The 144,179-nt window shown below is 39.4% G+C and overlaps 6 protein-coding genes and 1 non-coding gene across 12 annotated transcripts in view; 3 read left to right on the top strand and 4 right to left on the bottom strand.

Moving 5' to 3' along the window:
* Positions 1–47,137: 47,137 nt before the first annotated feature.
* LOC127143139 (U2 spliceosomal RNA) lies at positions 47,138–47,328 on the bottom strand. Its single transcript, XR_007814364.1, has one exon. It is a non-coding gene; the product is annotated as a U2 spliceosomal RNA (small nuclear RNA).
* A 3,252-nt stretch (positions 47,329–50,580) lies between these two features.
* On the top strand, positions 50,581–53,206 carry svbp (small vasohibin binding protein). Of its 4 annotated transcripts, none has more exons than XM_018667607.2 (3): positions 50,581–50,704; positions 51,371–51,505; positions 51,657–53,206. In XM_018667607.2, the coding sequence occupies exons 2-3, from the start codon at positions 51,392–51,394 to the stop codon at positions 51,741–51,743; spliced, it is 201 nt and encodes a 66-aa protein (XP_018523123.1). In that variant the 5' UTR covers positions 50,581–50,704; positions 51,371–51,391; the 3' UTR covers positions 51,744–53,206. The 4 variants fall into 4 exon arrangements, with proteins under 4 accessions (XP_018523123.1, XP_018523119.1, XP_018523121.1 ...); XM_018667603.2 differs by having other exon boundaries at positions 50,588–50,748; XM_018667605.2 differs by having other exon boundaries at positions 50,612–50,748; positions 51,348–51,505.
* Positions 53,207–54,322: 1,116 nt separating this feature from the next.
* Positions 54,323–58,975, bottom strand: fbxo2 (F-box protein 2). The gene is given in 7 exon segments (XM_018667602.2): positions 54,323–55,699; positions 55,812–55,950; positions 56,035–56,064; positions 56,066–56,128; positions 57,629–57,755; positions 57,973–58,038; positions 58,839–58,975. Coding segments are annotated over 6 exon segments (531 nt in total). The 5' UTR covers positions 58,010–58,038; positions 58,839–58,975; the 3' UTR covers positions 54,323–55,564.
* Positions 58,976–61,297: 2,322 nt separating this feature from the next.
* On the bottom strand, positions 61,298–98,672 carry LOC108877507 (integrin alpha-5-like). Its single transcript, XM_018667583.2, is given in 31 exon segments — positions 61,298–62,092; positions 63,192–63,314; positions 63,454–63,486; positions 63,488–63,556; positions 63,769–63,882; positions 65,976–66,083; positions 66,213–66,371; positions 67,045–67,150; positions 67,250–67,330; positions 67,561–67,640; positions 67,811–67,903; positions 68,105–68,255; positions 71,749–71,816; positions 77,206–77,343; positions 79,524–79,681; positions 80,228–80,283; positions 81,632–81,745; positions 81,855–81,900; positions 81,999–82,190; positions 83,146–83,354; positions 84,201–84,253; positions 86,183–86,239; positions 86,490–86,533; positions 86,806–86,850; positions 87,891–88,016; positions 88,233–88,278; positions 88,469–88,530; positions 89,299–89,422; positions 90,144–90,244; positions 92,232–92,356; positions 98,268–98,672. Coding segments are annotated over 31 exon segments (3,162 nt in total). The 5' UTR covers positions 98,465–98,672; the 3' UTR covers positions 61,298–62,008.
* Positions 98,673–106,897: 8,225 nt separating this feature from the next.
* On the bottom strand, positions 106,898–118,356 carry bin2b (bridging integrator 2b). 3 transcript variants are annotated; one of them, XM_018667601.2, is made up of 13 exons: positions 117,886–118,356; positions 116,503–116,583; positions 115,228–115,282; positions 114,672–114,766; positions 112,567–112,662; positions 112,332–112,439; positions 112,134–112,219; positions 111,236–111,311; positions 110,980–111,062; positions 110,039–110,756; positions 108,527–108,619; positions 107,459–107,470; positions 106,898–107,381 (listed from the first exon to the last, which is right to left on the bottom strand). In XM_018667601.2, the coding sequence occupies exons 1-13, from the start codon at positions 117,976–117,978 to the stop codon at positions 107,280–107,282; spliced, it is 1,698 nt and encodes a 565-aa protein (XP_018523117.1). In that variant the 5' UTR covers positions 117,979–118,356; the 3' UTR covers positions 106,898–107,279. The 3 variants fall into 3 exon arrangements, with proteins under 3 accessions (XP_018523117.1, XP_050930428.1, XP_050930429.1); XM_051074471.1 differs by having other exon boundaries at positions 106,898–108,619; XM_051074472.1 differs by lacking the exon at positions 117,886–118,356 and adding an exon at positions 116,761–116,917 and having other exon boundaries at positions 106,898–108,619.
* Positions 118,357–120,868: 2,512 nt separating this feature from the next.
* Positions 120,869–134,110, top strand: txnrd3 (thioredoxin reductase 3). The gene is made up of 16 exons (XM_018667572.2): positions 120,869–121,254; positions 122,004–122,064; positions 123,467–123,576; positions 124,698–124,805; positions 125,033–125,105; positions 125,229–125,348; positions 125,492–125,634; positions 126,768–126,883; positions 128,220–128,445; positions 128,860–128,952; positions 129,332–129,408; positions 130,457–130,613; positions 130,768–130,875; positions 131,502–131,597; positions 131,705–131,839; positions 132,845–134,110. The coding sequence occupies exons 1-16, from the start codon at positions 121,138–121,140 to the stop codon at positions 132,905–132,907; spliced, it is 1,803 nt and encodes a 600-aa protein (XP_018523088.1). The 5' UTR covers positions 120,869–121,137; the 3' UTR covers positions 132,908–134,110.
* Positions 134,111–142,667: 8,557 nt separating this feature from the next.
* LOC108877502 (carbohydrate sulfotransferase 11) overlaps positions 142,668–144,179 on the top strand; it is a 16,491-nt gene continuing 14,979 nt past the window's right edge. The window contains exon 1 of the mRNA XM_018667577.2: positions 142,668–143,272. Coding sequence (XP_018523093.1) covers positions 143,179–143,272 — 94 coding nt within the window. The 5' untranslated portion in view covers positions 142,668–143,178. The remainder of the gene's footprint in view (positions 143,273–144,179) is intronic.

Raw genomic sequence — 144,179 nt, 5'->3', positions numbered from 1 at the left:
TTATTTATCTTACAGCCACGTGAGTGGTATCTATCTTTTTGTTTAACTCCATGGCTAGAGGGTGAATAAGCAAAATGTCAAACTATCACAAATAATTTGCTAGATGTCTAAATTGTCTGTTCAGGTGATATGTTGTCTGTTTTTGTGACACATAGTGGTTGGACTGTTTTCCTGGCACATCGTCCCAGATTCCCAGCATCAGATCTGACCCTGACCCAGGGGAGCCTTTGACCACCTAAACAAACTGTTACTACCCACTTAAACTTAACCCCTGTCTGACTTTTCCCTATCTCTCATTTTCTCTCTGTAACACTATGTTCTTCTCTGTTTTTTCCCCTTGTTTCCATTTCTCTTTACTATTTTTCTCCTCTCCTCATCAGCCTGCACCTTCATTGCCTCTTTCTAAAATAAACTATCTAACCCCCCTTGTGTAACTCAATACTTGACAGCACAACACCAAGAGAAGTACACCTCATAAAAGGCATAGGGGGGCTTATGCACTTCAAACAGAGGCAGGGATTAAAGGGCCATGTCTGTTTACTTACAACCCTCTCTGCAGCTCTTTAGATTCCCACCACTTCCTAATTCAATTACAGAGGAAAGCTGAAGACAAGGCTGAATCTTCAAGAAACACTCTGACGTGGAATTTCCCTTCGTCCTACTGACTCATGTTTCAGGGTCATTGGTGGTTTTGTGGGAGTCATGAAGGTCTGTGATGGGAAAATTTGGCCTAGGTGTGTTTGAGAGCTCAATTTTGGATATTTCAAGTTCATAAATTTACCAAGTAACTAGAATAACAGTGATAAAACTCTTATCTGATTCATGAGGGGTTGCGTGTTTGCTCCTCCAAGCATCTGGTGTCTGGTCGGTCTATCTGAGGAATAATAATCCGGTGCACAGGAAGTCATTTGTTCTACATTTCTTGTTTACATTGGAAAGACAGAGAAAGAAATGGACAGTTCCTGAGCAATGACAGCCTCCAGGACTGACACCTACTGAATAAGTTGGAAACAGAAAATCATTGAGAAAGACATCACTGTAAATGGCTGGAACAGTCCAAAAAGGACAACTGATGCTTGGTCACATGTTGGTTGGCACAAATATTAATTCTGGCCCGCACACAGACGATCTGTGCAGACATTGACAGACATGGGCAGATTATGAAATTTACATCCCACAGACCCATGTTGACTTGATAAGTATGAATTGGGTTGATGCCTTTTTTTACATCAGATGGGATGAATGGAAGATACCTGTGACTTATGAACATTTGGATAGCTCAAGTCACTGATTTCAGAGTTAGTACTGCAAATGCTTTAAATACTGCATATTGACAATTTTATTAAATGTGGGTTTAATTACCCTGAGTGATGGACTTTGGCTGATGTAACCATTTATATTTGACCCTGTTTACACTAAACTTCATGCATCCTGGGCAGATCGGATAGCTCCCTGATTTCAAAAAGACCCAGTGTAAATGCATCCGAGAAGTATACAAGACGCGCTGAAATTTGAGGAGGTGGTTTTAGCAGTCATTCTCTACCAGACGCAACAGTACCTCTACTTGTTGGAATGAACTGGTAATTATGGTAACACCAGTATAACATGAGATTAAGGACGATTGCCCCCCTCGCCACTCCCCCACTAGTTAAGCTTTCACTATAATAACCTATACAGTAGGTGGCGACTGCACCTGATTGGTTTGTGATCCTCCAGTAAACACAAAGAAGAAGAGTACACTACAGTACACATTCTTAATAGCACTTTTGGTACAGGTGTTTTCACACCAAATGCAAACCGTACCTGAGTACACATAAACTATACTCAAGACCACCTTTTCAAGTGGTGCAGTGTACAGTGTTCACTCTAATCAAATGAACTGGACTTTGGGATGGAGCTTGTTAACAACAGAGATGATCAAACCTTAACTGTATAATGAACATTTTTTGACAAAGATTTGTTCAAGAACCAGTCACAACTACAGAGGAGTGGGTTTGCCATCAAGCTGCCCTTTGTTATGCAGCAACAGACCCTATTCAGTGGTGGCATTGTGAGTAGCATTCAGAACCGTGACAGCCCACAGCAGCTGAGAAAACACTGCTCATATGTAGCTCAGTAGGATGCTCGTATGGATGATATTAGCATAGCTGCTGTTTACTCTGTGCTGCTTTGGAGCTAACCACACACACACACACACACACACATATTACACAGCAATTCTGCTGCATATCATCTGTTTAACAATATTAGAGCCAAACCCAAAAGATTTGGCCCTGCATGTAAGTGAGACCACAGGCTGTTAACCTCTGGACACACACACATAAACATACGCACACACACACAGCTGTATCGTTCAGGTCGATCAACAGTTCAGTAATGGGGAACATGGTGTAGCTGCGAGACAGTACCGTAAAATGAAGTTCATGTCAGCAGTAAAACCTGTGATGAGTGACTAAACTAACGACCGGGGCACGGCTCATTGAGGACTGTTGGTTAGCTGAGGATGATTTACCCCCAGTTAAAGGAAAAATCCACACAAAAATAATTTAACATTGTAAAAAAAAATGTTCCTGTGGTGCAGCTGAATGGGACATCCTGACATTCCACAGTAGCTACAATGTAGTGTAAAAGAAAAACATATATATCTCTCTAATCAATAATTTTGGTGGCTTTCATCATAAAGGAGGAGGAGATTCAAGTTCCTCAGCTGCACCAAAAGACCATCAGGCATTGCAAGCCACTACATTCTGCATTTTGAGTTAGGTGCACAAGGGACTGCATCCAAGATATGTACTGTGCATCAAATGCAACATTTACGTTAAGACTCTACATACTTTAGTGAAGCTAAATATAATCAGTGGTTACATTACAAAGATTGCATGTCGCTTATAGTGACTACACAGTGAATAATCACATGACTCAGCAGTTGCCTCTCAGTTCCCGTTCCAGCCTACAATGTTTCTGTTTTGGTTCAGATTGAACTCTCTTCAGGGTTGTCTACAGTCTGCTATTTTGTTTGACAAAGCTCTTAAAAGTCACTATTACACTACACTACAGTGCCTTCTCAGCACAGCAGAGATCAACGACTAGCTGGTAAATGCAGTGGAGAGCAAAAACGAAGCTAAAAGAGAATGACTAGTGGGCATTACATTCAACTATGAACACAAATGAATGATATTGTTGCTCTGTGTCTGTTGAATGTGTGAATCTGCAACTGTTTGCTCACAAGTTTGCTGCATCAACTTTATAAGGTGATAATATGTCAGTGTGGTTATGAGTTATGAGTGTAGGCTTTGATAAAGATTCATAAAATAGATCATTATGTCTTGCTTTTTTGCTTTTTTTTTCTCACTTTTGATAAGAAAGTACATGGAGAAAAGTTAATGAATGTAACACCTTAATTCAACTTTTTTATGTTTAATTCTATGCTGTGCAGGTACTCACATTAATTTGAGCATGTAAAACCAGTGTTGTCAGATTGGGTAGAAAAAAAAAGTTGCCTAGAGCCTAGAACCTGCCCATCATAAAAGTTGCACATTTTTTAATGTTCACTTAGTAAAGGGTTTTATATAGTATGTAATAGTAAGACAAGAGGAAGAGTAGAAAGACAAGTTTCAGCTTAGTTGTAATAAACCAAAATGGCACTCAGTACATCAAACTAATGATACAACACCATGAAAAAAGTGTGTTCATCTAGTGGCTCACTCCCCTGAGGTATGTCAAACCTATGAATGACTTTTCTTACTCTATGCACAGAATGAGGCAGACTTAAGCGGGCAACCTGTGTCAGCAGGGTATACAGTAATTTCCTATTCATACAGTCCCATCCAAATCACATATTTGTGGATCATCTGCAAAACAAATCATATCATCTTTTTAGTATTTCTGTTGGCCTCATGCAGTGCCAGTTAAGCCAATGCTAACCTATTTGGCCATCTCTGCTGTCAACAGACAGTAAAAGGGAGAGAACTGATAACTTTGTAATGTAACAGGCACATGGGAAAACTCCACAAGGATCTATACCAGGTCTCCTACAGTGACTTGGGACAGGCCTCTGCTGACGTCTATTATGACCAAAAACAACCAGAAAGACAATCATGAATCTGTATGGAAAACACCAGAAATAATGGAAACAAAGTTCTTCCCAAGCTCAAACCAAAAGATGTGTGAATCATACACCAATTTACCATGCTGTGTGTGTGTGTGTGTGTGTGTGTGTGTGTGTGTGTGTGTGTGTGTGTGTGTGCGTGTGTGTACATGTAAGAGAGAGAGAGAAAAAAGAAGGCAGTGTGAAAACATGTATTGGTTTTCAGTAGCTCAGCGTTAATTTGACTGATGCTGCTCTGACAATGTGGTGCTTGTGGTCAGTGTGTGTGTGTGTGTGTGTGTGTGCGTGCGTACATGTCTGTGTTAGTGGTGAATATCCTTAGTCCCAAATGCAAAATACAACTCTCATTGGAAATCTACTTACATGCACTTAAATCATCGTTTTGGTTTGTGAATGATGCTAAAACAACAGATATGGTCACGTACACACACACACACACACACACTTTCACACACTCAAGCTTTGGTTATACTCAGTATCCTGTTAATATCCAGTCACTGTCAGAGTCTGGCCATGCAGTTTCAATCTAGTCTCTAAAAACCGGAGTGTGTGTGTGTGTGTGTGTGTGTGTGTGTGTGTGTGTGTGTAACCATCTGTGTTCCACCACTGGTTAACTGTAATTTCATGTTGGTTTTAATCCTGGTGTGTCAATCTTCATTCCTGGATAATTCTGACTGGAAACGCATAAAGTCAGCACATAGTTCTTTCAGTAATCACCTTCACAGTGTGTGTGTGTGTGTGTGTGTGTGTGTGTGTGTGTGTGAATTTGAGGTTGTAAACAGCACCGTTTCTTGAAGCAGTAAAACATTTTTAGTGACTTTGCATCTGAAATCGATTTCTCTTTGACCACCAACCTTGCTGTCCATCATGTGCAGTGAAACCTGCCCTAATAAAACAACAATATAATTTCTAATCACAATAAACCTCTCAGACTACACTCCATCAGCCTGTAATGTAATGACAAATTTCACCACAGACTGGCATTATTACAACTATCAAATAAAAAAATAACCTAAACATTTGTCTGTGGTGGCATATTGTTAAGAAAACACTGGAAAGCAACAACATAAAGTGTTTAACGAATAAATGATGGATGCATTCCTCTTCAAAAGTTTGTGCCATGCTTAAAACAAATGTTCATACAAAGTGACTAAAAGTTAAAGTGGGTATATCTGTTATGAATGGCCGTGAGGAGGCATGACAAAGAGCCATTGCATTCAGTTGTGCACATGCAAAATTTTGGGGGTGAACACCACACATCTGGCTAATTACTGTGTGAAGTGTACATGTTTGCTGGCTTTTTGATTTTGAAATGGCACAAAAACCTTTGGATGGAATCCTCCCATTTTTGATTTGGTAAATCAGAAAATATCTAAGTCCATTAGTTGCCTATGCTGTGTGTGCTGAAAATAAATCTGGTGTTTCTACACTAATTGGGATATAACCAAAGATGCTTGGACTGAGTCATTTTAGCCAGTCAGCAACAGGTGGTATTCATGCTTGTGCACAAGAAATGGAAGTATATAAGGGGGGCACTGGGAGTGAGAGATATGATAAAATCCGGTGCATGCTAATGTGCGACAGAAAGAAGGAGAGATGACTGACAGCCTGAGAAGAGAGGAACCAAAAGTTATTTTTCCACAAATATAACCCTACAATACATAAAAATGCAAGTGTTGGGGGCTTGGCTAGCAGCATGTCTGCTCAATGTCAGAAGGCATCTCCCTGTATTTCTGGCAGACACACCAGGTTGTGGTGTGTCTGTATGGTCTACAGGTGATGAGGACAGCAGGTCAAACATCATACTTGGATCCCTTCAATTCAATAAGTTTCAGGCTCTGAATTCTCTCCTGAAAAGAGAGGAAATTGTGAATATAACATTTCATTAAAGGTCCAACATTAAAATTTATTATGCCCAGCTGAAGTTGTTTTCACATTGTATGCGGACCCAGTGTCAATCTAGAGGTAATTCTGCTATGTTAATATATTGATGTAATATGGGCCTATCATAGGATAGGGGGTTTCGTGTAGACGACAGGTGAAATAATTCAAGCAAACTAAGCTGTTTACTTGCTCAGCCTGCAGCATCTGCATGCGCTGTAGGTCACCAGGTTCCAGGCTGCCTCTGACGGCTACTCTCCCTCTTCTACATCCTCGCCTCATGAGGTACAGAGCTACACCATGATAATAATGAAATGTAAATAAAATTAAAGATAATTACCTTGCAAACTTGCTATGGCAGACCTCGCATTATTTCCCTTGGAATTACATGTCTGCACTTGTGTAACATAACTCGGGTATGTGCTGGACTGTGCAATTACACCACACCACAGTAAGAAGAAAACCTAAATGAGGTCAGACATATAACCCTGCTATGTTATTTTCTTCCTTTTTCTTTTATAATTATCACATAATTGTCACTGGCACACTGTCTACAATATTAACATATGTTGCCTGTGTTTTTATAGTGTTAGAAACAGTTTCATCTTATTGTAGTGTTCTGATATTGTTTAAGTAAGCGAAGACACTCTGTCACAGTCCCTATTCTAAGTGCCTGTTAGCTATGAAAGCTAATGGCACTTGTACTGCAACTGAATTGCTGAGAGTACAGAATTCTGTCAGCTATTTTCTGGAGGGTTCAGCAAGAAACCCAATCACTCACTCTGCCATCCCATGAGACTAATGAAATTATGAATGCTTTTCCTGATTTGGTTTCAGCCACAGCTGATTTTTAACTTGCAAAATAATGGGTCCCTAAAACTGAGAATGACAAGGACATGTTTGAAAAGGCGTATCATGTACACCTTATTGAATGCAGTTGTGTGACTGCTAGTCAGCTTTTCTTCAGTAATTTTATACATATAACCTGCCATCATTACTTCCAGACCAACATGCCTTTTTTTTTACCTTAACAACTATAGTCTAACCACACCTTAACAAGTTAAATTGTTGTTCATTCATCTGATCACGCATCAAAATGATTAATCACAATTAATAGATCCACTGTAAAATGTTTGCAACTCATTAAATCTAACCCCATCATTCACAGTTGTTTTTCCTTTTGCTTTAAGAAAATAAAATTGAAGATCCAGTATGAAATGACTAACTAAAATTAATTGCATATTCATTCTCAAGATCCCAGACAGCCACCTGCTGCATTTATATTTACACTTTGTTTTATTGTGTTAGCCATTATTACATTATGGATGTATTGTATTATGTTGGCTGCTCAGAGCACTTCCTGTCCCTTACTTATGATGAATGGAAGGTCCCTTGCTAGTACGAAGTGACAGTAAGGGGTGATTTATTTATCTCATTTCAGGATTGCTATTGGCTCTGTGTGTGTTTGTGTGTGTGTGTATGTGTGTGGATCCTGAAGCTGGCTTTCTTATTTCCTGACTCACTGAGACAAACGACTTGACGTCAGTCTGGGAGTCTAAGGGGTGTCTATGACTCCGGTTCTCACTCATCTTCCACAAGGTGAAAATGGCGGCTCCACTTTATGGGAAAATATTTCTCTGTTTTATCGTAATATGATTAGTGTAGTTTATCCTGTATTTGAAGACATTGGTATGAATTTGTTTCTATTTGTCTCTATCATGCTCTGGAACCAGCAAGGGCTACAGATTTTATTGTGGTTTGTCAACCTGTTGGGCTTGAGAATTGCACATACGCTGAGCAAGTGCTTTGATGTCTTTCTAGTGACATTGCAGAGTCTGTACATTTTGTCTTCATTGTTATAGCTGGGTATGTATTTGAGTGGAGCATATAGCCTGTTGAATGCTTCTCGTGGTGGGCTCTGCACTGAACACACAAATCTTTTTTATTTGTATTTTTGCAAGTTTAATAAGAATCACGTTTGTGTTGTTATGAATCAACATCACCCTCTCCTGCCCTTTTGCCTTTTATATGTGACAAAGCTTAGCTTCAAGTGGTATTGCTAAGGACCAACAAACACATGCTTTGCCCTCACACTCCACTGAAGGTGTGTGCACTCTTTTTCAGTACAACAGACCCCCTGTAAACTCAACTCAACTCAGTTGCTTCTGATACCAGCTCTTGTACAAACTCACTGTCCTTGTAACTGCAGTCCATACACCAAAGAATACTGAAGACAACACTGAGGAGTTTCCGAGCTCACTGGAGTCATTAAAAGTTAGCCTGTGGATGTTACTCCTGATTCGCTGCTGCAGTTTGGTTAAGTTACACATCTTTTAGTGAGTGTTAGTAGTTGTTTTGAATTTTAATTGGAACACTTATGTTGTTGTGATAAAACATATGCATGAGTTGGTAGAGCTCTCTTTATTTATTGTAAAAATACACACAGCATTAACACAATTATCATACTTAGTTTAATTTTAAAAAAATACTCAAGACATTTAGAGCTCAGCAGTTAGTATTTATACCAAAGGGAAAAAAACAAAAACACTTGAACATGCCCACACAAGGCTACAGCTGTGTTCTGTTTAGGTGAAATGTGCTTTAGAAATAAAATTGCCTTGCCTTTAAATATAAATGTGTCCTACAAGCAACTCATACAAGGAAAAAAGATAAATGTGACTAACATGGAGCTGAAGGGACTCAGTCTGAGGTTCTCAGTGGAATGTGTTGCTGAACATGAGGCGGTGCGATGGAATCTCATTCCCACCGTTTAGCGTAAATACCTTGGCATACCACGGTTGACCAAGGTTGTTTGTTTGGCAGGGGGACGAGTGTTTGTATGTGTTGGGGAGACATACACCACTAGCAAAGGAACAGCAAGACTATTACGATAAAGTATTGATGCCTGACTTTGTATTAAGGATAAAGTATCGATCCCTGACTTTGCATCAAGGATGCCAAGTCATTCACAATAACAGAACAATGTGGATCATATTATACCAACTATATCTAGGAACTTAAACCAGTGTAATTTCCTCAAAACACACACATTCACACACAGATGAACCAGACTGAGGGAAAAGCTGAGTGGTTCATTCATGAGGAGGTCCTGGGGGAGCTAGGTTGTGCCCAGCTTCCTTATAAAGGAGGGTTTATAGAGTGACCTGCAGTCTGTCTCACTCTCTCAGACAGCCTGTCTTACATGTTGTGTCTTTCACCATGCCTCAAATTCTAAATAAGAGAAAAATGTGCCCTACTCCAAACCCCACATTTGCTTTCTCTAAACATACTTGTAAGTTGTAACTGGCAAGTTTGATTTCAACTAACTTGAACTGCTGACAGTTGTTTATAATTACAATTTTATCACAGAACACACAAAAGTGTTAACACATTTTTCACCAGCATTTATGATTTGTGACAGTGAGCAGGAGATATTAAAGCTTGAGAAGAAAATTTATGTCAACATGAAACAGCGCTCTGTAATTTACATAAACTACATAGAAATTACATAAATTTGGCTAAAGGGAGAGAGGGTTGAGATGAGAAATAAGATCAAAGCTGACCTTCCCTGTGTGTTAAGATTCACTGTGTAGTCACCATTTTACACCATTAAGAACATCAACACATTTTGTTTTCCTGACCTAGTAAATTGATCAATGCTGTTTTTTAATGTAAGAAAATGAGTGACAGAAAAACAATACTACAAGCATTTCGGACAAATCTCTGCAGCAAAGTAGTAATAGGTGAAGTAGTTATTAAAGTGGCTCAACAATTTTTGGGAAGTGCATCAGGCTGAGTACATTGCAGGCAGGTACAATGAGGTCTTGTCTAGCCAGTGAGCAATGTTGATCGTGATTGAAAGCTTTGCAGTGATGGGGCCAACTTCTTGTTTGTGTCACTCCTGCCAGCTCCTTGACTGCCAAATGTTCTGCAATAACTTTTATAAGTGCTTCTGAGAGAACTGCAAGAATGTTAAAACTCTTTCGGCCACTACTACACCATGACTGATAAGCCTTTTTACTGTGGCTGTCCTATACTGTGACTCATAAGCAAGTCAATTAGTCTACATTATAGATGCTAAACAATATATATATGCGTACTTATGCCATAAGTATGTGTACATTATGTCCATCAGTTCCTTGCTTATAGCATAGTATCTTGATGAACTTTGTGTAGTGTTACTTTGAACCACCAACCAAACATTATAATGATCAAAAGTCAGTTAATAAACCTTAATGCAGTAAAATGCTGTATCTTGCACATGTTGAAGACTGGATCGGCTTTGTAGAAGAGGCAAAACAAATGTTGGCAACTGTGGCTACAGCCATGCTAGCATATCTTTGATGCTGTATTAAGCTCTGTAGTGCTTTGAGCTAACTGCTAATGTACCAGAAGTCAAATATTCTATTAGTATTATATACTTCTTGGACTGATCTCCGTCAGTGTGTCAGAAGAGACCATTTGGTTAGTAAAAGCAACGAAATACAAAGAGAGCCCATGAATAGGATGGTGCTCTGAACTATAATGCCATTTTGTTGTTGTTTTTGTTTTTTAGCACTGTGTCAAATGCTAGTCAACTGCAGGCTGCAGTTATTACAGCTTACTTATCAAAGTCATTTTGACTCATTTCAGGGAGCAGAGACATGATGACTGATCAGCACATGTTTGCGTCTACATCAGTGTGTGAGTAATCGGGTGAAAGGGGTTGCTGTGACCGGGACACACTCATTATGGAAAGACTCGAAATTGTGTGAGTGTATGTGTGTGTGCGCTCGTGCGTGTGTGATGCAAGGTCACAGGGTCATGGTCTGAGTCCTGTCCCAACAACACAGCTTCTGTGTCCTCCACCTTCAATAAATAGAGACAGTCATTCATACATACCACCCATCCATCAGAGCTCTCAACATATCACCACAGAGGAGAGAGAGAGAGAGAGAGAGAGAGAGAGGCTTGTTATTGAACCAGACTGAGACATCTAAATGAAAAAACTTTCTATAATTAAAGATTAGTTTCTTGTAAAAGTGATATATTTGGTCTCAGAGACTCAAAATGATTTGAAAGATGGCTGTGAAAATCCTGCATCAGAGAATAGCAGTTGGTCATTCATGAGTTACATCCAACATCCAACTTCAGAAATGTGCAGATATAAAGCTATTTAGGCCTAAAATCATGTTTAGTTTTATAGATTGAGACCTGATACATTATAATTTATAATGTTGTACTGTATATGAGAATATCAACTGTAAATATGAATATGGATTTCGTTATTTTGCAGAGAAGATGGCTGTGTGTGTAATGTCTGTAGTTTTTAATCATGCAACAAAACCTGGAAGTATTTCAGTGAGGTAAGTACAGTATGTAAGACAAAACCCTGAGCAAAAAAAGTTAACTGAAGCAAATGCTCATTTAACTTTGTTTAGAGAGCACAGTAATAATCGAAGCTGACTTACATACTGTATGAGTACACCTGCATTTTTATCAAAGAAATATTAGCACAGAAATCTAAAGGAACCTAAAATAAAACCAAAATGGCTCAGTACATTGTTTCCAAATTTTACTCCCTCACAATGTAACTTACGTTTGTAACCAGCTTACCATGCATTCAGATTTTTTGTGGCTCTGAGGGTAATCTGAGCTGAAGTAGTAAATCTGCTGCTTAAACGTCCTCTCAGCTATAATACTCTGATCTCTTTCAGATGTTTCATCTTCTCAACCTGTTCCAAAGAATGAGCCCAAGCACTCTGGGAAGGAAACTTACCATATTTTGGCTGCTTGTATGTATTGGTCACGGGGAGCACTGGCCTGATCAGCTGATTGGCCCAGAGGGTTAGGCCAGTGTTAAAACAAAATGGGTAAATCAGAGTGAAAACAACAGTTTCTCAGACCATCAGCCTCTTGCCTGCTTGTAATCTGGTGATATGACCAATTGCTGTTGCACATTAAGCATGGGCAATGCATGTAGCTAGACAGTTCAGAGGGAGTGCATTAAAAAGGAGAAAAGGCAAGGAGGAGCATGATGATATGTATGTATGAACACTTGATGCTCTGTAGAGAAGGAGAAGATGTTTATTCATGGAAATAATATGGAAAATGAAGAGCTGTATCCTCCTATCACATGGAAGTACCTTGCAGTCACTCAAAATGGTGGAGCTTCATGATGATGGACACAGTCAGTTCTGAGGAAATCCTAGCTGCGAAACAAACACCAGAAATTATAGCTACATATGAATAGTTATTCCTGTAGCTTTAATGATGGAAACTCAACTAACTGATATTGAAACTGTAACACTTGGCAGGGTTTTTTTTTTTTGTTTTTTTTTTTGTTTTTGCAGTTTTGGATGTTTGTTGAAGCAGTTTTTGTGTGCAGTAGTAAAATTTAATCAGACCAGTGTACGTGGTCTGAATATGTGGAGATTGTCCTGGACACTGACGTTCGGTTGCTGCCTTAAATTATTGTTCCAGGCAGGTTGGTGAACTGATAAATCAAGAGGCCTGTCTTCAGGACGGTTCTCTCTTATGCACAATGGTCAGGTCTAATGCCCACATCACAACTGTCCTGCAGTTTTCACTCAGCAGCTTGCCCCCACTCACACCAAAAATACCTCAAGATGCTTGAACTTCTTTACTTGGGGCAACAAATTACTTCCATCCAAATGTTGTTGAGAGCAATGGAGTAGGTCAAATATTGAGATGCAAGCTCAGTGATGGATTGGACTGTGGCTAACAATGTGACTAAGAACTGTGAAAAAAACTGTAAGGGCACTTTAACAGCAGATTTTTTTAAATAATATGTGAACACTATCACTTTGATCAAAATATGGGAAACTTGAAATCACTTTCATTACCAAGCTCAGTCTATCCCTAACTGAGTAGCCTTGGTTTAAGAGGGTAATAAAATGCATGCCAATCATTAAAACATTGTTTCCTTTATCTATTCCAGGACATGCTCTCTATGTGCCCCCCCCCCCCGTCACATTTTATTCTCAGTTTTATTGCCAGCTACAATTTTGGATCACTCCAATCACATACTGTCTGACTCACACAAACTTTAATTACTTTTACAGAAGTCAAGAAGGTCGATGAGCTTCAATCCACACACAGTGTATATCTTCAGCAAACAGAGATGATAACGATGACTCCTTTATTACTTTGGATGAGGTCAGTGTAATATCCTAGTTTGTAATATGTCAGGTTATCACATTAACAAGGCTGTAAGACACTATGATAATGATCCTATCGTACTGCTTCTAAATCATTTCATGGGAGTGAAGGGAGGAGTTGGAGAGGAGAGATGGACCGACTTGACCCCAAGGACAATTAAAAATCGGAGAATGAGAGTGAAATCAAACATTTTTGTGTGTGTGTAAAATGTATTTGCCTCCCTTTAACATCTGGCCCATGTTTAGTATCTTTGTTGATGAACTTGGTCTTGGCAAAGAAGTTATTTTCCCATGCAGGTAGAAATGCAATGAAGATGTGAACAATATCATAGCTCAGGAAAATGTGCAACAAGTCAAAACAGGAACTCATTCAGAAATAACCCAATTTGCTTGTGCTGTAAAATGCTGTACTGATTTACTCCATGTAGACCAAAGACTTTGAGTCTGTAAATCATTCTGTTTATCCAGACAGGGAGGTGATTTCTAAAACTCATAAACAAACTCCTAAACAAGCCATGCTTGCAGCTCAGTGAGGGTGTACTTTTTGCACAGTGGAGTTTTGAACTACATACTAACGTAAGGGTGAGTTTATGGGCTGTCAGAACTAGTTTGCAAAATGTGTCGTCCAACTATATCAAAATCATTTGTAGTTGGTCCAAACAGCCACACTGAAGGGCAAAGTGAAAAGCCAGCTGTTGCAGAGAGAGGGGGGAGGATGTGATATTGTTTAAATACAGGGTTAATGGCACACATTTTTACACAGTCTTGAAGAAGACGTTGATAGTGTTGTACTTGGTTGGTCACATGAGAACTACAACAAATAGTTGTGTCAAGAATGAAAAAACAGTGGTTCAGCCCCTGGCCCCTTTCTCACTTCCATACAGCTGGCCAATCACTGTGTGAAGTGGGTGTGTCACTGTTGGGTGAATGGTTTTGGAAGGTTACAGAAATAATTGGACACAGATCCCCTATCTGAATGTTGGAAAGGTGTGGGGGAGGGTGTTTCTGATGATACCTGACCATCCAACAAGTATTTCTGGGTATAAAGCCAGCTTAAATGTGCTAGCAGACTCACAATGTGACAATGTTAAAATGCTGATGTTTAACATATATCTTTGTTTTAGTCTATTCACCATCACAGTTAAGCATGTTAAGATTTACAAATTAGTATAAAACACACAGGACAGGCGAGGCTAATGGTAATGTCATTAGTTTTACAGGTATTTGGTCATAAACCAATGTGCTGGACAGTAAGAGGATCACCCATGTTATTACATTTCATCCAAAAGGGAAACAAATTTCATAGTAAGTCATCCAACAATTGTACATTTCACTAAAAACCACAAATATGAACCTCATTGTGGTAATAGAGGCAGGCTAAAGGGAGGGTCATCAAAGTCAGTAAGATTCATCCTCTGGGACCCATGAATGTCAAAATTTCACGCCTAGCCATCCAATTTTTGTTAAGATATTTTAACCTGGACCATAGTGGTGGAGCAACACACCAACTAAGAGACCAAATGTCAGACTGACATTACCATTCATCGAGCCATGCTGCTAGAATGGCTAAAAATTCTAAGAGATATTCAGTGAGCACAATGAGAAGTCCATTTAAAAGTCTGCTGCCTGAAAGATGTCTTTTTTTAATATAATAAATTAATTTTCTGATTGAATTTAGCATTAGGTAGCAGTGTTGATGTCATGTCTTTCAGTGGTTTATGCAGATGCCAGCATATATTTAGGTCAAACCAAATGATGCTGTCTAATATCACATGAAAAGGCCATTCATTTCTGTTAGCCAGACTCAATATTAAAGAGCTATATAGTGTTTAGTGTGTGCTCTTCTATCAGCGAAGATAGTGATTATATTCAGCTGTACAGATCATCCATCTGTTCAACACCTTGGTCCAGCACATGAGATCTTGGCAGCTCCTAAGTAGTTTGCAGTGATTTGTGAAAACTTGGTATTGATATGGTCCCAAAATTATGCCTTCAAATGATTCCTCCCTTTCACGCCACAATGAGTGCAAAGTAGCCTGAACTTTTAACTTGCTGGTGGTGCCAGAGGAAAGTGAGGGAATCTTCCAGAGTTGGTAGAATTAATTCTCTGGACATTCTCTCTCTGGATAACTGAACCAAATTTCATGGAAATCCTTCCAATAGTTGTTGAGACATCAGTGTGAATCTCAAGGTAGCGCTAGATTAAGTCCCCCAAGTCATTAGGTTTTATCATCTGGGTGACATTAATGACTGTACCAAATTGTGTAATAAGTGTAATTAATCTCACAGTGGCAGGCCAACTAAGCGGAAAACACAGATAGATCGACCTTGCTATCCATTGAGCCACGCTGCTAGCATGGCCACTAAAAATACCCAAAACTAAAGGGAAAATTTCACTGAAATTTGCTAAACTAATTCATGCATCTTAGAGGATGAACCCTTCCTATTTTGGACACTGCAACTTTTACCCCAACTGTAATTACATGTTTTGTATATGCTGTATGTACAGTGAAGGTCCCCTGAGGAGGTTTTGACCATTAAAAGCATTATGGACCGCTGTTTTTATGTGCAGGTCCCAGTTATGTTTACTCTTGTGAAAGTGTATAAACACGCACATCCACAAGAACGCTTGATACTATTCCTGCTAATTGTTTCACTCTATTCCACTGATCTGTGGGTTGCTGTGATTATCTTATTTGATTTCACTAAGTTCACTAACTTCTCAAAATTTTCAATTTTCAATGTACCATGAGGACCTTTTCCATTTATGTGAAATGTATTTTAATAGGAAAGCAAATGTCTGTGATTGATGGGATCATTGTGCTCAATTTGAGTCCAGAGTCACCTACTGCAAAGGGCCCATAATTCCTAGTTATACTCCTGCCGCTAATGCCACTAACAGTATTACTTTTAGATTTTCGATATGAAACTCAAAACTTGTATCCGGTGGTATTACAGACAGGTCATAATTCAATGGCCTAATGTTTGTCATGGCTGCCTGCTTAGTTTAGACATACAGAGACCTGATCCTCCTGGGATGTAACAGTTAAGTTACACACAGGCACTCACATGCTCACACACATTCATAACTTAGCAGAGATGGCTTGCTTTTGCATGCAACTCAAGACAGATGATTTTAAATGATAAATACCTCTTGTGCTCTTCCCTGTGTACACACACCCAGAATCTGACAAGGTAAAAGTTATTGAAAGTGAGGGAGAGCGAGAGAGACTGAGAAGGAGAGAGAGACAACTGTTTCAAGATTAAGTGTGTGTGCATGTGTCTAACTCCTCCAGGAGTCCCACTTTAAATCAGGCCTTATTAAAACAGCCTTATTTCAGCCACATTCAACCACTGCTGGACTCCCAGGTTATCATAATAACAATAAATCCCATTCACTCTCTCTGGCTTTACAGAGGGCGTGTGTCTGTCTCTGTTTATGTGTGTGTGTGTGTATGTGTGTGTAAGTGATACAGTGTCTCTGGCTTTGGAAACTCATTAGGAATTGCCCAGTGCTGTCCACTTGAAGGAGGAGACTGGGGTTGCCACAGTAACAAGTCATTTGGAAGCTGGAACCAGTTAACTCCCCCTTCAAGAGACTGTGACCCCCTCCCACTGTGCATGTGTCTGTGTGTTTTAAATACTGATTATCAGACATGCACTTGGCCTAATAACAGTGACATGCTGCCATGATCAGAATCAGTTTATTAGGCACACAGAGCTGAATGATGAACTATTGTTCTGTTGGTGAACTACATAGCGTTAAAAATGTACATTTGTACAAAGCAGAATCACAAACATCTATTCTTGTATTAAGCACAGCTGATAGAAATTCCATTAGTTTTGCAGGCATTTGGTTAAATTCAACAAATTATAATTTTGACCTTATGAGCGCAAAATAACAACTGGCATCACCAAAGTAGATTAATTACAATTAATTCTCAATGTCTGCTGATGGAAAAGTCAGGGGATCACTGAAGTCATCAGGATACACTGTTGAATGAATGTTCACAGTATACTAAATTCCATGCAGTAATTGAGTTCGCAAAATATTTCAGTCTGGACTAAAGTGGTGGACTGACATTGCCATAGGAGCCATTCCTCCATTGTGGCTAAAAATAGTCAAAAATTCAGATATGGAATATTTATGGTTACCATGACACAGGTATTACATAGTGAATACATAGCTGTGTACTGTGCACTGTTGACTGGCTGAACTAACATTAACAAATTGGCTAACTCACAGAATTAAGAAGACCTTGTGCAGCTTGTTAAAAGAAGCAATTTCCTTACATAGCCAACGTTAGCAATAACAGCTGTTTACTCACTAGTCTAGAATAAACGTTGAGAGTTAAACATCAAACTTCATTCCTTTTCTCACCAAGAGTTGTCTCCAGTGCTGGAAAGCAATGGCAATGTGTTGCTTATAGTTTCATCACTCTTCCTAGTCCCTGCCTTTGCTTTTTATTCTGCCCTCTTCTGTATTTTTAAGAAAATATGATTCATCATTTAGCCATTCAACCCCAGGCACACCAGTATTTCCATGGAAAGAAAAAGAACACAGGAATGATATCTTTATCACCTGTTGGTAAGGTACTGCTATAAAATGTTTAAAAAGAACATCCAGCGGGACGTAGCTCCAGAAACATTTAAATTAAAGTCCGTCTATTGTTATCTGTATATTCAGGACACATTCAGGGAGAAGCTGGAGTAGACTCTCCTCTCTTGTTAGTGCTCTGTGGCTGTGAGAACACTGCTTTTAAAAGAAATGCGAGGAGTTGATTGACTGGACATGAATGATGACCCTAACAGATCTACCAGTAATGTATTCTGCATGATATATTCCCTTTCAAAACTGTACCTCTGCTGTGCCAATGCTTTTTGTCTTGATGAGAAATCTGTTGGACATGGACTGGCACCTGTTGCATACTCATCAATTCTGGTTGTCCCAAATATTAGTATTTATCTTCCACCCTGTCCTAAGGTTGGTGGAGCACATTAGGTAGCAAGAAGGTAGCATGGGTCAGCAGCTCCTAACGTATATGGCTTGTGCTTCTTGGAGGTCCTCATCACAGTTTGTATATGTTGTTGATATTGCAACTTCCAGCAGCAAAATATGATAAACACTGAACCAAAAAGTATTTTGACCACACATAATTATAAGTGAAGGCCCAAATTTGTGAATATGTTTTTCTGACTGTACACACACCCAGAAATAAATGAATAAGTCTTTGTATTATTGGAACTTTTTAATACATTCATTCCAATAAAATCTGAAAAATCCACCAAGAGCTGTGTAATTAAATTATTGCATCCCATTTATATTTTACCCATTTAAGTGCAAGGAGCGAATAGGTCAGCCTCCTTGTCCAGACGAAGTCTCAATTATGCATGCTTTCAGGATTTTCCCTTCGACGGGAAACAGTGAGGGAGAACAGAACTGTCAAAAATCATCATCAAAAACATCAAAAATTAGTAAAACTCTCCACACCACTATTGCTAATATTATCAATATTATCAGTAGTAGTAGTGATAGTAGTAGTAATTGTAGTAGTAGTAGTAGTTACAGTAGCAGTAGTAGTAATAGTTGTAGTAGTAGTAGTATTTCACCAAGAATAAAAAAAACTAGGAAATCTGAAACAACAATTTTAGAGGAAATATTTTTCTTCTTCCCTAGCTTGATGATTATCTCAGAATCCCATGTATCGGAGGCCCCATTATAGGTTGTTTGTTTTGTATCACATGTCCTTGAGTACAGATATATGATCAATGACCTCTGAATGATTATGATAATAATGTGAGAATTCTGTATATAAATAGTATTAATTTACATGTGTTGATGGATTCACATGTGTGTTTATATTTATGTGTGCAAGTGTTCTTGTGATTAGCCACATGAATTTGCTTGTGTGTGTGTGTGTGTTTGGTCAGTGGAAGCCCTCAGATCTATTTTCAGCATCAGTGTTCATGGTTCCGTCTGGAGCCAATTAGATAACCTGAATGCAGCACAGACACAGTGTTTTGATACAGTGAAGCTCTGTCCTTTTGGTGTCAATGATGAGATTCCTGAAGAATGTTCACACACGCACACACAAAAGCCACATGATTACAAATTCCTCATAACTCTGTCGCTAAATCACACTATCATCCTGTCACGCATCAACCCTCTTTGTCCTGTTCCACCCATCCACCCACACACACACACACATAAATGTGCTTTTGGCGAAGGTACTGGTGATGTTATTTGACAGAGTTCTGATCTGTGTCTGCCACACGCAAATGTCTGTGGTCCAAATCAAGTAATCTATCAAACATGTGTCCTTTCACAAAGCACAGCAGAGAACAAGGCATTTCACACACACACATACACACACACACACACCACAGTCCTCAGCATAGACGATATCAATCACTTCATTGGCATTCTTACATGGTAACATACTCTCCCACAATAAAATTGTATGTGTGGCTGACCACAGATTCTGTGGGCCAGAGGAATGTGACAATATCCCAGGGAAATACGTTCAGGCCTGAAACACAAAGCCAGACCACCACTAGTTAACACTTCTATTATGTTGTGGGTCACTTTGACCCGTCTTTGCTTTTGAGCTGTCTGAAACAATGGTTGCTGTCTTATTGCCTGCCTGAACCTGTGTCTGCCCATAACAGCCTTCTCTGTGTTGGTTTGCATACACATTTTACTTGTATTTTAGTGTCACTTACATTGCATAAGTAAGCTAAATTTTGTGTAACAAAGCCTGCAACTGGCAGTGTAATTTAGTTATATGAATAAGGGACCAATACTTACTGGTTCCTACTGGTACTTAAATTAAGGTTCGGTGGAAGAAAACAAGTTAGATGTTGAACAAGGAAGTAATAGTTGGACATTTTAGAGGAAATGAAAAATGAATGAAAGTAATTTTGTAAATACTGGGCACTTACAGGTTACAGTACTGGGAAACAAAAATGAAATTTGGGGAAAATGGTGTTTACAACCTGTGTTTAATTTAAGAGTAAAAAAGGGAGAACTGCCACATATTATATTATAGCAACATTCTCAAATGCATCATTATTGAAGGCCTCTAGTGCCATCCATTGAAGGCAAATTACCACATAATTAAGTCTAAAAATATGTAGATAGATTAAACAGCTAGTTTTTTTTTTCATATCTAGTGAGTACCCTAATAATTATTATTTTAATTACTTTATTTCCATACTGAAAATAAGGTCCATGGGCTGTAATATAATATGTGACTGTTCAGCCCCTTTTTACACATTAATTACACAATAAGTTCAGTTTAGTTTCCCAGTACTGTACCCCACAGGAACCCAGTGTTTACAGAAATATTCCCAATTGTTACTTCCTTGTTTAGTATATCCTTATTTTATCCCACTATAGAACCAGCAAGTATTTTATCAATACCTGATTCATACACTGTAAATCATGTTATATAAAGTGTTATCACATTTAGTTACATTGCTAAGAGTCAGAGTTAATGCTTGAAAACAAATAGCAACAAAATAATTGTTTCTTCACTTTTTCCCAACAGTGAACAACACACAGCAGAACAGTCATTACTATTTGACACTAAAACTTGCACTCAAACTGCTTCTTGACAATGAGAGAAGAGGATGTAAGAGGTTCTGTAAAAAAAAAAACAACAAAAAAAAAACATGTTACTGGACTAATTTACCCAGAATGTAATCAGGGCATGGAAAACAGGCTGAGCTTAAAAAGCAACAAGTCATTCTTTGTAAACAAAAGGACCCTAACAACATAATAATGATTTAGTAAGATAGATCTGTAATCTATTGCATTTTTTTTACTTCTTTTACTTCAGCATTATGGATATACTACTTACCATTATCATTACTTTTATATTCTGTTTTCTCTGCTTTTTTGGTTCTTGAACACTTCATAACTTGGTTTTGAAAAGCAGATTATCAGTAAATATAATCATATTGCATCAATAGAGAGAAACACCTTATCTAGTTTCAAGTCTGATGCTGATTACTCCTGTGATTGCACAATCAGACACCAACACACAGTGAAAGACACACATACACATGCACGCACACATGTAATCATGCACACACACAGATACAAGCATTCACCCCCACAAAATTGCAACTGCTTGTTCACGTCAGAGGTGTTTATGCTGGCATGAATGCTGCCCACAGAGCCACAGCCCCTTACTGCTGTTTCTCCACCCAATAAAACACAAATCTGTTGACATGGATCAGGACTTAAGTGCCCCAGTGGAATGTATACAGACATGCTGTATACTGTATACTGTATATACATATGGAGTTCACAGAGTAGTTTTTTTTCTACAGTTATTTCTACACTGTGAACAAATTGAACAGACCTAAATTCGGTAGCAAATCATTAGCATGAAATGTTTTCTTCATCATAATAATTCATACGTTATGTTAAATTATATTAGGTTATATGTTATTGTCTATGACAGTTGATGTACCTTCTGTCTCTGACTGACAAGAGAGCTCTGGGAAGTATAGTGCAAATATTTCAGAGTGAGAGTGAACAGTTTTGATGAGAGGTGGGGAAGCAGGGTGGGGGTACATGAAACACACAGCACAAGGGTGAGGGCATCAAAAAAACAAACAAAAAAACTAGACAACTCATTTTGTGGGGCTGTTTTGTTGCAATAACAAGGTCATGTCATCATATTACTCAATCTTCCTCATTTAAGGAAATACTAAAGCTGGATGCATTTCAGTGATCATGCTACCTATTACTATAAGGTGGTAGAGGTAGAATTAAGTTAGATTACATGCACCATACTCACTGTGAAGATGATGTGGCAACACATTGCTTATTTTGTTGCAAGTAGTGATGTTGAACACCCAGGGCACAGATGGACAGAAGATGGGATTTGGGAACTGATTATCGTAATCATTGGGTGTGTTAGAGGTTGGTTAGCATCCAGTAGTGATCTTTGTCAATTACCCTGGCTCCTTTTGCTGTCTAAAATGCAGTGTTCTTCCATTCTCCACCCGCATGCACCAATAGTTCAGTATAGTTGATGTAGGGGGTGGCGCCCCATAGCCAAATGGCCTTAGTACCCTGAGCAGCTGGTCCCTGGATCGACCGAAATCTTACTGCATGTCATTCCCCTGCTTCATGCCTCTCTCCACTGTCCTGTCCAAAAAAAAAAAAAAAAAAAAAAAAAAACTCTGATGATCATTTAATCCTTGATATATTTTTTAGATAATGTGTCCCATTGGGTTATGTAAAACATGTTATTTTGTCTAAAGTCCCACAGTGTTCGATATCAATATCAATATCAGTTTTATGAAATATATAAAAATGAATACAATTGTTTAACACTTATTTGTAAAATGAAGAAAAAAATGAAATTCAATTATTAAAACAGAACTCGTTATTATGAAATGCTGTTTCATGATATAGAATTCAGAATAGAGTGGTGTTGTGCACTACCAGAATTATCCATTTAGCATCTGCTACAGCAACAGCAACAACAACACCAAATGCTGTTGTAAATAAACACAGTACACAGACACTATTACTTCCTTTTAATTATTTAGCTTAACCAGGCTGCATGTGCTACCTATGTAGCTGGATAGGTAGCTAGTTGGGGCTAGGAGGTGAAGAGGTAACAGAATTAGCGAGCTAGCATTAGCTGCTGCAGTTAACCCTACCTAGCCAGCTAGGTAGGTAGCATTTAGGTTATACTTGTATCAGGTTTAACCTCTGCATTACTTATACTGACCTTTTATACTTATACTGCCCTTTGAAACTTATAAACATTGGTCCCATGTAAGTTGTCAAATACATAAAGATTTTTTAAAATAATCATAACATTTCACATATTCAATGCCAAATTTGATCCTTGTAATTTTTTAGAGATGAGTCACTGCTGTTGCATGCAACACAATGGTAACAAGTATCAGAGGAGGTATTCTCTCCATGGTTAGTGGTTGTCATGTGCAGTACCAATATCGTGACACCGCGGCCGACACACCCCAGATCTCGCAGGTATGTATAGCCAGTCGGTCAGCTGGGCCATCTGAGGAAGTTCTGATGGCTGCTGGACTCTCTTGGTTTCCCATGGTTCAGTGTTTTTACGAGCAACTGGAAGCCATTATGGAGATGAGGGTGCTGAGCAGAGTGGAGCAGTCCTCTCCCAGTGATGACAGGCCTCTCAGTCTGGGTCCCTTCCCTCCCAGTGTAAATTAAACACAAATGGCCTCTGTGCTGTCACACACACATTCTCTGGACACACAGTAATATGCACATGTATTCACACACAAAACATGCTCAGTACCACATTACCATGCCAACACTCTGTGTATGTGCACTAGAAGTAGATCTACAACGTCCAAGAATGTTTCACACATGACTAAAACAAACATTTGTAATGTATGTAGCTTAAATGAGTTTCCTGGTTCCTTAACTCAAACAGCATAAAAACCGAATGCAAATAGCTGTTATGTATTATTCTTTCTTTCTCTCTTTTTTTCTTCCTTTCTTTCTTTTCCTTTTCCTGCTCTGGGCTTAATCATGGGAGCATCCACAGCTATGATTCCCAATAGAGGACAAAGTGTTTGCAACCATCAGCGTGAAGATACAAATCTGTGTGTGTGTGTGTGTGTGTGTGTGAGAGAGAGAGAGAGAGAGAGAGAGAGAGAGAGAGAGAGAGAGAAAGAGACAGAGAGAGAGAGTATGTGTGTGTGTGTGTGTGTGTGTGTTGGAATGTGTGTGGCTTTGCATATCTCTCTGAGCTGATCACAGGAATAGGTGAGTATTTTTGGAGGGGGTCTTTTTTTGTACCCACCCTTCATTTGTCTCCATGCACACACACATACATAGATACTTTTTGTGAGTAGTGAAAACAGTCACCAGTACCGGTGAGATAATAATAAGATGCCACATTAATTTTTGTCTGTGTACCTGAACTTTTTTATCAAATATTCACAAATCAGAAATTATTTGTTCTACTAAATAATGTTTGAAGTGAAGCATGAACTTTTGCAACTTTTTTAGTGCTATTAATATCATATGATCCTTGACAGTGTTAGTATGGTGGTATTATAATTTACCCAACTTTAAATCACATTCTTTAGAGCAGAACTTCTACAGACTGTCCATAAGAATTGCGTCAATAACTTCCTTTCATATCCATGACACATTTTGTTAAAAAATTACTCCACCTTAAAACACATTGATATGTGATGCGTCTTGTGCAACATTTCACATCTGGTTTGTTGGGCAACCAACCAGGTTGATTCAGTAACATTACACAAAATAGGTAGGAATCAATACATCACAAAATAACATTGTCTGAGAGTGTGTGTCCATGAGCTAATATTCAAACCCAAACCATGCTGAAAGTGCCACTGATAACAAGAATGAGACTAAGTATCCACAGACATGCTAGCCACTCTACTTTCACAAGTATTTGGCTATAAATCAAAATACCGGACAAATTTAAAGTTTGACTCAATGTTGCCAGATGAACAGTCACAAGCATCACCTAAGTTACTGCAGTTTATACTGAGGGGAACATGACGTCTGTACCAAATTACATGGCAATCCATCTACTAGAAACACATTTCACTCAAAAGAGCAGACATCGGTGAGGACCAGAGTAGTCAGGGACTTTTAAAAGTCAGACTAAAGTCATTAGGATTCATGCTCTTGGAACCATGACTGTCATGATGCATGGTAATCACCCGGGTAACCAGTTGAGATGTTTCAGTCTGGACTAAAGATGTTTTAATGCTGCCAGCGGTACACAAAATAAAGTTTTCCATTTGTTGTTGTTTGTTGCAGACCTGTAGCCAAGCTATAACTGTACACTGTACCTGGATGAACAGAAAGCTGCTCTCACTAAGAGGTTATGATATTTGCTTTTCTTTTGGTTTCACAGTTTCATGTGTCTTATACCACTGCCTCTTTCTGTGGAACATAAAAGGAGGGTGTACACTTTATATATCTGCAGTTGTCATACAGCCAGATCAATCAGATTACTTTTGGACATTTTTTTATTCTCACGACAAAGCTATTATTTAGGCCATTTTATAGGCATCTTGTCTCCGGGTGGGATGGTCCCCCGGCTCAAAATAAATTCACCAGTGCTCTATCATATTCTCTATATACTTGGAATGCTTTTTAGCTGTCCAAAAGGAACTCTTCTTAACTCTGATGGGTGGCTGGGTTGTAGTGATGCCCAACAGAGCTGGAGAGGAGAAAATAACTCACAGCCAAACTCTCTGTGTTTCTTTTGCCATCCATAATCATCACAATTTATCAGAAGACAGCTGAAGTAAGTTTGGCTGCTGAAAATGGTTACAGCATTACATACAGCACTGGCAAGTGGTTGAAATATTACATACATGCCAAACTTATAAGTGATATATGGACCATATATAAGGCTGAAAATATGCTGGATTTTATATTTTATAATAAATCACTTATAATAAAACACTACATTCTATATGAGCATATGTGTTTCTTCTGGGAAGGATAAGAGCTCACTGATTAACTGTTCAAAGACGTTTAAGCATGTGGCTTCAAATGACACATGATTCCAGAAAAACAAAGACAAAATAGGCAAAATACTACCAGTTACATAACCTTACAGGTCTATTTTTATGTAGTGTCACACACATTTGATTCAAGCTTAGAGTTTAGTCTTAAGCTTATATTAAGACTTAAGACTGAACTCTATTATTCACTCACAGTAGGAAACCCCAAATGAATGATAATGATAATGTTTAGCTTAAAGGATTTGATAATTCATAGAAAAAAATCTTTTATCCAAACTACGTGGTATTGAGGACCTGATATGGCCAAATTTTTGATAAAAGTCCAATGTCAGCCCTATCATGTATGTCAGCAAACCAATATAAACCTCAGTGCTGATGATAACTTGCAAAATTAAATAGATCTTAGTATTTTAAATGGACTGCCAGGGAAGAGGTAAGTCTTGGCTGCCTGAGAGAGGCCTTGTTGTAGATGACTGGCTGTGATAAAGTGATGGGAGAAGAGGTGAGACTGAGAGAGCTGGCTGATGACTGGGGAATGTGTTTCAATCCATCACACTGATGAACAGGTCAAAACAAAACAACACAGCATTCCAGAGGAGAGGAGGAGAGAAGAGGAAGTGACAGCAGGAGGAGAGGAGAAGAGGACAGGGAAGAAAGGAGGACAAGAGAAGGGGAAAGAAAAAAGGAGATGAAACAAAATAAGGTAAAACAGGGCAACAGGAGAGGAAAAGCAAAAACAGGGCAGGAGAGGAAAGAAAAGAGAGGACAAGAGAAGAGAAAAGGAGACAAAAAAGAGGAGAGGAGAAAAGAGGGGAGGTGAGGAAGCAACAGGATAAGAGGAGAGGAGGGGAAGTAGAGAAGATGAGAGAAGAAAAGGCCAAAAAAGAGGGAAGGATAGAGAGGGGAGGAAAATAAAGAAGAGATGTAAGGACAGGACAAAGGAAGATGGATAATAATACTGTAGTTACATGGAAAAAAGAGGAGAAAAAAAACAGACAGGATGAGGCAAAAGGAGAAAAGACAGAGGAGGAAAAGAGGGGATATGGGAGGAGATGGGAGGAAAATCAGAGACAGGATGAAAGAAGAAAGAAAAAGGACAGGGCAGGAGAGGAAAATGGAGGATAGAAGAGAGGAGACAAGATAAAGAAGGGAAATAAGAAAGGGGTAAGGAGAACAACAGAGAACAGAGAAGAAAAGAACAGAAGAAGACACATGAAAAGGGAGGAAGAGAGTATGAAAGAGCAGAACAAAAGGAGTGAAGAGGAAGGCGTGATAGGAAAAGAGGGAAATTTGAAGAGGATGGATGAAAATGAAGAAGAGAAAGTGAAGGAGAGAAGATGAAAGTACAGAATGAGAGGAGGGGACAGGAGAGGAGATGGCAAAAGAGTGGAGGACAGGAGATAACGGAAGAGGACAAGAAGAGGAGAGGAAAAAGAAAAAAGAAGAACAGATGGGAGAACAGGAGAAAAGGAGGAGGAGAAGAGATTTAAAAAATACAAGAACTAGAAGAGGAGAGGGTATAAAAGAAGAACGGGGGGCACAGAGGAGAGGAGAAGAAGCAACAGAAAAAGAGCAGAGTAATGAAGAAGGGATGACAGGAAGAGAGATAAAAGAGGAGAACAGAGAAGAGGGGAGGAGAGGAAACAAATGGCAAACTCAGAGTAGACAAAGAGAAAATAGGGGGAGAATAGAGGAAAGAAGATGAAAGTAAAAAGAAGACAAAGAAAACTGAGTGAATAAGAAAAAAATGGGGATTGGAGAAATAGTCTATTTAAAGAAACCTTCCAAACATAAAGTAAAGCTGTGCACACTGCTCTCTATCAGCCTCTCAGTCACTGTTCAAACAAACACCATCACTGCTGCTGCCTCCATGTGTCCTGCTGTGTTAATACATTTTGAGGCGTTCCAGACCTCTCTAATATCCTGCCCTAAAGAGGCAATGGGCACTATGCCACACACACCATTCTTATTACTCCTCACACACACACACACACACACACACACACACACACACACAGAGTAAGTTTTATTAGTGCTGTGTAAAAGAGATAAGGAATTCCAGGCTGAAGAGCAGGAGTGAGGAGACGAGGGGGAGAGTTCAAGAGATTAGCTCGTATGCTAATAAAGATGTTTGGGAGCAGAAAGCACACGTCTTGTGAAGGATTATGCAGGAATGTTCCGCTATTCTGGTTTTAAAAAAGCAAATAGAAGTCACTCCATGATGAATAATCAGCATGCACACATCAATTTTTCCCTCCAAACCACCTCTGCGATGTTTCAGCTGTCCTGAATGTCTGCACTGCCCCGACCTCGTGACGTCATTTTCAGTTCAAGGCCTGTTGACAGTGATGACTGTTTGTTTGTTTGTTTATAGCTCTGACTCAGCAAATCACTACAACACATTAAAATAATGCAAGGCGATGAAAAGGCTTTTGAACATACAGTAAGGGCTACATATATTTCTTATGAAGCTAAAACAACACTAAATGAAGCATGAATATCAGCAGCTGGCCAGAAACACAATTGCATATGCATGATGTATATATATTTAAAAAACCCTATGATTTCGGCAAATTAATACAGCTTTAAGATAGAAATGGCTATTTATTTTGTTTTTGCAAAACTTCTAAACAGAGAGGTTTTTTGCCAGGAAAAAACAAAATGTGTTTGCCATCCACCTCTTTTGTGAGCATTTCAATTTACACATAAAGAGAACAGGGTACAAATTCATTGGATCTGTGACTACTGGATCTGTCTCTATCATCATCATATATTATTATCATATATCAACTGCCCGTGATCACAATAGAGGCATGACAACCTTCACTCAGTGTTAAAAACTGACTTCATGTTGTCTCAGAAACTGTATCAGTGTATAGCTTATTGTTAAAAATGTCACATTTTCAAACTCATTGCACTGAGCAGATATCATTCAGACATAGGTATTTAGGTAAGGTGACTCAGAGACAGTAAGTGATGCCACACCTGTAGTCTATCCCAAGCACCTGGAGTGCCACAAGTCAATTTAGATGATTCAACTAGAAGTTAGTTACAGTTTTGATTAAGAAGACTAAGACCAGGACTCTTTCTAATACAATACAATACTTAGATTTGTACAACACAGATGAGAGTAAGGAGGGTGTAAGAGAAACCATATCAATGTGTCAGTGTATTTTCCAAGCACTGAGAAGCAGATGGGAAGAAAGAAGGATAGAAAATGAAATGAAATAAAGGATAAAAAAAAAAGGTGGAGAGGATGGATGTCAGACAGCATCATGAAAGACACTGTTTGCGTGTCGTGGTCCCAAAGCGTGGTGAATTTAACCCAGCAGGGAAACCAAACGCTGGCTTCAGTTTGATTCTGAAGAAGCAGAGCCAGATGTTGCAAAAGAGACATCAAGTTAGAGGCAAAAACAAACTACTGTGCTCTGAGGGTTTACACAGCTGAATTAGGAAATTAACTTAAACAAGTGTGTGTGTGTGTGTGTGTGTGTGTGTGTGTGTGTGTGTGTGTGTGTGTGTGTGTGTTTAAAACCAATAAACGCCCTCTTGAGGGCCACAGACACACACTTATTCCTGCATGTTCCTTAGACACAATTTGAGCACTGAGTAAGTTTCTCAGTCTTTGGTGCATGTGTGTGACATTCGGAGCCCATTAGGCCTGTCATCCCATCCTATTGATCTATCCACATCCGTGTGATTCTTTCTCTCCACAGCATGATCCACTGTCAGCATGGATGGAGTTACATGATTGGACAGAGACCAGGAAGTCTTCAAAAGGTCATTAGCATAACCATGTTCATGGGAAGATTTTAAAACGAGCGTGGTGTCGTGAGATCAGCAAAACCTCATTGGAACCAGTTTCCTCCTGTTCGCACGAGTGTTCCCAGTTAGTCTCCATGATGTGTTATTCATCCTGGGTCTCTGCTGACCTCAATGATGACAAGAGAAGCCACAGAAAACAGCGTACAAATGGATGGATACACATGCCTGCACACACACACACATTAAATACACACACCACTCAACAGGAACCAATTCATTGGTGTGGAAATCCATGTTGTGGTAATATAATTATCTGTTGCACAAACATGCAAAAACAACACATATTTTAGGGTACCTGTGTGCATGTCTGTCTGTCTCAGTGTCTTTTCTGAAACTACCACTAGAGAGCAACAGACAGAAGTTCTTCATGAAAAAGTCGCACATAGTGATATAGCCACAGCGAATTATCACCCAACTCTGTGATTCTCCTCAGCTCTTTCAACTTTACAGGGTCTTTCAGCATCGTCTTGGTTTCATGGTTGGTAACTTCACTATGGTTGTGGTTCTGTCTCACTGCTCTCATCATCTCCAGCTGCAGCAGGCAGTTGTTTTTAGTGATAAAAGCTCTAAAAAAAAAACTCACTGCACACTACTTGTCAATACACAGCAGATAGACAAAGTTAGCAACTCGCTAGTAAAAACTATGGAGCATTTAGTAGCTTATGAGCCAGACATTAGTTGAGAATTGGTGGAGACCAAAACAGAGCTGAAGAGACAGCTGTCAGAAAATGTCAGAAATACAGTAAATAATAACCAGATATGTATGTCCTAAATATGAAACTTACTAAAAAGACTGTTAGGAGGAAATCATGTCACATTTGTGAATGTCTAAGGAGTTTGGTGAGAAGATTGATACCACTCTCATATCTACTCATCAAATGTGGAGCTACAGCCAGCAGCCAGTTAATTAGCTTCATTAGTCCATCTAACTCCTTACAAGAATGCCAAATTACTATTAACATTACTAACATAATGTACATGCTTGATGCACATTTGTCCCTCTTTAACCAGCTGATCAGTAGACCACTTAACAGTTTTCTAACCAACGTTGCATGTGCAACAGGTTTTATTTCCTTCTAAAAACTTGAATTGTCTGGCACAGCTGTTAATAATATCAACCACAGAATTATGTGACAAACATAGCTGCTACTGACACTGAGATACCATATGTTTAATACAAGGAGATATGAAGATTCTGCTGTTAATAATTGTATTACAGGAGCAGATGAGCTACATAGTGACGATCTATCACAGTATCTCCAGTGCTGTGGAGGGCTCTTCATGATCTCAGCCCAGCTGTGTAGGTGAGATGTTTTATAAACTAATAATCCTCTTATCTGGGTCATCTACTGTGCTGCTCTGCTCTCGTCATGCTACACCACACCTGAGATACACACACACCTCACCTGTGTATAACCGTGCATGCTGTTATCTGATGGTGCTGCGCTTTCTCTCTGCCAGCAGCAGGACTGTCACCGGAGATACACAGGTGGTGAGAAATCCTGGTATGTGAGTGGCAAAGTATGTCTACATACCATACCTCATATGGCCAAATTAGATATCAAACAAAATAGATTATTGCTCTTTTTATATGTTTTAAAAATGGAAAACAGTACAATACTTCACAACATTCTGTACTCTTTACATGACAATCTCGTAAAACATTTGTTGTTAATTTTTTTAATAATTAGCCAAACCTCGACCAAGTGCAACAAGAACGTTCTACTTAGACAGGAACACATGAGTAACATTTCAGCAGAAGCTATTAATAAAATAATATGATGTATATAATGAGAAACATTTCTATGCAAACCTTTACCCTGGAGCAGTTTTACAGTCTAGCATTGCAATGTTTACTGACATAAATGATCTGAAGACTTTTTATACCATTTCAGAAGTCTGAGTATATATAAAGCGTTAAAGCACAGACAGGAAAATAATACTGTGACCTGTCAATAAAATTCAAATTTTCATTCTGAGTCTGTGTCAGTTTTTTTTTTTTCAAGTCAATCACTGACATCATCAGTGAGTAATCTGCTAATAAACAAAATATAAAAATCAGTGGTCAGTTTCAGTTAGCAGCAGACAGCAGTGAGTGACTTCAGCACCTGATATGTAAGGAAATGACTAATAAAAGGAGAGGTGGAAAGGCCCTGCAGCTCTATGCATTATGACACTTATCAGATGCTGTATGATTTGTAGTGAAGCAGCACATGAGGAACACAGCCCTCATGTTGAATATCACCTTACTGTAAACTACATGATAAATGCACAGCAGAGCGGGGGGGAGGGCACCACTTTATTCAGAACAGGTGGCCATGCGTGCTAAGACTGAAATGACAAGCATCTGGAGTAGTGTGCTCGTGCCAACATACATGCACACACACACACACACACACACTTTTTGATTGTCTGTTAGCCTCACTCTTTTTGTCCATCCAGCAGGTAGAGAATCAAGCCTCACTAGGCTTTGTGTTCTGACCAATGTCACTTTCCCTCTCACTCTCATTGAGTAAAAGTTCTGTGCAAGCGTAGATCTAGATTAGATCTACATTAGATCTTTTCATCAAAATTGAAAATTGAGTACTGCTGTCTTGAGCTTCTACAATTCTGTGCAAATGCTTTAAGCACTAACAATGTTTAGATTCTTATCCATTACGCAGTACCATCAGGAAGGCGTCTGATTAGTCCCAGATTCATTCGGCAGCATGACAATGAGCCCTTCAGCCATGGGAAGAACAAGGAGTCCTGCAACAGATGTTATGGCTCTCACAGAATCCTCATCTCAACATCATGGAGTCAGTCTGGGATTTAAATGAAGTGACAGAAGACATTGTGACAGTTATCCAAGATGCTTGGAACAACCTACCTGCCAAGTGCCTTGAAAACTGTGTGCAAGTGTAAGGAGGAGAACTGCTGTTTTAATGGCCAAGAGTGGTCACACCAAATAGTATTAATTATTATTCATGGCATTATTTTTGAAAGAATCCTTGTTTTACTTTTAGTGCCAAAAACCTTTACACAGTATTGAAGATAAACAAGAGTTTATATCCATGCTAGCAGCTCTGTAAGGCTGTGCTTTGGCAAAGGGGTGCTTTGAGGTAAGTGCTAACACAGGTTTTATAAGAATGTTGATAGTTTTACAGGTCAGATCAGAAAACAAAATATTGGACAGATTAAAAGTCAAACTTGTAATTGATGAGGCAGAGGAACACCAAGGTTATTACAACTCATGCTGAGGGGAACATGGGTGTCTGAGCCAAATTTGATGATAATCCATGCAATAGTTGCTGAGACATTTCAGTTAAAGCTGAAAATTGCTAATATCTTACAAAATTTCATTTCAATCTGCCCAGTAGTTGTTGAATATATTAGTCTGGACTCAAGCGATGGACTGACACAAGAATGACATTGTCATGCCTGCAGCACTTCTGTAAGGACAATGTCATGGTCTTAAATGAGGTAATAGTTTTACATTCATAGTGGGTCAAATGACTATTTGTGATATGACAGGGGTTGTTCATAGTGATGAAGTCACAGAGGATTATTGGACTGCTGTTCCCCCGAGCTCTACAGATCATTGCAATATCTTTTAGTCCATTGTTTTTGTTCCATCCACAACTATGCTGTTTGGAAAAGACTGTGATAAACCCACTCTATGGTACCTGGTTAGACAGACAAACAGTTAGCAGCTAGCTGCTAACATAGAAACACAAATTAGGAGTGTAGAATCATATTTTAAAGGAGACAGTGTTGCTGAGTTAGTAGGATGCTCTACTAAACATTAAAACATGGCAGCACTCATGTAGCCCAGAGACATCTCTCAGCAGTCTGCTCTTAGACTCCAAATAAAAATGGCCAACTAAGGCCAGTACTGACTACTAAGAGATTTTTCTGCTTCTGGAACACCACTGTCCTCTGCTGAAACAAACTGTGTTCACCAAAACCCATGTCTCCAGGGGCTAGCCAAAACTATTCTGTGGTGTTGTTGCTGGGAGAATTGTATTTATCTTTTTTGCCTTACATTTCTTGCGAGGTAAAGTATGTTTGTATAAGCTGCTGATTAAGTGACTGACATCCCCTACTGTGAGCCCAGCAGCCATGCTCCCATGTTGCAGTCACCTATGGTTCTTGGAGATCTGAGAGCTCTAATCTCTTGCAGGTAGAGCGTGACACTGGGGGCTAAGGGCACAGATTCATGCCAAGTCGCTCTCTCCTTTCCCACCTCTCTGAGCCTGTATGAGTGTGAGTGTGTTTATGAAGTTCAAATTAAATGAGTGGCATGCCTGTCTCGCACGAAAGACCTCTGAGTGCCAGTTTCACGCTAAAGCCCATTCCAACGTCAATCCACTTTGTCAGTCAATTTGCTTAATGGACCTCCTCACCTTTCATGTTAAGCTGTTTATCTGACTCTTGCCCAACCAGCTCTGTTCTTCCATGGCCCAGAGAAAAAGTAAGCAGAAAGTCATACACATTAACATCTTTGAAAAGCAAAGAAAAGTACTAGTGATGAACATCTACCATTAACTCTTACTTGGACATTTTTGGTCATTATATTACATTTGTACTTGTAATTATATTCCGCACCAGGTACTGAAAATCATTTCACACAGCATTAATTTATAGCAGTACTGTGCTATTCCTCCATAGCTGGAAGAAGTCAGTACGTACATAGACAAGCAGAGATAAATAAACCATCAGCTTTGTGAATGCATGTCCAAAGCCTTGATATCCGGCTGGCGACCTGACCTCCAATCAGGTCTCTGATCCAGGCTGAAGCTGGGCCAACAGTAACTCTGTGGCTCCTCTGAGGGAGCCAGGCCGTGACTAACACGAACCACCATCACCATCACTAAGCTGCCAGCCAGGAAATAAATACAGCTTGAGAAGACTGTGCATCCAACACGCCTTTTAGTAATGTTTGGTCTCAGGTGAAGCTCCACAAAATGGGGAACTAGTAGATCAACACACAAACTCTTGGTTTGGTTTTAGAGAAGGTGACAATCAGTAGTCCCATCTTTCCCATATTTCCCATATTTCTTTACTGTAATCTTGATTATTAAGCAAGAATTCCATAATAAATAGTTTTAAGAAAGACACAAGATATTATCTGCTCATCAAGATTAATTTACTCATCATCAGGAGTACAAGTCATCTCATGAAAGCAGCTGCATAATGTCCTCTGTGGCTCTGCAGGAGCTTTTTGCCAAGTCTGACAATTTAACCCTGATCACGTCATCAGGGTCACCTTGATATTATAAATTTTTAACAGAACGCCTGTGTTGTAAAGAGGAGGTGTGTAGTTCAAAGACATGGGCATTTGCCAAGCATGGAGGGTCAAACAAAGGAACATTATTGAGTTGCACTCTGGGAAATGCAGAATCCTATATTATAACTACAAATTAAGATATCTTGGCCTCACCACATTTTATGATTCTCTTTTAAAATCTGTCTCTTGCAAATTCCCCAACTTTATGGAGGTACAATTATACTGTAAATTGCTGTAGCAAATACTGCATCTATCCCTATATTCAATATGTATTTTCTGCATATTAGTCATTCCATCCAAATTTACCACAAATTTTAACCAAATGTTCTGAAAATCTGCAAAAGAAAACGCTAATTAACGTGTTTACTTCCATAGGAGTTGGACAAACGGTGGCACAAATTCTATGGTTGAGTGCCATTAAACCTTTGCATAAGAAGAGGACATAACAAGATGATGTAATTAAAAGAGCACCAGTTAAAACCTCAAGCAAATTAAATCAATGTAGAAAATGGCCCACTTCCAGCAGAGCAGATGAAAGCCAGTTGATTAACCCATTGCATTTCTTCTTGCCCATCATAAAAAATATTAACAATAATTATAGAATTACTGTATATTTATAAAACCAACAGAAATGTGTAAAAGTTAAGGACAGATGTAAACGTTCTGCAGGACATTTATATACAATCCATGGCAGCATCTGTTGCCAAGTTGGGAACAAGCCCCTCTGATCCACGGCCCATTTGAACTACTTGGTGGAACCGTGCTGCCCAGGCCTGTGTAACTGTAGTGTTGGTGTGACCCATGTCCCATTCTCTGTGGGCAGAGCAGAGGCATTCCAGCAACTGTCACGCTCCCATCCTTAAGTAAACCCTGCTGGCGTAATCATCCGAGGGAAGCAGCCAGAGGAGTTGCTGAAACACTGGAATCACGCACTCACTTAACAGTGCCCGCATTGAACAAGGCTCAGTGAGCGAGGCGGCCCAGAAGCAGATCTGCAACACCTGCAACACCTGCCCTGTTTAATGCAGAGTTCACATCATGTGGAAGAAACGGCAGATATGAGATTCCAGATTTAAGGAGTTGTTCAAGTTAGATTTAAGCCAAAAAATATCTTTGAACTCACTTCTCTGGTTGTAACTATAGCAAGCTGGGTTTAGGCCTCTCTGATTTTGCAAATGCTACACAGAATGAGAAAGAATATGCTTGTTTTAAATAACCCCAACAAAATGGAGAGCTTTCCACGTAACAAATGCAGTTTGCATTTATTGATGTGTTGATTCTCAGTTCAGTTTGGTCCCGTTCATACAAAGAAATTGTAAGGTACAATGAAAACACTTGTGACTGACCGTGTGAAAAGGCAGGATTTCGGATTGGCTTACCCTTTGACAGGTGATCCCCCTCAAAATTTTTACAACTCTCTGTGCATTCTTCTGTTAAAATACATTGAGTATCAAAGCATTTCTCTTGAGTGATGCATCTCTGTCTGAGCAAGCTTTAAGAGTTTCAATATGAGAATACTTCCAAGCCAAATCTAAGACCTGAACCAAGATCTTTTCACACAGTTAAAGACCAACACAGAATGTAGTACAATGGCCCACCAGCAACTTCTACTGGCCAATAAGCCATGGGTTCAGTTGCAATACACACAATGCAGTCAGCCTGCGGCATGTAATAGTACAGAATTACAGAATCAAAGCAATAAAATATTTAGCCTACTGGTTAGTAGAACAACTTTGCCTTTTCCCAACACCGACCAGATGAAAGTAGCTGGTAAAGTCAAAATGGCCCAAACCCAACTTGAAACAGGACCTGGTGTTGGGATCTGTCTACAACATGTTGTTTGAAATTTGGGTGAGTTGTCCCATCAGACCATCCATTTTCTGCTGCTGAAATTTGGTCACAGTGGCAACAGGCTGAGCTATGAAGCTCATCCCCTTCTCCAGCAACATTGTCCAGCTCCTCTTGAGGAATCCTGAGGCATTCCCAGGCCACATGAGATACATAAGCTCATTTTCTAGGTCTACTTGGGTCTCCTACTGGTTGAGCATACCCAGAAAACCTCTAACTGCAGGCATCCATTGTAGACTGAAATGCAGTCTTGTAAAATGTGTAGGCACACTCACATACTGTATGCACACACAAAGAGTGAAATGCATATATCCCTGACTTTTATTGTAGGAGAAGCATTAAAAGCATCATGCATAGCAGTTATTGTATGACATTCAAATGCCAGCAATCACAGAGAAGAGTACCACATTCTGTGTCGGTCTTTAATTGTGTGAAAAGATCTTGGTTCAGGTCTTAGATTTGGCTTGGAAGTGTTCTCATATTGAAACTCTATGAATACATAGACTTCATTTGGCTGCTGAAAAGCAGTTAATTGTCAAGAAAGGGGCAGAAAGGGTCACTGAAGTATGTGCCCATGTTATTTACCACAGCAAGACTGCTGTGTTCTCCTCATTCCATACAGTCTTGTCTAACTCACACTTTCTCCCTCCCTCTCCACACGGACACACACACATACACATACAAACACAAACACAGACACACACACAGAGGAGGGCCTGTGAGCGTCCTCCTCAATTAGGTGTGTTTAGCTTTAACAGTGCGCCAGCGCCGTCTAAGCCACAGCTCCCTTGAGACCAAGCCGCCAATCTCACTGAGTCAACACATGTATACATACAGCACCCTGACTGCACCACAGAATGAGTCAGACACGCACACACAATCTCACACACAATTTGCTGACAACTGTAATATGTTAACCCAGTAGTTTGTTACTTCAACACAGACAGCGCCCCCTCTAGAGGCCTTGCTGCATACACACATAGTGCTGATACATAGTCCATGCCATCAGCCTCACCTGTCTATGTTTATATGAATTAGTGTGATGTGGTGTGTGTGTGTGTGTGTGTGTGTGTGCAGGTGGGATACACTACACTCATTCATTAAAGGACACCTGGTTGTCTTGGATAGCTTGTTTCTATGTGTGTGTATATGAGTGTGTGTGTGTGTGCGTGTGTGTTTTAACAGCTGGGTCTAAGTAGGCAGCATGGTGTCCTCAGACGTCCCACAGAAACCATAACCCCTTGACCTGGTACCTCAGTTGCTACCACACGCCACCAGCTACATGCTACAGCTCAAGTCAACCAAAGTCAGGTTCAGGCAACTATGTTCACAGAGTACAGAGTTCACAAGCAAACATTAGCTGAACTCAGAGAGTGAGGTATCATTTAACATTCATGCTAAACTGTTGCTTGGGAATCTCAGATTACCTGCTGTGGTCACATGGAAGATGTGTTCTCTATGTTCTCAACATTTAAATGGTAAGCTAACAGACATTCTTAGATTCCAGGCACTTTAGGATTTTTACACTGACACTCTGATGCTGTGAAGTAAATCTCCAGTTTTCATTCAATGGGAAATTTAATCATCACTTTGCACCCCATGTTACTACTTTATAATGTGTGGCCTGTAGAGGTTGATGTGGAAGTGTTATGAACATGCATTAACAATGAGCTGAAATTTGCTATAAAGGGCCAAAGTTCACTAACCAAAGTTTTTATTGTTCAATACTCCGCTTCATGTCCAAATATTTGCAAAAGTAATGACATTACATTCAGCCTCAGTTGTACTCTGTAGAGCCAGTTACCAAGTTTTACCATTCTAACATGCCAAACTAAGTTCTCACATTATCACATTGTTCTCACAATCTCCTTTGATACATTGTTATTCTAAAATTATCCATTACAGATGCTTTCACTGTGGTGAATGGCTCTAAACATAATTGCACATAGCAGTTACAGCAAATATGTTAGAGAGACGATATCAAAAGAGAGTGTCAGGGGGATTTCATATCAAGACCGAAACTAGTCTCTAGATATATTGGGCGCTATGCCCTCATCAGGCTTTATAAAACTAAATGTGGACAGTAGTTTTTTGTATGCAAACACATTATTATCACATTAATCTGATAATATTTGTATGAATAAATGCTCTGCACGGTACAGAGTAAGTTTAAAGTAAGCAACATGCTACAATGGTACTCGGTTTTTCTATGCAACTTAGCTAACTACTATGAGTGTTTTCAGGAATGACTTATTATTCCAAATGCCAAGTTTATTGAGATACTTTAAGAAGGTAAAAGAGAGAGAAAGAGATGAGAAACCGGTATTAGCAAACAGTTCAGAGAAAGACAGGGAGAGAGGCAGCAGGAATGAGAATGAGGGAAAATGGAGAAGATGAAGTGCAGTGTTCAGAAATGAGACTATCACAGGTAACTTGGCTAGCTCACGATACCATGCACCAAAGTTTTCACATGTAAAGTAGCCAAAATTGCCAGCCAGTTGTTTTTTTAGTGTAACTTTTGCTAACAAAGATTTCTGTTTACCACACTTACATCCACAGGTACCCGAAGTTGGCAACCCTGCACCACCAGCAACTGATAAGGTACTCATTAAACCGCAGGAACATGTTTAATTGTTTTCAGAAAGACTGATAGGGGAAATTCTAAGCAAAAGTTTGATTTGAATTACATAAACATAATGGAACAACAGCTCAGCTAGCAACGGCTGACTGGTGAGGCAAGTGTCACTTTAGATGACAGTGGGCATAAGTCAGACCTTAAGCAAATTCAGAAAAGCTATGTTATTGCACACAGGAGCAAAACAGTGCATCACAGTCACACAATTCATCTAACACTGACCTTCAATCTAAAACTCAATCAATTTAAACTGCATGATGTAGAGTAATATCAAGTTCTGTTAGTTTCAGCTTACCGTCAGCTTTAGTTTACTCTAAAAGTTGCATGCAATAGAAATATAAAGCCCTGTGATAATTTTTCATGCCAAATTCTCATTGGATGTCCCTGTTGACTTCTTTCCTCACATTTTTGTGAACAAAGGCTTATACCCGCCAGGTCGCCCGACCATTGACTTTTTCTTAAAGCAATTAAACATATTTTCCAGTTCAAACAGATGTTGACTTTTTGAACCCTGAACATCCAAAATAAGTCAACTCTATAGGACCTAAATAAATTTTTGAAAATCCTGATATTTATAGGAATTGACAAGTGGGTCAATCCAAACAGAGAAAATGATTTAGAAAAAATAGGGAAAGAATTCACCCATTAAATATATCCCACCCATATATGACTAGCTGTTTTATTCTCATAAAGCCATGCTGTTTTGTTTAAAGAATCACTGAATAAACTCTACAGAGAGCCTCTGTTCTGTATTGGGATTAGTCTCTTTTTCACACAGCTGATATTTGTACATGATTCATTTTAATGTCAAGTTGTGAATGTTCCTATATGCCTGACTTGCAATAATGTAATTTTTTGCCAACTGTGTTTTTTTTTTTTTTTTTTTTTTTTTTTGTTATTTCTTTCAGGCTTTAACATTGCATAAGGGTTTCCCATTTTTCCAAAGAAAAGAGTGACTGTTGGTTATAATTCAACATCATTCTGTAACATTTTGACCACAGGGCTGCAGTGTGCCTGAATCCTGTTGGGAAACACTCTGCTCCAGAGAATGCTAACTGAATCAAGTGTGTGTTCACAGTCCTGTTGTATGTGGGATTGTATGTGTATGAGAAAGACCAGGGGGTTTTAACCTATGTACAGTAGTTTTTATAACTGCTTGAGGGCACAGCCAGATCTGTCTGTACGTGTGTTTACATATGTGCCGTGCTGCATGTAAGTCAGCATGTGCATGGATCTGTGTATGCGTCTGCCAGATCCTAAGAATGCATGTATTGTTTATCACATTCTTGGTGTGTGTAGGGAAACAGGCGGAGAAACCTAAACCTAACAGGGCTGTACGCTCACTGCTCTCCGCAGCCCGTCCACAGGCTGTCCCAGACAGAAAATTGGGAGGGTTGGGGTCCAAATTACACTTGGTGAGAGAAGAGAACGCTGCATTTGTTTCCTGCACTGTGTGTTCACCATGTGTACAGTGGCTAGAGTGTGTGTTGTGGAGCGTAATGGCTGTGTGGCATATGTTTTTCTCTGGTTTGTTCCACTGAGGGCGAGAGCAGCTTCACTGTGGCAGGCTCTTTAAGGGGTATTATCGATTCTATCTAAACTAAACGGTGTCAGTGTTTGGTAGAACATAAACACAAGAAACACTAGCACTGTGTGTGTCTGTATATAAAGTCCACAATTCTTTCCATCTTCCCCCCCTGGAGAGATTTGTGGAATATGGGTTAAATGTAATACAAACCTATGCAGTGTAATGCCCAGTCATTACTGGCTTAGGACAATGACATTTGCATTTACAGTTCTGGTACTTAGCTGCCACTTTTATCCATAGAAACTACAGTGAGCAGTTGTGAGATACCTTCTCAGTACATGTGACATATAAACAGATATTGAAGTGGCTGCGGTGGAGAACAAACTTATGACCATTGTGTACCTTCTACTACGCTGAAGCTTTAGTGTTGCCCCTCACTTGTAAGTCCCTTTGGATAAAAGCGTCTGCCAAATGAGTAAATGTAAATATAAATGGTAAATAAACTGCACTTACAGCATATAGCGTTTTTCTGGTCATATTGACCACTCAAAGCACTTTACATTACAGGACACATTCACTCATTCACACACATGTAAAGTGCTCTAACACTTTACAACACAATACACACACATTCACATACCAACGATACATTTGGGGCAACTTGGGGTTCAGTATCTTGCCCAAGGATGCAGACTGGAATTGGAATTCTGATTGCCACAAACAAGCAATATGAAGATGTTACTTGGAGCTCTGCAAATTTGAGATAGGCAATTTTCACAATTATACATACAAAACAATTAATTTATAGATTGAAAAAAAATCTGATTAATTAATATCATTTTATAGGTATGAACTTGACCTGAGTAGATGTACAAATCTTCAAATGATGTGTAGAAAGTGTGTAATATGATTTGAATGACTACACTGTAACAAAAATAACTGTGCTGCAATAAAAGACACCATAGTTTTCCATAAAGAAGAAATACATTGCTCATAGAAAGTGTGGTTGTTTTCTGGTGGTAGAATCAGCATGTTTTAAACAAAACACTGTAAACATCACCAGTGTAATATACAAAAAAGTATGGAATAACTAAAAGATCTATATGAGTTTTAAGTAAATGTTATGAGGAGAGTAAGGTTACGGGGGGTTGAAAATGGGTAAAATATTAATTCCTGGTGTGCATTTTCAAATTCACCACATATTCAGCTTGGTTAGACGTGTATGCAATCGAAGGGGGTGTGTGTCCAAGCTTGGCAAAAGTAAACATAGTGGTGTGTTCGGCTGATCGCTGGCGTTTAGAGGCTCTGCTAAGTGGCACCTGGTCACTGCCAAAACAAATAACACTGTGTGTGTGTGTGTGTGTGTGTGTGTGTGTGTGTGTGTGTGTGTGAGATGTATGTGTGTCTGCGTGCACACATGTGGGCGAGCGTGTTGCTGCTAAGTGCCACTGTGTGTCAGCCAAAACAAACAGGCTTAATGAGAAGCAGCTCCTGGGACAGAGAGAGGGAGAAAGTGAGAGAGAGAGAGAGAGAGAGGAGGAGAGAGAGAGAGAGAGCGATGGAGGAGACCCAGCCAGGCCAAACACACTGACCCCGCTGTCTCTCTCACATGGACTTAAAGGATACACTGTTCCCCTCTGTCCTCCTCCTATAGCACGACCATCACCTTCATCAACCTCACCCCTCTCTCTCCTCCACGGTCCTTCCTGTCCCCGACTCTCACCCTTCTATTCACCACTGAGGTGTGAGGGTGAAGGGGTGATAGGAGGAGGGGGGTGGGTGGGAGGGTGTATGAGGTGAGTGATGGCAATTAGAAGTACTTTTGTAACTGTGTGTGGGAAACACAGGGCAGTTATGCCGAACATGGTCGCCTGCAGATGCACTGGCTCAGCATCTGTGAAAGAAAAGAGTGAAAAGAAAAGCAGAGAACATGCCACAACGAGTTTACATGCGAGAACTTTAAGTAAGTAGTGACTTCTCCAAACAGCCACAATATCTTACAGCCTTTTAAATACATATATTTCACATTTAAAGGTTTATAAATACAGTTATTGCACAAAATAAACATCAGTTCTTCATTGTTGATAGGGGACGATAGGGTTGTTGATCATTGTGCTATATTCCAGGCTAGGTGGATACTTTGTAATGTTGCTGGAACTCCCTGGTTTCCATAGTGTTAATTAAAAGAGTCAGGGAATATATAATGCATCTTCAAGGCATGCATTCAATAGTGGAACAAGCAGGAAAAGATCTTATCATTCGGATTTTTTGTTGTTTCATCATGAATTTTCAGAACAGATTCTGACTGATATTTCTGGAGTTAGCACCATTAAAGCCAGCCATTAGTATCTGAAGTGAGAGCAGTGGATGGACTGAAGTAGCTCTTGTAATAGTGCAATATGATGGGTGTCAAAGTTTCCCAATAAATTGTATCTGTCAGTGTTGCACTGTCAGCCTATATTGTGAACATGTGCAGTGAGGCCATTTTTTGATGTTTTCATACGTGAAAGCCTGGACCAAAGTCAGAACCAAGGTTCATGTTTTTGTTATATTGTATACATTTGATCTTGTTAGTTTTGGTTTCACATTGCAAAATTTACAATTAAATATTTCATCTCCTCCTCTCTTATTTCCAGTCATTTTTCTTCATTGATTGTTTAATGGGGCCAGCAGGGTGGAACAGTGTTTGTCTCTATATGTTGGCTTGCGTTGGACTGGTGATCTGTCCAGGGTGTACCCCACATCTCGCCCAATGTCAGGTGGGATAGGCTCCAGCCCCCCGCAACCCACAAAGTTGTATAGATAATGGATGGATGAACATTGTTAAATGGGTAACAAGCCTGTCTCAGCTTTCTGTAATTGGTCCAACGGTCCAAACCATCCAGAAAAAGTTGAACAAATTGAACCATGGCACACTTTGATCTGCACCAAGACCACCTCTTTTGGACCATAGTCCAAGGCATCTTTGACACCTGCTTTTTTTTGGATCCAAACTGAAAAGTCCAAAGGTCTAGGCCAAACAGAATAGTTGCGTACTCATCCATAAGTGCTTCATAATAATAAAATGTATTCTTGTCTATGTCTTGTCAACTTGTATAGCTATGCCCTTCATCACTTCATGCTAGATCTTACCTGGTCCAGCCAGACAGCTAACCAATACAAGAGCCAATACATTAGCTTTCCTGTTAAAGTCTCCCTCTTATCTAAATTGAAAACATGATCACATCTTGTCCCAAAACTTAGCTTCACCAGAGTCAAGTGCACTGCCAGCATCAGTGCAAACTAATTAGAATATCCAAATCAGCAAATTCTGGCACACAGTAGAACTACACTGTTCGTTACAAACCTATCCAAGTGCTACCAGAAATGGAAATTTCTGAAACTGATACCAGCAACCGACCCTCTTTTGGGTGATCAAGAGACAGGATATGTAGATGAGTAGATGGAGGAATGAAACTTAAGTGTTATCTGTTAAATTACTCGATGTAATTCAGTGTAATTTTCAAGTTTATCAATTAAGTGTTTCAAACTACACTGCAGACTGGAGTCTCTGCTGACAGTGGGAAGCATGGCAACAGCTGTCTGTAATATAGGACTGCTGTCTGAAAGGGGCAATAATGGTCTCAGTGGTTGAGATTAAATTTGGGGGCTGTATTTCACTATGTCCAGGTAGGATTTTAAATAGCACTACTTTGCAAATTGCATGAGTGCATATGGCATTTTGCTAATGAATAAATAAGATTGACATATATTTCCTTGACAAACACATCATCAGTAAAAACACCAAATAAAACCTGAGTGCCTAATTGAAAAGTTATCAAGGTCAAACTGTTTGACCAAAAAATAGTTAATGAATGGACCAGTTTAGGTTAAAGAATGTATGTGTGTGTGTGTGTGTGTGTGTGTGTGTGTGTGTACATCAGCACACCCCAGACTCAGTCTGTTTTGCAGGAGACTGGAAGAGAAGACAGGAGATTAAGGTTTAAAGTCCCTCAGTCTCCAAGAATATCCTGATGTTGAGAGGGGCCTGGGGGGGGGGGTTGCTTGCTCACCACAGATGTTTTGGGATTTGGTAGACATTAGGATGTCCCCAATAGGACACACTATTATCTCTGAGAACAGGGAAATGGATCAGTCAGTGTAGCAAAGCACTGATAGATTCTGCACCCACTTCTATTTTATTTGCATGTTTGTTTTTTGGACAGTTCACACACCTGAAACATCAAAGTCATCATTTCTAACTACAGTGTAACTAGTTATTACACTGGATATGACGTGATATTTCACAAGAGCTGTAGGACCTTTGAGTTGAAACTTAGACTTGGTCTCTGCTTAGATAACAAACAATAACATGATGACTGGAGACTAGATTGGGCCAGCATTGGCTGACTTGAGAGTTGCGTCTCTAAAGCCTAAACCTGACTTGTTAAAATCCCAGAACAAAGAACAAATCCTCAAAAGGCCTCAGAGACTTTAGACATGACTTGGACTTAACGCCAAAACAGCTCTCTGTGTCACTGTCCATTAAACACACAGAGGGATGTTTTCTCTCAGGAATAGGAGCCACATCATTAACATCAAAATTCTGTTTACACAGTCACCTAGTGAAAAATTTCATTACCCCTTTCCCCCCCATCTCCTCACCACATATCTCAGCAGATACCTTGAGCAAGGCACTCATCTCTTTGATATTCCTTTGTATTGAGTGCATAATGATAAATGCAGATAAATGTGAAGCAGAGTGGTGTTAAGAAAATAAAATCTGAAAATCTCTCCCAGCATCAAAATAGTAACCTCAAATATATCCTGACAGGGTTCAGAGTGTGTATATCGTTTTGTATGCGTGTGCATGCACTGCATCACTCACACTGACCCCTGCTTGTCAGGTCATATCCTGTCCATATCTTTTTTTTTTTTTTTTTTTTTTTCACTGGTTGCTGCTGTTTGATTTGGCGGCTGCAGGTCTATTGGGGTTCAGGTGTGAAGAGAGCAACAGAGTGTGTTCGCATGCGTGAAGGCCTTTGTGTGTGCGTGTGTACAATAAGCATATGTTTGAGGATGCGTGTGTGTGTGTGCAGTTATTTTAGGCACAGTCACTGTGGCTGTTTATTTTTAGTTCTGAAAGACTTTGTGTGTATGACTATGTACATGTCTTTGGGGATTTGTACACACCATGCTTACGTGTGTGCGTGTGTGCATGCTGTGTATGTATGTGTGTATGTGTGTGTGTGTTTTGGCAGTGGACTAGCGAGCAGGATTAGGAGGTTGTGGTGAGTTTGTGTGTTCAGGGCCGCTGGTGTGAAAGAGCAGTCAGAGCTGTGCTTCCCCCTGGAGAGAGAGTTTAATTTAGAAGAACAAGGCTCCTAACACACACTTGTGCCGCTGCCGTCTCTTTGGCCCGTCTCTCCACACCTCATCCCTCCCCTCTCCAGCTCTCTCTGCCACTCTATAAAATTTTAGCCATCTCTCCATCTTCTCTTTCCCTTACTTCTTAACCTTTTCATCTCTTTTCCTCTTCACTCTCTAACACTCCTTTGCTTTGCTCCAGTCTGACTGACTCTACAATCCAGCATCAGATGGCGATGTTTCCATTGACAGGTCAAAACCTCTCAGTTGCTTTCTTAAATATTATCATGTTGGTTAATATAATGAAGCTCTCTGTGAGTTTGTTTGAAATTTGACTCATGAACGTGTGAGGCTGAACCCAGGGCCCCATTTCCCAAAATCTTAAGGCTAAGATAATCCTTGCCCATAGTCTTTAGTTGTCACACTGTGCAAGATGGGTCTGATAAAATCTCACTCAGTGACAGATGATACAATAACAATTTGATGTATGTCAGATTGTGTGAAGTCTGCACGGAGGATCCAAGTACAATGAGTGTTTTAATATAAAATGGCTCTTACAACATGACATTTCAGCCAGTGGTTTCTGCTTCATTTCCTGTTTCATTCTGACTGATTGGTTTGTAGATATGGATCTTAGCAGGAGTCCCATTATGAAAATTTTGGTTTCTGATAATGTTAAAATTTTGGCACAGTCTGTCTTTAGCCAATAAAGCTCCAAATCAGCTTTTGGGTCAACCTAGGACCACTGTTTGGACTGAAGACCAAAGATTTCTCCATGTTTCCCTTGCAAATGTCAACTTTTGGCTCAGACAACTGTTAATCACAGTCTAAAGGGGGTCAACTTAGCCTTTGATGCTTTTGGAAAGAAGGGTCCTGGTCAGATGTGCATAGCTCAAAGCACAAGACATAATAAATCATTCTGGTTCATTACTAATTGGATCCATCCACCCATTAGAATACAATAGATCTTTATTGTCACTGTTGTAGGAACTGTTTTTTAGGGGGTTTTTTTTCTGTACCTGGAGGTACTGCAATACCAGGTCGATGTGTGGAGTGGAAGGAACAAGCCCCTGTGCCAGCGCCCTGCCCCAAAAATCTATTTAATATATGGTCCCTGGGTGGGGGACATATCAGATATTAAACTGGTAAGAACAGATATTACACTTGATCTTAGCCAAAAGGCAGAGAAGAGATTATCTATTAGCTATCATTATCATCATTATATATACCATTTATCTTGTTGTCGGGGGGGGGGACCCACGCTGGCACAGGGAGAACATGTAAACCCTGGGCAAGCTGGGACAGCCAGAACCTTCTTGCTGTGAGGCAGCAGTGCTAACCACTGCACCACTGTGCTCACAAATTGGATGCTACTTTCGTAATTCATTATTTCTATCTGTAGTCAGAATATTGACCTCAGTCAAAGGGTGACTGCTGGGATCTGGCAATATATCAGCATCACAACAAAAGTCATTTTAAAAAAAAGCTTCCATAGGCAAGAAACACAAGCCGACAATGAAATATTTTAAACAAACCCTTACAAACTGTTGGCTTGTTTACAACCTGCATGATGTATTTTGTGTTCTATCTATCAATTCATCCATCAATTTATCCATAAATGATGGTCAAACAAATGAAAGTAAGATTCAAGTTGTAATAAACCAGAATCAACTTTGTGTGTGCACATGGGAAAAAATGTAGTTGGCACCCTCAGTGTCTTACAGCTCATTAATAATGACTCTGATCTTTCATCTCTTTCAGTTAAAATCATGCAAATTTTTTCTCATAAGGAAAAAAATATTTTATTACATTAAAATGTTTTAATGCAGTAATTGGTATGAGAAGATGGACTTCCTCATGAGAAAATCTCAACTGGAGTTCTACATGAACAATGCAATTTTCTGCCAAAGTTAGTTACACTTCTGGGAGTTTTGTAGTTATGTGCGCCAATCAGGATTTAGCAACATTAGAATGAGAATTATGACAGGTCAGATCTGATGAAACCACATCCACACAGTCCTGATGAAGTACATTTTTGAGTGTTATAGTCTTAATATCTCTAATTAGATAACTAAGAAAGTTTTGTTGACTACTTTAACATTGTTTATTTGGTCTTGATGTTATGGAGAATTAATAATGTTTGATGTTATGTTACTTTGTCAGGGGTTTTAAAAATAACACAAAATATACATATCCAACTTTAAACAATGTGATAATATTATATATATTACACCCTGAATGTAAGAATCTTTGTCTTTTAATTGTCAGACAATAAAGTTACGATTTCTCATATAAAATGTCAATTTTATTCTATTTTTTGCTATTGCTGCATAGTCAGAATTAACGCTGCTCAGAGGGCATATTCTAGCCCCTTGTCTTGAAAATGCAGTGATGGCTGAAGATCATAAATCTCTCATTTAACGTGATCTGCACAATATCAACAACAGCAGGGACATTATGGTGCCATGTAGTCGCTCATTGCACCTGTACCACCTTCTCCAAGTTTGGTTCAGTCATCACTGTGGGTGTTTGTGCTTTACTCTTCCCAGAAATCACTTGTCAATCAGACAGTGTGGTCAGCACTATGACGTCTTTCACCTTGGATTTTCTGTGGGTAGCACACTTTTCTGACAGCTGATGACTTGTTAACTGCCCGGTTTGGCTACTGTTTAATTCAAATAAACTAAAGCTACATGACACACATCCCAAAAAAATGTTCCCCATCTTTCTCAACTCTGGGAGTGTGACACCTAATTTAGAAGATTTCTTGAGCTTAATTGAGCCAAAATAACTTCTGTATTATATTAAATGCTGACAGAAATCAGCGAACCACCCAGAAAAGTTCAGATTATTACTTAAATTCCTGGAAATGCAACTTTTAGTGTTTTCAACCTAAAAACACTGATATGTGAGTTGAGGAACCACATTTAACTCTTGCTGTTGATTGCCAGGCTTTATATAAGTGTGTTTTTCCTTTACGCTATGCTATGCATATAGAGCAGCAGGTCTGGCTGTTGTCTGCAGCGTTCAGCAGGAGTTGTTCTTGGCAGGATATTATTCCAAGGGAAAGTGCTCTCCTGTAGTTGGAGGATAAATCCAGGTAAACCGTTGGTATGCTGCGCGATAAATCTCTGTGGCGTAGCGCTGCCAGAGGGCACACATGCGCACATTCAGAGCTCAAGTTCACAACAACACCAGAGACTACCAGTGGTAGTTTGGTCTAAGAGGATGATTTCCTTACTTCATATGTGAGAGTGTTTAGTTATTCTGTCCCTTCATAATGACTGTTTTTGTTTCTGAGGTGATAAATGTGCTCTGGACCACCCCTCAGCTGGTGTCAGGCTCACTCCTCACCCAGCTGATTAATGCTCTAAAGAAGTGCCCTGAGGGGAGTCTGTCCAGTATGTGTATGTGTGTGTATGGTCTGAGGAACGCTTATCAGTTAAGTGTTTTAAATCAAAAGTGAAAATACAGGGAAAATGCTTAGAAAACAGTTTGTCCAAAAAATTCCTTGTTTACTTGCTCTATAAGCAGGTGTCATGATGTCAGGGTTAGTGATACTGAAAACTTCAACAAGATTAGTTCATCAGAGGCTCTCCTGTCAAACTTATCTCCTTTATGAATGCACACTCACAGTCAGATACGTATATCAGATTAATGTTGAATGATGTCACATGCCCAGTGTGTTAATACAAACTCATGTACTTTTATATATAAATATAGTAAGACAAAGGCGACATCTTGTGGTCAGACCTGGTTGAACAGTAGAGAGGAATTTGGTCTCACTGAGGCTGTTCAAATAGGTATAACAGTTAAATTAAATTACCAGAATATTATTTTCATTATCTCCTGCCTGATTAAATTGACTGGATCCCTGCGTAAAGAGTTTGTTGGTGGACTGAAACCACCTCTCTTGCCTAAGCTCGGAAACAAGGATTGAAATGACTGACTACAATTACACTTTCGTCTGCGACAGTTTATGCTGAGAAACTTCCTGAGTGTCACCCTCCATACTGTTGGACAAGCATTATACTTCCTTAGTAGTGAATTTTGCTCAGTTTTGCTGCATGCTGAGAGTGAGATTTAGTTGTTGTTAATGTTGTTGTAGTTGTTGTTATTCCTAATATAAAATACATGGGTGCCCAAAAAGCATGTTAGTACTTATGACAATCCTGAAAATGATATCTCATTGAGCCTGTAGAACCATTAAATAATAATACATCTTATTCAGAGTATTATTCTATGAACTATGGACATTATTGAGAAAAGCATGTCCTTTAACTAATGTAGTCGATAATTTTATTATTTTTATGATAACAGAAAGGGTGAATCAGTCAGGGCAGAGGTAGTCGGGTCATTACTCCAGAACACTGGGTGGCGGTAATGCGCAGCTAACTTAATAGTTAACCACCGTTAAACACCATTAAATGTAAAAGAAGAAAGAAAACGGAACCGGAACGTTTGTCCAAATGTTTCATCGTTCAACTCGGATGTATTTATTGGTTACACATTGGGAACAGCTGGGAATAGCTAACAACTGACTACAGCCAACTGACTGGCTAACTCAACGGTAATCTCGTCAAATAACTTTTTGCCACTCTTAATATTTCCACGGTAAGTGCGCCATTATCTGAACTCAGCTGTTATTGTTGGTGGGATCTTACTCTGGAAAATATAAATGATAGATAGCGAGCATTAGCCAGCAACTATGTGAGTCTCTTGACTAACGCTTAATTTACCAAGGATTAGTCCTAGAGGTTTAGCAGTTTGTCTTTTGAAGCTGAGTAACGTAGTTAATTTATCATAGAAAACATTGTTTACAAGCATCATTCTTACTGAACATTTGGTGTCACTTACGTTACTTTCGAGCCGTCATATAGTAGGAATGGGACGTTAGCTTAAACGTGTGTAGCTAGAAAAACATTACTTGGCAGGATGGGGCCACAGTAAAACAAGACTGAAGACCTCTCTGCGATTTGTCTCCCCCATTCAACACACCTCAGCGACACTCAGCACTTACTTACTTTAATTATAGCTATATATGTTCAGAAATTGTTCAGATGTTGTGCTTCCTGTGTGTACCAAGTTGTGTCGATCAAATCTAATTTGATTGATGACTTGTATGTCCGATATATCTAAAGACAAAAAGTACAGATGTTGTTTTTTGTGGTTTGTATTTTTACAGTATACAAAGACTCTGACTTTACTGTCAGGTATCTTTTCCTAAATATCTCAGGTTGATTTAAAAACAATCAGCATGGAGCCTGCCTGCCGTAAAGACAAGCCAAAGCTGAACTCTACCCCGACCAGAGGAGATAGAGCCAAGCAGAAATCTGCACAGCAAGAGCTCAAACAGAGACAGAGAGCAGAGGTGATAAAGTTCATCACTACTCCTTATTTATTTTTAAAATCTGACACACATAGTAGTAATCTCCAAGGGGAATTATTTTAGCACCTCGCCAACTGTATTTATTGCTACTCACTCCTGCATAATCAGCTGTGTGCCCCTCTCTGCCCCTCAGATATACGCTTTGAACAAGGTGATGACAGAATTGGAACAGCAGCAGTTTGAGGCCTTTTGTAAACAGATGCAGTCACAGGGAGAATGAGGGTCCTGCCTGTTCTGCCTTCCTCTTTCATCTGGACCGGGACCTGTCAACTTCCAAAAATACCATGTACACACACTTGTATTTACACACAGATATTTGGATAGAGTTGTGGTGCTGTTTTATTACCCAAGAAGACTTTAAGTAAGTACTTGTTTTCTGATGTTGAATCAGACAGTCTTTGCCCCTGATGTTTTAGTGACTGGAGTTCTTGACTCAAACACTGAGAATAAGAGGCAGTGTTGAATATTTCCTGCAGACACATCAGGTCGCTAACATTTCCTTTTCTTGAATATTAGCCTTTGTAACATCAAAGTATGGTTAAATCTGGCTTGCGTGGTGTTGTTTCAGTAGTGTCCAAATTTACATTTGCACATTTCAAGATGCCCAGGTCAAATGCACATTTTGACTTTACATGAACTCACTCAAGGCACCACAGTGTTAATAACTGAAGAATGGGCTAGTTAAGAGCACACTTTTTAAATCACTAAGCTAGGCAGCTTCCCTCTGTAGATCTGATTGAAGCTGTAGTAAGTGGTTTTGACTGGCTAGCAGACCGAAAGTGAAAGTGGCTTACATTTTGTCATATTTCAATGTTACTTACCTCTTGAGTGCGTACATTATGAGCATCCCACTCAAGTCCTTCTAGTCATCCATCTGAATGGGTTCAGTAGTCATTTGCCTCTGGCTGTGGATTGGGTCAGAATCTCCTCAGAGGAATACCGGGAGTATTTATTAAGCATCTGAGAGTAGGAAGGATGGTAGGTAGGTAGGATGTCTCAACTTAATTACAACAGGTAAAATTAAATACAGGATCTTATGCGATGATATTTATTTATTAATTTCAAATTACAGTGGATAAGATTACACTGGTTGACATTACAGAAAAACATGGGAAACTAACAGCCTGCAGAGGATTTTTATTGCTATATGTACAGTAAGCACAATACATGCAAGATGCAGCACTCTTACAGGCGTTATAAAACAAATCAAATTATATACTGTTTTAATTTACATATATAATTGTTTTTAAACCACACAAATTGATTGCCAGTTGTTGTACTATGTAAATGTATTGGTAAATATTAGGATATTGCAAGCTACTGATTAATTTTGGCATGTCTGCAGTTCATAGCCACAGTCACTGATAGTGATCAGAATAAAAGGTGAATCAGTGATTCATAAGCATTGCTTAATGTAGCTTTAACCCAAACAGTGCCCTTATTCTATCAGTGTTAATGGTGCTCACTTTGAACACTATCTTGTTAGCAACATTGTATGCAATGCCAACTGGCCTGTGTGTGAATTATCATTGAATTTTATTGTCACAGTCACAGGTTTGCATTCTGACCTCTATTTATGGCTGATACCAGCAAAATATTTGTATTGTTTAACACAGTATGCCAGCCACTTTCATTTGAGTTGTACAATTTTCATTCACTGAAAATAAAAGTGAGTTTTTTAAATGTGTGTTTACTCTTGATAGTGTCTGCATGTTATACTGAGGTGAAACAGATGAGGTCATGGTCCTGGCTATATGTACTCCATTGTAAGTCTTGGGCCCCATCAAAAGTGGTTTAACTAATCAAGGCTAGTAAGTTCTTAGCTGGCTAAATTAATCTTAATTGTCATCCAGCAAATTTGGAAAACAGTTGAGGATTGATTTGTTAATCCTGGATGAAGTTATCTTGAATAAAATAACCACAGTTTATATGTGGTGGTTCAGCCTAAAAAGTCTTGATCATGGTGCAGCTGACTGTGAATAAGCCTGCACTTTTGTCTGGTTTGGGATTAATTTGGGATTAATTGACTTGTTTATCAGACAATAGGTGAGCACTTCCCTTTGCTCTCAAAATGGCCAGCAGTTCTTCATGGCATGGATTCCACAAGATGTTGGAAACGTTCCTCTGATTTTTGGTTCATGTTGACATGATTGTATCAGATAATTTCTGCAGATTCATCAGCTGCATATTCATGGTACCAATATCCCACTCTACCACATCCCAAAGGTGTTCTATTTTCTCCTTCATTTCATGAAGTAGGTAGCCATTAGACGTCGGGTAAATTGGCATAACAAGTGAACACGGTCAGCAACAATGCTCGGACAGGCACCATTCTGAGTAAACTGTAGAGACAGTTGTGCTTGAAAATCCAAGAATATCAGCAGTTTCAAATTAGCACCCAAACCAGGCTGTCAGGCTCCAACAATCATACCAATCAAAGTTAATGAGATCAAAAATTTTCCCCATTCTGATGTTTGAGGTGAACATTAACTGAAGCTCATGGCCTGTATGATTTTACACATTACACTGCTTTATTGATTGAATAATAGTATTTGTTCCTGATAAAGAACTTGGTGAGCAAAGTTACAACACTTAAATACTTCCCAGCACTGCCAGAAAGAAAGCTATTATGACCACGCATCTAGTTGAAAATAACTGTGTATATCCTCAGCCTAACATCTTCAACTACCTACAGTCGCTTTCTTGAAAGTGAAAACAAATTACCACCACACACTTCTGGAACAGTTTAGTGATCTTGGGATGGAAAGTTCAACTTGACAAAACAGACAGTACAATGGATGGCAATGTATTTAATCGTTTTTTATTCCCATTTGAATGATTAACCGCTTTTTTGCTTACAACATCCCCAGCCCACCAAACAAGTCAGTTTATGCGCCAGCATAAGTAAGTGTGCAGAAGTAGTAGTTAACAGATCATGATTAATGGCTGTGTTTAAGGTTAATAAAGCCAAGCTTTCACTGTGTTTCACAGATTAGTTACTGCAGCTGTTTCCACAGCATTAGCATGATATACAGTGGAGTCAGAAAGTGTTCAGACCCCTTAATTTTAAGCAAACTTTGTGTTGTAGATTTAATTGTGACTCGATAAAATTGACATTTTTGTTCATCAGTCTACACTCAATAAGTCCACAATGACCAAGTAAAAACATTTCTGCAAAGACTAAGAATAAAAAAGTGAAATGTTTCATTTATATGTTCATATGTATAAATGTACTCATATTCTGGATTTAGACAGTTTATCTCATTCTTCCTGGCAGAAACTCTGTCAGATTGGATTGGACTGAACTGCCATCTTCAGGCCTCTCCACACAGTTATCCTGTGGGTTTATCAATGGTCTTTGGTGGGAACACTCAGAGACTTGAAAGGTGAACTGTTGCCCCACTCTCAGGTTGCTTGCTCTCTGGTCTTCAAGGACCTCTCTGTATTTGGCCACATTCATCCGACCCCGACCCTAGTTTCCCTGTCCCTGCCATTGAGAAACACCCCCGTAGCATGTTGCTGCCACCACCGCATTCACCCATCTCTTCCATTTCACAATTACTGAGGCCACTGTGCTTGTGGGAACAATCAAAGCTTTAGGAGTGGTTTCCCTTGCCTTGGTCTATGTTTGACCACATTTTTATCACAGAGGTCTACAGAGAGTTCATTGGACTTTATGGCTTGCTTTTTATCCTGACATGTGTAAATTGTGAGACCTTATATACACAGGTGTGTGCCTTTTAAAACTCTTTCCAGTCAGTTTGCCACAGGTGGACAGTCAAGTCCAGACATATCTCAAAAAAGCAAAAAGTGAAGGGGCCTAAATACTTTCTGAAGCCACTCTACAGAGGTGTAAGCTATAGCAGATGCATAAGGCAGAGCTGGTCCTCTTGAAATCTTGAATCCTACACTGTCACTCAGATGCCCTTATGTAACATTTGCCCAATTCCACCCACCCAACCCCACCAACCCCTTCTTTACCTTTCAGTATTTTTTACTCCGTAGTTCCCTTCTCCTCTCACTCTTTTGCTTTCCTCATGATCAGACCTCAATAGTAACAGAGCTCGCAGTGACCCGCACTCCAAACCAGCCATCCCAGAACTTAGTGTCTTGTCCTCCGTGTTCAAAGGTGATATAACGCATCCCAGGACCATAGCCGGAAAATGTATGGCTGACCTGGAATTCATACAGAGAAAGAGAAAACCACTCTGATCTGTTTGTGGACCCTGCAGGTTATTCTCACATGTCTAATGTTCTGAACATACAGAGCACTCTCCTCTCTGTGTACCTGTTTCCACGAGCAGTCGTCACAGTCAGGGTCAAGGGTCACTGGGTCAGGTTTGAACTCCTGTATGACCTCATGATTCTCATCCAGCAGACACACAGTCATTAGGTAAGTGCAACCACAGTCTGTCCTCCCACAGTACCTGGGGGATGAACCACACATTAACTAGTGACACTCAACACTTACAGAGGGTGTCTACAAGAAGATCAGTCCATCTCTGTCTTACCAGTCTTCCACTGTGATAGCTGGCTCGGCAGTCCAACTGTTCACTGGAGTAACCCTCTGTTAACAAGCTGATCACCTGTCTCTTCAGACACAGCCTAGGATGCACATTTTTTTCACAGTGATGATTTTGCATGAGACTGCAGAAAACAGTCACCTTACATTGACATGAAAATGAAAAGCCATATAAATGTATAAGCCATATGAAATATATTAAATTGAGGGGAAATTATGAAAAACACTAGGACATATGTAGCATTCGAATGATGGATTGCATGGAATTTCTATCATTAACGTAAGTTCAGACACAAACCTTTGATTTTATTAAGAAACCGTTTCTTCCATTTTCTTTCATGTCCTTGTAAGTTCACTCTTCACTTATGTGTGATTTGCTCTATAGTTTAAATTTCCACTGTTTGTCTTTACTGTCCTGGATGGATTGACATGATTTGTGTAACCAAAGCAGAAATCTTAAAACTTTTAGCAAAATATATATCATTCTATGGCATCCTTCTACTGAATAAACAAATTCTACATACAAATCAAAACCAATAACTTGACTAAAATGAGGCACAGTTTTCCTAAATCCTCCCCTGCATTTTTGAGGTTACTAATAAATCACAGTTTGTTGACCTGGTGCGAAACAATGAATTATATATTCTCTCTAGAAACTGGATGCTGTAGTTGTGTGTGTTGTTCTACATGTTTCTCTCTATTACTGATTACTGAAGTATATTCCTAGATCTTCTTCCCATGTTTTCTTAGCTTGTACATCTGTCTTGTTCTAAAATTTATATCAAGGACACAGTGTGCATTTACATGTTTTCTACTGTTGTCAATAGTTCATTAATATGTGTGTATAATATTCTCTTTATCAAGTTGTTTTCTTGTTAATATCTTATTTCTGAGTCTTTATTGATCCATACCTTCTGATACCTTCATTTTCACCCATTCCTCCTATTCCACCCAAAAGTTTGTCCCATTTTTTAAACTCATGTGGACTAATAAAGTAGGTAAAGTCTGAAATGAAATTGTGTTGATATGGTATAATAATGTTAATGGAACCATTTTTCATTTGTTAAGATTTTTATTTGTTTTTCCAGGGGTTTATAGTTATGTGAAGACTGTCATCCTGTAAGAAAAAATGACCCCATAGGTCGTGTAAGCAGTGCAAGCAGCTTATTGCAACCAAATAATTATGACCCGCAGTTTTGATTTAATCGTTGAGGGACTTCTCTTGGCCATAGTAATTATGATGGGAACAATGGAAGACATTAGGAGATGTAGTATAAAAATTAGCAAAGTCAGCTTTTGGAGGATGAGGTTGGGGCAGATGGATGGGTCGACAAAACACAGGACTTTCACACAGCAGATTGCTGCTCATTTCCTGTTTGAAGCTGAAAGTTAGCATCATTTTTAAAATCTATGACTGTTCCACAACCATAACCACATACTTATTCTTGTAATCATGATAATGTAGGACCTCTAACCTTACAGAAGTACTTGTTTTAATCAACGCCACAATCTTATCCTAAACCCTTACTAACCGTTCCACAAGTTTTCTGTTAGCATTTAAATATACAGTGATAAATACTCACTCAAATGAGGTTGCAAAATACGTGGTCACTCCGTCTTTGGGGAAGTCATGGCCACAGTCTCCTGGCATGTCTTCCACCTTCCACTGGCTTCCACCATTCTCCGTCAGCTCCCAGAATTCCAGCTGCTCTGGAAGGAAAATACACAGTCTCAGTCTGCCAATGTATTTCTACTCTGTATACAGTGAGTTAAGTTCAGTTTCAGGAGCATTCAGGAAGTATAGCACGAAAATATCTGAAAAGTAAATTTTAGACCATTATAAAAAAACTACACTGCACCTACTTTATTGAGTAAAACTATCTATTTACATGGTTGCAGATCTTCTATAAAGAAAATAACATCTTACCTTCCCCAGTGGGATTCTTCAGCAGGTTTCTGTCCATGATTATAGCTTAGACGGAGAAGGCAGGATCTGTACAGGCCAAACAGAAAAGAGCAACATGGATCAATATCTCCACTGCAGTTTCTGTTATACTATCTGTATCGCAGCCACTCCCACAAATCTGGTGACAGCTTTAGACCAACTGAAATCTTTGCAGTATTAAGTAGAAAATAATTGAGTATGGGTTTGATGAAGTTTAATAATGGACATAGTGTTGGGTCCAGAGGAGTTGAAAAGGTTAAAAATTAAAGAGGTCATGATGGTCCCAAACTAGGCCAGGTCATTTCCACAGATTCAAAACCCAAACACTGTAATACCATGTCTGCTGACTCACAGCAGAGCATATGAAGCAAAAGCCTCCCTCGGTCCATCCTGAATAGGAGGGATCACAGAGGATCAACCATCATCAGACAGACATCACCCACAACCTGGGGTAGCACATTGCCATAGAAATGGTTCAAGGGGATAGTTTAATTCCACTGTCCCAGTGTGTCCGTATGCCCAGCATTTGTGTTCTTAAAGGGCAGTCATAACACAAGCAATAATATGATTCTGTCACTAATAATACCAATACAATTTTGGAAAGTAGAAATAGCAGTCTGAGGCACAGAGAACAGATGTGTGTGCGTCAAACACCACTTAGGTGCACATTCGTTCAGCATTGCACTGCTCTCTAAAGCTCCGAACACAAACTAGCTAAGTCATCTGTCTGTACACTCTTCAATTATAGGCAGAACAGATGCAATACATGCACATTAATGTTATGTTCTGCTGTAAATGACACACACAGCTCTGTCTAAACACATTTGACAGCACAATGTGTTACTCACAGCCAGGGGAAAGCAAGTACAGTCTTCGGTTTCCTCTGCCTCTTTCTCAGACCGAACACTTGAGCTCCTCTGCAGGGTAGCACCCTCGTGACAGTGGCTTTTATAGCCTGGGAGGGCACACACACACACACACACACACACACACAAACAGTAAGGGAAAGAGAGGGAGGGAGAGGAGAGAGAGGAGGAGAGACACAAAACACCCAATCTGCAGGTTGGGAGGGAGCATCCATCCAGCAGAACTCAGCAGAACCACACATGTACACACTCAGCACAAATGTGGGTTTGAGCAAACACATCAATACAGACAGTGAGAGAAAACATTCAATACTCCTTTTAATGAAAGGTCAAAGTTTATTTTGCTCGTGATGACAAAAACACACATAAACAAGCTCAGTTACAAAAGAAACAGCACAGGGAGCAGCAAGAACAGTAAGGGTTTGCACAACATTAAAACAGGTAACTTGTTTTAATGTTGTGGCTGATCAGAGTATATCCGTGGGCTGTTTTGAGAGTTTAAGAGTTTAGCGTGAACCATCAGAATTGTAAGACATAAACATATTTAGTGTATAACAAGTCGACCTGCTGCAAAACCTAACTGTGGAAAGCTTGGAGAACTGACCATTGGAGGCAGAAAAACACACATTGAACATACCAAAATGCCAAATACCATTTTGTTTCACCTCACTCACCCATGCATTTATTGCTGAGCAAACTTGTACCAGCTGACTGGCTGATTGGTGACCCTGCTAAGGATGGTTCAGCAGGCATGGCTCTTTTAGTGGTTTAAGGGTTTGGGTCCTTCACACCCTTCCCTCACAGCTGTTTCTCACTTCTTTTGACTAGACAGACCTCTTCTGTGGGCCATGTGAGCATTTCTCTCTCTCTCTCTCGATCGATTTCGATTTCGTTTTCGCTTTACATAAAACATGTTACCAAAGCATAAAATGACATATGAACATCAGAACATTAGTAAATACAACGATAACTATATACAATAAGATAATAATAAAGAATGAGATAAGAAATAACAACACAAAAAAAACCCAACAAGAAAACAAAATAAAATACATACATATACATGTGTATGTATATACATACACACATATAGAATCCCTACATTAAACTGTGTCTCTTTTTGTGACATGCTGTGACATACTCTCCTGCCACGTCTATCACAGAGCTTTCTTCTCCTTTCTTCCCCTTCTTCTCTCTCTCTCTTTCTCTCTCTCTCTCTCTCTCTCTCTTTCTCTCTTGTTCCACCTGTTAAAGTGTGCTCAGACAGAACATAAAGAGAATTTTTGCTTTGCATTGTTGGTACAAATTTGACAATGATAGAAAGTAATTAAGTGCATGTACTCAAGTATTCTACTTAAGTGCAGTTTTTGGAATACTTGTACTTTATTATTTCTATTTTATGTTACTTTAGTACCTTTTAGAAGTGAGTACTTTTTACTACACTACATTTATCTGACTGCAATAGTTACCCATTACTTTTCACATTAGCTTCTGAAACATACACAAACTTTTTGGCCCCTGCATTGTTAAAAGTTCCACCAAGTGAATTCCCTACTGTAAAGAAAAGTACAAAAAGTACCACCTGAAACATAAGTTTATTCAAACCTATCTCATGGACATCCAGGATGGATCAAGAGCAGAGAGAAACCATCTGCTCCAATATGTGCTTTATCATTACTTCACCTCAATGCTTTAGCTTCATTGTGCAGAATAATGTGTGCTCAGACACCAGAGGGATATTTTTACATTTGTCTGTGTTCACCTGAAGTCTGATTTGTGACATCAAAACTGGTTTAGAAGCCAGTCATGGCCAAAATGTGTACTTTCTGCGAGTGTGATGTGAAAACGCATGAGATCTCTGATAGCACTTGAAGGCATCAGGAGACAGGCACTGCACAGTGGTAGTAACACAAACCACCTGCAGAGGGAAGCAATGGGCCACTGAATAACTTTGGGTGAGGGGAGAAATGCAGTCTCAGGACCTGAGATAAGAAAATGTGTTCACTTATCTCTGACACCTGTCATTTGTATGTGTAAAACATATATTTTTTAGGTATGGTATTTATAGGGTCATATGCAGAGCCATTTCTCCTCCAAACAAGGCATGTCATCTTGCCTCTTATTCTCCCAGTAATCTACTGGCTTCTCCAAATGTTGTGTAGCAAACTTCAAATGAGCTTCAATATGTCTTTTCTTCAGTAATGGAGTCTTCTGAGGTGATCATGCATTGAGACTGTGGCGGTGGAGTGCATTGCCTATTGTGACAACTAAACCTGCTACTTCCAGGTCTTTCTGGAGCTATATTCTAGTGGTCCAGTTGAATATGTATTTCCCCCACTGTAGTTTGTCTTTATAAAATAACTGCCCTGGTCATTGCCTGCTATAGCAAGGGGGTTCTCTTTTGTCCCTATTTACTCAGGACTAAGCAAGTCAGTCAGGCATTTTTAATGGGTATACAAAATTTGGCTTTATTCTGGGCCACAACACTGACAGGTCATAACACAATGAATACATTACATACATTACAACACACACAAAATACCTCCCAATATGGGAGAGGAATTATTCAAGTTAAACATTGCAGTTTCACCAGGATTGTCCTGCAGACAGTACAGTACAACATTCAACCATCAATAGGAAAAGACTGTGCCATAAATAACAAGTGGTGTATAGACCATACAAAAGCAGGAATTTAAACAGATATTAAACACTGGGATTGCAAAAGTGACTTACAATATACTTTTTAGGACTGAAGGAATACTGTACTTTGTTGGAGGTGCATTTGTTTTATTGTACTAAATTCTGTCCGTGGAGTATTTTCCAAAGAAGCATGTTTCCACTGGGACAAGCTTCTTAGGTGGAAGTCCTTGTTATTTCATTCTCTGCAGAAGCTTCGTAGATCTTGCTCTTGATTGTATTGATTGTATGTATCAAAGAGCAGTGCATATACAACTGCATGACACATATAGTCTTTCCTGCTTTGGCATTTTAGTGCAGCACCAGATATTTTGTATTCCAGTGATACAGCACCCATAATTGTCCCCTCATAAATGGGTTGCCTGCTTATCGTTAGCAAGTTTCCCTCTGTGTTTAGGAATATGACAATAATTCCAGTTCTTTGGAACAGCTGCAGGGGAGGGTCTGTCTTGGATCTAAGCTTCAGAGGACGCCTGGGGTTTGAGCTGGGCCTTCTCCATGGTCGTACCGTATGGATCTGACCTTTTAAAGAAGCCCATCTGGAGGGGAACAAGGAGAGGGGAAGATTAGATACAAATAAATCTGACAAAGTCTAGACTAAAAATGGGAGTATCAATAGAAATTAATATTTCCTATTTCTTGCCGCTGGCCAATCAGAACATGACTTATGATGACTTATGACATAATGAGTTATATCATAACTCATCATGTATTAGTTATTACATCAAATTCAAAGTGTAAACGCATGGATACTACATACTACATGTATGTACAGTCAGTAATAGTAGTAATTCAAAACAAAACGGTTTATTTTCTGTTGGATAAGATGCTTATTACAGATCTTTTCTCCCTCAGTGTTGACTGGAAGGATATCCTAGATCTCCCCTCATATAGAAAGACACATTTAATGATAGTGAACTTTTGATTGCAGTTTGTTTTATTCTATATATAAGTGCTTTGCAGCCAAATTAATAATAGTTAGTGTTATGTGGCCAACTTTGCAAATAGCTACTGGCTAATTGTGAACAAGGTCTGGGTCTGGCCAAATGAAGAGTAGGATGGCAGCCCTGTGCCCAAACCATTTTGCAGCAGTCTAACAACTTCAGAGGGACCTCAAAATAAAACCACAACATTCATTCATTCATTCATTATGAGGGGGCTGGAGCCTATCCCAGCTGACATTGGGCAAGAGGTGGGGTACAACCTGGACAGATCGCCAGTCCATTGCAGAAAACCACAACATGTTCATTTAATAATTTTTAGTCATAATTTATTTTAAAGTATATATATCTAACCTGACCTGAATCCTCAAACAGATGCATGGATGCATTATGAGACAGTGGGCCCCTGGGCACAGACATATAAATGCCCCTAACACCTGTGACTCCTCAGCCTGTGTCCATTTGTAATCCATCCATGCCTAATCATGTTACTGAACACATGTATGGGTATGGAATTACAAGGATGGTTAGTGAGACCACATCACTGTCAAAAATGTGTATTCTGGTAACTGACACTCACTGACACTATAGTAACTGACACTCATCTAAACTATACCTTAAGTGGGCTGATATTTAACTAGAAAACATGCCAGCCGGTCAGAAACAGTTATTTTCTGTGGTAGTGGTAGCTCATTACCTTGTACAGTAGATATATGAGCAGGGAGAGTAACAGCAGCCCAGCTAGAACAGCCAGGATGATGATCCACACTGGAACAGGGAACAAAGTGTCCGGCTTGTTCCAGATCACAGCTGTCACCACCTGAACAACAGGAAATCACAGCATTCAAATGAGCCTCTGCAGATTTGTACCGCCTGACACTGACATTCACATGTAAATAAGATAACATTTACAAGGTTGTTAAATTATAAAATCCAATACAAGAGTTAGGTGAAGTTACCTTTTTGGATCCAGATGGCTTGAATTTAGGGAGGGATAGAATAAGGCATCCTGTCCACTTTGTACCCAACAGAGCACTCCAGAACATACTGCTTATAGGGCCTCTGTGGACAAGCAAAATACAGTTGGAAAAAACAGACATTCTGATGAGGGGTCGATATATGGCAGCTGCTGAAGTTGGGGCACAGTGTGTGTAATTGTTGTTAAGTTGCCTCCAACAGGGGGCAGTATAAGACTTGATATGTAAACCGGAATTTCCTGTGCTAAGGGTATACATATGACCAGTAGAACAGAGAAGAATGACCTGTAGTCTCACCTCAATGAAGGTTTCAGCCCAGAGTCTGGAACGTACAGTCAGAATAACACTGCCTCCTCTCTCCAGCAGCCCAACATGACACTGCAGCTGCCAGCACTCCACTGTAGAGCAGGTCTATGGAAGGACAGAGCCAAACCCACTCAGTGTGGCATTCAATACTATTTCTTTTAATTTATGATTAGATAGGTTGATATTCCCTTCATAGTCTTATAACAAAACGATTCATTCCAGTTTCCTCTGCAGGAAGCACAGACACATGAAAAAATTGTTCTTATTCATTTGAACCCTTTAATGGTCTTTACAGCTGTTTGGTGAAGCACATTTTAGCTGATTAAAAAAAAATAGTTGTACATAAACTGACTGACTTATCTGGCACTCAGTTGATGTAGTTGAGGCCAAAAAACCCAGGGTGCACTGTGGTTTAAAGGATTAGACCTTTTCAGGTGGCTTCCCTCCAAGAGGTTAGCAGCAGAAAAATTACTTGTAGCATGTGTCATGTTTGTGGTGGAGTTTACATAACTAATTACATTTTTTAAATTTAGTTTAGTTTCAGAGGGCTGACTGAGCAGAATGATGTAAATTTATACTGGTGGCCAAAAAGATCAGATGATTTTGTAATAACTTTTCAACTGGTATATTTATTATTGCTAACAATTCAATTTTTGACTATTATCATGAAAAACAACATTTTGTAATATAAATATAATAGTTTGTTAACAGTTACGGTTAGTAAACAAGGATAGTAAGCAAGTCACTGCTTGCACAATATCGATCTGAAAGCACACACTCCCGCACTCTATGACAGGCACAGTAAATTGCCCCTCTAGCTTGGTTGTGACTTGAAGTAATTTCACTACTTAAATTAACATTCATCTTTCAAACAGTGGAGAAAGGATGTTTGGAAACACCTTTATGTGGTTGGATTCTCCAATTAACGATGGTTCATCTGAATACCATAAGAGATATGCTGTCATGACATTACTGTCAGTGACACAAGCCGCACCAAAGCAACCCAGTAAATCACAAACCTAATTAACTTCATCTCAGAAACAATTACAGCAAGCAGCAGGAGATGTTGACCAGAGCTCATTATATCTATTACCGTTTCCTCTGCTGACAGAAGTAATCTCATTATAATTTAAATCTTTTTTCAAGTTCAGGGAGCAGAGCTACCTCTTCCTACTACTACTGATTGGACTATTTTAGTTTGTATGTACAACATAAGTGTGCACACCTACTCAGCAGAGCCACACACGCAGTCACATAAGAAGCCTAGTGGGATTGAACAGTCAACACAAAAGCCATTGACTTTATTTAAGAGCCTCTGTTGTGGTGTGTTTGGACTGAATAGCTCCAGAGACTCACGTCACCATGATTCCCTCCACATGCTGAGTCAAGGAGGAAAGAGGAGAAGAAAAACAAACACCTCCTGGGTTTTTATGGGATACGTGGAGTCAACTGTTCAATCCTGATGAGGAACAAATGTTCTCAGAAGGTTAGGAAATCAAAGGTAAATCCACCCAAGACTGGCTATTTTGTCTCTTTACACTACTGAATTGGCTAGGTTTGCCATACAATGATAAAACCATTTAAAAATATGTCAGTTTATGAGTTACTGGAGAGCACATTGACGGATTTGACAGAGCTAGCTTGCGCAGATTGCTCCCAGTATTTGTGCTATGCTAAACACAACTACTTCTGAACGCACAGATATGAAACTGACAGCAGCCCTGTCTCATTTAAGGTTAGAGTAAAGGTTAGGTGTTTAGTTACAGGGTGATTAGATTAAAGGGAACTTTGTTTGATTTTACAAATAAAGGTCTGTTTCCAAGTTTTGAGGTTACTGCCACATATGAGAAAAAAAGTAGTATAGGGTGTTTTCTAGCTCTAAATCTGATAGATTGCGTCAAGCGATGTCATATTAACCACTATTAGCAAAACACATCTGAATCCACGACTGAAACGATGGCAGTCAAGTTGCATTGCGGGTAAGTGTTAGGCTTTGACAGGGAAGAATGGAATGAACAATGGAATACAAAATACTATCTATTTGATCATCTATTTGATCCTTTTTTAAAACATTGGCCCAAGTAGAAGTACTCTTTTAAAGTAGCCAGTGTCATTTCTATATGTTCGTTGATGCGTACATAAGGAGCAGCATTAAAGATGCTACAAGTGGATTTTCTATCTATTCCATGATGTCTCACCAGGTTTCCTTGTTCAGCTAGAGGATCTTTGGTCACCTCCCTTCTCTGGATGTGGTGCTCAGTGTTGGATTTCAGTGACGTGGGACCCTGTGCTGCTGGAGGCTGGAGCTGCATACGTAAAGACATTGACAGAGTCATTAACAAAGATAATCCAATTCTCAGGGACAATAATAGAACAACGGTAAAACCTTGCCGTTCCAATCAAGCTGTTGTGTGTGTTTGAGTGTGTGTCCTCACCTTGAGTTTCAGTGCATTAACAGTTGTTTTGGAGGAGCAGGTCAGCGGCCCCTCAGTGACCACCTCCACTGGATAGAGCAGCTCATGGCCGTGTCCCCTCAGAGGACATCTCATCTCTAATGTTGACTGGCTGACCACACTGGGACCATTATTTACCAACTGAAAGAGAGAGAGTGAGTTTGAACTAAGATGCTGTTTCTACTTAAACCTACTTAAGAAACACAAAAGGCTTCTTGGGGTGAAGTAAATCTTCACGCGAGACAGCTACATTCCACCTATGATAGATTTTATGTGTGACCCAGGGCATTAGCATTTATTTGAAATTCCACATAACAAAGTTTAATACTCATTCTCCTTTTTGTTCCAGGCATTTAAAACAGTGTACATACACACACATTTTTTAAAAATTACAGTATATGAGCTTAACAAAGCTGTACATGCTACCTTCTTAACTAGATGGGATTGTAAACTTGGTTTATTACTCAGAATCAAAGTGAGGAGACAGTGCTAACAACAGCAGCTAATGTTAGCTGGCCAAATGTAAAACAGAGAGTGTAAAGCATAATTTATTAATCTTCATTTTGAGTTTCTTAACTAAATTAGAAATATGTACATTAAATGAAAGCTTTTCATCAAACCATATTCCCAAGTACTTATAGGAGGACACCCTTTCAATCAATGTACCATCGGACGTAAAAATTCCTAAATTAAAAAAACATTTAAGAGCCTTAGAGGCAAAACATCACTGCAAATAAACAGACATGGGAAAGCAGTAAGAATTGTGCAAATACATTAAACCTCAAAGCATGGTTTGTAAGAAATCATGGCATACCTCATAGACGTGCTGAAGCTCGGGGCCGACGTCCTGCTCTTCCCTCAGACTCTGATGAACAGTCCAGTTGGGAGGGGGAAAGATGACTTTGTCTGGTCGAGAAACACTGCAACAGACACAAACACAGAGTTTTAGCAGTTATGTCGGCAGGAATATATAATAGTAATGTAATGATGTAGTGGTAGAGTCAGCAATGAAGCCTCACCCTTGCAGAATGACATCAGCCATCGCAGCCACCTCCAACTCATACAACACTACCTCACTCTCAGAGTTATTTGCATTTTTACTGCAACAGACACAAAGGAAAGGCAAAACATTAACTATTTCAGAAACATTTGTTCATGTAAGACTACTGTTCAAAACTGAATGTCACCAGATTTTAAAATTACTATTATTGGACTTTAAAACTGTCACAAACATTGATTTAATAATTACTCACTAAATGCAATCTGAAACTGAATTTAAAGACATTTAAAAATGAAAATAAAATTTTTAAAAAATTTACCACTGACCTACCTTCGTATTTGGAGCTCAAACTGTACAGTGCTGTGAGTATCCTTTAGTCTGGGCACAGTGAACCGAAGGCCAGCCCATAACTGGGAAATGACCCACAGAATATGAAAAATTAATTATTAAAAAAAATTAAATACTTTCTAAGTTCCTCCACACCTAATCAGATCTAAAAATGGCCTTGTCATTTAGTTAATTGTACTGAGACACAAAAACAGAAAAGGGCCAAAAGCAGCATGTGAGTGTTGGCTCTTACACTGGTACCAGGCTTCATGGGGTTCCCCAGATCACACACGAGATACCGGGTCTGATTTTCTGTCTCGTAGCTGCATGTCAGCTGGGTCAAGCTCTGGAAAGGAAATAAAAAAATACAATTTAAATAATCATATATGTCATATATATACACACACACACACACACACACACACACATATATATATATATCCATATGGATGGCTGGAGCCTATCCCAACTGTCACTGGGAGAGAGGCACCCTGTATGGATCGATATTAATAACAGTAATAATAATAATAATAGTTGTCCTCCTCACCACATTGTTCCGTGCTATTCCACTGTAGTCTGCCTCTGGAGGAAGTACCACATACAGCTCAGTCTCATATGCCCCTCCCTCTCCCTCATTCCTGGCATTGAACGTCAGACTCAAGGAGTTTTCATCACCCAAGTACACCTCAGTTCTGTCACTGAATAAGGAGAAAAACATCATCAGGATACTTCAAGTTTAATATTCTAAGAATGAATAAAGAATTCAGCAGTATTTTATTATAAATTTTAACCACTTGGGTGTATATCATACTGAATATTAATTTTATAGATCAATAATTTTAATTTTGAGACAGATCGTCATATTTGCTCCACTATAATCACCACCAGCTACTCATTAACTGTGTCTGTCTGCTTTCTGGTGCTGGAAAGGGAGTGTACCGAGGGGTTTTAAGAGCTTTATTGCCAAAAACAAGTGTCTGCTGCAGCTGGAAATAAACACTGATGACACAGGCCACAGGCCATAATAACAAAACAATGAGCTGAAAGACACAAAAATGCTCTGTGGGAGTTGAGGAAATTAAATCCAAATTAAATAAAAAGTATTAAGAAATCAATATAAAGAGTAACACTGCAAAAGAATGGAATCTTTTACAGCCATCCATGGCTTTAGAGAGATGGTCCTGACTTCAGTGATCCTCTGACATTGCCTATAGGGCCACCATGAGGTTCATATATCAACTAGAAATATTTATATATTTCTTATATTATTTATATATTTATATAACTATTGGATGGTTTGGAAAGAAATTTGGTGCAGAACTGTATCCTTCAGGATGAATTGTATTAATGATCCCTTAAGTTTTCATTATCCTGGAAAAAAGTCCACTACTTTATGACCAAATACCCACAAAACTAATGACATGCCCATTAGCCTCTGCTATACTTTGCGTATAGTGCTAATTAATGGTAGCATGCTAACACGCTAAACTGAGAGGGTGAACATAGTACATATAAGTTCTAAACATCAGCGTATTAGCATTGACATTGCAAGTATGTTAGCATGCTGACGCTGACTCTTAGTCTTAATGTTTTTTTAAAGTATTTCCCATGACATTTTTTTGTCGATCTTGAAAACCCCATTTACCTATGGTAATTAAAATGACCAAAAACATCACCCTCCATTTACAGCTTCTATATGCAGGCACAGTTTGTGATATCTCTGTTGCTGAGTCCATTTTAAGGGAGTTGGTGTAGGGTATGATCAAAATGCTCAAGAAGTGATTGTAAAATGTAATGAAAAGCAGGGACATGAAGTCTTTCCAGACAATGCATCTGTGTTTTAGACAGTCCCCAAAGGCCTTTTTGTCCTGCATATGTCTCCATGACCGACCTGGGAAATGACCCAAATCTGATCACTGTGATTTGTCTCAGGAAACCAACCCCCACCTTATTCTGCATGTTCACAGTGACGCCCCTGTGTGCAAACACGCTTTCAGTGTAGTGATAAATCCTCTCGACACCCCCCAGTTCCAGCCCTCCCCCAGCAGCTACACTTTGTGGTAGTAAATTCATGTTTCTACTGAGCAGAAAGCAGAGAAAGGAGTCTGGTTAAGGGTCAGAATCAGGGTTCTTCTTTCATTCCCCACTTCCTCCGCCCCCTCTCTTTAGAGGGTCTGGACGCAGTGACCCCACGCTAGGTAAGACAACCACCAGATGATTTTAATTAAGCTCGGGAAAGTTTAGCAAATGCAGAGGAAGCAGCACTGATACCCTAACACCAGCAGTGAGCAGATGCTGAGAACAGACAGAGGTCTGCAGCGTATAGTTGAGATGTTAAACTACAGTTTCATTTGTTGGGAAAATATAACCATGAATCATAAAGCTCATAAAAGAGTAATTGAAGCCAGAGCATACAACCAAAACACCAGTGACAGACCTCTGGGCTGTGAATGTTAAACATCCCCACTGTTTGCAAATTCTTGACGAGCCAGACAAAAATGCTGTGTCTTATAGCCTATCAGTGAAGGGCAATTCTGTTTAGTGAAAGTGCTGAATCATTTGGTCCTGTGGCAAATACAAATTCAGACCTTTCAGTTTTCATGGGAAACTTTTTGCACTGAGTGTATTTCTGCAGCTAAGAGAAATCACATGATCATGTAATAAAAAACAGAGCTGGCTAGGCGGGAGGAGAGATGTGTGTGTTCGCTTTGTGAATGGACTAAGACATTGCCAAACCTTTAGCTGACGACCATGCACAAACAAGGATACATGATTAATTAACAACAATAAGTGATTGTGCCAAGAGTCAGGAATCTTTCCTCTCTATCTGTATTCCAATGTAGGAATGTTATGAGCTGTAAACAACATCTTATCATGTGTGTCTTTTATCTGAGTCAGAAAATCATGTTTATTCTTCTGTACATAATTCATAAGTTCTTTCGCTTACATCAGTTTTCACCAAACTCACTGTCTTGTCTGCAAGTAACCATAGCAACAACTCCTCTCTGTCACTAGTTAACTCAGTGGGGAGACTTACCCTGAGTTTGAGGGTATCCTGTAGTCTCCTTGCAAGAAGAGAAGGTGATTTTTACTTTGAGTTTCTCTCCACCAAGACACAAGTGTGTATGTGTGTGTCCTTGAGGGGAACTGCACATTGTGCAATGTCACATACTGATGAGATGTTTAAAATAATGAATAACTTGGGCATCCTGATTGCCTAATAGTTCTGGTGCATACCATATGATTGCAACTGCCATGGTTTGGTTCTGGCCTGTGGTCCTTTGCTGCACGTCATACCCTGCTTCCAAGCTCTCACTGCTGTGCTGTACTGTACTGCAATTTATATTAACCATGGATTAAATGCTTATATGTGGAATAGGTCACTTGTTGTGATTAACCCACAGCTCTATGGATCATTTTAGCTCCTTTCAGCTCATTGTTTTGGTTTCATCACAACTTAACTGTTTTGGTTGACTCTCACTGCTCTCATCAACCTCACTTCAGCTGCAGCAGGCAGCTGTTTTTGACTCTAAATATGCTACCTTCCCAGCAAAAAAACATTAGGCTGATTCAGTCAGCAACTAGCTAGAGAACATAGGGGAATTTTTTTACAGCTTAAGAGACAGGTATTTCCCTTAGGTGTTGATGGAAAGCAAAACAGAGCTAAAAGGAATATGAATTATTGGACCTACAGCTGTAGTTGTTCTGTATCTGCTCAATGCACAAATGTTTGTTAACATGTTAGCCATGTCAATTTTATGTCAATATTAAGTTTACAGCTTGTTGACCTACACACACACACACAAAAGCGTCTTCCTACACATCCCATCAAGACTTTATTCAGCAATAAAGTTCTCCTCATTGGAACCTCCAGACTATTCATGATTTAATTAGTCACTTCAGTTGTTGGCTCTGATTTCCTGGAACCCAGTATAGAAGAGAGGCCACTGTCAGTCAATTTCCTTTTTATAACTTTGTTCAGCCAAGATGGCAACTGCTGCTTAGGCTAACTATGCTTTCTTCTTGTTTTCCCACCAGAGTAACCAGAAACATAAAATGCATCATTTGAAATGTATCAGATGAATGACCCATCAGACACATTGTCTGTGGCAAATTAGCACTGCATAGCTGGGGGTTTTAAGTTTTGTTTGTTGAATCAGGTAAAGTAATACAAAGGTGATTTCCTCTCACCCATTAACAGCCAGTTTGAGGTCAGGGACACAGATGTTGTCATCTCCACAGTCGAGTTGAATCTGGGCCTGAGAAAGAGAGAAGAACAGAGATAAATGGGGGCAGAGGGAGGAGTGAGGGATGGGTGAAAGAGAGAGAGGTACCCAGGGAACAGAGTCCAGAGATATGGAGAGAGTAAAGCTTTGAAGGAAGAGGATGTTTACAGAGGCCAGCACACTAGATTCATGACTTAATGAAAGGATAAGAGAGGATATAGACTATACATATCCTCTATATATGCGCAAAACTATAACAATATTTGTAACAACCAGATGCCAAGACATTGTGTGAGAGGCGTACCCTTTCATGTTTGCCAAACAGAAGTAATATGTACTTTACATGTGGGAAAGAAGAAAGGGAAGAACAGAGAAACATGGCAAAGGTCTAAGAGGATGAAAGGATCTCTAAACAAGTATTACATTTTTGTGGAAATGCCTCAATCAAAAAGAGTGAAAATCTTGCATTTAAAACAGAATTGGGCTTAATATCCTCCTTAGTCTTACATGACAGATGACTTGGTAAAAACCACAGTAAAAAATAAATGTGATTTGATTTGACGGTATTGTCTTTTCTAGTGTGTCCCTTGAACTTTTTGCTTTATTCTCTCTCTTCTGTCTCCCATGTAGCTCCATACTGTCATTGTTGCCATGGCCTCATCTCTCCAACATATGGAAAAGATTAGATTCCAAAAAAATGCTATGGAGGGCTACAGAGAGCAAAGAATCAGCCTGGCAATAGTTAACAGCTTTTCAGAGGAGATTCCTCATTCAAGTCCCTCGTTTTACATTCATTCAGGACTCAAGAGGTATCGGTCATTCAACACCAAACAGACAAGAGCACACACACTGTGTAATGGGCTTACTGAGATAAAGTGATGAGTCCCAACTTATCTCCCCCTCCTTATAACCTTTTTTCACTTTCATCTCTTCATCTTTCCATACCTTTGACCCATTTGACCTATGTTTCCCTCCAGCTCATAAAGGAATAGACGTGTTGCCTTTTTGGTCACCTTAAAGGTGAAAAGTGATGAAAATACAGACATCAAAATCATACTTAGTGTAATTATAGCACTAGTTAAATACATGGGAATGGTTTTATCAAATTCTATTTGTGTCCAATCCATTTATATCAGTGAGGATATGCTAAATAATAGAAACACTTCTTAGTATAATACAATACAGTTCAACAGCACCATAAAGTACATTTTACAAAAATCATCAGGAAGTTGTATCAACACCTTTCAAAAGCTGAATATCTGAACCTCTTTCTCTATGGTTGGACTTTAAAGATAGTAATCAGCCGTCAAATATAACAGACTTACATCAGAAAATGATTCTGTCATTCTATTCTGTATTGTTCACAGGTATTTTTTGTTTAAATTAAACCACAATCATGGCAAGAGATCCTAGGAATCATGGGAAAAGACTAATCATAGTAATTTGAAATCACAAGAAAATCATCAGAGATAGAGGTTATGCAATTTGAATTCAGTGCAGAAAGGCGGACTCCACCAATAACAATAAAAACTAATTTAAACAATTACAGAGCATAAACACATGACATTGCTATTAGTGAGAAACCATTAATAGTGCTAATAATGGAGTGTGACATAGTAAAAATTTTAAGTAATACAGCTTTCACTGTTGGTGTCGTCAGGATTGTGGCCAACATGAAATACACTATAATGAACTGTTACATCACTGCCACAATATAAAAGTAAATGGACTGTACTTATATAGCACTTTTCTAGATTTCGACCACTCACAGCGCTTCACACTTCACGTTCACCCCATTCATACAGCACTTGTTCTATACATTAGTGCTTTCTAACTCTCTCAGTATCTTGCCCAATGATACTTTGGCATGCGGACTGGAGGACCCGGGAATCGAACCACCGACCTTCTGATTGGTGGGTGACTGCTCTACCTCCTAAGTCACAGCCGCCCCTGATGTAAAAGGTTAACATAACAACAAAATAAGAATTTTTAGCTGTGATTCATTCCCCTTAATCCCTCTCACCACTGAAATGTACATATATAAATCTACAGGACTCTGTCCTGTAGAAGGCAGTCAAATCCACTCCATTTACATGCATGCTTTTGATTGGAGAGACAGAGCAGCAAGGCTGAACAACACAAGTATTGTGTCACTCGCCATAGTGTATGCTAAATTGTTAGCATGGACCCTAGCATTACTCAACATGTGAACTGAAATGTTAGCATGAACAAGAGGCACTCACACATGTGCACGTTTTCTTACACTGTGAGGCCTGCATATCAAGGAGTAGGGAAGAATTACATGTGGGGAGGAGAGAGAGACATGAGGCCATATATTATATATATATAATATACTATATATGAAGATACATATAAACTGCAAATAAAAATATATGTATATATTTATTTACAGTCTATGCATGAGGCAGATACTGCATGAGATTGAGGGGATGGGTACATGTTCTAAAAACATCAGGAAATTAGTTATTGTGGTCTGGTTTGCTGATTTGGCACATATATCAATATGGTCAACAGCTGCAACAGAAGCAGCAGCTGTGCAACACAGCTCATGGAGGCAATTAAGGTAGTGCATGCGACAACCATGCAATAATGGTTGTCGCATGCACAAACACTGGAAACAAGGACTGCTAATAGCTAACCTGACATACTTTAGATGGCGCTAATTTGCCAAAATTTAAACAAGCAAGCTGTAGTCCACAGTGTAATTCATTAGCTGTGTCAAAAATCGCTCTGTTTACTATGTAGTGCACAGCTTTTCCTGTCCACCGTTTGAGTGTGGCAATGTAAAAAGTAGAGTTTCATGGCTTGGACAACACAATGCAATGCTTTGCATTTTACAGATGCAAAAATTAACATTGTGTGACTCTACAGTTGTCTGTAATGATGCAAAATGCTGATGATTAGTAAGTGTCCAAATCTCAATTTTCCTGCTCACTATTGAGTGAACCATTTTATGGCTATTATATATAGAATAGTGAATGAAGGAGACATTTTTGCTATCAATGATTTCAGACACAGATCATCATAAGTATCATGGGAAATAGTTCCAAAGCTTAGAATCTTCAAACTGTATTACAACAAAGACTAATAGAGTGGTAAAGATAATAATAGGGTGTGAAATTCATGAATAACTTTTGGGTTACATTATTAATACATTTTTTGATAGTACTAAGACTCCCATTAACATGATTCTTATATTCTTCGAAGGCTGATACCCTTCTCTATTAAATTATATTCATATTAACTGTGTGGTTCCTGTGTTGAAAATCTGGGAACATACAAATAGAAAAAGTCCACATTTAAAATTGTGCCGGGGGGTAGGGAATGGATGGGACGTTGTGGGGGAAGGTGATCAGTAGAAAGTCTGCTGATTCCTTTCACATAAGGAGAAGGTTTATGGGTTGGGAAAAAAAAAAGTCAGTGTATTCGGTAAAAATAAAAAAAAAGTTACAAGCACATGGCATACGCACTCACACACCCACATCACATACTCACTTTACCTTATATCACTCACATAAACATGTGCACGTTTTCAGACTCTGGCTCTTGCTTTGGTGGAGGAGACCACTGACAACATACATAAACAAACCACAACCAGATGTTTGAGAGCTGAGCACCGCCCCACCCAAACGGAGCTGTCAGTCCTCCCTCTGTGTTTTTGCAGAGCCATGACTCGCCAGTCCTCCATAAACTTTCCAACTCTTCATATAGGAAAAAAAAACACCAAAGGAAACCAGAGTGCTGTAATCAGCTCTTGCTCTATCAGGCCTGACCCTCAACCTCTAACTAAATGGGGTTCAACATTATAGAGGGCCCTTACATTTGATGTCAGTTTTAAAATGGCGGCCCGTAACCTCCGTCTTCGCCTTTCAAATAAATGCCCTGCATGCAAAATGTAAACAGTGGAAGATGTGCTGTGGTAGGGAGAGTAAAGTTAAACACATATAGTACAGAGAACCACTGTATACATAAGAACCACTTGTACATGATTGTAGATTGTTTGGTAAAGTTTTGTGAAAATATTCATCAAGCCATCTGTTCTGCTCTCTATCCACTGGTAATGGTTGTGGTGACCATCTGTTTAGTTCGTAAAATGCAAGGCGTGTGGCCATATAAGTGGTGCGGTCTAGATGTTAAGTGTGGTACAGATGCACGTCATCACTCTAAACAGAAATACATTTTGTATTCTTGGAGATTTCAACCTCGAAGGAGAACTGAAACACAGCAATTCTTTAAGGATTTCCAGATTGGAAATTTAGGGAACTAGTGATTATTTACATTATTGCTTTAATTTACTAATTATTTTCACAAGTAATGTATGTGTCTACTAAATGTCAGAAAAGAGTGGAAAATACCAAATATAATGTCCCCAAGGAAACGTATTTAAATTGCTTATATGCTGCTTGTATGTATTCAAATTGCTTTAAGATGTTCATTCAGGTTTCAGTTGACAGAGAAAAGCACCAAAACCACATTTGAGAAGCTGGATCCAGAGTCTTTGGCATTATTGCTTGAAAAATGACAAAAATTATTAATCGGTATCACAATATTCCTTAGCTGCTCTTCTGACTTTCCACAAACTGACTGACTGAATGAAAATCAGGCAACATTTTCATTGCACTGCAGCATTATATTTATGTTTTCAAACATTACAAGAACAGGAAATAAGCTATCTCATTGAAATCACTGTTAAATAAGCAGTTATGCCACAGCTAAGGTAATAGTGAAGGTAGCTAAGGTAACATTTGCTACTTGTCACAGTAACACATCATGCTGTCCAGTTTACAAGTCTTCCAGGATCCGAGAAGGTAAAAATAGTGTCTACTAGAGGAATGGAAATATTTGTCATTGCAAATTTTGATGTTGATCCAACACTGTGGATCAACCGGGATAATTTCCACTGGGGATGAGGGGGGCATGTTCCACTCACTTTCCAAACTCCTTTTTTTTCCCTGACTCTTTATGTTTCAGTTTAACGTACTCACTAAAATCTCTCTAAACAGAATTTGTATTCTCTGGCTGCCAACATCCAGATAAAAAGGAGATATGAGTTGATACAACTGTTGATTTGTATCTAGGTCACTTTCAGGTGTCTCTATGAGCTCAGTAATTGATACTTAGCAACCAGCAGTGGACTACTTTGTGGAGTATTTTGCCCTGTGTTTCACCTCTCAGGCTACACGGAGGCTGTTATTCTTAGTCTTAGTGTTCTCCTAAAAATAACCAATTGAACATCAGTCAAAAATTAGATTGGTTTGCTAGATTGATATCTATTGTTTTTGGTGCTACATCACAACAGATATCACAGCAGAGTGCTGGAGGGCAGGGAGGGTACAGTGCAAGGTTACTGGCCTTTAATGTGGCTATAGTTTCGTGAGTTAATTTATATCATTACACTTACCTTCTGCTCTATCAGCTGTTCTGTCTGATAATTCAGGATTGGTCTGAGGCCATGCTGGGGCACTGCGGAATGAGGATCCAGACTGAAGTTGAGACTGACGTAAATGGGAGAGAGTTTATCCCGAAACTCCTCTTCACCCTGCAACAACAAGATGCAAGTGTCTGAGTTACTGATGTTAATGACACAAATCCATGTGCTGTCTCCATGGATTGATAAATTTCCATCTGGTGTGCTGTTTTCTTCAGTTTTCAGTATTCTGAAATAAGCTGATTCTTCAACTGAGGTGCAGAAAATCTAAGATGGTTAGAAATTTGTCATCAGTGTAGACATCCTCCGGGCAAGATTATTGTGAAACCCTGTTCCAAGTAAAAGTAAGACATTGTCACACTATATGAAATCTAAAGCAGCTGTTGCAGTAACTGTTGGCTTAAATGGAATATGTAGTCTGTTTTAGGTTTCTCTAAGATGTGACATGAATTCTATTAGACCAACCACAATGATGTGGCCCCATTAAAGAAAGAGAACATGTAAGAAATAGTGTACAGACAGATATGTGTGGACTGACAGATTTCTACTCAAACCATCTCTTATCCTGTCAAAGAGCAAAGTGCTCTGATCATTATCCCCTTACAGTGAACATCTACACCTATGACTTCAGTGTTTTTGTCAGACATTAACTTTGATCAGGTCACCATTGAGTGACAAGAAGATTGGTACTGTAGTAGTTTCACCACAAATAGCACTTCAAACAGAAACTTCAAACTCTGTCCATCAGGAAATGACTTTAACCTCTGTTCTACCAGTGAGTTAATTACATTCACCTGGTGCTGCAGGTGCAAAACAGTCTCTGATTAAACGGCTCGAATGAAAACCAGCAGGGCTCTGGCACAAGATTAAGAACCAGGAAATTTGTGAAAGATATAAAAGGCATAGGCTTGAGATGATTGGCCTGTGCACAATACTTTTATGTTTGTAAATTATCTGTCTTTGTTTTTCAGCTGCAGATGACAGCATGAAATATGACTAAAATTAAAGGAGAAAGTTTATTTACAACCTGGTGCTTATAATCATAGTTTTGAATGCTCATGTGCACTGTTTCTACAGTGACACGAGCAGTCATCTGGAAACAGCTGCATGATGGGTTCCAAGCAGATAGACGCTAGCCTTACAAACAATCCAAACTTAAAGGCACCCATGAGAGTTTTCTTATAAACAACACAGGTTATGTTTACCGTCACTGTTTCTCACCAAAACACGCTGTGTATATCCATGACCCCTGACAAGTATCTTAAGTGCATGTGCTTCCTCATAAAACATTTGCAAACCTGATTATGTGACTATTTTAAAACCATTCTTTATCAGTGTCTATATCAGGTAGCAGTCTTCTTCTACCCTGCCTTACATGTCCATGTGTGTGCCTGCAAACAAGATAGCAAAGAGAGCAGACCCACTTATCAAAACATTACTCCATGGTGTTACTAGTAGTCAAAAACTCCTCATGGCACCATTAGCCCAGTTGTACAATAACAAAAGAAATTCCCCACAAAAATAGCTTGCACTGCTTTTTCCATTGTACACTTTGTGTTTTTAGCCACGCTGGCAGCAATCGCGGCTGGCAGCAACTTTTGGTTCAAACTAAAACTTCTGAACAGCTTTTGGATGAACTGCAGCAACATTTGCTGCAGATGTTTATGGTCCCCACAGAAGGAATCCTACCTACTTCAGTGATCCCCTGACTTTTCCTCTAATGCCACCACAAGGGTTGACTTTGTGGGTTTATAGTGACACTTATCAACAACTTTTGGATGGCTTGCCATGAAATTTGGTTCAAATATTAGGGTTCCCCTCAGGATTATTTCTAATTATGACAGTGATCCCTTAACTTTCATGTTGCTCCATCATCAGGTCAAAATTGGAAGTTGTCCACTACTTATGATCAAATATCTGCAAAATGGAGTTCTCATCAGGTTCAGTAGGCCTACTTTGTGCTTAGCGCTAAACTAATACAGATACACAATGGTAAACATTATACCTGATTACTGTATAACAGAGACTTTCCTGACGTCAGCATGTTAGAATTGTTATCATGAGTGTGTTGCAATGCTGATGTTAGCATTTAGTTCAAAGCATCACAGTGCCAAAGTACAGCACACACTCACAAACACTCTCAACACACTCACAGAGCTGCTAGCATCTTGTTATCGTATTTATTTATTCTTGTCTACCTAATAAAAATATACATAAAAGCATTTTGTTATATGCACCAGTTCTATCAGTCTGCTTGACACTGAGGTGTAAACACAGCTAATGTGACTGACCCGCAGATATATCATGGTGTCATGGCACAAGCGCTCTCCGTTGGCAAGATTGAATGTCTTCACCAGACTTGGCTGCTGACTGTCCAGGAACAGGGTCCTCCTCGTGGATTCTTTCTGGTTTTGCTTCATACTGTCTAACTGAACCTCCACCACAAAGCCTTGAAAATACACACATAGAAAGACACACAGTGAATATGCATCTATACATCTGTGTGACTGTACAACAACAAGAATGCATGTCAGTGTATGCATAGGCACACAAACACATTTGCGCAGATATACTATACACATGCCTCACCACATACACACACATGCAGTTGTAAACATTATTATGGTAAATTATCTGTATGTGCTATTTTCTTTTCCATAGAGTATAGGGAAATACACAGAGGACATTGCTGCAGCCCACATGACAACAACTATGCAGAGAACACAGACAACACACACGCGCACTTAAAATAAACACACGCACACTTTTCTAAACTGCAAGAGCCCACCAAGTTACCCTGTATTTACATGATTGTTCTTTTATCTTGATCTTAACTGCCAAATTGACCACAGTGAGGTCCAGAATACTTGTGGCTACACAAAGAAAGCAAGGTAATAGGGACCATCTGTGTGTGTGCGTGTGTGTGTGTGTGTGTGTGTGTGTGTGTGTGTGTGTGTGTATGGTATGTGTGTGTGTCTGTGTGTGTGTGCCTCACCTAGATGAGAGGGAAGGTGCTTCCCATTAGCCAGCAAGCAGAAAGTGATGCTGACACTGGAGGTTGAACACAGACAAAAATATGAAAAAAAGAAGTTAACATATATGCACAATGAGCTTACAGAGATGTGTTTACACTGATTTGGGGCACTTCCACATATTATTCAAATGAGTTTCATGAAACCTTATTTTTTTATACTGTTTATGGTTGCAATGTTCATTCAGTGTATTTCCATTCAGAAATGATCATTCGGTATAGTAGATTTTATAGCTAGTGGCAAAGTCCACCATTCCTCCTATCAATTCAGAATCAGGGATCCACAGGGAAACAATGTATAAATGTTATTTAGTGTAATTTTATCTCACAGATTTCAGCCCCACTGTTTTCTGCTCACTCTTTACATCATGTCAGAACTGCACTAAGTTACTGCTAATGCTAAGTGGACATCCTACTGCCACTGTTTCACATTAACAACATTTGACTGGCAAAACACGAGAAAAAGCCAACAAGGTTTGTCTCTTGACTTGCCGCTGACCGCAGTCATTCATGAGAAATGCATCTATCAGTGGGGGGGTCAGTGGATAATAACAGTAAATTCAAACATATACAGCTGTTGCTCTTTTGTCATATTTCAGAGAAAACTAGCTGTCCTATTAAACCACACAGGCTGGTACCATGGGTGTCGCCAAATCAAAACAGGAATGGAAATCTTATTTATTACAACTTTAAAGTATCTAATGCTTGAGAAAATCTAATCTCAAACAATATCTGACTCATTTCTAGAAGTAGTTACAACCCTTTTCCAGCCTTTTTAAAGTGCAAGACTCCACTCTGCTCCCTCTCCACCTTTTCATCTTTCCATATAACTACTCCACCTTTCTCCCACTTCCTCTTCTCTGTTTCCAAGGCAACAAAAACACCAATAAATACAAAAACAAGACTTCCTTGTATCAACCTACTGGGCAGATACCAAAACACCAGCCAGTTTGGCAAATGCCTGCCACAGTAGTCTAAAAATGTTCCACATTTAATATGATGGTTAAACTGAGCTGGTGGAAAGAGCTTCATTGAGACTGAAAGTGGAGCGTATTTTCCCTTTTATTCACTGGATCTAAGAATACTGAGTGTGTAGTTTAGAGCAGCTTGGACAGGAAACTGGCAAACATGAAGTCATTTGACTTTCTCGTGAGGAAAAGTTTAGAAAGCTGAGATTGAAACTAAGATGTTCGTTACATAACATTTGCAGGACTTTCCATGTTCTGTTATTCTGTCGGAGAGTTCATTAACCACCCTTAAACCCTTAAGCTTTTTGTTCAACCATTAAAGATACATACACTACAGTGACAAATATTGTGTATTGGATCAAACAGTGTATAATCTTCCTATTATGGAACAGAACATTACCAAGACACATCAGTGGTTTCATTGCTAGTGTTCAGCCTACAAGTCTTCTCCTCTTGGTTGAACATGGTCGGCTGTACTGTGAGAGATGCGCTGGCGCTCACTATTGGCCGAGCCCTGATTGAAGACACAGACCACGGAAGAGTAAGAATAAACAAAACAGTTTATTTATCTTTATTAATCTATTTATACATCTATCTTTACACTGCTGAAAGCATTAACATACCTGTATAGCACTGCTTTATCTACCCCAAAAGCACCGACAATCAGATCTGCAAGGAGCAAAAGTGAGATAGTGAGTGAGATATCAAACAAGAAGATGAAAGATAATGCTCTGTGAAATCTGGTAGTGAACTGTTTTCTGGGGTACCTGGGTAGCCATTTTGATCCAGATCTCGGTTGCCTCGCATAGCAAAGCCAAAACTGGCTGGGAAAGAGTTGGAAGCCCATTGACCAGAGAGAGTCTGAGTGGGCATGTCCAGAAGTCCTCCAGCATGACCGTTATAAATGAGAACCAATCCCTGCTGGTCTTCACCTCCATAGGGACAGCCAATGGCCATGTCTGATTGCAAACAGCAGCAAAACACTGTGTGAAGAATCTTATGTTTTCTCAAAATTTTCATATACAAGCTCATGTATGTATGTACATTCAGAGTAGCTTACAGTGAGCACAGAACACAATAAACAGTTACTGAAAGAGTCAAGTTTCTTCCTGGGCCAGTGGTGATTTACTTCATTAGACTTGGCTGAATCTTGATTGAATAGAATGCTGACTCTTCCAGTAATCCAGTTGGTGCTGCCAAACAGTTTTTCACATTGGAACAGTATCTGAGCTAGTCTTAGTTTAGTTTGTTGCCGAAACATTAAATCACTCAGTTGACCATCTTGATCAGCAAACCATTTACTAGTTTCAACTTTTCAAATGTCAGGATTTGTTTTTCCCAGCTTTATATCAGTGCGAGATAAATATTTTTCAGTTGAATTCTCAGGATCAAACAAAACAAGCAATCTAAAGATGCCATTGTGGACCAGTAAATGATAAACTATGACACAATTTTTCACAATTTTCTGACAAACCATACGTTTGTTATAGATTACAAAATTAATTAGTACTGCAAATACCTATTATTTTCTTGACAGATTAATCTTATTAGGCAAGGCAACAAATCCTCAAATATGAGTGGGTGAAACCAGTAAATGATAATGTTGCGGCCAAAAACCATCATGGCCCATTAAAACTGAGCCTAAACTGATGAAACTTTCCACTCTTAAAGCAAATTAGCCTCACCTAGTCAGTAGTATAAGAGTGTTTGGGATACATTACTTTATATAAATGGTAAATACTAAATGGACTGCATTCATATAGCACTTTTCTTGTCATATCAACTACTCATACAAAGTTCAGAAAAAATGTTGAATCATTAAATGATGATATACAAACAAAATAAAAATCACCATTGTCCAATTAATGTCACTGCTATCCAACATTTAACTCATGCTGTATGCAACACAAGTACCATTGAATCCATCTTGGTTGAGATCACCCAGCGGAGCCAGTGAGGTGCCAAACCGACTGAAAGCCTGCTGACCGAGGAGGTGGGACTGGCTTGCCTCCAGCAGCAAAGGGCCCTTCTGGAGGTACACGTATACCTTGCCCAGTTCTTCTAGACGCCCACTGGACCCTCGACGCATGAACATTGGAGCTCCCACCACCAGGTCATCCAGACTGCGGAGACAAGCAAAGACCGGAACAAAATAATGTGGATAAAGACAGAAGGAGAAGAGATATCTCAACTGGATTTAAGGCCAAAGTGTATTATTTGGCAATTTACCCTAAATTAACCCTTTAACAGTTTCCCCCTTTTAATATCCTCCCTCAAAGACACATTGAAAAGATTTTTTTTTCTAGTCCTGTATCCCGGGGTTAATTGTTCATTTATCACTCGTCACATGTTATAAAATATAAAAAATATTTTGATTATTCAACTTGAACTCCTTGAAGAGAAATGGATCTACTGTAATTTGTGGTGACTGGAATGATGGGTCATTCATGTCTGTCCCTCTAACTCAATGATACAAAATATTATTACCAGTATAAAAAAGCTAAATAACAGCATATAAGGTACAATTACCGGCAAGCATTTTCAAATCAAATATAATTTAAATTAATGCAATGCATATACTTTGAATGAGTTCAAAAGGATAAAAAGATGATTTAAAAAAGGGGGGGGGTTACTCTAGAACTTTAAAAACAAAACCAGAAAAAGTTCTCATGGGTGTGTCCACCAGGGTTGGAGAAGTGAAATTGGCAAGAGTTTTACAAGGAGAGAAACTATACACAGAATGACACTACAAAAAACAGAAGTTCGGGAAATTTTCATGACACACGCTGTGACAGGGTGACTAAACGAGCGTGGGAAGCTTCTAAAAAGTCCCATTTTTGCCCTCTGTTTCAGTGACCTCACATTTCACTTTTAGTCCCTACACTTCTCTCCATTTTCTCTCACCCATTTCAGCTCCACTTTCTTATCTATTTGCAAGCATCTGTGTCACTGTCACTCCATTCACTCACCCATCGTTGTTGACGTCAGTTGCTGCCACTGCGTAGCCAAAGTAGGACCCCATCTGGAAAATATTACAAACAAGACCCAGTTAGCCTCTAATCACACCATGGTGCACAGATCCATTTTTTTTCTTTCATTTTCTTTCTCCATGTCCCTTTTCCCTTTTGTACCTTCTATCACCACCCCCAGAAGCTTTCCTCTTCAATCTCTCAATCCCACAATCCCCTGGGGTCTCCTCTTCTCTCTTTTCATGGAGCTCAGAGTCAGAGCTTCTGTAAGCTCAAAGAGTAGTAGGGGGTCTGAGGTTTGGGGCCTCGAACTCCTTTAAAACTCACTCAGAAAATACTCATGGGGCTTAGGTTTTTCCGGTTTAATTTCATCCCATGTATGATAAATTAGGGTCATGTTACATCCTTGGGTGACTCTCACTTCAAAGTGATTTGTAGTGTAGCTACACAGGAGTGAGTTTGGAGACCCTTGTGAAAAACAAAACTCAATACTGCCGTTGTCTTCCTGTATTGCACAGGCAACCCAGCTCATATCAACATAAATCAATCTGAGGCTAAGGACAAAGGTCAAATCCATCTTAAAACACACACACATTCAGGCACAGTCAGACATGATCAACGCTAGCTAAGATCAAGCAAAGATCCACAGAAATAAGGCATTAATTAAATAGTTCATGGTGCAACTTGAAAAACTGGTCCATGTGACATTAAAACTCTGACACTGACATTAATGTCACACTGTGTAGTATATGAATTAAATGTGGCTGAGCAGAGGAAATATTAAAGGCATCAATGTCTTGAAAAAACACTTTGTTAAATGGCATATCAAATGACACAATTTGAAGTTTATTTCACCAAATCAACAGGTCCTCCTGCACCAAGTCCCTCTGGTGTGTTTTTGCAGCTGACTTTGACAGCACAGTCCAAGCACCCACAGAGGGACCAGCATTCACCCACAGAGCAGAGTCAGTTGGCGTCGAGTTTATCTCAGATCGCTCTCACTACCTAACAGTTTACTCAGCACCCTCCACCCTGTGACTGACACCTCTAACAGTCACTGATGACCTCCCACATGGAACACACACACTCACTCAGACACATGCTTTCCCATGTGCGCATGGTCATATGTTGCAAAGTATGCACTATGAAGCCTTGTTGAATTACACAGTAAGTAAAAGACAAGTCAGTTTCCTTATGATGTCCACACTTTGTTAAAATTTATCTTAAAACAACACTCACATGCCCACCTTTTTACATTTGTATATTTTTAGCTTCCATAGTGCTTCCTCCTGCCAATATCCTGAAGTTATTTCAGTGTAAGTGATGGATACTTTTTTGTGTAAAAATGTCTTTGCAGCCAGTATGGTCAGACAGAACAATTACAACAACCAATAACCCTTTTATTGTACATATGGGCCTATCAGTATTGTTTCAAGATAGACTTCAATAAATATGAGCATATCTTTTAGTGGCAGGTTTGCTGATCTTATCTGTTGCACTTTTTTCAAAGGAAGTATGTTGGTGGTTGATGAGAAACATTTCACACATGAAAATACACAGCAGATGAGTAATTTGTTTGCCCACAAGCAAGTTCCCAAAACTAAACCAGGCTTCTAACTTAGTGACATTTTGTTTGATATGAGATTATATTTTAAGCCACATGACTAACAGCCCAGCTAGAGTCTCCCAGAGCAATGCCACCTCCTTTTAATACTTACCATTTTAAAAAAAGCACATGCTGAATCAATACAGTGACAACACAAACACTGTCCCAGGGTCTGCTGTTTCTGGGTTTGATTTACAGCTTTTAGAAGCCATGGGCTGTGCATACTGTAAGCTAGACCTCTGACCCTGGTATAGGCCTCCCCTCCACAGGGCAAATTCCTTCATCTTCAACACATGCCACTTTGAATGTGTACCCACATATGAAAATAGGGGGCCAGGCTAAAGTACAGAAAATCTCCAGCCAGATGTGCACATACCTGCTCTCCTGTCAAGTTGAGCAGAGACTTCAGATTCCTTCCATTTAATATGGACACCTATTTTCACACAGACAGAAGTCATTATTAATTACAAATTGTGGTTCATAGTGCCAAAATACATAATGATACTAAGCTATTCAACTAAAGTTTGTTTTCTTTGTTGATTTATACTGCATGTACTATATGTTCATAGTTCCTATGTTAATTAATTCACTTATATGTTTTTTTTGTTTGTTTTTTTTGTTTGTTTTTTTTTGACTGCATGTGCTGTAAAATTGTGTAAAATGAAAATGTGGGGACTCCTTACTAAACCATACAGCATGAGTCCTTTTGGAACTCCTGTGATGAAATCTGCAACAAAGAAAGCAAGAGGCAATGGTTAGGAGGGGTCATTTAAAAATATGACTAAGAACTGCAATGTTGGATAAGCCTTGTGACCAGCTACCAAATTATCATTTTTTCTAAATGTCTTTGCTTCCTGAGAGACCTAATAATCCCTCTCCGTTACAACACAATCACATGTGCAGCGAGTGAGTAGGCAACTATTAGACTTGAGGGGGAGTCAACAAACTTTGTACTCAGCCATGCATTTTGGTTCTCAGTACTGTAAATATGACCCTCACCTTCCTCATCATCCCCACTGAACTCACCACCAGCCACAGAGTAACCTGCAGGACAGAAACAGGAAACAGAGAAAAACTATTCAGTTTGGAAGTGGTGGATACAACATCAGTGCATGCTATCAAGTTACCTGAGTTTATTTGAGTTTAGACATGATTGTAACAGTATTTATTAAAGGCATAAAAAGTGTTTTTTTGTTTGTTTGCTTCTTTGTTTTTGTAGTATTGGTGGTTAGAACAAACCTACAAACCTTTAAGTGCAACACCCACAACAGGCAGATTGAGTAGTCAGGAAAAAACAAAAACCTACCTACTACCTACTACTATGCATCAACACTGGAAAATTGGACAGTGACATATGCTAACGCATGTCAAAGACATCGTCCTAGCGTGTATAGAAAACAAATTTCATTTGCATGAGGCACCACCGTAGTTGAGAGAACATATTTTTAGCTGGGGGTGCAGCATATGTAAAGAAAAAAAAGAATTGTATAGGGTTTTCACAGCATTATAAATCACATTTTCAAAGCCTAACAAACATGTATTAGTATTTTGTTCATGCTGGTGAGGCCGATGGAATCCATCAAACTCTCCTGACACAACAGAACAATGCAAACATAATATTACAGGGCACTATATCAGGACATTATATTGTCCTGCAAAATAGGTGTTAGATGTTAGTGGACAGCAGGTTAAGTATCTAAAATGGAAAGAATGCATCCTCTGGGCAGTATGAATGTGATGAGAGAATCAAAGGTTTTCAAGGAGAAATGTCAGTCTCATGGTGGTGCTAGACAAAAGCTCAAAGTTCATTAACTTCTCAGATATTATCCTCTGGGAGCCATCAATATCCAATTCAAATTTCATGGCATTCTACTATTGAGATATGTTGCTTGGATCACTTGGTAGAAAAACATACAGCAGCAGTATTAGCTGTAGCAGTCCCACAATAGTGGTAGCAGTAGTAGCATAAGTAGTATTTGTCGTTTTTGTAGCAGTATTGTTAGGAGTAGCAGTAGTACATGTACATAGTAATAACAATACATCTTATCTTAATAAGTCTACGTGTCTCATGTGTACGTCCTCACCCAGGTAACTGTCATCATAGCTCTCCTGCACCTGTTGGGTCTGTATCTGCCCGGCAACTGACAGGAGAAAATAAGAGGGGTAGTAGGCCTTAACAATCTCCTCCGTGGTGGCTGAGATCAGCTGACCTATAGCATGGAAGGTAACAAACAAGGTAACAAAGGGTTAAAGATCAGGGGTTAAAATAAAATATGCAACTTTTGAACTCTGGCTCTGGAGTTGTTCTATTGTAGCCCATTGACAGACAAAGATGATGGATTGATTTTCTGGATCCCTCAAAGGAAAAAATCTATTGGAAGGTATCTCCTTAAAAGCCATGCTGCTCCACATTCCTGTGAGCTCACCTTGCCAGTAAAAGCTGCCTGGTCCTCCAAGCACAACCCTCCCATCCTGTAACACACACAACAGGAGCCAGAGCTAAGGAATCTAAGTGTCACCAGTTTCATCATGAGCTTAAAACAAACTCTGCAAGTATGATGTACACAGTGTAATCTCCACTGCTTACGTCAGACAAAACAGAGAAACTGTGACTATGTGATTATGTAGAAACCAGCAAAAACTCCAGCAATATTTCTCTTACCTTAGTGAAGTCAGCACTAAATCCCCCCTGACAATAGCCCTGTCCGGCAGGTCCATGTCTTTCTGCAGTGAACAGCAACAAAACATGGGAAACACTAATACATTATCTGTTTCATGAAACCAAAGACAAAATATTCTGTTCTTTTGAGGGCAGCATTCTCTAGTGTAATATGTGTCACATATTTTAGTCATTTATTGTCCCAGAGCTGAATTCCAGATGAAAACAAAAGAAAACACAAAGAAGGCAAATCGTCAGGGTGAGCAAATATAAAAAGCTGCCACATCCATTTCAGTGGGTTCCAATACCAAGCGGTATAATGTATGATTTGCTTTCTATATAGTTTAAACTTTACCTGGTGGTCCTGTTGATGAGTTTAAAGAGCTGACCTAAATTATAGACAGACACCTTCATAAGGTATTCTGAATATTCAACATAAGCAAACTTCAGGCCATCTGTTACTAATGCTAGTAAACAATTTTTTTAAAAATGTGCGAGACTAATCCTAAACTAGAACCTTTCCTTTTCCACCGCATGTCCACGGGTTGTTTTCAGCCTATTTTTGTTTCAAGTCTGGCAAAATGAATCATGAATCATGAATCATGTCTTTGTGTTTTTTGACTTTGAGTTTGCAGCAATTTGCAGTAACCATATGTTGAGGGTTTTAAAGCACCTTAATTACCTCTATGAGTTGTGTGTTACAGAGACTGTTTTTGCTCCAACTGTCTCCAATCTACTGGATTAAACCAAATTTGCAAACACACTGCCCTTATCAACTTAATGGTGGCTAAGTATGTCTGCCCTCACATCTCATTTAAATCCCCTGAACTCACCTGTTCGACAAGGGGCATACTCCACAAAGGTTTTGAGGCTGTCTACAGAGAGGTAGCAGGTTCCTGTAACATCAGCAAAGGGTGTGTCATGTTCGGTCCTCCAGTAATACCTGGGAGCGCAAGCCTGGAAAATACAGGCAGAGACAGCTGAATAGCTTAACCAGCATAGCAGAAATTCTGTCAAGGTTTCCAAGTCTTCTCAACATGCTGAGGCAGTCTGATGGGAAACCAGCAGGGCTGATATTCTGTATGATTTCATAGTTTGGAGGGTGGAGTAATTTTTTTGGGCCAAACTCAAAAAAGAAGTGCAAGTGCAAGGCATGAATGAAACATGACTGGGGAAACCTTCTTTAATGGCCAAGGAGCAGCATAATGTTAGCCGGCTACACTTTGGGAGATTACGTGTTGGTACATGTACCCTGCTTAAGAATGGCATATCCACCTTGTGAGAGCAAGTCTAAACTACTATACACTAGCCAACTTTTATCTTTGTAAAAGAAAAAAAAACTGCAGTCCTCATGCATCCTCAGTCCAGGATGCTGACTGTGACATATAGCCTAAGGTGTTTCCTTTTTTGCATTCTGCTGAGTTAGCACCATGCCCATGTGCAAACTAAAAGTCCTTCTGCATGCTTTGCATTCAGTGCTCCCTGACTCTACTTTTGTATTAGATTTTCAAAGGAGTCAGTGTATCTTTACAATCTGGTTTAAGCAACCCCACATGGAGCCTCAAAACCCCATGCTAGTGTGATACCAATGAGAGACTGCTGTTTGAGTATAATGTGCTCTAAAACATATCAACGGTTAATTTGTTAGAATTTGTGACAGTCAGGGAACCATTCTTACCAGGATGCTGTTGCCATGGGAACGCACAGTAGCTCCAAACCACTGATGGGATTTGAACTCAACCCGAGTGTTCACATTATTAACATAAAAATATCGATCACCTGAAAGAACATAGGAGAAGAAAAACAGATATGCAAAAAGTTTTTTAGTTCTCTGTAGTGTGGAAGAAACTTCAGTGATGTCAGGAGTTGCTATTTTAACTAAGTCAAATATCCCCCTGTCATCGGTGTTTGATTTTTTTTGTGCTGTCAGGGCTTCATTTTAGAGCGTTCCCCACATGTTCTTGGCTTTTTACATGGATATTTTATGGCCTTGTTCCCGGGGACTGCAGTCTTAATCCATCCTCCATGCTATGGCAGACATCAAACAGCTCAAAGGGACTTGGACCTTGTTGTTACTGTAACCCAAACGGCTGTACTTCATTGTCAGGATCTGTTTTAAGAAGAGGCCCTGGCGGTACGAAGGCAAGGAGCAGTGATGAGGGAGGGGGTGGTGGATGTGTGTGTGTGTGTGTGTGTGTGTGTGTGTGTGTGTGTGTGTGTGTGTGTGTGTGTGTGCTGCCAAATTGCAAAAGGTTTGACTTTTGCAACTTCAGCAATATTACACTTCCATGGTTTTTACTTTCAATGACATACTATTTATAATTAATCTGGAAAAATGAGAAATAAGTAATATCTCTAGTTTGATTACTATTCCTGGTCCACAAAACCTAACTCTTGAGCCAGGTGGGTGAGCCAGGTTGCCTTTATGTCCTATGGAACACTGTAAAAACAAGTTTCTGACTTGGAAAAACTGCTAACATCCTTGTCCAAGTACTAAATAAAAGTTTGTGATGCTGGGACTTGCTGTCCTAATTTCTTCTACATGTGGAATTTTTGTCACACCTACAATGAAAAAAAAAGTAATCGTCAAAGTCATTTAACAAAACCTGATGCCTTGAATGTGCCTGAAAGAGAAAGCCTATGTTTAGTCCTTGTTTCAGCACTAGAAATCATACTAAAATACCTGCAACTCTGTGAGCTTAACTGTGGTATATTTTTTTTGATATATGTGCCTGCTGTTTGTAGCAGAGTGGTGACATTAAACTCTGCTGGCTGCAGCTCACTGTGCCTGTTTGGTTAATGGAGTCTGGCCTGTGTCCTCAAACACACCATGAATCCAGAGGCCTGTAATGGGAAATGCAAGACTACTGAATGTAAAAGCATGTGTGTGTAAATATATTTGTGTATGTGAACATACCGTGTGTGTGTGTGTGGCCCTGTATGCTTTTTTCCAACATTGTATCACATTCCAGAGACAGTTTCTGTTTGTAAACATTATGTAGGTGTGTATTTATGTAGGCTGAGTTTGCACAGTTGCAGCTCTCAGTATGCATAAACCGCAGCTCGATATCAGTATGTGACCGGGTACGAGAAGTTCAACCCTGTGATCCTCAAACTGTGGTCCTTATCGCTTCCTGCATTTGTGATGTAGGTGATTATTTTCCTGGCATTTCCAGGGGCAGCCCAGGTCCTCTGGGGTCCTTGTCCCTGTAATGACTGCCCTAATTAAAGAGCGCTCACAGCATTGGGCCTGAGTCCAGCAGGAAATCAAAGCACTGTGAAAACACTCCAAACACAGCCTGTGCCCCAAAATGGAGACCTCACAGAGGGGTGGAGTGGTGGAAAGCCTCAGCTACCATTAAAACACAGGAGAGACATCAAAGGCTGGTTTCAATCTAAACAGAGAGGTGTTGGATTAGGAGCTATAAGATGGCAGGGAGCTGCACTTCTGACCTCAGGGTCAAGCACAGTGGTGTTTAACTTTGGATGCTACCTATAGCTTCCCTCAGCCATTTTTATGGTTGGTTAGGACAGCTGAGAGTTTACTACACAGTCCTGTCTCGACTGTTTAACAGTGCAGTTTGGGAAAAGGACATTTTTACATCCTGGAACAATGTGAGTTACCAGCTACTGCTGTGATTATGATGTAGGGAAAATTGTCTCCCTTGGATTTTGAATATTGAGCTTGATTTTTGACAGATCACAGTTTTATCTTTGCAGGTACAAAGAGGCTGACCATCAATTTAGATTTAACAAGACACCCTACCTTGCTTGTCAAAGTTGACAATGCTGCAGTTAGTTTGGCTCCAGGGGCACAAGTACACAGCTCCTCCCTCAGTGATGTCGGGTTGACTGGTGTTGGCTTTCGGAGCACCGATCAAAATGCTGATACTAGACAGGAGAAAAGAAAAGAAAATCGTACATATTGTGGTGAAAGAAACTGAGTGTAGTAGAAGTAAGCGGAAACATCTGTCTAAATAATTACAATTAAAAAATTTGGCCTAGGTACAGCTTATGAAATAAATATTAATGCTGCTCATAAGGTTAAAGATCTTTCTATGATCAACAATGCAAGTTTACATAATGTCAAATCAAGTTAGCAATAAGCTCTGCTACCTCAGCATGAGGTCTAAGTCAGCATTACAATCATTTACACTCTGCTGGTGATTGACTTTAATAACCAGTGTAGCCAGGGGAGCCTTTTGAAGAAGCCAAAAACACTGTGTAGTTTCAATATGACGCCAGATAAAGAATTATTCTTCAGTATCAAGCCATAATGGTGTCAGCTTCCTCGGTATCTCTGTGAGTTGTACTGTGTAATGAGTCCAACAGAAGCAGAATCATTTCATGTCCTGCTTTAACGTGACGTTTTTACTCCTCACACTCTGAGTAAGCCAGCATTTTTCACTCTCCCATTGGCTCTCTGTTTGGTGTCTTGTACCAAATCCTGAGTGAAATATCTCTTTTGCTAAATGCTCCACAATGTTCAGCAGCCGTTAAGTATGTCTGTCTGCTGCTTGGTGCTGAGCAGGTAATGTACAGTCAAGTTCTTTAGAACTGGTTTGCTGGAAACAACAGCCTGCTGCTGCAGCTGGAGACAATGCTAATGAAAGTTGCAAGAATCAACCAAAACAGTAAATCAGCAGGCAATAAAACCAACACAGTTAGCTGAAAGACACAAAAAAATTCAGTAGAGATGACAGAGATTTCTGACACGTGTTTGCCACTTTCAACCCCTTTCACATTTTGCAGTTATTTCATCCACTATTAATGTTAATGTATTGACTAGAGCAGCTTCAAAGTTAGCTTGCAACAAATTTGCTATTTTTAAACTACTGCCACAGTTGGCTGAATGATCGCATGTCATAGTGGACCTGAACTTGGTGATATGACAGACTGCTATTATTGGAGTTAATTTTAGCTAAATTAGTGACAATCACCCTTTCAAAAGTCTTGCTATGTGAAGGTTTTAGTCTTTGTTTAGGTTACACGGTCATCAAGATATGGTATGTGGTCATTTTAGTGCTCTTGCAGTGATGAGAGAGAGTATTTCACAAGAAATGTAGCTCTGTAGCTGCACTAAGTGCACAATCCTGTTCCAAATCCATCACACTTTTAAACAGTGTGCATGTCATAACTGCCTTGCCAAGATAGACACCTATCTGCTGCTTAGCTAGGAAGGTGGTTGTAAGCATTTCTCCAGATATTTTCAGAAGAAAATGTGTGAGTAGGAAACTAAACAGCAGCTATCTGAAGATATTCCTCTTTAATGTCAGGAAAGGAATGAATGGCAAGAACGTACCAGAGAGAGATAAAGCAAAACACGTGCTACAGCTAAACATTACCTCTGCATTTGTCTGCATGGGTGTAAATGTGAATATCATGCAAACTTACATGTGCGAGTATGTGTATATATGAGTGTTTATTACAAACTAGTTACACTTTCAGACAGTCCTGCTAAAAGGCCTGGCCTGGAGAGAATGGCACAACTTAAGACATTGGTGACTGATGACATTAGCAGAGATCAGACAGACTCTGTACTCCCCCCCATCCCCCAAAATGTCTGGAGAGCAAAAGAGGAATATTTACATGGCTGGATAAGCTTTCCTTATAAACCACTCACTCCACAGCCCCTGAGACGACCAGAGTGCAGGCTTTCAATGGCTTTCTCTTTCAAAGGTACACGACTTTTAACCACCCACCACCCCCCTGTGATCTCTGCACATGTGGAGCTGTAATATATACCTTGAGTAAATTAAAGGCACTCATAATGAAAACTTAACATCCAACAATAGCCTCCTTAACAATGTGATCATATCAGTGGGATGATGGATGCTTACTGTTGAGACCTGAAATCAGGATTCCTTTCCTTTAACTCACATTCAACATGAACATCTGCAAACAGATGAATGGCTTGTAGGCATGGTTAGGTCAAAGATGCAACCTGTAATTTTAACTAAGGGATTTATGAGTTTCACTGAATGCACTTACATGGCCACATTATTCCAAAACAAGTCATTTCCTAATAGGTCTTACACAGCTCAACTGTTCATAACCATAACCATCATAACCTATTCAAATATTTTCTTATGCATAGAATTAGGTAAACTACTCGGTATGTTCTCTAAAATACCGAGTAGTTTCTAAACTTATTCAAATAGAACAATTTATGTGAGGACAATCACTTTGGTTGAACTGCTCAGAACATACAATCAAATTAATCATGTTACCAGGGGTCAGACATACCAAAACAATTGGGAACCGCTGATGTATGATGATATGATCTTCCATTACATACAATATATGTTCATGGAAACCAGCAGAGCTTCTCTATCCCTGCCAACCCTGTTCAGAGTTCTCAAGATTTTATCTGACTTATTACAATAAACAGGATATAATACTCATACAAGCCAGATCTCCTGAATATATGCTTTATTTGGTTGACATGTAAATACACTCATTAAACTCATACATATGTGGGTGGCCCAGAATTATCTGACAAAATACTCAATTAGTTTGTTTTTTTTTTTCTTGTTGTTTCAACCATGAGACAAACATAAGTGAATCTCTATGAGTTAACTGAGAATAAAAGGTATAGATAACAGCATAGCAGTGATTATTTCTGTTGTACTTTACTCATATGTGCAGTGTTGGCTTAAGCTACATTAAAGCTGCACTTGCCCTTTGGTTAATGTAGAGCTCGCAGACAGTTTGATAAACATAATGAAGGTCACAGGCATCAGGTCACAGGATATCAGTAGTTTTACTCCATTTCCATATTACATACTAACACTAAGCAGGTTGTACATACACTGCACATAAGCACAGCTAAATGCTCATATCAGAATGCTAACATGCTCACAGAGCTAATGCTAGCATGTTTTTTAACAGGTATAACATGCTAACATAATTAGCAATAAACACAAGAGCATCTAAGGCTGCTGGGAATGTCATCAGTTTTGCAGGTAGTTGGTCCTACACCTGAAGGTCAGCAGATAAAAGATTTTACAATTCAGTGTCTAGGTACCATCTAATTTCTGTGGAAACATTCCACAAAAAAGTAAAAACTAAAAATATTGAGTTTGTGGTGGTGCTAGAGTAAAAGCCAGAGGGTCATTGACATCAGTAGGATTTATCCTCTAGACACTAAGAAAGTGAATTAAGTGGTACACCAGCCAAAGGAGGATCTTGGTAAATAAAAAAACAATGTAAAAAATCTTAACTTTTCTCTTTGTGGAGTTTAATTGGCAGTGACAATCTCAAGTTGCAGTTTCATTAATACTGGCACAGGTATTGTATCATTTCATATTAGTATAAAACGGTATAACAGTATACTGTGGGCGTAACACATATTGTATACAATTAGTATGTACTTTGCAATTGGAACTCAAGTATTACAGCTCACTGTTTAAGATGGGTTTTCACATCTCTCGCAGTCCACTTTTGGCAAAAGTCAAAGAAAGTACATCACAGCACTGACAATAATATTAAAATTTAACGTAAATATGTATTTTTTGCCCCCACCCAAAAAAAGTCCTCAGTCCTTTATTGCCAGCCCAGTTAATATACTGAAACATTCCAAACCCCGCTCATTTTTTGCTCAGTTATCTCTGAATAAGTTCTAGAAAACCACTCATCAGTGATAGCATACAAGATGTCCAGTCTGAAATGACTCTGATTACTACTGAAATAGTAAAATATATTTCTAATAAATGTATGTTTATTTACCATAGACTGATACACCTGATATAAGGGAGGCACCAGCTCTAATACACTTGATGCCCTCCTCCTAAACTAGACCTCTATAGACTTAAACTGGACATGTGTGCTGAGATAGTGAAAACAGAGATGACATGGTGAGCAACAGGAGCGACCCTTAACAAGGCTCCCTACAGCTAAACAGTCCAGTAATTGTCAGAATGCATGACAACCAGCAAAAACAATCCCATCAGCAGAAAGAAAACATCTCCCTCATACAGGAAAGGATCTTTATCCTGCTGTGTTGTTTACCCACCACAAAACAAGAACTACTAGATTCACATGGAGATGTCCAGCAATAATTGTGACCCATCAAAACACACAAATTTGGTCAAAAACAAAGTGTGGTATTGTTCAATGCAAGAAAAACTATTGAAGGCAAAAATGGTTTTAGTCTGTACAAAATGGTCTAAATCAACATCTCACTAATTACTCCACAACATGCCCTCTAACCACCAGAGGCTTACTTAAGCAAACTGAGAGAATCTTAACCAATTTCCTCACAGGAAAATATCTACATTCATTAGACCAACATCACTTTTACTCCGTGAGCCCCCAAGGATGTTAGCGAGGGAAACCGAAGCACAGAGAGCAGATAAGGTGCAACTAGGATTTACATGGCAAAGATCTCAGAGGTTTAACCTTTTACAGGAGCAGCAGTGTACATACCTGTCAAATAGCACCCACTACAAATGGCTCCTCAGCTGGTTATCACAGAGCAGATAAGAAAGTGAAAGCTGATATGCATGAGATTCCTGTCATCATCTATACAGAGCTTTCGTGTGATGTAAAACATCCTCCAGAGATTCTCAGTTCTGGAGCACCGCAGCTGTGAACAGCTGGCTGCAAGGACAAGCCAAAATGTATTTGAGCGAAGTACACCCATTGTAGCCCCGTTGTCTTAGAGAAGTGAAAAAAAGAGTTCATGCAATGGAAGAAAAATACTCCAAATTTAAAAGAACTTTGTTTGTTTGTTTGTTTGTTTTTGTGTGTGTATTAGGTTTTTCATTTGTGAACTTAACATCACAGCTACATTAATGCATTGGTGGAAGTTAATATCTCGGTTATGCCGAGTCTGCTACCATTGGCTCTAACCACCATAAGACTCTTATCAAACCAAGTAGGCTACGGCTGCAGCAAAGACGTTTGAGTTTTGTATTGCGTATGAATTAAAATTTTGGAGGAAGAATTATTTTTATTTTCCTTCAGTTATAGTTTCACTTTACCTGACAGGACTAATGGGTTTTCTCTAAGCCTTAATTCAGAGACAACTATCCAGGCTACTTTGAACTATGACTACATGTGTGAGTATATGTGTGCGTGTCTGTTCCACATGCGAAGAGTTTTCTCATGTGAATCAAAACAGGTGATGGCACTGTGCATGCTGTGTCTGTAAAGGAAGAAGAGCATGTTTGATCTTTGACTTTATCTCACTCAGCAGTTCCTCATCTGTCAACAAAAAACCAGCAGTATGTATTCACAAGGAGATTAGCATTTTTGTTACTTTGCTGTAGGTTAACCCCCTCCTCTCTGAATCACACACACAGAGTTGTATGTCTGTTTCCAATCATACTTGGCCTGGAATCTGGTGTGGTGTGTGTGTGTGTGTGTGTGTGTGTGTGTGTGTGTGTGTGTGTGTGTGTGTGTGTGTGTGTGAAACCCATAGTAAAATGATAAATTATTTTAGGTCACTGTGCAAACACATCAAGAGCCCTAAATTTATAAGATGACAATATCATATGAATGAACTCCATAAGGGCTTCACTGTGAACTGAATACTACACAAGTTTTTATAGGATTATAATAGTAGTAATCTATGTCATATTATAGACATGGTGGCTAAAATATAAAAATATTAAGTGCAGAATTGACACAGACACAACTAGAATATAGGAATTTTGTGGTATGTAGTATAAGGATGCCGTAAGAGAGAAAAAATAAAGGTCATTGTGTCGTCATGGAGACCCTATAAGACTAAGAGAGTAAGGGACGAGATTTTAATGGGGAGAACATCAAGGTTTGTGAGTATGAATAGAGACTTTACCTGGATGAGTTACTGAAGAACTCCACAGAGTAGCCGAAATAACTTCCCCGTGGACCAGTGAAAACGACGCGTGTCTCAGTGTCCAAGTTAAACGCTGCGCAAAACTGGACAAAAACCACCATGACTACAACCAGCACAGCGTGATGACAACATTTTCCCCATAACCGGGAAGGTGAAAGTCCAGGAACGGTGCCCATCTCTTCTTTTGCGCGTCTCTTCTTTCATTGAATAGCTGTAACGCAAAACGCATCATCCGTGCTGTTCCTTATGTGGGACAGTTTGGGTCGGAATCATAAACTGATGTCCCGAATAACCACCCTCAGCTCCGACAGGTCCAGTGTACTGATCCAGAGTAAATGGTGAAATGTAAAGAAAAAGCAGGACTGAGGGAGAGAGAGGAGGAGAGACTGAGTAAGAAAGGGAGGGAAAGAAGGGGGGTGGCGGGGGCGGGGTGGGGGCAATCATTGCAACCTCACTTTAGGGTGGAGCTTTAAATATTACCAGACAGTCTGGTCCCCAAAGAAACAGGACTGCTGTAATAATGCAAAACACGAGAAAGAATCAGGAATATCACAGCAACACCTCCACTCCGGTTTGGAATTTTTTATTAGACTGATGACAGACAGAATGGACAGAAGATTACAATGGGATATCAAGAATTACAAACACATTTAGGATTACTGTGTTATATAATATACTAAAAGAAGATGACAGACAAGAAAACCACTTGTCATATTTCACTTGTGATTGTGTAATAAGAACATTTTTAATGGCAGAAGATTTTGACATGTCATAGCAGGAGAAGCATTGGTGTAATTAATATAATCATCAATGACTTTTATATTTTATTTAATGAAATGTTTTTTATTACACCTGCTTAGTGTGGGATGTGAAAATAGTTTAATAAACTTTATGTAAACTTTATTAATGTAGTTTGACCTAAAGTCAAAGTCTGCATCGGTTCATACAAAGATTAAAGGATAATTCCAGTATTTTTGCACCTGGGCCTTATTTTTCCATGTTTTTGAGTATAAATCATTGATAATTAAGACAATCTTTGAACTTGATGCAGTATTGAACATTATTGAACAGAACAGTAATTTTACCTCAGAACACATGAGTTGCTAGAATAGTTATTGTTATTGTGGTATTTTAACTTCCTCCACCACTGACAGTCACACAATAACACAAACAAACAACAAACAACACAAAAATGGTCTTGCACTGTAATAAAATGGTCTTTTTCTGTAGGAATCCTTTCCATAATGTTGCTAGATATTTCTAACAATCCGAGCCTGTCGGTGGCTGGGTACACCATCTTTGCTCAATACTGCACTGATTCCAAAGATAGTTGTCCCTATCAGTCATTTGCACCCAAACATGTGGAAAAAATAAGGCCCAGGTTCAAAAATACAGGAGTTATCCTTTAATAATTATGGTGTGCACAGCAACTTTTCAACCTCTCAGTTTTCTGACAATGGATATAGTTCAGCATCAGCCAAACTTGTTGCAACATAGAGGAGTGGACAGTATATTCAGAACATTAAAAATGGCAATAATTTTAGTGACAGCCACATACTGACCTTTTAGTTTTGTACTTAAACTAGACTCGCTGTTGCCTTTGGTGCTCTGAACATCTTACCTTAATGCCAGGTAAACTATAAAACATTTAAATCTGTTCAAACTGAAAAAAAAGAAATGTGTTAACTGAACTGAACTTGAATATTTTAATCAAAGTCTGAGTTCTTATAATGTAAAATAGAGTCAAAAAGGAAAGATAAATACATTTTTTTCAACAACTGCTGAGGAACCCTGATGAACATTTTGGTTCGATTTGTTTTACAGCAACACTTTCACAATTTAAAGTCAGTTCTTAATTCGTCATAAAGAAAATTTCCCAAAGAAACCTGGATTATTGTTTTACTCCACCATACTCTACATGTCAAGACAGAATTCAGTGTGACTAAACCTGGAAACCCCACAGACATCCATCCTCAGCTCTGTCTCTCATCACTCTGTTGGAACTAAACTTGCTATCATGGCAAACTGACAGGCAGACAAGCTTACAGTATGTGATTATTTGTAAGTCTCCTTGTGTGTGTGTGTGTGTGTGTGTGTGTGTGTGTGTGTGTGTGTGTGTGTGTGTGTGTGTAGCCTATAGGAAAAGAGGGCCCCGAACTTCAAAAATTGTGAGTCACGATGTGTTACCTGCCAAAGGCAACAGAACTTGGACAAAGAGTGTTTTCACTCTGTGGAAGCACACTTTCACATGGTACAGAGGAAGTACACTGTGCCTTGTAGAGACTGACAATACAACAGTTAGTTCCCCTCATAAAGTAAGAAAGGCCAAATGATGTTGTAATATGCTGGATGTTACTTTATCCAGGAGTTTAGTTCATGAAAAGGTTTAAACAAAAACATTTTCAACAGATTTAAATGGACACATCCTCATGTTTTGTTGTTTTAACCAACCAATTCAACTCTGTGATGAATTCATTACGTTCACAAAGATCACAATTCAAAGACTTTGGGTTATGGATGGTTAATATTAAAGTTGGTGACATGCTTCTGAGACAAGGTCCTGGTGCAATTCAGGGAAAGAAGTTGCCATATGCAGTTTAAATTGCCTACGACTGTAATCTGGTTAAACAGAGAATTAACAATCTATGACCTTTGTTGACCTCTATTGGCATTAAGTATGAACTGCAACATGACATGTAAAAACATTAAACATTCCTGCTGTATAAGTTTGTAGTACAGGCCTAGTTTTTAAGGTGGTCTGCAGATGCACACAATAAAGTCACATCTTTATAGTGTTAATTTGCACAGTAGCTTCACCTTCCTCTCACTGCACTCATTGACCATTGGCCAGGTCTCCAGCAGCCGCAGGCATTGATTTTCCGCATAAAGCTTATAGAAACCCACTGTATGTTGAGCTGTGAGACAAATTAGCAACTAGCTAACCTAGGGAGCATTTGGCAGCTACTCCTAAGTATTCTCATACTTTTAAAAAGTGATAGTAGGTCAGCTTTGTGTTTATAGCTTGCTCTGCTGACTTCTTTTTTTTTAATTAATTAAAAACTTAAAATAAAAAAATACATTTTATCTCAAAATCACAACAACCAAAGAAGCAACAAGTTATGGCAATTTTATTTTTATTTATTGCTGCCTGACAGCGACAGCCAGCATTTGAAAGGTCATCATCCGTAGCTTACTGTGGAGTTTTTTATTTTATTTAATTCATTTATTTATTTATTTTTGGCTTTGGCTTTGGCTTTGGCTTTGGCACTCCTGAAAGCCATTGTTCTCTTTTCTCTGGCACTCACCACTGAATTTTTTGTTTTTCTTGGCATTTTGGTTTTATTTGACAGAGACGGGGGTATGACATGAAAAAAAAAAAAAACTTCTCCTGGCTGGGAATTGAACAGTGGACATTGTGGTAATGTGGTATGAGCCTTAAGCATTGGGCTACTTGACACCCAATTTACAGAACCTTTGAACCATCTCCTCCTGCCTTATATCTCAACATTCTGAAATAAGTCAAATTACGAAGGCAAGAAATAATCCAAGTGCTTCAGAAGACTTCAAAACTCTGTCTGTATGTTTAAATGTACTTATATGGTTTTTATTTTGGTAGGATTTAGGGTTTAAAATTGGAATGTATTCTCACCTCAGAGGTGAATTCATAAAATTTGTGCAGTGTAAATTTACCTCAGTGTGAACACTGGCCCATAAACCAAAGGCAGTTATCACAGTAAAGAAAGATCTATTGGACTTGAAACCCTTGAGAAAGGCAGTACTGTCTGATGGTTGGACTCCCTACCTCAGTGTTGACTATGCTTTCCTTACCTTTCTTTCAAAGAAGAAAAAGAGTAGAAAGTGAACATGGATGACCTTTACTGATTTGGCCCAAGACTGTGGAAAAAAAGCATATTCCCACCTAAAAGGATCACGCTGAAACTGCAAAAGCTCAAAGACCCCTGTGCTAGTTACATCTGCAGGCTAATTGGAAAAGCCTGAGAAAAGAAGCACACGGGAACACCTATTTCAGCATTTCTACAGTTATTTTGCTATGTGGATGCTTGTAAAGTTTAAAGGGTTTAATTTTCCACTGGTCACCTTGCCAGCCATGTGGGGGATTTTATTTATGTCTTTTCACAGCCAAAATTACCCCCCAACCCCCACACACACTCATACACACACAGCGCTGTCTCCATTATGTCAGTGTAAAGGTGATAAGAGACATAACACACACCTACTGGGAATGTCTGCATGTTGTCTCAGTCACTGAAACGTGGAGGAAGGAGTACTATTCCTTCCACACACACACACACACACACACGCACATGCACCAGGCCACCTACATACACAGGAAGCCACAGGATTACCACAATTAAAACAACAACATGGTTGTGACTGTGGGAGTTTTGGGGGGTTTTTGCTGAGTATTTACTAAAGTTACTTTTAAGGTATTTTCAAAGCCTGACATGACTCACCTCAGAAGGATCAGACGCCCATGACTCTGACATGACCTTATGCAATTATGTCCTAAGAATGAATATGTTATCATCCTTTGCATGGATGACTGAGAGGACACTAGGCCAGAGTACTCTGCTAGTTTAACGTTGACCTGAGTTCACTATAATATTTGTAGTTCTAAACAGTGGTACATGTATGGCACAGCAGGTCTTTCTTTTTGTTGGTAGTTGGTTAATTAGCATGAAGAGTGATAGCCACCATGGAGAATAAACAAGCGCAAATGGTGGACTTAAAAGTTGCAATAATTAATATTCTTACATTAACATTAGGTAAAAGGACTATGGAGTATGTCATTAGTTTGTAATAACAGTCCTTCAGGGCAATAAGAACTGACTTTGCAGTCGCTCTCAGACCTATTAGCATCTTTTAGCAAACTGTTACCATTTTATGGCTGCAACCTTACTGTTTGGTTCAGTCTCACTACTCACATTAACCTTGTTACCAACAACTGATAAACCCTCTATATAGTGGAACATTTAACAAATGCGCCAGATATTCTCAATGTGGTGGAGCGCAGAGCAGAGCTGAAACGAGGGTGAATATTGGACTTAAATTGTTAGGTGGAAGCAAACACAACTCCAAATGGGTGTAAATATTGGTTAATGTCTTCTTTATGTATAAAAATGCAACTGTTTGCAATTTTTTTACATTATGTTTTCATATATTAATATCAAAATGGCTCCTAAAAACAGAATAGCTGTGTATGAGCTAATACTATTCAAAGAAAGTAGATCATGTGCACAGATGGCAGAAAAGAATTGATGTGCGTTGGAGGACTGTCCTTCAGCTGAAGGAGCTCCTGTGACGACAAGCATCCACCCTGCTGAAGTGTCGTGTATGCTCAACCAGCTCCATGTTGTGTTTGAGTCTGACCTCTGACCTTTCCCTGACCTCTAATCTTTCTGAGTAGGGGGAAAAAGAAAAAGAATACTATTACAGGAAGTTCAAAACTGAGTTAACTCTCATTTTAATTGACAGTATTCACACATATACAGCAGTAGATGAACTATGTATATGTATAAACAGAAGAAAATGCCACCCTATATGTCTAATATTTATGAATGAGATTCAGAGGTGTATGAACTTGTAAACATACGGCAGTGAAAGGTCTGATTGGTTCTCGTTATCATCTAGCATCTCATTTCCAACAACTAAATCCAGAATGATTTGCAGGGTGAGGAATGTGACCGAGCAGTGGTTGAAACTCCATAGCTCTCCCAGGGACTTTACCCAAGTTTATCTATCATCTGCCTTGTCAACATGACTCTGCTTCTTAATGGACCCGAGCTAATACAGCAGTTGCCCTGTCTAACCTACACGCCTATTCCCCAAAGAAGCCACAAGGAAAAACTCACACCGCAAACAAGCAGAGAAGCACGAGGCCAGCAGAGAAGAAACAGGCCTCTGAGTGATGTTCTCGCCCATACAGAGGCCCCTCATTGAGAAAAAGACAAGTAACAATGCATTATATTCATATTGGAGTGCAGCCCAGAGTCCTCCACTGTGAATATCACCTTTCAATATTAACCTCTCAGTGACAGAGAAGCTCTATTAATAACAGAATCTCAGTTACTGTTGGATTTCTACCAAAAGGCGAGATTTGAGTGTTGTTGCCTGTGTCCTGATCTTTCACTGTGTATTCCCACAGGTTGCCTGAAAAATATTCCAATTAAAAGTATCTACAGTAATCTAGTATACAGTAGTCTGATTTCTCTGTCAGTCCCTCAGCCACTGGTGTCGCTATGACAGAAAGAGAGAATTGTTTGAAAGAATGTTTTTGTTGAGGAAGGTGAGGATAGGGTATGCTGTGAAAGGAAATGCGACATAATTACTTCATTATTCTGTGCTTGATAAGAGATACAGAGGAAATTTAAAAGCCACTCCTATCAACTGGCAGCCATGCCTACATCCACCTGAAATGGCTTCCTCCAAGTTAAAAGAGTTATTGTGTCAAATATCTTGTTATTCTGTTAAGGAAAACATTACAGTGAAGGAAAATGTTTTCTCTGCTTCACTGGCAATAACAGCAGCTATAAATCAGAGGCCATGTAAGTTGTAAACCATTTAATGTCCTGATGTTATTGAATTATGAAGACACCACTAAGTTTGCTACTTAAATTGATCTCATGTTCTTCCTCCGGGAAACAGGGGTGAAGAGGAGTCTAATCCAAGTCAGGCCAGTATTACACTAAGTCCCTGTGTCACTGTGGTGACTTCATTTAGCAAGAATGGTGCAGAATGAAGTTCAGTACAATGCTAGAGACTCTAACAGAGTCATGCAGCAGTACATTCTCATCTAGGACAGAAGACACCCCAGGCACACTTTTGTTCCACCATTTATTCCTCCCTTCAAGCCATCAACACCAGTTATTGGATTTAAATTACTGATTACCTTGAAATTCATTTCTGCAAGGACTGTTCCCACATTGCAGAAGTTTGCCCTGCTGGCCATCTAACCTCATTAGGGGCAAGATCATTGGTGCAAAGCCACCTTCAGTTCGCTCCCCTAAAATTTTCCATTGCATCCATCAGTGAAAAAGAATGTTTCAATCTGTGTGGAAAAGTTAAGAATCAACATTCACTCTTGAACTTTGGAATAGCAGTTGATAATGTCAAGCTCTGAAAAAAATGTAAGTTTGAACATGTACACTTATTATCATCTTCTAATGAATATCACGTAGTATGAATAATGTTGTTGTCAAATGTGTTTAAAAAGGTTTGTTTTAATCAGCAAACACTTTCTCATGGCACGATACTACAATGCCCACAGGAAGGAAGGAAGTCCCAATGAACCACACAATTTGAACACCTCCTCCCAGTGCACCTGTGCCCTGGGGGTAGTAAAAGAGTCAGTCTAATCACTTTATTGAATGGGCCAGAGAAGGATACGTGGTTTTAGCTCCAAGTTTTTGCCTTGCAGGCCATATGATTCTAGCGATGGCAAAGTAGGTCTGTCAGATGGTCCAGACTTAAATATCTCAGATGACTACTAGATGGGCTACTGTGAAACTTGGTACAGCCACTCACAGTGCTGAGAGGATTAATCCTAATGACTTCGCTGATCCTCTGACTTTTCATCTAGTGACACCATAAAGCTGACATTTGTGGTTTTGAGTGAAATGTCTCAACAACTGTTGGATGGATTGCCATGAAATTTGGTTCAGACATTCATTAGCAGTTAATCCACAAAGCTTTACTTAAATCAAATATAGGAGGCAGAGTTGCATGCATGTTGCAAATCATGTCACTTCTCTTTGAGGTATAAGGATGATCTGTCACATTCACTTTCCCAAATTACCATAACTGTTCTAATAGTCTGCATGCCTGTTTGAAATGAGCATTCACTTTAAAAAGTAAAGCACCACAGGAATGATGACTGTCTCTTTTCATCTAATGTCTAATAATACATAATTATCTCTAAATAAATATGTTGTCCTGCTTTGTGTCAGTCTTTAGGCCACATGAAAATTGCAGCTAATTGATTTGTTGGTACAGAGGCATGTTGACAGCCCCACCTTTTTGCCCTAAACAACACCATACCAAACTCAAGTCTAAACACAATCAGCAAACCACAGCAATCTATGTGAAAACTCATGACAACACCCATATTACAGAGCTGCCTTGTAGCTGCAGTTACCTGTATCCTATCTTTTAACTCCCCCTAGAGGTTACCTCATTAACCAGCTGACTACAGGATGTCTGTGTATAGTCTGGTGATATGTTAAATCTCACTTTAGTTTCTCAATTCAACACAGCACACCTGCCAAACGAGAGGAAGTGAGCCCCATCTCAGTAGGTTTTTATACAAGACAGACCTCTCTTCCATAAACTTCTCACAGTCAATCAGTCAACATGTCTCAGTTTCCAGGTCTTGACAATATTTTCACATTCCATTCTGGTGAATCATTGTAATCCTCTCAAGCTTAGGCTGTTTATCCACACGTTTGCAGCAGCAATTTCCTGTATTTACAAAATGCTAATTCTGTTTACTGATTGTATCGACTTTGAATTGGAAATTATCTGATCAACTGAATACATGGCACAATACAGAACTTTGCTATATCAAAATTGCATACCAAAACAACTTCCTCTTCTCTTTTACTTAGAACTTTATTGAGAAGTTTTACAAAAGATTAAAGCATCATTATAAAAAGATTTTTTGTTTCACAGTGTTTCACAGACATTGACAACACAAAAAGCTAAATACTGTAACTTTTCCAAATGTCTCTTACAAAATGTTCTGCAGCTCAGTCACTTTTGTTCCACAAGTTGCAACATCATAGCATGTGAGTAACCACGTGGGACTTGTGCTCATCTGTTTGTTCAGCTTCTGCACCCAAAACATATGGGTTCACTCCCTCTGTGCGTGGGTGTGTGTATGTGTGTGTTTGTGTGTGTGTGAATGTGTGTGTGAGTCACCATAACTGTTTGGTGGAAGAAGAAAGTATTACAGACTCAGGAGTGACTATTGCCTCACTCTGCCTGTACAGGCTGAATGAGTTTTTCCAAGAAGATCCCAGAGTGATTTTCTAGTTCCTTGTGCTGGTTCCAGCTCTCCTCCCTGATCCCCTTCACCTAGGCCTTCCTGCTGCCAGAAACATTAATACATGTAAGATTCAATGCAAATCAACCCTCTGATCAGATACTTTTACTATGATTTCCTGCTTTACAAAGGGACTGACAAGAAAATGTTCACAAAGTGTCTTATCTTACTATAAGGAGTCCTACTAAAGGGCACCAAAAGTTCCTTGTTAAGAGTTACAGAGATTAAATCAAATTAAAAATAAAATGAAACTAATAATCAAATTAAGTTATAATTTGGAATTATTTCAAAATGTAACTAAGTATAGTGCAATTAAATTAGAAATAACATTTCACAAAAAAACATAAATGACATACACGCATGATTATTATGATTCAATTAGATTAAGAATGAATTTTTTAAAAAGTGAGATTAGATATATTTAATTAACAAATATTTTACACACAAAGTAAAATGCTCACATTTTTTGACTTAGTAATTCACCCTCTGATGATGCATTTAGCAAACATTACAGATAATAGCCATCAAACCAGTTTTGTTTGATTTGTTTTTTTCAAATTTCATTTGGTTATTTTTTAATGCTCCATCAAATGTGGGTTGTTTTGATTTTCTGACGAGTTAATCTGATTGTTAGAAAGTCACCTGCAATTAAAATACGCTTTTCCAAAACACTGGACACAATGGGGCACACTACCTGCAGATTTCTAGAGTATATCCTCTTGACTGCCTAACTTGACAGGAGTCTTAAAGTTACGACTTACTTGCCCCTTATTTTTGAGAGTTTCTCCCAGCTCATCCAGATAGAAGCTAATTTCAGCTTTTGGATGTTTTGTGAATGAGAATATTTTAATTTGAAACATTTTCTGCCTTCAGATTCATTTTATCTGCAGTGGAAATCTCTCACTGTGGTTGGACTAGTTACCCACAGGAGAAATAAAAATTCTCTCAAAAAGAAAACTAAAGCAAACATGTGATGTGCTGTGATGAAAAGTGCATCATCAGCAGTATGCACATCAAGATCCGAAACAGGCCTGCAATGCACTGGCCTAAACTTTTGGTTGTTCAGAGAACAACCAAAAATGGTAACAGACATTACTGGAAATGTGTCTTTTTCTATCTCTTCTATCTTTGAAGTTCCACAGGAAGTGAGATATGCTTTACAAGAACACGCACAAACCTCTTGAGTGTCAGCAAGTACCAGGATGATGTCTCCCTCTTCAAATTGGAGCAGGCCTTCTCCAGATGCTGCATGGCTCTCTAGTGCCACCCCCTGGTGTAAAGCACAGGACATATCAATGTAAGCTTAATACTGAAAATGTCAATTTACACATATTTCAGTTACCTTTAAAAGTTCAATTCACCCAAATGATTAAATAACATTATCCAGGATTTGCGATATCTGTTTGAAATTTACATCCAACCAAACAGAATGGAGGTAAATGCTGTCTGTTTAGGTTTCTTACAGATTTGAACATTTTTATTTATATTTATTTCAGTACATTAAGAGAGCTTGAAGTAAGCAATAAGTGCCAAATATGTTCAACAGGACAAAGTGATCTGAAAGCATTTGGTAGCTCCTTCCACCATCAGTGAACCACAACCACAACAGTCTGGACTGTAATTGTTTTGTGTGCAGGAATGGCAATGCCAGATGATGTTCGTTAGAGGAATGCAGTGGCCAAGAGGGAGCATAAGCCTGTGTGATTTTGTATGATTATAACAATTCAACAGCAACTAGTCTATGCACATAAAAATATTTAAAAAAACACGCTGTAAACTATTTATTTCACCTTCTTCAAATGGGAGTAAAGGCAGATGCAAAGACAGATACCAGTATCTCAAAACCTTGACAAATTAAACAACACTTATCTACATGGCTCAATGCCACTAGAGCTAAATGAGAAAATGTTTTATTTTTTGGAATCTGGTGAACTAACAATTTAACCCAAAGTTCAATGATTGTCTTGGTTCAAACATTCCATACCAAAGCACTGTGTGCAAAAAGAGCCGGATTCCTTACACCTGCTAGAACTGATTTTTTGGCCATTTGGGGGAAATGGAAACAAGTTGTGACCATAACACTGACATACAATACTTTGTTTATAATATGACAAACAACTGCTTATTTACAAATCGATCTTTATCCATTCCTGAGGGAAATTCCTGGCTCTTTAACTGCTAAATGCTCCTCAACTTTTGCCATCTGGCCTCTTAACTGTGACTGTGTGCTGTTTGCTGCTGAGCAAGTTGAGTACAGGGGGTTTTTGGGACTTTTTCTCTGGGAAACAGCTGTCTGATGTGGCTGAAAACAACACGATGAGAGTGGTGAAAGTGAACCAAAACATTAAAGCTGTGGGCGAGAAAACTAAACAATAAGCTGAACCTAACTTGTAGTTTCAACACTTGAAGCAGTTTCACATGTCACATTTTCATATTGTCATTTGATATCCATCTATTATCTGTACTGTTTATCTGTGAGTGTCATGGGGGTCTGGAGCCAGTCTCGGCCGGCATTGGTCAAGAGGTGGGGTACATCCTGGACTATTGCAGGGCTGACATATAGAGTCAAACAATTAACAGACAGTGTCACACCTACGAGCGATTTTGAGCCACCAATTAACCTTCTTGCTGTAAGGCAACAGTGCTAACCACTGCCTGTCATTTGATATGTTAAAGCATAGTTTGGTACCTTGTATAAGAAGCCAGGTGGACTGTGGGAACTGAAGTCATCTCCTGATTCAGTGGTCTCCTGGTTAACCGGCGCTTCCTCCGTCTCTTCCTGCTCTACATCAGGCAGGAGGGGGCATTTGTCTGTGGAGTGGAAGGAAAGGCGAGGAGCAGGAACTGGTGCAGGTTTGGGCTCGGCCTCCTCTGATGGTGGATCACTTACATTCTCCTGCTCAGGACTCTGTGGGGCATCACTGTCTGCAGAATCAGAGGGATTGGACACTTCCTGACTTGCTGCCTCTGACTTTTGGACTCCCACCCCAGAGTCATCCGACTGGTTTGTAGAGAGCTCTGCTTCCGCTTCCGCTTCTGCTTCTGCTTCAGCTTCAGCTTCAGCTGCTGCCTCCTCCTCCTCCTCCTCCTCCTCCGGACTTTGGCCTCCTGTGCCCCTGCTGCTGTTCTCATTGTCACATACCGACTGCCTCTTGGGTGTGTTGGTGCCGCTGGAGCTGAGATCAGAGTCTGACGAGTTGACGTCTTTGGATGAGATGCTGCTCTCTTCTGGTGGGTTGGTTTCTTCGGTGATACTTTGAGTTTGTTGGGTGGGGGAAGAGGGCACAGCGTCTTTTCCGTTTTGGGTGGAGGAATGGATGGAGACATGGTCAGCTGGGAAGGCAGTATTGCAGGGAATGGGATTGGAAATAACCAGGGACTTTCTCTTCTTTGACTTGCCTGATGTGCTATTTGAAGAAAAAGTACATGTGATATTTTTACTTAACATGTGTACATGTTTTGTAGATCTACCAGAGGAGCCAGAAAAGAGTTTGTTTTCATTGCAGCATATACAACAGTGATGGCAGATGGGCAGCATTAGGTACATGTGTTATTTACTTGGTAGACCAGACATTTCTTGGCAACACAGTAAACCACAAATGAAGCAACATTTGCAAAACAATACCTTACCTGTTCAGACCCTTGATGATGAAATTTTTTCCAGAGTGCTGAGTCTCTAGTTTCTTCATCACGTTGTAAAGCTCACGGTTCAGCTGCAAAGCACAGGGCAACATCAACAAACAATTTAACTTGCAACACAGATGCCTCATTAATCTTATGTAAAACTGCAGTCTTTAATAGTTTTAATGGCAGTTTTTGCAGGATCGTATACGTCACATTACTTGTGTGAGAGTGATGAAATAGAGTGATCTGTGTTATCTCTTACCACACTCATTTCCTTATAGAAGACATCTCTCAGGTTTGATATGTTTTGGAACACTGTCACATAGCAACCTATACGGCTACAGAGACAAAGAAAGCAGCTCAGTTTATCTAAATGACCTTCTTCACTAGGATACATGTCAGCTTCACTTATGCAGTCCTACGTTTCCAGAGCAGCTACATAATGGATTAAACTTTTGCTTGGCTTTCCAATGCTAAACCCTGGGATGCACATTTACACATCAAGTACACATCCAAGAAAGAAAAAAAAAACTTTCAGTCATGTATGATGTCAAAGAATATATTAATAATGTTTTTGTACCATAGCAAAAAATCCAGCATTGGTCTAGGCTTTTTTATTTTTTGGGGCCACCTATTGCCATTTAGGTACAATTTATCAGCCAATAATAAACATACATAAACACAATCTTCTTGTGGATCCGTTACTTGTTACTTATTGGTACATAACTTATTGACTTTTACCCAATTTCCACATAAGTCATGCACAGGTTGAGTTAGTTTTTAATTTAAATCACCCATCGGACCCTTTTGATCCAAATATAAAACAGAGGAGAGAACAGGGTCTGCAGGTTTTTCAGATGGACTTATGTCTTTCAAAACAAGTGACACTAATGAAAGCGACAGGAAGGAAGCTCACACCCCTCTCACTCTACTCATTTTCTGTCATCTCATCACCCTGCCCAAAATATTATAAAAAGCTGAACATCTCTATATGACATCTTTATAATAACACTTAAATCTCATTTGTACATTCATCACATCTTGCACATATTTTTAAGTCTTGACGCTTCCAAACAACCTTTTAACTAGTTAATTAATACATAGATATTCTACCTTTACTTATCTTGTCATAATCCAAAATTACACACAGTCAAACATACCTCTGATGGAGAACAGGCAGCTCCTCCCTCAGCTCATTATTTATCTCTTCAAAGACATTCTGGGCCTTGTTAAACTCTTCTTCTGCCTGTTAGAGGATTTGAAAGTATATTTTTTTTTAAACTTACCATTGAAGTAACATTTTTATCAGCCAAACACTCTGCATTTCTGTGTTCTGTGGACTGTAATACTAATGCTACCTTTGCTATTTTGGCCTCATCCTTTTTCTTGGCACTCTGTAGTGCCTCCAGGTGGTGACGCGCTGAGTCATAGTCCACCAGCTTGCGACCACGTTTTGCAACTCGCTCCTGAAAAACAGATGGCAACGCTTCAACATCAAAGTGTCATTCCTCGACCAGCGACAGGGTGGATCGCGACACCATGTTTCATCCAAAATGAGACTGAACTGCTTTGAATTTGGAAGCATCGCATTACCTTGACCTCTGGGAACTGGCTTGTGTAGTTCTCCATTGTGCGGACAATTTGGTCACTCAGTTTCTCTTCATAGTCGTTCCAAAGCAAGTCTTCACTCTAAGAGACAAAGTTAGCATCGCATCAATCTAACTGCAACAAGTCCTTCTAACTGCTAGAAAACTCAAAACTGCATTCATTAAGTCTAGCGTAGTAGAAGAAACACTGTCTATAATTTAAGAGGCTAAGAGAAATATCAGTATTTTATGGCAGCTTACCATTATCCTCATTTTGATTTACCATGAAAGTGTCTCTTTTATTACATATTGATTAGCAGTTAAATTATTCAAAAAAGTATAATCAAAGAATGATGGAAAAGTTGTGTCAAATTTAACTGATGTTCAAAAAATATATTCAAAGTCTACTACATTTGTGATATATTTGCACTTGTCAAATATGCCACACAACTGTTCACTAGTATGTAAACATCCCTCACAGCAGGCTATGTGTCTATCTTTTAAATACAGAAACAAGCCCTTAGAACAATATTTTTTGCCATTTTGCCAACTGACATTCATAAGCATACTCACATTGAATTCATCCAGTATATTATGATTCATTAATCAATTTTTTTTTTGTTTAAAGATAATTATTGTCTAATTTGCTTTACAAAACTTTTCAGCTCATGGTTTTGGTTTTTACACTATTTTACTGTTTTGGTTCACTCTCCTCACTGTCACGCTGCAGCTATTTTCAGCATAAAAGCTCTGAAAAACCCACTGTGCACTTCCTGCTCAGCACTAACAGTACAGTAGCTGGTAAATACATACCAATCAGCCATAACATTAAAATGACTGACAGCTGAAGTGAATAACATTCATCATCTTGTTACAATACAATATTCTGCTAAGGAAACATGGGTCCTTCATTCATCTGAATGTTACTTTGACATGTACCACCAACCTAAACATTGTTTTAGGCCAAGCACACACCGCCAATGACAACAACACTCGCCGATGTCAGGGGCCTCCCCCAGCAGGATAATGCTCCCACCACACCTCAAAAACAGCTCAGAAATGTCTCAAGGGACACAATGTCTCAAGGTGTTGACCTGGCCTCCAGACCCCAGATCCCAATCTGACCCTGCATATGTGGGATGATCCAGAACAAGTCAGATCCATGGAGACCCCATACCGCAACCCACAGGACCCAAAGGATCTGCTGCCAATGTCCCAGTGCCAGAAACTACAGGAGATCTTCAAAGATCCCATGTCCAAGCCCCAACAGGTCAGAGCTGTTTTAAATAGATCCCCCAGTATGAGGGGGACCTAAGCAATATTTCTTCAGATACTGAATCAGATTGGGATCTGAGGAGTTTGGAGCCCAGGTCAACAGCTTTGGCTCTTTGTTGTGTTCCTTAAGACATTTCTGAGCAGTTTTTGTGGTGTGGTTGGAACACTATCCTGCTGAAGGAGGCTCCTGACATTGGGGAGTGTTGTTGCCATTGGAGGGGTGTGTGCTTGGTTTGTGACAATATTTAGGTGGGTGGTATGTGACAAAGTAACATCCAAATGAATGTCAGGACCAAAGGTTCCTGAGCAGAACATTGTGATATAACGAGATGATCGATGTTATTCACTTCATCCACCAGTGGTCATAATGTTATGGCTGATCAGTGTAATGGGGCAGTTAAAAATACAAATAGCTCAGGAGTTGCTGGAGACCAAAACGGAGCTAGAATGACTATGCATATTGGACTCATATTCACAAAGTGCTGCTTTTGGATCTGTAAATTGGCATGTAGTATATAGCATATAATGAAATAATAATAAATATAATAGGCCGTTTACTAATGTTGGCCATTATATGTCTTTATAACCAATAATATCATTATGTGTGATGGTCAGCTCATCATGGAGTTGAAAAAAAAGATTAACGCTGCAGTAATTTTAAAACTAGTCTGGAATTACATGTTTCCATGGTAACTTAGACTCTGCTTGTTCAAACCTGCTTGGTGAAACCAGATTTCACCTTCTCCTGCTCAAATGAAGCTGATTATATCAAATTATCTGGCTTTGTGAACCGGTTCTCAAATTACTGTTGCAGCACATTTTCACACATAAGCATACTTCTGTAATGACAGCAAGGTCCTCCACGCCGTTCCAGTCTGACTCGTAGATGTCTCGCAACGTCTGGGACAGCCGCTTGGATGTCTCATGCACAGCTGTGGGAAAGAGCAGGAAATTGTAGCACCAAAAATACAAACCTTACAATGTAATCATGCCTCCACATGGATCAACTTATCATTTAGCATCAGCAGCACACAGAGCATTGTGGTGGTATTGTTTTTAGGGTTTGTGGCACTGTTCCACCCACACCAAAAAGGTCAGAACAACACCGGTTTCCTGACTCTAGCTCACAATGCAGGAGCAATAGCTGACAACACTGGAAACCCAACGGTTTCTTGCACATGAATCACATATGCAATGCTGTGTCTGCTGTTTTTCAATGCAGGATTTTATTTGTTCTTGTAAAACATGGCAACACAGACAGAATTGCAAAAGTCAGACACAGGATCCAAGAATAGAAGAAATTCACTTCCCTATTATTCACTTACTCTCCTGAGAAAAGAGTGGTGCTCTGTTAACACGGTCATGTGTGTCTCTATATGCTGTCAAAACCTACCTTTCACTGCTGCGTAGTAGGCTTTTACGTCTTTAAACAACCTGCCTCCATCGACCTATGAGCAAAACAAAAAACAAAGCAGAAAACAAACAGAAGTTAAATTCAGTGCCACCCAGTAACAGTATCTCTATGGGCGATCTATGTCACTTATGCCTCATCATTTCCCTAACAACCTGAAGAACAGAAATCAGTGTGCTTCTATTGAGCTGCAGACTGCTTTCATTTTCAGTGTAACCTTTTATGTACCATGTTTTAAGCTGCATGCAATCCACAATACAATACAATACAATCTGACCACAATGTGGAGTTTAAATTATATTACAATCAAAACATTTCATGTGGTGATGGTAGTGGTGAAGTGAAAGCAGCGTTGTGTCAGCGAGTAGACTTCCTTCCTGTTGCTTCTCATCAGTTTCCCTCCAATATGTGCTGTAGTTGTTGCTTTAAGACACTGAATGAGCCTTGAACAACCTCAAAATGAACCTGTAACATTTATCTAACAGCAAACTGTGGCCACAAGCGAGTGACAGGGTCATGATGAATGCTAAAACATGGTGTAACAGCAGCACAAACAGAAAAGAGCCATAAAGTCAGAGCACAGATTAAGTCATTTCCATTATGCAGCAGTATAAATAATAATAATAATAACATTAGTTTGCTAACATTAGCACATAAGCTAATGGTCATACCTGACCAAGTAAGGGTGTGACAGCAAAACCTCTGAGTGTCTCAAACTGAGAAAGGGTGCATTTTATTGATTTTAAATCTAATTTATAATTTGTAAGAAGATTTTTTTTCCTCTTTCAGAAGTTAGTCTTTAGGGCTTTAAATCCTTTCAAGACCAAAACCGGGTCAAGTGATTAGTTAGTAAGGATGTAAATATGCCTTAAAATGGACAGTTTCTCAAATACAGTATAAACTATGTCATTTATTCGGGTAATATTTGTGTACAGATATCTAGAGGAGAGATATCAAGCAGTATTTATGCAGAATCAAGAAGTAAAATAAGAGAGAGCTGCATCTTGCATTTCCTGTTTTCAAGGGCAAGCTGACTGTCTGAACTTGTGGGTTGGCATGTCAATGCAACAACAAAAACAAAACATTTTTTAGACTTGGCAAGAATCCATTAAACTTTTTAGACTTTTTTTGTTAAGGAGGATAAAATAAGCAGTTTAACAATAAAAGCAGACTTTATATTTCAGCCTCAGAGGGAAAAGGAAAGGACTACCATGTAAAGCTGCCTTCTTATAATGACTAGGTAAAGTGCTGGGGTACCTGTTGTTTATTGAGGTTCTGGAAACATAGCTCAAACTGTTCATCCTTGGTCTCCATGGTTTTGCCCAGTTTCTGAAGGACCTGGAGAAGAGGAGTCAGAGTGAGTACTTTTAACATTAGACAGACATAGGTTTCTGGTATTAATGATTACTGGAGGGACCAATGTTGGTCTGGCTGATTTATTTTTCAGTCCACATACACAGCAATACTGATATATCTGCAATAGGCTAATGTGGGGATACATTATAATACACTGACCTGGCTGGTATTTTGGTCTAGCATTGTTGATCATGACAGACTACTGCTCCATACACGGTACCACATACTGCTTTGGCTCACCTAAGCCAGACACACGTGGTTAACTATTACAGGGATCTTCACAGTCCACTGCATGCAGCTGTTTGAAAGACTGAATGACAGATTTCATGACCTCAGGCTTTGAATCTACAACAAAGGCTCTCATTATTATGTATACCCTCCCATTTTCCATGATTTAAAAAAAAATCCCCAAAATAGGCTCTGATCTTGCAACTTCAGAGCACATGAAAAGTCCAGCCAGACACTGCAGTTGCTGTTTTTTAGGTGGAGCAGTGAAATCAAACAAGTCAACCACAAACTCAATGAGAAAGGCTCAGCAAGCGGGAGGAAGTGCTCAGTCAGGAAGTGGCAGCTTTTGTGTCTGCACACAGCTGTACAGCACTCAGCTACACTATGGTGTTCTGACAGGGACAGTCCAGTTACTGTGTCATACATGCATCAGACTAAGAGCCTGGTAATCCCTCAGAATGTTGACAGTTAATAAGACACAGGAGATGAGGCCTACAGCATGTGGTTTATAGTCTTGTACAGTCTCTTATGGTCAGTATCACAGGTTGTTATATACGGTAACGTTTGACATGATATGATCCTCTCACCTTAGAGCATTTTTCATTTCAGAGTTACAACTCTGTGCAGGCCTAGATAACAGTACCACAGATTGGGAGCGCAACAGCAGCTACCAACAACATATTCATGAGCAAAACATCCATTCTCTGATTTTCCAACTTCTTCTAAGATAAATAATTGTGAAATTTAACATTTTTTCCCCTCTGAAACGCTCCTAACGACCCTACTTGTCCCTGTTTGTTAGCATTTGTTGTATCCTACAAGCTACACCACTTCATAAGGATTCCAAATAAACTGTTACTATTTCAATACGGGTTAATTTTACACCAGGGCTACTATTGAATCTACACCACCATACGGTGAACCTGGTTGTCAAAAAATGCTCGAATAACACTTTCTGCATGGCTTGCCAAACTGATGACAGTGCATGTAGTTCGTCATCTAGAAGTTACAAAGACCTAGTGTCACTTTTAAAAAAAGTTGGTTTCCCTGCCTCACCTTCTCCTGGGCTCGATTCAAGGACTTCTGGACCCTTTTGGCGAGGAATCCAGCTCCAGCCTGGAGATTTGGGCCCATCTTGTTCTCTGCCATCGTCGGTTCACAGTTTCTCCACTCTAAACGCAATCCACCACCCTTCTGTTTCCTCTCGAGAAACTGCTTCACTGCGATTCAACTGCGACTTCAGTTCAATGCGATATAGGCGGAGCAAATGTCAAGACACGGACACACACAGACACAGACTCACTGACAAACACACACGTAAGCGATGGATCAACCCAGCCTCACATCATCACCAGCAGGAGCAGCAACGGCGGCAGCGGGAGGAGTGTTATCTTGTTCAAACTTGTTAAAGGAATTACTGAAAACAGTTTCAGCGTGTCCCAATCTGCTGAACACACGTTGTCTACACTGTTGCAAAGCTGCTCCGCTCCCTCCGCCTGCCGGTAAAGGTGGAAGTCATTCAACGACACTCACCTGAAAGTTATGTGTGTAGATTACGTTTCTCGTATGACGCGTAACTGATTCAGCAACGTGACGTAAGCAGGGGAGTCGCAGGTACCGGTAGTGTCTGAGATGCTGCTTTCAAATGTACCATAAAAACTCCGTTATTTTGTCTTCACAATTTAGAAATATGCGTTTGTACTTTAAGGCTTCGCATTAAAGGCTCTTAGCTCTTGTCAGCTCATTGTAAAATATCCGCAGTGCTTCATTTAATTTAGTATTTTATCTTACATAAATATAGCCTTTCTGATCAAGCTATTTCTTAACTCTGCTGATATCACATTGCCTCATCCGTTTGCTGGTTTGCTGTCCTGTTTGCTGAGTTGTTGACACGTGTGCTTCTCACAATAGTTACGTGACTAACAGGTTCACCCCGACCTCGACCTCACAAAAAGGAAATAAAACGCTCTACATTTCATTTGGTTGACATTTTCAATCATACAGCAGAAATTACATCTACACTGACTAAACCTGTGTCCTTAACTCATGACCTCCCACCTCCTGGTGCCATTAAGCTACTGACTAAAACTATGTGTAAATGTGACTTTTGGTGTTGATAATGTAGATATGAAAAAAAGAATACAAGAATGTAACTGATGTCAGTAGGATTATTCAGCCCAGTCAGCGCCTGGTTACTGTTTCAGAGGAGAGGATTACATTATTTCAGAGAAAAATGATAAAGTTTTCACTAAATATGCCCTAATTTTTTTAGACAAACGTACACATTCATGTGCATGCAAACTTATACAAATAAAAGGGATTTAGTACTCCATCAGCATGTAAGGAGGTAAAGTTAACTCTAAAATTAACTGAACAGATAAATGAGGTAAATAAAAATAATTGATTGAAAATATAATCTTACTTAATTTCTTAATTTTAAAGTTGCTTAAATCAATATTTTTAAAAAAAAAAAACAAAACAACAATGTATCAAATGCTGTCTAGTGATCAACTGAGTCCACAGCTGTCTTCAAAACTATCGCTACCTTCCCAGCACCAAACAGCAGACCGACACAGTTAGTGACAAGCTATTGAACACCAAGTGGAGCATTTCACAGCTAAAGATCCAGATATATCCCTGAGGAAATAGAGAGAGTGAATATTAGACTCACATTTATCAGGTGGCCAGAAACATGGCTCCAAATAAATCCTAATGTTGCTCTGTAACTGTTGGATGAGTGGATATGTCATTGTTGTCTTCATAATTTGATTCCACTGCCCAAAGAGGTCAAAACAAACAAACAAACAAAAACAGTTATTGCAAGATCAAATAATCAAAAACAATTTACTGAACTTGGGCGGTAGGGTGGCACTGGGGGCCTCAAGTCATCAGTACTATGAATATGGCTATGGCTATGGCCCTGCATTAACTACATCAGTGCAATAACTTACAGTGTGTGTGTGTGTGTGTGTGTGTTTATCTTTTTATCAACACTAATTATTTAAAGAACAAATAATGCCAGTAGAAAAGGTTTAGTTCATATACCTCTAAGATTATTTTATTGAGATTTTCTTAAAGGGACACTCCACCTATTTTATACAGTAGGCTATATGAAGATGAGTTAATGTGTCACAAGGAGCTGTGAAAGTCAGCATGTAAAAACTGCCATATCCTCCATGGCTCTGAAAAGAGTTATCTTAAGTCTGAAAAAATAACCCTGATAATGTCATCAGGGTTATCTTACTTTGGGGCTGAGATTTCATTTTTTACATTTTTAACATTTTCTCTCTATCTATCTTTTATGAATTCCCCAGTTTTATGAAAGTGCAATATTAAACCGTTGGAGTGCCTCTTGTCTTAAATAGTTACTTACTTACCTATTTCAAGTTATTCTATGGACAGTGAACAAAAACTGTTATGCCACAGTACAGTTCTATATTGATGTGAGAGGGAAGTGATCATGGGAATACAATAAGGCATGAAGTAGGCAACCTAGTCGTAGATGACCCCATCGAGAGGTAGTATAGGGGGTATCCCACGGCACCTGTTATTGTCATAGACTATTTTCACCGGCAGATGGGGCCAAATAACCGACTATTGCTCACACGAACCACACTCTGAACACTTAAGACAAGTAGTAGTAATAGATACTCTGAATATCTAAGCCACATTATGAGCCATTATTACCATATTAAATATTAATTCATCCATACTTTTTTTCGTTTTACTTCTTTCATAAATTAAGATTAGCTATCTTTCAAAGGTGCCTGCAGGCCCCCTTACTTCGGTTTTTGTAGTCCCAATTTCTATGTAGTCTTTGTGTTTTGATGTAAATACGCGTTTAACTCTGAATAGTTGGTTTAAATACAAGTATTTCAGGGGGATGATAGTTTCGTTCTCTTAGGTCATGTAAATCGGCAACCCTGTGACGTTTTGTGGGTGGGTGCGTTTTAAAGCACGGGATTGAGCGTGTGGGCGGAGCTCTTCCTGTTAACAATCATTAGCAACGTAATGGGCGGTGAATAAGGTGACACAGATCGAGTGCACCCATAGTAGCGAGGCAAGAAATAATAAAAGACGTTTGGCGCGGGTGGTAGACTAGTTGCTGTCAGCAGAGGAAAGGGAGCCGAGGATAGATCGGCGGTTCGACAGCTTTCTAGTATTTTCTCTTAGAGGAAGCACCGGGATACAGAGGGATACATTTACAAAGAGAGAGTTGGTGCGGCGTAGTTAATTTTTTCCCCTCATTCTGTAGTCAGCCGTCTATTTGAAGCTTGCCCTGCGCAGGCAGACGGAAATACCTTGAAAATGCCGCCTATCGAAAATGACACCGGGAAGAGTGAACTCAAATCTCGGATACAGCAGCTTATTGACTCCAATCAAGTAGTGGTTTTCAGCAAAAGCTACTGTCCGTATTGTGTGAAGGTAAGTTTTCGTTTAGTCGCAGGAGGAGACCTCACTTACGCCGGTCAGAAACTTCCACCTTCTCCCGCGAAGTAGACGGGCTTGGTCTAATTGCTGGCTTGTTCATGCTACATTTATACAGCAAGGGACTTCTGTTCGTTAGCGCTTGAACACGGAGTTTAGTACTTCAGAGGTAGCAAAACCACACAAAGCAACCAAGGTCGAACCGATTTACAACTAATGTTGGCTTGACACTTAGTAGAGATAAATGTGGCGTTATCATGTAATGTGTCTGGTTAGCTGCTTATCTTTTTGTGCTCGCCTGTAGAAAAGTTACATAATTTATAGCTTAAAGCTAACAAATATCAGTTCAGCGAATTAGATTTCAGAAGATCAGCTGTCACAACACTTGTGTCATTGAAGATTAATTAAGTTGCTAGGTAATTTATGTAGTTCCCACTTTAGTTTGGTTCCTTGTAGCTAAATTCGGTCGTCCAGCAACATAACTGAGTCACTGAGTGGGTTAGCTAACGTTTAACACGGGATTTTCTGAACCAAAGAAATGCTTTAATATTCATTTTAATGGTGGATTTAGGAGTTTTTGGTTATCTGCGAGCAAAACAATTTAGAGTCAGTCTTTGCTGCTAAAATGAAAGGGTGATTCGGGTTATACTAGTGTCGGGTTATACTAGTGTCATTTGGAGAATATGTACTGTACTATGTGACTCAAGGAAAATAATGTGTCGTTTTTTCATATTGTGTCTTCCCAGGTAAAAGACCTGTTTACAGAGCTGAAAGTCGAGTGTAACGTGGTGGAGCTGGACCTCATTGGTAAGATAGAGACGATTAGTTACGTTTGCAGTTGAAGTAAAATGCCTTATGCAATGTTGGTTTTGCCTCACAACATTTGTTGTCAGGTTCAATGACGGGTTTTAAAAATGGTTTTCTAACACTCAAATTAAAATGCAGTATCACAACAGTACCATCAAAGCGAAGTCTCGTCCAGTATTTCATATTTACATAAATATATGCAGACTTGCATGTTGTCATTTCTGTGCCTCTGAAACAGACTTAATGTCCTAGACATTGTGGTACCTTGATAATCCTTTACTTCAGGCCCCAAATTGGCATTTATAAGCAGAGAAGAAACATTTAATAAAAATGTTGCAACAGACTATTATGTAGTTGTAAGCAGATATAAATGTGTATCAATGTATTTTTCAACAACTTTGATATTAACCCATAAGTGGAGGCTGTCACAGCAACAGATGGTAAATGACATAATCATAGTAAAATGTTAATAAACATTTATGAATCATTTGACACATTTCATGGATATTAATTATTTGAACTAATACTTGTAAGGTGTACTATGTGGTAACATCTACCATGTAAGGTGCAAGGTTCCATATTTTATGTTTGGAAATCCTGTATCTCGTTTGCATTTTTTCACCTGTGTTGTCAGTTTGCTGACTTTGTCCTTTGCCTGTCTTGTTCTTCTTACTTAATTTAACATGAAAAAAATCAAAAATACATTTTCAGAATTTAATTTTAATCCACATGCTGTAGGGATGTTGTGTTTCCCCAGACTGCGCTTTAGTCTTCCTTTGCAGCAGCACAAAACATGCTGAGTCACTCACAGAGGATATCTTGGCCTCATGCCATATCTCAGTAAACTCAAACCTCTGTTGAGTTATTTCTGTCATGGTCTCAGCTGTTGTGTTGAAGGTAGTCTACTGCAATGCTGATGATTAATCAGTTAATTAATCACCCTCAAGAATCTTATCAATTGAAACCTCATTGAGCATATTAAACAGCAAGTAACCATAGCAACCATGCTACTTTGCATTATTAGTCAGTTTTGACTGGTGAAAAAGACCTAACTATGGGTCAAACTGACTACATACAGACTTTTAAAAAATGGGTGGGTATTTGAGCCCAGTCTCTTTTTGCTTTCTTTAAGAGGCCATAGTGTCAGTGCAATAAGAGACTCTAAGGTTTGCTGAAGCAGAGTAATGAACTCGGTGGCTAAAATCTTTCATGGCATAGCGTGTTTCCTCTTTTAGTATTTCCATGTATTTGTATATTGACAGATATCAGGTAAGATTTCAAAACAAATTCACAATGCAGGGCTAGAGCAACTGTTACCATATGAAAAGTAGATACTTAGGTTTGCTTAGGTTTCATTGTCCCTATTATATTGCATGTAAGCAACATTCACTTTTCTGTCCAGAGGATGGAACCAGCTACCAGGATATGCTGCTTGAGATGACTGGACAGAAAACTGTTCCTAATGTCTTTATCAACAAGACGCATGTTGGCGGCTGTGACAAAACAATGCAGGTAAGGAACAAATTTTTGTAGCTGTTTGATTGTCTTGTTCTTTGGTGCTCAGAATCCTTGTGTAATATATCACTGTAAATGTTATGTATCTCCTCAATACATGATATCACTGAGGAAGTGGCTTGCTCTTTCTCTAGAAACTATGTACAAACAAGCCTGTTTGGCTCAACTGACCAAGTGATTTGAAGCTCAGCTCAGTAGTTTTTATATTTGCATCGAAAGGATTCATGAAGTGCACAGTGTGTTCTTCCCTCCCAAACACGGAACAAAAGATAACCCAATATACCTTTGTCACAGCAGACACTGCAGGAAAGGCAGGAGTGTAACCAAAAACATCTGGGTGTGCCAACAGATCAGGCCAGTGAGCCGTACATATTAGCAAATATTAGAAACGGGAGAAAATCATATTACAGTCAGTATAACAGTCATATTGCCCTTTAGGTGTCCTAAAGCAGGAAAACATTAGGCCTGGTGGAAGGGCAACTACATTTCATTTGTGCCACTTTGTACATTGTGACATGTGCTCGTAAACCAGCTTAAATAGTGTCATAGTCAATGTGCCGTCTGCACTTTAAGTCTTATCAGCTGGTCAAACAGCTGCAGTAAGTATAGATGCTGTGATAAATTTTGGTGTTGATTTGAATATGCAAAATGTGTTTACTGGTCTGTGTCGTTAATGAAGCTGTTTGTATAGGTGGTAATTTCTTTACCCGCCGCATGGAGTCATCAGCCCAATTAGGCAGTAGTGGCATGTGCTGTTATTGTGCAGCTAAATGAGATGGATGGAAACAGGTTTTTAGAGCAGCAACTAATTAATGCATGGGTCATGTATGGGAAGTAAAACTAACAGATGTTTGACATTTTTTCTTGAAAGACTGAAACAATTAATTGATTAGTACAGTGATTATCTTAATAGTATCAAAAATGACTTAATTCCAACTGTTCTCTGGCTAATAAAGCCTCAATGTTGACTACAGGGCTGGAACTAATAATTGTTTTTGCGTATTTTCCTCAAAGAATCACTTGGTCTATAAAATGTCAGAAAGTAGTGACAAATGCTTCTCATGATTTCCCATGGCCAAATGTGGTATCTTCAAATGACATGTTCCTATTTCTGTCAGGCTCATAAGGATGGCAGCCTGCAGCAGCTACTGAATGGTGAAAATGAATCCTATGACTACGATCTCATTGTCATCGGAGGAGGATCCGGGGGTCTGGCCTGTTCAAAGGTGAAAAAATATGCTACAACACATTCACAGTGTTACCTGCTTTATTACAGTGGCTATTGCTCTGTTGTGCAATTCTGGAACTTTGTCAGAGAATCAGAGTGAAACTGAAGCTGATAATGTAATGCTATAATGAGTAACCACAGTTTTGTTTGAGCCATTAATTCTTCCAACTTGTATACAGATTGCAGAAATGTAATGCAGTAACACTCGTTCTGTTTTAATATTAGGAAGCTGCTATATTGGGGAAGAAGGTCATGGTGCTGGACTATGTTGTACCCACACCAAAAGGAACCACCTGGGGTAAGATGCTTTCACTTCAGGATACTTGGTTAGAAACATGTGATGCAGTATTTATTTGAATCTAGTTTGGGTGCTAATTGACCATTTCCATGTGTCATTAATGTGCTCTGCTATGGTGATCAGGTCTCGGTGGAACTTGTGTGAATGTGGGCTGCATTCCCAAGAAGCTGATGCACCAGACAGCCATGTTGGGCACAGCCATGCAGGATGCCCGCAAGTTCGGCTGGGAGTTTGAGGAGACAGGTGAGAGCCCAGGGCACCAATCCAGGGGGTCATGACAAGTCACTAGCTTGCCATTGAAAATTGGAGCCAGGCCTCATCAGTAACCACTTGTTGTCATTCTACTCATTCCACTGATGAGTGTCTTTCTGTTTGTCTGTCCTCAGTGAAACACAACTGGGAGACGATGAGGACGGCGGTAAACAACTACATTGGCTCACTGAACTGGGGCTACAGGGTGGCACTGAGAGACAAGAATGTGAACTATGTCAATGCCTATGCAGAGTTCATTGAACCACACAAAATCAAGGTAAATGAGTACTTTTGACATAAAGGAACATAGTGTGTGTGCAGATATTTAACTGGGACTGCTGGTTTGGTTTGACTTGTAGGAGACTTGATGGACAGCAGTTTCTATAATTACAATATGCAGTGTATCTTGTTTACATAGATTAAGGTCTTCCACCTTAGATGGCAAAGTTGGCATCCCAAATCTCATCACTAATCTTGATGAGCTGTCTGCTTTGAATGGTGTCTGTTGAGTTTGTTGTGATGACCTGTTTTTGTTTGTTCATCATAACAGCTTTGGTAACATTTACCTCCATTATTTGGTGCCTTTTCTGCAATGTTGTTATCGTTAGTGTGATGACCCTCTCTCTGGTGTTGTGCTTGTTACTTGGGGTGTGGCTGTTTGTTTTGCAGGTAGTGGAGAAAGGCGTAGCAGAGGGACATCATCTCCTTCTTTTGTCATTGCCGTGCGCCCGGTTTGTGACAAGTGGTGGAGATGCTGCTCTAACTGCACGCCACACACACAAAAAAAAAACAAGCCAACGAGCCCATTTAGGACCATGTTGCTAAACCTAACTCCACAAAAACCACAACTTAGCACACTAACACCTCATGCAATCACTCCTGACAGCTCTGACCTGCCTGCTGAACAAAACACTCCGTTAACTGAACAGCAACCAAATCAACTTCCTCAACCAAAATGCATCTCCCAAACATAGATGGTACGGGAAATAGGCATGACCATATGCCTCAGCCAAAACCCACACACTTGCAATTCAAACTCTGTTCCAACTAGCAAATTATTTTATTTTAAAACAATGAACAAACCTAAAAACCAAATGGGTGTCTCAGGCAGGAGAGAGAGAGAACCAGAACTGAGCTCTGAAAGGGTTTTTATCAGGATCACTGGCACACAGGGCCCAGGTATGTCAGAGTCACTATCACGCTCAGGTGCTGATGTCCCTCTGCCACGCCTTTTCTCCAATACCTGCAAGACAAACAGCTATACCCCAAGTAACATTGGCTTTTCTACTTCTGATCGCATCACTGTCTGCTCCTTAATGAATAGATGTATCAAAACATCCTGCACCTCATTGAAATAAAGTCTATGCTTGATTAATCAGTCCAAATTGGATATGTTGTATTTTCTGACAGGCGACAAACAAACGAGGGAAGGAGACATTTTACACAGCAGCTAAGTTTGTCTTAGCTACAGGCGAGAGGCCGCGCTACCTGGGCATTCCTGGAGACAAGGAGTACTGCATCACCAGGTGAGAGCGGGATGCCAAGGACATGGTGGATCTGACACCGAAGGCTGAACAAGTTATCAAATTTTAAACAAAATTGCGACTTTAACTGATGCAATTAGCAAACTGCAAAGGCTATGATTATTTTTACATGACATGATTCTTGACTCTGACCCAGTGGTTAATCACATCGCATCATCTCCCTGTGTGACAGACAGACAGACATTCATTCATGCTCACCAGTCAAAAGTTTCCCAAGGCATTCAGCCCTACTAGCACCAAGAGACCTATCTAACAACATGCTGTGTTAGTTGAAGCCCCATCTAGAGCCCATTTTTAAACCAGAGGGTGGATTCAGCAGATGTCTGACAAAGTATGATCTCTGAAAACACAAACACATCCTTTAATGATCTGGACTCTTGTGTCCTCTGCAGGTGGCTGTGCCTCAGGGCATTCATTAATCTCCCAGCTGTCTAAATGTTATGCAAGATTATCCTCAGGTGTTTTAAGTGATTATGCTGCTGTTTTGGCAACCTTCAGATGGTGTCTTGCTGCTCACTTAGTCCTACAAACCAAAGGTGGTTATGTGACATAAGACACAACCCCGTGCCATGCAGCTCTGTATGCACAGTACAGCTGTCCTTTAAAAGTGGATTGTGTGGTGCATATTTTGTAAAGTTTAGCCCCCCCACCTTGCAGTTCACATACAGCGCAATGCAGGAGCAACAGTGTGACAGACTGTACACATTATAACCAAGTCTTAAAATGACCAAACCGCAAAACTAACTGTGATGGAAACTGCTCTGATACTCTCGGGTTCAGTGTTTAAGTTCTGCCCATAGAGAGCTGTATGCCCAGCTAAAGTGGAAACTACTGGTATTATGGCAAGTTAAAGCTGGCTAACAAGGCTGTCAGCAGCCCAGCATGAGAGACGCTTTGCCGTACTGTAGAATTTCATAACCGAGCTATGGCCAAGACGCCAACTTTATGTCTGCAGTGTTTCAATTGTATACATTCTGCTGCGGCTGCTTACTCCTGGAAAATTATTGTCACTGCTGCAATGTTTGCAGTTGCAGTTATGTGACTCTGCAGTGGACTTTTAATTTGAAACAACAGTTATGGTAAGTGGGCAGTGGAGACTGTGGTAACACCCTGTCGAGAGAGAGAAAAAAAGACAAAAATAAAGAAAGAGAAATGTAGATTTCACCAGTTAACATGAAGTTAAGGTGAATCCTCTGCTTCCTGCACTTACTTAAAAGGAATGGAAGAACTGATTAGTTATGACATAAATAACACTGCAGCTTTATGTTTTACTCAGCTCTGCTTTGACATCCTCTATGCCTCTCTTTTATTTCACAAGTGACGACCTCTTCTCATTGCCTTACTGCCCGGGAAAGACTCTGGTCATCGGGGCGTCATACGTGGCCCTGGAGTGCGGTGGTTTTCTGGCTGGCTTGGGTCTTGATGTCACCATCATGGTCCGGTCCATCCTACTGAGAGGCTTTGACCAGGACATGGCCAACCGTGCTGGAGAGCACATGGAGGAGCATGGCGTTAAGTTTCTCCGCAAATATGTCCCCATAAAGGTTAGTGTTAACTAGACTGCTGTTTGTCTATGTTAAACTGCTGCCTCAATGGAAATTCACATTTACTCTAGCAGTTGTTTTTATCCAAAGTGGTTTACAAATGAAAGGCAATACTAAAGACAGTAAAAACACTGCCTGTTAAAGTAAAACATGTTTGTTTTAATATGGCTAGCTGCAGTGGAAACTTAATATTTAGAAATAGGCATAACTCATCAAAATTACAGCCATTCCATCTTACATAAAATAGCCTCCATTGGTAAGGTAACAGGTAGTCAGCAGACTTTGATCTGTGTGTAACCAGATTTATTGTCTTACCATATTGCTTCATAAATCTTATTTATCAGGATGACATTTGACAGGAAGCTCAATTATTTTTTTTCCCCCCTGTGACTCCCCTATGTCTGTATTTGTCAGGTAGAGGAGCTGGAAGCAGGCACTCCTGGCAGGCTGAAGGTGACAGCCAAGTCCACAGAAACCGATGAGATCATCGAGGGCGAGTACAACACTGTATGTACTGATTGATCACTTTATCCTTCCTCTAACTCTCCTGTCTGTTACTGGTGTTCCTGTGATGTTTCCCCCTGAGTTAATTCAGCTTTTTTCAGCCTTAAGCTTTTAAGCTTTAGCTAACAAGACTGCTAATGATGCGCACATAGCCAGCTTTCACAAACTAGGCCAGCTAGGGAGTTTAGAATAATTACTGCAACAAAATGCTGAGATCGTCTTAGCTTATTTATTACTTAACACTTCGGGGCTCCATAATTTTGTTGGTTCAGGGTCTATTCTTGATTTTTATATGTAGCTGTTCTTGTGCCAATTAAGCAACAGCAACTTTACTGGCTCAGGATTTTCTTTAAACTCAACAAACCATTTTTTTGTTCTGCAGGTGTTGATAGCAGTGGGCAGAGACGCGTGCACAGACAAGATTGGTCTGGACAAGGCAGGGGTCAAAGTCAACTCCAAGTAAGTTCATTGTCTCATTGTACATGTGTGTGTGTATATATATATATACATATGTTTTTCTATGCACATTCACCCCCATTACATGTGGCAGCCTGTGCCTTTAAGACTTGTGATTCAGTCATAGTGATTCAGCAGTTATCCCCCTCCCATGGCTCTCTGCAGGGTTCGTGTGTGAGGGCATTTGGGGATTTGATCAGGAAATAGGAGGGCTGTCTTGATAGTAAGATGAGCAGACCCTTGTATAGTGTATCAGCACGTTTTTAATGGAGGAAAATGTCTAAATGTAAGAGCTTTACATGCTGATGTCATTATGTTGCATTTTTATGTTGCATTTTCTGATCTAACTTGATAAGAGTCAGTTTGTCTTATTGTGCCTCATCAATGCATTTCCTGTTCTGTTTTTTCCATGTATAATTCCAGAACTTTTTAAATGGAAAACTAGAGTTACAGGCATTGTGAATGTAGTCTTTTATTCCATAATGTAGTCTTTCCACTATTTTGTGAAGAACTGAATGGTTCAGCCTAAGAGGCCAACAGGGATTAAGATAGCATGAGGCCAGCTTAAAGGAGTGCTCCAAGTCATATGCCCCAGTCTTATGACCATAGTAGTATTCACTTGAAGCTGATACACAGCCTCAGGGCCCCTGAAACCCTGGGTTCAGGGCCATCAGCAGGTTTGCTTGTTCTGCTGCTGTACAGAGTAGAATATAAATGTAGGTTATACAAATACTGCTACAGCTATATCTCTCCATGCTACCCAACATGAACTTAGACACACTTAACTTGATCTCTGCTGTGTGATGGACAGATAGTCCTCTGCTGCTCTTGCATATTTGGCTAAATAAATATTTAGCTATAGTCGTGTGTTTCTTGTATTTCTGTTTTTTTTTTATGTTCCAGAGGCTCAGAATGATATAATTAAATATGGGGAAACTTTGCCATCTAGTGAGACTAAAAAATGTCATTTTGGTCTCCTAAAAATATACATGACATTTAAATAAAGTATGGTTTGTTCTTCCTCACCAAACTCTCCTGTACCATCCTTTAGGAATGGAAAGATTCCAGTGAATGATGAAGAGCAGACCAATGTGCCCCACATCTATGCCATTGGAGACATTCTGGAAGGCAAGTGGGAGTTGACACCTGTTGCCATCCAGGCTGGCAAGCTTTTGGCACGACGTCTCTACAGGGGATCAACACTCAAGGTACACCAACCTTAAGAGACACTTGTAGACCCACTGAAACCTGGATGTCAAGGCTTCCATTATTCAATTATCACAGGAATATTGTGTGACATGTGACAGCAGGAGGATTTATTTCCCATAACAACAAACAGTAACTAATTGTCTGTTTGTGCAGTGTGACTACATCAATGTTCCCACAACTGTTTTCACCCCACTGGAGTATGGTTCCTGTGGTCTGTCAGAGGAGAGAGCCATTGAGCTTTATGGGCAGGACAACATTGAGGTAACACACACACAGACTCTTACACACATACAGTCATCTGAATAATTAATTAGAGATCTGGTTCCTCTTACGCTGAACCTTGTGACAGGCTGGAATAAAGTGCGTCTCTAAGTCAAGAGTTCTGCTTTGTAATTTGGGTTCCTCAAATCAGTGAAGACTTATAATCCTCTTACATCACTACACTTGGCTAGAAACATATTTTCTTTAATGTTGCCTAAATACTTGTCTTACAGTGCTGCTGAGTCACTTGATCATGTGTGTAAATTTGTATGTTTTCTTCCTTGAGAACTGAAGTGTGTTGTCTACATCTGATTATAGAACTGCTAAATTTTGTCTGCTGTTTCCCTCAAGTTCCTGCTTTAAGCATGCCTCTTTGTAACTGTGTGACCCTTGGTTGTGCTTTTTTTTTTTTTTTTTTTGGCACAAAAATATGAGCTCCTCAGTTCACCCAGGCATACTTTGACCACAGATTTATTTCCATATCAAAATTCTTTATTTTTAGTGCTGCCTGCTAATATAAAATAATTTTAGCTGAGAAGAACTGATGTTAGACAGTTCTTATAAAATGCAGCTGGTTGCTGTTTACACCGTCACGGAGCATCACTGTCTTTCTGGTTTCTGTTCAGGTGTTTCACAGTCTGTTCTGGCCTCTGGAGTTCACTGTGCCTGGCAGGGACAACAACAGATGCTACGGCAAAATCATCTGCAATAAACTGGACGATGTAAGGTTACTAATACTTAAACACAGTTGTATGAAGTAAGACCTTAGCAACCAGCAACTTGAAGTCCTTTGATGTGTCACATGAATGATAATGTTTTTGTTTTGCAGGATCGTGTCATTGGGTTCCACTACCTGGGCCCAAATGCAGGAGAGGTGACACAGGGCTTTGGTGCAGCCATGAAATGTAGAGTCACTAAGGAGCAGCTGGACAGCACCATCGGCATTCACCCGACCTGTGCTGAGGTAGGAGGACAAGTCTTTTTTTTTCCCCCTTTTCTTTTCTTCTTGGTAGCATAAAATTTCCATACAGTACAAACTTGTGGCAGATCTAATATGGCAGAGAGTACGATATAACGGAAGATGACTAGTTTTTACAGTATGTAGCAATAGGATTCTGTTGACTAACCAGCAGCAGGAAATGACAAAATGCTATATACAAGATAACAACTATAACAAACATGTTGAACTCAAACTGAAAGCTGTGTATTTTCGTAGAAGTCCTGTCACTAAATCACTCTTCACATCAATCAGTTCTGCCAAGGCCAAGATTTGCTTCCTGTTGAAATATTTATTGCTCACGCAGTTGGCTACTTTTTCAGTCTAATTCTGTGCGAATGATCAGGCTGTGCCAGACACACATTTGATCAGACCACATTAAACAGGGCAGCCACAGGCAACAGCTTAAAGTATTAACATGTCTGTTTTTTGAGGTCTGAATTTCCTTTATCATCTAATGAAGGGTTTTTTATTTTTATTTATTTTTTATCTTTTAGTTTGTTGTAAATTTTAACCTGAATTAGTATTCAAATATATTTCTTCTACTGTGATGCATGCTGTGTATTAATTAACTTAATTAAACCTAATTGCTTAAGATCTCAGCATTATTCATTCATTATGTTAATGTAGTATGGTAATAATTGCAGTACATTAAGCATCTCAAGTGCCTCATGTTTGATGTTTTACATTTGTAATTTCATTTTGTAACAAACTTTGGCCCAAATATCTTCATCTGAGATTAAGGATGTTGTTTCCATCAGAGTAATATTAGGGTCTTTCTGATGATCCTGTGATTTAATTAGATGTTAATTTCATTCATTCACCACAAACTGTCTCATTTAGACCAGTGAGTTTTTTTGTTTTTTGTTTTTTTTGTTTAATCCTTAGCCTTAACAAAAAACTTGGATAGCTGTTAGAAGCCATGTAATAAAGCTGCACTGGCTGACTTTTGTTTCGTATTTGTCCTTTTAGGTCTTTACCACCTTGGAGGTGACCAAGAGCTCCGGTGGAGACATCACTCAGGCTGGCTGCTGAGGTTAAACCCTGCTCGTTTAGTGGGCTGCTCTCATATTAGACTCACCTCCCGACCCCTTTCGTCTTAGCTCCCACTCAACCTGTAAGCTCAACCTCACCTCCAGTCGCTCACTTTACAGGGCAGTTGTTTCTCAGGACAAAGCTAACACCATAGCCAGCGTCTGAATCAGTCAAAGTGCTCATTTAGGTTTGCTGGGAGCTAAGAGGTGACAGGAAGAGGCCAGAACCGAAAACATGCAAGTATCCAGTTCTGGCTGGAGTAGTATGATATGAGGGCAGCCTGCTGAACAGCGGGGTTACTCTGCTGATATTTCTACTGGGCTCCACCAGTGTGTTTTTCTCAGAGGAGCACCAACACGCACACAACTTTTAAGTATGTGTGTGCTTGGGCTGTTTGTGACGTCCTCGCCCGTAACCCAAAACAATGAGGTGGGTGAGGATCGATGTCTCTCTGCAGAAGCACCTGGTGGTGACCCAAACCCTTCGTCCAACCCCCAACTTAAAACACTTGTCATTCACTCCCCAGTATACATGTGGTATACAGATTTAAATTGACTTCAGTAAGACAGATTTAAATTAGCAGACACAGGGTTTGAATGGATGCACGGCTCTGAACTCTGCTCCACCTTGGAAACTTATTATTTAATCTGCTGTGTGAGTATTTGTAGATAAAACGTTATCATGTCTCCTCTGTTCACCTTTCAATCCACACATTCCTCTTAGCAGGTCTTCAAGATTAAATTGAGGTCTGTACATGTTGCTGTCAATATTTGTGTCTTTGCTGTGTGGAGGCAACAGGGTTTTCTGCCTTGAGGAGAACTCAATTTATCTCAACCAAAGTGTATCTAAACAAGTCTGCAGAATTTTAAGAGCCAGCAAAACTGCACCTTTCAAACCTCTGATGTGCTGCATCACAACACCTTCAGATAGAACTGAATGAAAAATACAACCTGAATTGTACTGAATGTTGTTTCATCAAAAATATTATCTCAAGTTTATACTATATTAATTTAAAGCTTGTTTGTTGCATCTTGCTGTTTGCCTCTGCATTATGTGTATGTAAAAGATCTCCTAGAGGACAGTATTCTGACTGCTGTCAACGAGTGACATTGGTCTTCTTTATAAACGACCAGTTCATGGGTGTCACACCACTGTAGATTACTTCTCTCTTTAAGATTTAATAAAGGAAGAATTCACCTTCAATTTTGTCACCTTTTCACTTGTGCAAAGCACTTCCAGATTGAACTTGAAGCTATAAACCAAACAGACTTACATGTGTGAAATGTAAGACTGATGATTTTATGTCCTCTTGTCCTTACTGGAATAGAGCCTGACACTAGCAGACCAACAGTAGTCCTAAACTGGAAAAGGAAGGGTGGACCAGTGGGCCTAACTAATACAACCAACAGGTTATAGTCTATTCTCAGTCACACATAACTATTAAGGTTATCTAATGTGTATTTATTAAGTCTGAGTTGCTTTACAGCAGGTAATAATGACTTTTTCCATGTATTTCTTAATATATGAGGGGAAAATCATTACAAAATTAATAACTTTATGGGCAAAGGTTTATTATGTAAAGAGAGGCTTAATCTTATCAACATTGGTGATAAAGTTTTTAATATTATTTTCACATTGTAAGAATTTAGACATTCAGACCAGGTCTCTGCATTTTCCTGTATGGAGGACCAAGTGCTCAAAAAAAAAGATAAAGAATAAATGGTATAATATACATTGAAAATGAGCTAAGAAATTGTGTAGTTAGGAAAGCGCAACTTAGAAAATGTACATTTTTGTTCAAAAATATTTTATGTCAGAATGCCCCTTCTCTGCCCAATGGCATTTTTGTTTGTTTTTTTTGGTTAATTTTTATTTCAAATTGTCACTCATTATTTAATGATGTCATTTGTCACTTTTGTCATTTGTCACTCTACCGTCAACTGTAGTGTTGATTCACAACTTTATGGTGAGCAAAAAGATCATCTTTGTGGTTGCTCTGGGCTAGATTGCTAAAATATGATATGGAATGACAATGTTACTATTGATAAAACCACACTTGAATCTCATGAGTTTTACTCATTTCTTAAGATATATCTCAGTATGAGATAAAATATCTCAAATTGATCACCCTCACACTGCAGCACAGTTTAAATAATGGGGAGACAAGGTGGGGGAATATTTTGAGTGCTGCTCATACACAGGTACAGTGGATCAAAATCATCCCGCTGAAGTGGGCAGCCTATTCACATCATCTACATCAGAGAGCAGTGGAGAAATAATAGCATCATTTCCTCTGTGTGTCTGTGGTACTATTCAGCCTCCACAAGTGGCGGTCCTGATCAATAGCGTCTGGGCTGGTGTGAAGCCTTTGTTGGGTTCACCACCTCACATCTGAAAACGGTGTCACCTGCACAGGCTGCCATGACAACTCCTGCTTTGATGGGTTTTATTTTCTACCTATTTTACTGGGGGACAATCTACCAGTGATATGAGATAACCGATTCACCAGTGTTTGTTATTCCAGCAGCACACAAAAACAGGCCTGTTCAAATGTTCATAAGGCTATTCTAAGAGGTTCAAAGCTGAAATGTACCTGAACTCCTGTTACTGCTGTTTGGTCAGTTCACATTATGAGTGGTTTATTTACATCTTCATATATAAATAAAGGGATGAAGAAAGAGTGGAGTATGAGACCACCACTGTCTAGTTTGCCAGCTGGTCTGGTCAGCTGTCAGGACAATGCTGGCTGGTCTTCTGAAAACAGATACCTGTTACTCTGCCTTACTTTTCCTTAAAGAGTTGATCATCTCTAAAGCTTCCCAAATTCCATGACTTGTGACTCCATGTGACTCCATGTGACATAATGTAATTGATTCATCTTGAAAACAAATGTGCAGAGCAGGAATTTTTTCACACACTGGTATATCCAAAAAGAACAAAAGGTATGTGATCTCACTGTCCCATGATGGTCTCATCTGTGCCTCTAATCTTAATATTGACTATCTGAATGAAATAAATCCCTATTTCATCAGTATCAATTTTATTTCCAGGTTTTTTTGTGTATCGTGAAATTACAAAGAAAAAACCATATTGGAGGAGGAGCTGCTTAAAAGTCTGGATATTCTAAATGAAAAGGTGAGAATTTAATTGATTTTGCTGTTTTTAGTTGTGTCTCTGTGGTTATTTTGGGTGTTAGTAATCATTTTCACTCTCTGTGGATGGTTTGTGCCTTTTTGTGGTTGTTTCACATCTTTGTGGTGCACCCCTTTGTAGTTGTGCGTTTCTCTGGTTGTTTTGCATCTCTTTGTAGTTGTTTTTGTGAATCTTTTTTTAAATTTGCGTTCTGCATCTGTGTACATTTTGTGTCACGTTGTTTTGTATCTCTGTGGTCATTAAACATCATCTTTCGTCATTTTGTGTCTCTTTGGTTGTTTTGAATTTCTTTGTGGTTATTTTGTATCGCTTTCAGTGATTAAACCAACATTTTTTTTGACAATCTGGCAGCTCTGTTTATATTAGACAGCAGATCAAAAATACAAAAAAAGAAAAGCTAACAATGATCAGAGAATGGTGATGATCATAGAAACATTTTTGGTGTCTTTTGTCTTTTGGTCCAATTCACTACTTTTTCACTATATTTCTGAGAATATTTTGCAACAACCTACCAAGCTACAAATGTTGCAAAAACAAAATCTATTTACTCAACCACCCTCTAATAAGGAAGTGACATTTGAAACAGCTAATGTTGGAACTAGAGCAGGGACAAACCACACTGTGCTTGTCTTACCTCTTCATCTTTTTGCTTCCTTATATTATGAATGATGTTATCTGTCTATAGAAGACTTACACCATTGTAATTATGAAAAGCACCAGTATAATCCTCATTTGAAAGACCAGCCAGTTTCCATTTACTCCTGCTTCAGATAGCACAGGATAAAGTGTCTTGGAAAAGCTGGAAGTTGCCAGAAGGAAACTCAAGCCTTTGCTGACAAGTCAAGTGCTGACGAGTCTCACTATGACTTGCTGATTTCAACACCCGCCTTATCATCACTGAGCAGTATAAACCACTGGTCAAACCCATGCTTACATAATCAAATCTCACACATATTAGCTGTGAACTCATAATGACTAGAGCATTTCTGTGTATTGTGCTAGCTGCAAATGATTAACCAACTCGAAAATAAAATGAGCTGTGAATTTCAAATATATCACTCTCAGTGTAATGACATGCTATTTAACATGGTTACTGATTACTAGGATACTAAATGTCTTTATCAGAGACATGCAATCAGGAGTAGTTTTACCAGGAAATGTGTCTCTCATTTCCTCTAAGAATCAAAAGAGTGAAGAAAGCTGGAGACTCTCTCTGCTTTTTTCATATGACAAAACAACTGCAGTCACTAAATTCAGTTTTAAATGGCTGTTTGGCATAATTACATTAATCACTAATGATGAATTGAAATATACAAAATATGTTTCCACATGAGCCCAGGAACTGATGATTTGACATGAGTGGCTTCATCACACATACTTTATCTCTTTTTCACTCATTCATTCAGAATTTTGTGTTAAATTTACATCCACACAATTTGATCTAATGATTTCACAGTGCAATATCTTATTTTTTATTGACACTTTATTATTACTCAACACAGAAACTAGGGGCATGATCGCTCAGATGACCAAAATTGACCTCTATGAAATTGACTCTTCTTGCTGTGGCAGATGTGCAATTTAATATTTAATTTTGTGTTCATTTAACATGAGGTGTAAATTATATGACAGATGTACATGATATCCAGCTACTATACTTTGATTGTTCTTTCTAAGGTTTTATAGGCTCCACTGCTGCTGACAGTCATTGGCCTTTAGGTGGCAGCACATTCTCACAAATGTCTCTAACTTGTCCTGGCCTTGAAAGAGCTGAGAGGACTGTTTTGCTGAGCAATGTATTTTATGATTACATTATAACTTACACTAGTCAAATACATCCCCAAAATGTAAGGCAACCTAAAGACAGCCATTGTTTGCATGCAATATGTGTTAATTTACAGCTATCTTACACACAAATAAGGCATCATAATTTATTTTCTAGAATGTCTTTTTCCTTTGCATTAATAGGAATTGCTGTAGTCTGTTCCTTTTGTACATGTTGTTCCCCATAAACCAGTCGGTACCTCCTCCTCTGCTGCAGAAAATGTGTTTGCAATGAATCTTCGGGGCAGGTTCTCAAGGAGGAAAAGAGGGTTTTCAGTATATAGAGTGTCTCTCCAGCTGGGAGTTGGACTTGTGTCAGATACACAGAGAGGGAATACAGCTCTGCCTTCCCTGCATTATGTCAGTGTTTCCTCAACTCCCATACATACCAAAAAACCCTGGACAGAGGAGAAAGAGTGAGAGAAGAGTGTGGGGTAACTGTTCCAGCGTCCTATAATTTTACTGCTGCTTGCTTTTACTTTATCTAAGTATTTATTTATCAGGGACTAAATATTATAGAAGAATTTTACACACAAAACAAGTTTGTTTAACAGTTGTTTGGGGAGAACTATGGCATATGTAAAAGAGAAAAAAGTTGTATGAAGAGTCAGTCTTGGTTGGGGCTGAAGACTCCAAGGACAGAAGTGAGTTTATAGACCCCTGTAGCTCGCTCTTCATTTGTGCCTGAGACTAGTGGCTCAAAGCTACATTATCTGTTTTTAACATAACACACCCAAATCTCTGAGCACACTGCCAGTGGTTGAGTTATACTGTGGGTCATCTAGTCATCAGATTTTGACATGGAAGAGGAATGCATGGAATAAAAAAGACAGTATCTCTAGTTAAACTGTCTATCACATGTGCATTGCACTGTCTATCACATGGTGACAATGTTAACACGTTAACAACACTTGCTAATTACCAGTGAATATAAAATACAGCTGAGACTGATGGGAAAGGCAGAAGTTTTGCAGGTATTTGGTCATCGACCAAGTATTTGACAAACAGAAATTCTGACTTGATGGCGGCATGAGAGGAGAGGTCACCAAAGGGGAATTTTACTCCTTTATTGGTGAGACAACCCATTCATGTCACCCTCCCACTTGTGATCCAGAGCTGAAGATGTCGGGAAATTCGGACCACTGTGATTCGTCCCGCTTTGTAGAAAAAGCTGCAAAAAGTAAGTAAAAGTAAGAACAAAGCAGGTGCACAAGGCAGCCAATACTAGACATGGCAAATGGCTTGCATATTTTGCATTCAGTCCACACTGATGGACAGAGCAGCATGAAAATGTCAAAAATCATAACACTGTTGTTTCACTAATGATGAAAATTCAAAGTTCAAATTTCTATTTTAAAAAATCTGTGGATTAAGTTTTTCAAATGAGTTGGAAGTGTACTGCAGCCATGTAGAATACAAACCTATTCCTCACTGGTATGGTGCTGTCACAGTTAACAGCTCTTCTTCTGCTTGTAGTTACTAGTTAGGTAATATTTTTAAAAAGTATTGTATATGTATAATCTTTTGAGTGAATTGATCAGACTGAATAATGTCACAACAATCTATGTTTTTATCTTGGATCTCCAAGGTTTGTTTCAGTATCTTTATATACAGTATCTTTATATATATATTTGCTGATTGTCATTTGAAAATGTTGTGTGCCTGCTTTCCTTCACTGACGAGTAGAATTAAGCTGGAATGTTGACATTGCCTCAGCTTGCTGCCTTATCAAGGAGGATGGAAAAAAGCTCAAGAATTCAGTGTGGTAGTAAATTGAGCTTTTAGACTGTCAGCACTTCTCTAAAACAGAGACAAACTGACTCAATTTTAAGGTCATGCAAATTTGCATTTGCTCTTTTTTTTTAATCATTATTATTTAGTCTCATTTCATATCATGATGTTTGTATAATGAAGTTTAATTATATAATTAAAATTTAATGACTGTAGATTTTACTTTGACATCATTGTGGTTATAATTCCAGTAATCAGGTTATATGTTATAGAACATTCTGAGAATTTTCCTACTGATTTAACTGTTTAACCCTCTTTTGCTGTTAAAAAAAAAAACATTTAATCTCATTTGCCTTAATTAATTAGTTTATTTCTGTTTGTTTCTCCTGATAAATTATTTCATCGTTGAGTTAAAACTGTACCCTCAGCTCAAAGCTCCTTTTTTGAACCAGTTTTATGTGGAGTGTTGGGAGATTTTATAACCTCATTTATCTTCCAGCAGAATGGAGCTCCATGTTTTTTCCACCAGTCTTCTACTTATCAGCAGTTGGGAATGTAATTTCTTGCGTAAGACTCATTTAGCACTTGTTTGTGGTTATTTTGTGTCTCTTTCTGGTCCTTTTTCATCTCCTTCTGGTCATTTTGCAGATGACGCCCATTGGGCCCTTGGGGGCCCCATGCACCTATGCCCAGTAAGTTTGTTGAGTATCCTTCCATGTTTGGAGGAAAAGAAAGTTAGTTATTCTCATTTATCACTCTCCTCACTGACCAGATTCAAACTGGCAGATTTCTGTGCCAAACCTGCTCCTGTGACCTTTGACCATGTATTGACTCTGCTTGCACCTCTTGTTTGATTGGTCAGTCACCGGGGGAATGTACGCTGACTCCTGGCCAGTAACAACCCTCCGACGGTTACCCATCATTCCATTCTCAGACAGTAAACACTGACAGGCTTCACACCGTCTTACCATCAGGCCTGGGGTTTGATCAGTCGCGTGGCTCCTAACCCATCCTGACTTCTCCCAAGGATCTGATCCATGATGCCTGGGAAGATGGACATGAGGAATGTGGGGAAGGTCAGAGGTCAAAAGCAGCTCAGCAGGAAGTCCTCCCTGCTCTAATTAGCTAAACCTGGGATTCTGTCTGGAGATGGATGGAGCTACAAGACGCTAACTGGCTCACCACCCCCCCACCCCCCGGGCTTGAAGGTTCAAAACGGGAGCAGATGTATCACACGTCAGATTAAAGTCAAACTTTGAAGGCCTCAGTGCAGTCATGTGCTCTCTCCTGTGGAGGTGAAACTCCCCGTGATGCCCCCATCAGTTACGATGTGTGTCAGATGCATTTCTCTATTTTATGAGTTTGTTGTTTTTGTTTTCACCCTAATCTCACGCTCAACACATTGCACAAGACCCAAAGTTCCAAAGTAGATCAAGAGATTATGATTTGGTTGAAATTTGTTCCATCGTGATCATCCCATGAAGTGATCTATTTTCTTTACACTGGCAAGATTGGAAGACCAGAATTATAATTCTTGACTGACAGTTCTGGTTACGACAGAGTGTCACTGTGGTTTTATATTCAGCTGTGACAAGAAGTATTTGGTGAAAAGGTCAGACACAGGAAATATCACTTGGATATCTTGGCAAAATGTTGCTATGAATTGCAGCAGATTTGCATCATCAGATTTATGACTTTATTTGTATTGGGAAAACCATCTGCAACACAAAATGATCATATAATAGAAGGTGTACCTTGTTCTATTTAGAGTACAATGCACAGCAATCACTGAATGATTGACTTAACTCTCAGAACTTTAGCCTGAGAGCAAAATCTTTGACCTCTTATATTTTCTTTTCCTCCAAAATCCATCACATATATAGAGAAGGTTTACCATTCAACAAGACAATTTAAGTTAGTTACTTTAATAGTGTTTTAATGAGCATAACACTCTAATGAACATGCTGATAATTCTAATATCCCTGTGGTATTTACATCAGGATATTGTTCTGTTATCTGCTCATGAATTTATAGTGACCTGACCTTTGTCATTTCTGTTATTTGTGTTCCAGTTGAGGGTGGAGATGACACTTTCGCACTTCACTGGAGAATCCAGCCAATCCAGTCGGAGGATGAGAAATAAATCATGAATCATGAATGATGAAGTAACTTTGGAGAAGATGAAAACAGACCAAACCCTCAGATTGTCATATTTTGGAACAAGGTGGTTATTTGCTGTGTAAAGACAATCAGAGATACTTTGAATAACAGAGGGTATGTTTTCATTTTGGCTTCAAATTAAAAGCATGAAATTGTCCTGGTGTCCCAATTCTGTGCAGAAAAACCTCCTCAGCCATGTTATCATACAGAACACTATACATGCATGCCTGCATGTTCATGACCATCCATCGCCAGTTTAGAAGAAGCATGCAGGTCCTTTGTCCTTTGTACACTGTACCACAGTGTAAACTTTAGTTCATTATTACTGTTCCAGTTTTTAAATGTACTCTATACAAGCTGATCTAGACAATGTTAAAGTTGGCTTCCCATTCACAGCTTCTGACAGTTAAGTTGAAGGAAACTTAAATGATAAACATAAGTGACATAATATTTTCAGTTTTTGTACTACTTGTAGAGACTTGTGAAATGCTGTTTAACATCCTTTTTAAGAAGAGGGGGGGAAAAGTCTCAGTACAAGGGATTTTGTGAATTTTTTTCTATTTTCACAAGAGAATAATCACCTGAAGGCAAGAAGGTCCCGAATTTGAACCCCTGTTTGCCCTGGGCTTTTCCAAGTGGAGTTTGCATGTTCTCCCTGTGCCTGCGTGGGTTCTCTCTGAGTAGCCTGGCTTCCTCCCACAGTCCAAGACACAGACAAGTGTGTTAGGTTAATTGGTGGTGTGAATATGAGTGTGAGTTTGTCTATACTGTATGTGTTGGCCCAAGGTTACAGGTTTGTTCTTACAGATTCTACCCACTTATTTGGGCTGGCAGTAGTGGAAGTCTGTTATTACCTGAAACCTCTGTGTGGGGAATTTTATTTTGAAAGGTTTTACCGGGAAAAAAAAAAAAAAAATGCACTCTAGCTCGACCATAGCTTGTTGAGGCGCTGCAAAGCTGTGTTTGGGGAGAAAGGGGTTAAAGAGTCAACCGAACGCTCGCTGCTCGGGCGTATAAATCCCCCCTTAAACAAACAGAGCATCGGCCTGTGTTCGGACACGGTCAGTCACACAGCCTGCTCCACTTTCTCTGCACCAGCCCACAGCAGCGCTGCGGTATCGGCCACACGACAGAGCAGCGGGGTCTGCAGCCCGGCTCGTTTTGCTCTCCTCTTCTTCTCCGTTGCGGCGACTTCCAGACTGGACATGCAAGGATGTACAGGAAAATAAGGAGCAACAAAGGTCAGCGAGCCGGATCGATTCTCTTATCGGTGATAAAGTAGCCTAAGACACCGCCGTCAGAACAAAAAAAAAAAAAAAAGAAAAAAGAAAAAAACAGCCTCCTCTTCGCATGAACCCCGGCAGGATTCGGTTCGGCTTCTTGGTCGTTTCCAAAGACTCAGGATGAGGAAGCCCAAAGTCATTCGGATGGTTTTTGCCTTGGTTCTGGGTTGTTTCATCATGGTCATCTTCTACTTTAACAGCAGTCTGAAGCCAGGTGAGCAGATTGAAAAAAAAAAATCTTCTCAGTTGCACCTATACTTAATAAATAGAATATTCTCCTTTTACTGTTCTTAAAACCTTAAATTACAAGTAATTGAGTAAACTACATAAAAAGTCAAATATTGCAATTCATTCCATCATTTTATTCCTGCCCCTCTGTCAATAAATAGAAGCTTTACGTTTAAATATTTCCCATTTATCGACAACAAAAAACATTGAAAAAATGAAGATATATTTACCACATCTGTTTCAGAATTTTGAAACATACACAAGGACGCTACATATCCCAGCAGAAGTTGTAAAATGTAAAAACATTTTAAAAATCTCATAGAATCTAAAAATGAAAGACTCATTGGGGGTAATATATTTCTCTGCAACAGTAATAGAATACACTGAAATCACACACAGATGTAATGTCTGTCTTGTATACATTGCAGCAGAGCAGCTGGTTCCATTCTGTTTATATAAGGTTTTCTCATGTTAAGTCCACGTGTCTTCATAATCAAACCCATTCATGTCACACTGTGAATAATGTTAGGCACAGTGATAATCCAACAGCTATCACTAAGTGCTTGAATGGAAAAAAGTTGTAGGAGTGATGAAGTCATTCACAGAACAATCCAGGGATTTCTGTCGGTCTTACTGATTATTTTCATACTCAGTCATTAAAGTGCGTCCTCCCTCCCTACCATTATGTTCGTCCCTCTCCGCTCCCACCCTGTGTCTGTATTTTCCCCGAGAGCCACAAGTCTTAGTTGAGGAACAATTTCATTACCAAACTGATTAGTGTTTCCTCTGCTACGTGGAGGAAGGCTGGGAGAGGTTGCAGCTGGCTGGTAGTGGTGTTGGCCCACACTGAGATCGGTTTCCACCTCTTTCAGGTCCCTCTCTGCCACATACAA

Source organism: Lates calcarifer, linkage group LG12 (genome assembly GCF_001640805.2).
Source record: "Lates calcarifer isolate ASB-BC8 linkage group LG12, TLL_Latcal_v3, whole genome shotgun sequence".
NCBI lineage: Eukaryota > Metazoa > Chordata > Actinopteri > Centropomidae > Lates > Lates calcarifer.
Note: the sequence above shows the minus strand (reverse complement) of the source record. Positions and strands in the feature narration are given on the sequence as shown.

What these genes read in the sequence shown, in the direction of transcription:
- svbp (XM_018667607.2), top strand. Translation starts at nt 51,392, where the DNA reads ATGGAGCCTGCCTGCCGTAAAGACAAGCCAAAGCTGAACTCTACCCCG. An exon ending in AACAGAGACAGAGAGCAGAG is followed by an intron (nt 51,506 to 51,656) that starts GTGATAAAGTTC and finishes TCTGCCCCTCAG; the next exon opens with ATATACGCTTTGAACAAGGT.
- bin2b (XM_051074471.1), bottom strand. Translation starts at nt 117,978, where the DNA reads ATGGCAGAGAACAAGATGGGCCCAAATCTCCAGGCTGGAGCTGGATTC. An exon ending in ACCTTGCTGTCATTACAGAA is followed by an intron (nt 112,663 to 114,671) that starts GTATGCTTATGT and finishes TTTGTCTCTTAG; the next exon opens with AGTGAAGACTTGCTTTGGAA. An exon ending in TCTATAAGGAAATGAGTGTG is followed by an intron (nt 111,063 to 111,235) that starts GTAAGAGATAAC and finishes TGTGCTTTGCAG; the next exon opens with CTGAACCGTGAGCTTTACAA.
- txnrd3 (XM_018667572.2), top strand. Translation starts at nt 121,138, where the DNA reads ATGCCGCCTATCGAAAATGACACCGGGAAGAGTGAACTCAAATCTCGG. An exon ending in GCTGTGACAAAACAATGCAG is followed by an intron (nt 123,577 to 124,697) that starts GTAAGGAACAAA and finishes TATTTCTGTCAG; the next exon opens with GCTCATAAGGATGGCAGCCT. An exon ending in TTGAACCACACAAAATCAAG is followed by an intron (nt 125,635 to 126,767) that starts GTAAATGAGTAC and finishes ATTTTCTGACAG; the next exon opens with GCGACAAACAAACGAGGGAA.